The sequence below is a fragment of the Pinus tabuliformis genome, chromosome 7 (genome assembly GCF_031772625.1).
Source record: "Pinus tabuliformis cultivar Carrire ecotype Pingquan chromosome 7, CPIR1, whole genome shotgun sequence".
NCBI classification, from domain to species: domain Eukaryota; kingdom Viridiplantae; phylum Streptophyta; class Pinopsida; order Pinales; family Pinaceae; genus Pinus; species Pinus tabuliformis.
Window position 1 is genome coordinate 371,063,688 of NC_142293.1, and position 144,179 is coordinate 371,207,866.

A 144,179-nucleotide genomic window follows, 5' to 3' on the forward strand; every position below is an offset into this window, starting at 1 on the left:
TCATCATGAAGGAATCATTGAGATTTCCTATGGTAATAATGAAAAGAGAAACAACACTAACAACTAGAACATTATTATCCTAATTTTCTCAATGTAAAAACAATGGTTTGGTGCACTCTTGTAGCTGTATTTGGTTTTTCACGGAGAAGACTAGACAAAATGATATAGACTTTCTAAGTTCTTTTGGGACCAAGAAGCGAATGGATTTGGAATATGTGAATGTTTGTGGTTAAAAAGATATCTTTTTACAAAATTATATAGTAAAATTTATAATGATAATTATTCACAAAAGAGATGATCATACAAAGGCGCTATCACCCACATGAAAATGTTGGATAATTTGGGTATCCTATTCAAATGCTTACAATCCCACAAATATGAGCATTTGATGGTAGTGAGTACCATAATTCTTAATAAGAATCTTGTGGGTAAAGAAGCTTAAGCATACAATATTATATGAGGCTAGAGATAATAGTAATATTATTTTATCAAAGGTTTCACAAATCAAAATTAAGCATGATACCAAAAAAGAGGAAGAGACACTCAATTGAAAGACTCAATTGCCACTCCCATTGATCTACATGGTGGTTGTGGGAAGGACAAAGATGCACCTTTACAACCCCACGGGAAAGATACATATGTAAATGTATAGCTACAATTCCCCTTTGTTTTCCTGTGAAAAGTTGGACAAAGTAAGGCCTCCTTCCTCATATGCTTTATTAAAATTGAAAAGCTTATTTCCTTGGTAGAAGTTGCATCTCAAATTTTCCATATGGATTCACAAAGAGAGTTTCATAGGGGTTGCTATTTCCAAGAATGAGAAAGAGTAAACATGGCAACAGATATGTTGAATGCATTTCATATATCTCTTTGAAGACCGTGAGGGAATGGATTCATGAATAAGTACAAAAAAGGAACATGTATTCTTATGTACCTATGCTCTTATGGATTGAATTGGGACAACAAATACTTTATAATCTTTCATTTTTTTTCTTTCCTATGAATGAATTCAATTATGTGAAACCATGGCTTCTAGCACATATGTGTGTCACTTTATGCTTTCTACAGGTCTTGTTGGATACTGATGGCTGAAAGTGCAAAGAGAATTACTACTGTGATATATAGGTGGGATGCTTATTTAATTATGGATCTCAAAAGAATATTGAAATTCATAGGAAAGTTTCCAAGAAAAGATATCCATCCATCAAAGGCCCAACTACACCTCCAATTCTTTTCCTAGGATACCAAAAAGCATGGATTGAATTGTGACAACAACTTCTCTATTAATTTTCATTTTCTTTCTTTCTCATGAATGAAGATGTGTGTTATTTTATGCTTTCTACCTTTTATTTTAAGCATGTAGTACCAATTTGGATGCATAATATATTTTGACATATCAGAGGTCGAATATTAACACTCAATCAATAATCACCATCACCTATATGCGTGATGGAGGTAAGATTGGATGGCGGAAAACTGCACATTTGGGGGAGTTGTTCTCAAGGGGAAACCCCATTAATTATTTTAAGTATCTTCTAAATATTTACACATCTCTCTGATTATATTATAACACTCATATTTCAAAAGCAATGATATTATTTTGAAATTTGATAATTAAGATTACATATTTAGGTAATTCATTTCTCTAAAATTATTGTTTATAGGTTATGACATAGTCATTTATTTATTAGTCCCTACCTTCAACTGGACTATAGCAATCTGTCAATCGTGACCTAGCATTAATTCACTCTTTGACCAATTTCTTTTCGCTTTTTGGCATTTTAACCAAAGTTTAATTCTAGCAATTTCATTCTCCTAAATTTTAAGCAAAGTTTTTGGTCTGGCCTCTTATTATAGCCTTCACGTGACCTGATGCAAGAAGAATTTGGCAATATCCTTTTGTCCAAAGTTTGTTGGTTGAGGCAATATCATTTTATCCAAAGTTTATTGGTTGAGGAAAAGTTTTCTTAAATCTAATGTATTGTATTGAAAGACCATGAGACTATACATCGATTGACTTCCTCATCTTCAAAAAGCTCCTGCCACCTTTCGCCACTGCTTCACTATTCGACTTCCCCAATTTTAGACACTTGTTTCCAATCGTCACCAAACCTGCAAAACAATTTACATTATTAGACCTTTCACTAGAACATAATTTAACGTGAACTAAATTGCAATGCTTACAATACAGATTTGGGAGGTTAGAACAAGCATGGTTATGGTGCCCTCACTATAAAGAAATATGGTGTTCTCACTGTGAAGTTAAGGGGCATCATGCTAATAATGAATTATCTTTTCTTTGAGGTTGGGTTTCCTTTGGTTCGAGGTTGTGATGGAGTTTAGTGCCATCAAGTAAGGGATTTTCAGAGTGGAGTTGGGAGTAAACAAGGCCCTCTAATAGGCCCTTTCCAATGTGGAGTTGCTCACGGTGCAAGAAAATAAATAGAGGAAGGAAGTTTTTGTAGTATGGTGTTCTCACTGTGAAGTTGACGGGAATCATGCTAATAATGAATTCCCTTCACTTTGATGTGGGGTTTCCCTTGGTTCGAGTTGGAGGTGGATTTTAGGGCCATCAAGCAAACGATTTTTACATTGGAGTTGGGAGTTGGAAAGGCCCTGCAATAAGCCATTTCCAAAGTGGAGTTGGTCAGGGTGCGAGAAACTAAATAGAGAGGGAATTTTTTGTCTGAGGCCAGAGACAAAGCCAATCTTTTGCAAATACTTATAGAAACAATGAGTCATATTAATAAATACATGGTAGGAAAAAGCTAACCATGCAACCATGAACGAAGCAGAGGAAGAAAAGTTAGTGTATTAAAGGAATATGAGGACATATATGGTTGTAGCTTAATAGACTTGCTTTTGGTTCTTCAAGCATCGCTAGTTTCGGTCAAGGAAAGTAACAATGATCTAAATTTACATATTTATTAACATTTATTTATTACAAGATAAATTTATTAACATAGATTTATTATAATCTTGAAACTTGTAGAAATTCGAGAGGGATACTCAACATGGGAGATGGGTTATTTTTAACTACTTTCTAGGCTATTCTTGACCGCTTTCTTGCAATATTTTCTCCAGCAATAACGATCTTCCAAATCATCAACATCACTTGTTATGGAACTAGCTCATAAAAAGATAGAAAAGAAATATCAATGCCTTAGAAATAAGCCTATTCAAGGGGGAACCTCCTTTACATTACACAAATGAATAGTTCTTGGATGATACAAATGACAAGTCCACCTTTCTATATATAGGAGTCTAAGGGGTCATAATATAATTAAAGTCAACATAACAATATAATGTAAGGGCATAATAATAGCAATAGTAGGCTTCTATGGGGCACAATATTAACAATATGGGGACTACATGGGAAAAACAATATAATAAGGGGGTTGTACTAATAATAATAAGGGGTCACACTATTAGCATAGGGACCTAACATGCCCCTCTTCTTCAAAAAGTGTTGTCCTCAATGCGTGAGTAGTTCTTGATGCTTCTGTATAAAATTCTTGTCCTACCATGTGGAATCTTCAGCAGGTAAGTTCTTCGACTTGATGAGATACTCTGAAATTGATTGATTTCGTAGCTGTCGGGTTCTTGTTTCTGTGGCTGCTCCAGGTTCCAATATGATTTTTCCTTCCTCGTCAAGTTCTAGTAATATTGTTTGAACTAGGATCTTCTGCAACTTTTGAATGAGTGGCCACACTTCTTAATCCTTCTTCCATTCATCCCTTTCTTCGTTTGTCCAATCTGGTTAGATAATATAAATAACACAAAACAATGCTTCCACATCCTCATCCTTTCTTGAGAGTGCATCTACAACAAAATTTTGCAGCCCATTTTTGTAGATGATTTCAAAGTCATCATCCAACATATTTGTGACCCATTTTTTCTGTTCTTGTAAAGATAATCTTTGTTCTAAAAAGAATTTAAGACTACGATGATCCATTTTCACCTTGAAGTGTCTTCCCCTTAGGTAAGGTCGCCATTTCTTAAGTGCATGTAGTATTGCAAACATATCCTTCCCATAAATCGCTTGCTTGAGATGTAGTTGTAAAAATACCCAATCGCCTACATCAAAACTTCTTTCACTGCGACATTGATCTGCCTGTTGTTTCATTAGATTCTACACCAAAATGGCGTTATCCTTTAAAAGTTGGAGAACTTGTTGTTGATGCTCGATGTGATATTTCATTGCTTGAATCCTTTTCTTCTTGATATGGCCTTCTATCTTAAGAGTTTGAGGAGTGGTAATTTCTTCCAATGCATTACAAGATATGGCTGCATTCATTTCTTGATGCTCGATGTGGTCTTTTACTTCTTGAACATTTTTAGTCTTCATATGTCCTTCTATCTTGATAATTTGAGTAGTGGTAATTCCGGCCAATGGATTACAATATATGGTCAGTTTCATTCCTTCTTTCTCAATGTGATCTTTCACTTCTTGAACCTTGTTCTTCTTGATATGTCCTTTTATCTTGAGAGTTTGAGGAGTGGTAATTATTTCCAATTCTTTACAAGATATGGTCGGATTCATTTCTTCTTTCTCTGGGGTGGGTTCCTGGTGTATATCCTCTTCTTTTGATGTTTCTTGATCATTTTCTTCCTCCTCTTCATAATCTACGTAAAATAATTTCTTCTTAGCACACTTATGACCTTTAGTGTATTTTCTATCACAAATGTAACAAAGTGCTTTTTCTCTTCTTTCTTCCAATTGTTGTCATGTAAACCTTGTAGGTTTTGGAAGGCTAGAAGAAAAAACACTTCCATATTTATAGTTGTGAGTGGTAGGATTCCTTGTTTCCATAATTCTGCTTTCATTTTTTCTTGCCAACCTGAACACCTTTTCCAATGAATCAGGTTCCCAAAGACGAACCTCATGTTGAATTTTATCCTGTAAAGTCCCTATGAAGACATCAACCATTTTCTTCTATGGAATATCATTTACCCTTATATTCAATTTTTGGAAGTCCTTAATGTGCTCTGCCATTAAACAATTTTGTTTGAGATTTTTCAATTGGCTAAAGAATGTGTTTCTCTCTATATCCTCATCATGTGCTATCATTTCCTCTATGAAAATTGACCACATGACAAGTGGTTTACGAGAGAAAAGCCATTTATACGATAAAAATTGATTCAATTGTTGAATTGAGGCTTTTGTGATCCATATCAATTATAAGAGAGTTTCTTCAGCGTAAATCACAAGAAATTTCATTTGTCGAAGCGTTTCTAACCAACACGTGTGGTTCATCATCAGGACAAGTTGAATGAGCAGATCAAGCTTGGAATGATTAAATAGATAGAGCAGAAACTCCAATGGCTGTATTCAAAGACTAGGTAACAGCTATAATGAAAACAACTAGATTTGACTCGATTAGGGGAATAACCAATATTTAAAAATTGACTTGGTTAGTTAGATTCTTAAAAGTGAACAGACCCTTATCAATTAAAATAAACCCAAATTAATTTACATTAGTAATTAGTTATCAAAGATTTTGTATCTAAAAAGTTAGAGTAATTAATAGTTAAATATATCAATTATTAAATATGTAAAAATACATAAATATCAAGATTTATAAGACAAAGGGGTTCCATACACTACTAAATAATAAATTAATTATAAATTAATTGATTATTAATAATAGTTATAAATAGAAGTTTAACAAATCAGTAAAAAATCGAGTAATAGAGTAATTTAATTATGATAAAAAATAAATAAATAAATAAATAAATAAAATTAATAACTAAATTAAAATAAATAAATAAATAAAGTTATTAAATCTAAATAATGGATTAGTTAGTTATAAGGGTTATAAAAATTGCGGTAATACATAAATAGTAAGTTGTAATATTATTTACATTTATAATATTAATAATAAATTAATTAAAAATACCCCGGATGCGGGTGATAGCTCAGATGGGATGTGCATTTAAATGCGGCACATGCCAGCCATGCGCCGTTGCAAGGAAAACACATGGGTGCAGGCCTGTCTTCGGCCGCGCGGGAGTGATATGTTTGATATTTTCCAGAAGAGCTTAAATGCTCTGTCTGGCTCTTCGGCTCGCATGGAGGCTGCAGTAATGGCAGACGGGTTTCGAGGTGGAGGCAGTTATGATAAAAGCAATGGTGGGTTGGGTCTCACTGTGCTGGTTCATGGTCTGTTCATGGTTCTTCCTTAGGGTATGTTTATGCAACCTCTGGAGCTGCGAGCAGCTCCAAGAGGTTGTCTTTCCGTTTGGGCCAATTTGCCATCTGTTTGTGGTATCCCCGGGACTGGTTTGATACTCAATTTCGCGCTGCGCATTATCCATTTGGACCCTGCAATTATGGTCAGGCCTCGACAGCGAATGCTCAGCCGTCGAGGCACCTCCCGTGGAGGGTCTTCACGCCCTCCTGTAGATGTTACCTATCCCCATTGCTGCCATTGCAATTGCCATCGTACCCTGGAAGCCAACCCCCTTCAGTCAAGTCAATTCCTGGACTCAAGCGCTCCAGACTCTGCTTCCTCGCCCGCCTTCGGCTCTGCCATTTTTAATTTCAACAGTTCTTTGAACTGCCCCCGGATCAGTGCCCATGTGTCAGTTCTCTTCATCGAAGACTCCCCGGATGGCGGCGATACTCAAGATAGTCGGGGGAAGCAGCCAGCTGACGGCTCAAAGAAAGTCATGAAGACGCCTGCGGTAGAACCAGAGAATGTCTCAAATCGCCCTCTGGCTCAGGAGGCAATGATCAGCAAAGGCGAAGACGTCAACATGGAAACCGATCCCACTGCAACGGAGGTGGAGGAATACGGGTCGTGTCGGGTGGTTGAGGAGGAACTGGATGAATAGTGGTGCCTTCGTTCCAAGTCTCTACGGCACATATGTTAGGACTTTCGGCCTCTCTCGCTGTTTTGATTATGTTTTGGTCTTTATGTTTATGTTATGATGGCATATTGTCTATGCTTGGGTCTTGGGTACCGGGATATTTTTCTATGGTTGGGAAGTGTCTGTCTCCCTTGCGCGGGATTCCTCTGATGTTCTGCTGGTGCCCCTGCGAGGGCTGGTTTTCTTTTTGTCTGGTTAAGTCCTCGGACATTGCAGTCTCAGTTGTTCCAAGATGCCATTACAGGCAACTGGTTCTTTCTGTCTTGAAATGATGTAACTGTTTTATGTTTATGTATATAATAGAATAGTTTTAACGAGAAAAAAAAATAAATTAAAAATAAATTAATTTTAATTCAATGGTTACGAATAAAGGTTAGTTCAATATATAAATACTAGAGTAATTTAAGGGTAAATAAATAAATAAAATAAAAAAATAAATAGAAATTTAAAATTTAAAATTAAAGGTTAAAATAATCAAATTAATTTCAAGCTTATTATCTCTAAGTTATTTGTTAAAAAAAGAAAGAAATAAACTACTACAAACCCTCAGACTATAAGAACCTCAAGGAAGGAAGGCCCCAAGAAACATGAAAACTAGGGGAAAAAACAAAAAAGACCACAGGAAAAAACCAAGGAAAGGGAAGGGAAGGCAGGAAGACCATGACTAGGAGGAGAGGGTTGGGACCTAGCAGCTACTGATCTTCCAACCATCCTCCCTATTGAGATTGTTTGGCCTTTTTTCAATCTCAAGCACTTCCCTAAAGTTCCAGTGATGGAAATGGGACACTTTAGCAATCACACTAGCCTCCTCAATGCAGACATGATGATTGGTTTTCTCCACATGCTCTGCTAAAGCAAAAGACTTGGCTTTTCTATGCTTAAGGTCAGTTCTGTGCTCACTAATCCTTTGATTAATGGAGCAACCAGTCTCACCAATATAGGGAGTCCCACATGAACAAGGAATAATATAAACCCCTTTCATGTCCTTAGGGTCGATAGGATCTTTTACAGATCTGAGGGACTTACAAATAATATTGAAAGGTCTAAAGGTTGATGGGACATTATGCCTCTTAAGAATCCTCACAATCTTGTCCATAGTCCCTTGAACAAACGGAAGATGGACATCGGGAATCCTCTCCTTCTTATCTCTTTTAGCTAACGAATTCTTAGCTGCTTTGAGGAAAGCTTTCTGACCCAAGTGCCTACTATAACTGTTCTCAACAAAGACATTAAGGAGATGGGATTTCTCCTCCTCAAAACTCTTATCATCAGAGATGCTTAAGGCATGAGTAGCAAGGGTGTTGAGAACCCCCAACTTCTGAGCCGAGAAATGGTGGGAACTAGCATGAAAATATTGCTCCGTGTGAGTTTTCTTACGAAACTCTCTGTGGGAGAGGGAACTATCACCATTCTTAGAGATAAGAATATCAAGGAGAATGCAATACGTACCTTTTGTAACAATGGCACACCATGTAGATCAAAATATTTCTCCATTTGTAGTATCCAATTAACCAGATCCTTTCCATCAAACTTCCTCATCTCGCTTTTTCATGATTTTAGGAGCTCGATCTTGAAACAACTGTAACTCTGCACTTTCAAATCTTTAAGTTCTGAAATTTCCTCCTGCAGTAACCCTCTGAGTAATCTTTCTAACCCCACAAGTTTGATAAAGATTGGATTCTCCAATGAAGATTTATGCCAAATCTCCCACGATGACCTGAGTATAGACTCGTCCAGTAGAGTGAACTAGTATGACGTGCCGCAGATCACTGTTTCAACCTTAGGTTCTCAAAATTATACTCGAAAAACTACAGTTCATCTTCTTTCTGTAACTTCTTACGAAAATTCATTCTAATGCTTAGAGTGAAAGTTATGATGATTTTCCCAAGGTGACTTGTTTGGAATGTAATTCAGGGGTCTGCACAATCCCTAACTTCCTCAGGTTATATCTCCAAAAATATAGCGATACAGGATTTAAAATTTGGAGCCGAGGTTCAGACTGATTTCTTCTCAAATGGGTTTTTTTGTTAGCTTTTGAAACTTCGTCGCAAAATAGTTATAGTGAAACTTCCATGAGGACCTATTTTAGATGAAATTCTGGAGCTTGCAAAAACCCTAACTTCCTCAGATCATATCTCCCAAAATATAGCGAGACAATATCTAAAATTTATATCAGAGGTTCAATGCGATTTTGTCTCAAATGGGGGTTTTTATTAACTTCTAAAACGTCGCAGAAAAATGTTATAGCGAAAATGTCATGATGATCTATCTGGGGTAGCGAAACCATAGAATCCAAAGGCTTGATACCAAATGTTATGGAACTAGCTCACAAAAATATAGAAAAGAAATATCAACACCTTAGAAATAAGCCCCTTCGAGGGGGTAACCTCCTTTACATTACAAAAATGAACAATTCTTGGATGATACAAATAACAAGACCTCCTTTCTATATATACGAGTCTAAGGGGTCATAATATAATTAAAGCCGACATAATAATAATAATGTAAGGGCACAATAATAACAATATAAGGGCACAATAATAACAATAGTGGGCTTCTATGGGGCACAATATTAACAATATGATGACTACATGGGCACAACAATATAATAAAGGGGTTGTACTAATAATAATAAGGGGTTACACTACTAGTATAGGGGCCTAACATCACTTTGGTCCTGAAAGAAAATATAAGGGACTGATTCTTCCTCTGACCTCTTTTCCTAGGTTAGATCCTGTACAATTACAATTAGTTTGGTTTTTTAGCTCCTGTACAAATACATTTAATTTGGTTTGTTGGCATACACTCTACGGCATGCAAACCCTCCCCACAAACCCTTTCATTGTAAATTATTTTGTGAATGTTATTGGAATAAAGGAAAACTAATTGCATAATTTACAGAAAATTTTGTACATGTTCAGAAAGGGCAGGAAAATACTTGAAATCATATTAATGTAGGCATTAAATGACCTATGTTTTAATCTACCTATTGCAATTCAGATTGACTAGGCTTGTTGTCTGTGGAACTACACAATTCAAGTTGCAGAGTGTGATGGACACATACTAAAGCATGCAATCCAGGTGGCCAAGGATGGCCTGCCCACTAGTAAATTCATTGGGAAATTCATGACTTCAAATAATAAATATAATATCTAATTTTAAAAATAAAGTCTATCTTCCATTTGCTCATTTCCATTAGACACAAATAAAAATCCAAATGTGTAACCTATGTAACTTGCTTGTGATATCTTTGTTGTAAAGTTGTTATCTATTTGAAGATGCCATCAACGTGGTGATTATGATGCTCTATCAGTTAGTGATTCCTGAACTAAAAGTTGATTCCTTAACTAAAAGCTAGACTCTGTATAATAAACAACAAAAGAATTTCTTGGGCCTCACCTTTTAAGGTATTAAGCCAAAATGAATTACTTGGGCCTCACCTTTTAAGGTATTAAGACAAAAATTCTCTTTAGGGAAAACTAGGTTGTTGAACCTAAAGTAGGAACTAAAGATCTCTGGTTTTGGAGTTCGGAGAATTGCTCTTTCTCCCTTACAGTCCCATATTCCCAGTCTCTGTCCAAACTGCGGGTTCAGGGAATGCATTGAACTCCGTCAAACTAGATTAATAAAGACATTAAACTCCTTGAAACAGGATTAATAAAGACATTAAACTACCTTCTTGTGTTTTAATTTGCCCATTACAATTGAGAGTGACATGATTGAGGTTGGTTTGTTTATAGAACTACACAATTTAAACCCATCTTACATAATAAGAATCACAACCCCATGGCCACGGATAAAGCATGTCGGCCACATGGCTAACTATGGCCTGCCCACTAGTCAATACATAAAAATGCTATACTGTACACTAACGTGCATATGAGTTAGAGAAAAAATAGAGCACATGGACTTTTTAAACGTAATTATTTTTTAATGCATATGAACTTCTCAAAATAATAATTATTTAATTGTAATTTTAATTTTTTAATGCATATGAACTTCTCTAATTTAATTGTAATCATCAAGAAAGTAATATTTAGTGATGGTCATCTTCTTTAATCTAATGATGAACCCGCCACCAATTAAGACTTGAAATCTAATCTTTGAGTTTCAGGTTAGGTACTTATACCAATCAAAGGGATCAAGGATCCAAAGTTCCCCTGTGCAAGAGAGGCCAATGATTGAAAGAGGATACCAGTTTCTCACAATGATGTTCATAATCCCCAAACAGATTTGGAATGCACCGAACTATCAAGTTTTTTGTTTTTCAATTAAAATAGTAAACAAAAATTGATGGATTACATTTGAACAACATGATTGTCAAGGCTTTAGATCTATTTGTAACTTAATAACATCATTGCCTTCCTCAGTTGGGCAGCTTGAGCAACCCCAGAACGCTCTGCCTTGATCCATATATAACCTTCGCGGTTTTCTTTGATGGTGATTAAACGTTTTAATTTTTAGGAATCATTTTTTTTATAATATTTTTATGATCGAGAAATCTAAAAATTTAATTATTTAAACGAATATTTTTATACCTTTCCCTTCAAGAGAAATGAAGCTGAGAGTTATTTTTCATAGGTTTATCTTTTTTTAATTATATGTCCAACTGCCACGATTCCTCCAAATTAAAAAAGAGCAGAAGCGAAAACTAAAATATAAACCAATAACTTTTATATTTATGAGATAGATGGAACTTAAAACATTATTTTAAAATAATTTAATGACTAATAATTTTAATTTTTTATTATATATATATATATATAAAATTGAGTTTTTTATATTTGAATTGATTTTTCTATAATTTGAATTTATTTCTCTTATAAAATCCAAATTAATATATATTTAGATCACCCAAACTATCTTTCACATCTCAATTTTTATTAACGAATTTTACAGCATAACGCATCTAAATTTTTGTTAACTAATTTTATAATATATTATTTATATTATATAGTTGATTTCTTTAAGCTTTCATTTAGAATTTTTTATAAACTAATTTTATAACATATTTTTATTATAGTTATTCTATTATTTTTTACATTGGAAAAGTTATCCCAGATAATCATTGCATTCGGGCACGTACTTTATTTATCAATGGGCCATGTGATATTATAGACGTTTGGAGTTTGGTGTGTATTGTGCAAATAATTTGTGAAGGGAGGCAGTTGGATGATATGACGCTGTTGGCCACTTGCTATACGGTATTTCTTTCAAGTCTCTTTCAAGTCTAATCTGGTTGAAATTTATTTTTGTATTTAATTAATTATATTTTCACAAACTTATTATATTATATATATTTTTTAAATTTAACTTTGTTGAAAGTTAAGTTATATTCGTAGATAGAAATTTAGAACCTGAAATATATAAATATAATTTGAAATCTTAAAAGTTAAAGAAAATTGAAATTTGTAAAGTGATTAACTTGTTTTACTGTCCAAGACTATTTTATCTAAAATTACATCAACTTACTCTATTGTCTAAAACTATCCCATCTGAAACCACATCAATTCACTCCATTGTCGAGAGCTATCCTATCTGAAACCACATCATGGAAAGAAATTTACCTCGTAGGCCATCCTAGAGCAAGGTCGAGTATCCTCAATTTGTTATCTATGCCGCTCAAATGAACCATTCTCAGCCTGCATTACCTTCCGGAGGTAAGCTAAAGTGAAGAGAAAGTCCACAACGAAGAGAAAGAAGCCCACAGTTACCACCTACTTCCTGATCGAGATCTGTATACCTACCCGGTCGATTGAGACCTAGAGAACTACTATCTCTCACCTTCGAATTTGATAAGATAAAATGCACATTCTAATCCATCTTTCAAATTTGTATACATGGAGCGAGTCTCTTACCAAACAGTTGATGCCCAAGTCACTTAGTAGCAAGATCCCCATAGGAAACCAACCGACCATGTCTGGGGTGGTGATGGACCATTAATTCTCTGCACTGTACTCCTCTATTCTAACCCACTCTCTGCTAAGGAACGTAAGCCTAATTAGGGAAGTTGGAACAATGATTGTAACAGAGATAATCACACATAATTGAATAACTAAAGTATCACTTGAATCTGGTAACCACTTAGAGTAATCGCCTAATGCGTGATGGAAGTGCATGATGGAGGTACAACGATATTTGTAGGGAACAGAATAACTAAAGTCCCACCTGTCCTTAGTAACCACCCACATATGTCAAGTGATGGAGGTATCGATCGGACGATAGAAGATAATTCTATCGTCTAACATAGAGATGGATGGCGGAAAACTCCACACAGTGGCAGTTTGGGGTGTAAACTGATTAACTCGCTCCATTGTCCAGAACTATCCCATTTAAAACCACATCAATTCACTCCATTATCCAGAACTATCCCATCTAAAACCACATCAACTCACTCCATTGTCTAGAACTATCCTATCTAAAACCACATCATCGAAAGAAATTTACCTTGCAGGCCATCCCAGAGCAAGGTCGAGTATCCTAGTTTTCTTATCTGTACCGCTCAAATGAGCGATTCTTGACCTGCATGCATTTACCTTCCAAAGGTAAGGTAATGTGAAGAGAAAGTCCATAGTGAAGAGAAAGAAGCCCACAGTTACCACCTACTCCCTGATTGAGATCTTTACACCTGCCCGATCAATTCAGACCCGGAGAACTATTACCTCTGACCTTCGAATCTAATCAGATAGAATGGACATTCTAATCCTTCTTTCAAATTTGTACATAGGGAGCAAGTCTCTTACCAAACAATTGATGCCAAAGTCACTTAGTGGCAAGATCGCCATAAGAAACCAACTGACCATGGCTAGGGTGGTGATGGACCATTAATCCTCTGCAATGTACTCCTCTATTCTGGACCACTCTGCGTTGAGTAACATAAGCTTGATTAGGGAAGTTGGAACAATGATTGTAATAGAGATAATCGCAAAGAACAAAATAACTAAAGTCTCACCTAGATCTAATAACCGCTTAGAGTAACTGCCTAATGGGTGATGGAGGTGCATGATGGAGGTACAACGATATTCAAACGGAACGATATAAATAAAGTCTCACCTCACTTCAGTAACCACCCACATATGTTGAGTGATGGAGGTATCGATCAGATGGTAGAAGTTAATTCTATCGTCTAACATAGAGACGGACGGCGGAAAACTACACACAATTTGGGGAGTTGGTCTCAAATGGAAATGCCTTACGGCGTAATTAATAATTATTCATTTTATTTTATTAATTCTAGTTTTTTGTATTTTATTTTTTATTTTTAATTGTATTTTAATTTTACTTTTATTGTTATGGAATTTGATGGAGTCAAAATATTCCGTATTGGGCTCCAGAGCCCCTCTTAGGAAAATATTTTTGTATCATTTTTATATAGAGAAAAATAAAGTAATATAAGTTTCAAATTTTATTTTTTTAGTTTTTCATTGTGAGGGACATGTATAATTTATTCCATTCTTATTATAGATTTGACATATACTATTTTCAAAAAAAAATAATAACAAAAAATGTTTATTGTGGGTTAGGTAAAAAAATCAACATCACACACACACACATATATATAGGGCAATCCGTGAGAGATTTTGACAGCTTAGATACCCTGATTCACGGTTTCTCAAGCCAAAGGAGGTTAAGTCATCTGTAGAGGATAGAGACAACTTGACAAACTATATATATATATATATATATATAGATAGATAGTGAGAAAGTTCTTATTCCATTAATAGGATCATTAATTTAAGGTATAATAGACATTTGTATACCATTCCTCAAGCTTTGCACTTAAGATGAGGTTTGCATCTTAAAATATTTGATTTTTTTTGGCATTTAATAAATAGAGAGTTAAGATAGATTTATGTTAATATAGTGAAGGTAATTTGTCCAAATTAATTTTAATGCTTTAATTTTTTGTATCAGTAATTTTTAATTTCACACACACAGATATATATATATATATATTTCATTTGATTAAAAAAATAATAAATTTATGGATTTTGTTGTTTTTAACTATTTGATAAATCGAAATTTAACATAAATTTATAGTAATTTTAAATAAATGCAATTTAAATTAAATAAAAATACTTTTAATAAAATTTTAGAAATAAAAGAATGAAATATTTGGAATTTTAACATGCAAACGAAACTTTTTAGGTAGGACAGCAATGTTTGACAATAACACCTTCACAAAAAAAACGTTTACATCAAATGACTTTAATAAAATTTAGAATATAAAAAAGTGAAATGTTCGGAACTTTAACTATGCAGACAAAACTTTGTAATGTGAGAGATCAATGTTCAAGAATAATGTGATAGTAACACCTTAACAAGAAACATTTAAACCAAATATTAATTCGGAAAATTGAAAATCAAAATATTTGAAACTTTAGCGATGTAAACACAATCATTTATGTATAAGATGAATACTTAACAACAACACCTTAATAGAAACAATGTAGTAGTTAAAGCAATAACTTATTTTGATAAAATTTGAAAAATTAAAAAGTGAAATATTTTGAATTTAACAGTGCAAACAATACCTTTTATGTAGGATGAGGCCCACCATGGAAAAGAGTCCACCAGAAACTGGTAACAATTGCTTTCCAATCTCTTGCCTTTCTACCAATCGCTTCCAATCATTACATGTGCTTCTAGCAGGGAAGGAACTGCGCTCGCTCCGTAAAATCCTCTTAACTCGATGGGCTTCAATAAGAGAACATTGAAGGGGCAAGAAGAGATTCTTTATTCGAAGATTTCTTTACATCTTCAATTGGTCTCTTTGGCTTCCTTGTTATTTTTTTTTAAATCGAGGATAATCGGTAACTGGTGAGAGTTATCGTGAACGGATCAACCTAGACTACGTGCAACCGCCTGCAAGTCGCATAAAAGCAGGAACTGGTGAGAGTTATCGTGAACGGACCAACCTAGGTTACGTGCAACCGCCTACAAGCCGCAAATAACAGGAAACTTATGTCAAGCCGCACAATAGCAAGAAACTTACTAGTGAGAGTTATCGTGAACGGACCAACCTAGGCTACGTGCAACCGCCTGCAAGCGCACAATAGCAGGAAACTTATGCCAAGCCGCACAATAGCAAGAAACTTTATGCCTCAACAAGAGGCGAGACGTCTATGGGGTTGCCTACTCTTCTAGCCAAGACACCACAAGTCATATATATACTCAATGAGATTTGAACCCTCATCTCGTGGGTTACACCCTTACCGTTGAACCTCATATCACTGTATGGCTTCCCTGCTATTTTATTTCAACCTTTGATTTTTTTATATATGAAACCAAGTTTGATAACAACATGACAATAACACTTTAAGGAGAAACATATAAACCAAATGCCTTTAATAAAATTCAGAAAATAAGAAATATATATACCAAATGCCTTTAATAAAGTTCAGAAAATAGGAAACATATAAACCAAATGCCTTTAATAAAATTCAGAAAATAAGAAACATATAAACCAAATGCCTTCAATAAAATTCAGAAATTAAAAAAGTGAAATACTTGAAATTGCGCATGCAAACAAAACTTTTTATGTAGGAGATCAATTCTTTACAATAACATCTTAACTAGAAACATTTGTTGGATAAAGCATTAACCTATTTGTTGGATAAAGCATCAACCTGTTTTGATGTGTTGTGATACCTTATATATATATATAGTTTTAGATATTTAATTTTAATATCAAAAGATTGATAAAATTAAAACAAAAAATGGTTTTAAGAAAAATTAAGTTTATAGATTAAATTTATAAATTGAAGTTGTTTTATACATTATAATAATTGTGCAAATGTAATAATGAAGAAGAATAATAGTTTATTAAATTTTGAAAAAATATATATATAATGTTGATTAGGGAGCGAGGTATTCTAACACTTAGTATGAGTTAAGTATGGTATATTACATTTAAAAATAATAAAATAATACTATATAATAAATTAAATATAATAATAATAATAAAATTTATTAATGTTGGACATAAATAAAATATTTTAATTACTATTTTAATTTTAAATCAACTTTATATAAAAATATAATAAATTGAAACTAAAAAAAATTAGTATACTTCTTAATATGTGAGAGATATGTAATTCCTTCACAAGTGACATGACAAATGACACCTAAAAATAATATCATTGTATTACATCGTGTCTAATTTATCGTTAATATGTAATATTTAAAACAAAAATATATTAATAACAAAACATTAACGTTAACTATAAATAAAACATTTCAATGTTCATATTAAATAACATAATTTTATATCAAGTTTGTATAGAGAAAAAGAAAATAATTTAAATTAAAAAAATTGTTATATTTACACTTTTCATTGTGAGGGAAATGTGTAATTTATTCTATTTTTAATATGGAGTTCATATATAATATTTCAAAAATATTAATAACAACAAAAAAAAATATTGTTCATAAACCAAGTATATATATATATATATATATATATATATATATATATATATATTTCACTATATGAAGGAGATTTTTAATTCATGTAATTTCTAAAAATGTAATTCAATGTGTGTGAGTATATGTGTGCGTGTGAGAGAGAAATGGTTGTTATCTTTTCTACTTATGTTGAGATCACCATTAATGACATGATGAGGTATACTTCTTCCAAATGATTTTGTGCTCACTTTCATTTTCCAGAAGTAGTACTTTACTAAAATGAAAATAAACTTATTTAAAAAAAAAACAAAAATACTTTATTCAAAAATATCAAAATATTAAGTTACAACACTTAAACCTTAATTAAAAAAAATACATCTCTTCCACAATACATCTCTTCCACTCAACCACCTGAAATGTATAAACATAAATTAACATTAAAAACTATTATTATTATATAAAATTGACATATATAAACTTAATTAGCATTAGAAACTATTGTTATTATATAAAATTGACATGGTTTCAACAGCGTAAAGTTAAATCCAATCAAAATTTATATAATGATATAGCATGAGCATGCAAGATCAATGGCATTTATTGAATTATATTTTTTTAATGAAAATAAAATCAAAATTTCCTTTAAGAACTGGAAGCTCAAATTTCATATTTCAGATCTACCAATTAATTATTGAAATTACACCTATCATAATATGTGTTGATTTTAATGTTAAATGGGAGTTAAAATCTAAATTTAATATGAAAGTCATTTTCAGTTATTTAAAAGAGTATATTTATATCGATTGTAAATTCAGTATATTCAAATATAAATCAAACTCAGTCAAGGTGTCAACACCTTTCCTCCTCTGTACTATTAAATACCTAAACCTGCAATGGAAATAATGTCAGGTTACTATTGTGAATATCATAAACACAACTGTTGTATTGGGTTCTTTCATGACAATGCAGAGTGGAAATGTAGACATGATTCAATTTCATGATACCACCAAATGAACGCACGAATATAATAAAACAGGATAACCGATAAAGTTGAATATCCTTTATTGCAGCTGTAGAATCAAGTACAACGTTCTCATTTTTCTTTCCTTACAAGGGAGGAGGACTGGTAGGGATACAACCTATGAGCAATAATGGATAAGACCAGCAGGACTTAAAGCGTTTTTTGCATACGCAGCTTCCGTTCTTCCCTTGAAATGGGTTGAAATTCAAGCGTCAGTAATGCCTGTCAACCTCCGCTGGTCTACTCTGATAGAATAAGCCAATCTAATTCAAATATCACAAATCATAAGAAACTTGTGCAAAACCACCAAAAGAAGAGGGCCTGTTCGGTTCTGTAGATCCATCTACCTTGTAACCAAGGAGATGAAACATAGTTACTTTCATCCCCCTTGGCGCCTGCGAGTAGCTTACGATGAGCTAGTTGTATCAGATATGATTTGTTTCACCACTTTCTTGTAAGTAAGCATGCGTGTAATATAAACATAACAACATAGATTTGTAGCACTTAATATGGCCAAAAGCCAATAAAAATAATCCAATTTCGCTCTATTTAAATTGTTCACTAACCATGTTCCCTTGCTCTTTCAACTATGGTGATCACAAGACTGCCCAGAAAACCAGCGAGTCCAAGAACACTCTCAGAAACGGCGATTCCCAAGCTTCTCATGCTGTCAGGGATTTGATCATAGAAATATTCTTGGGAATTATATTCTTGCATTCCCACTAGAGTAAACACATTTGCTATTCCCGTCACAACAAACTGTGGAGTTAACCAGAAAACACTGAGAGGGATCACAGTTCCTGGGCTGTCAAGCAAGCCATGAGTTTTTGCCACATGGATCCTGTTCCTCTCTACTAGAACTGCGGTTGCCATGTACACAACAGAAATGAACATGCCAATTCCAATCCTTTGAAAAACAGTTATTCCCCGTTCATTGCCGGTTATTCTTCTGGCCAGTGGTACCAAGCACCGGTCATAAATAGTTACGAAAACAAGTCCGCTGATAGGGGGAAGGACCACAAGAGAGGCTGGCGGGACTAGGAAATGGGAACCGAGGCTTCTATCCATGGTGCTGGCTTGTTTTATGAACAACGATTGGCTCTGTGTTGCTGTCATTCCAAACACTAGGCAAGATGACCAGATGGAGATTACCCTCAATATTAATTTGGCTTCCTCTACTTGAGTTACCGTGCAGACTTTCCATGGATTTGGTTTCCTGTTTCCCTCTGCATCAATCTTCCACACCGAAGAGTCCTGCAACACTATGGCAGCTTTGTCCAGAAACCTAATCCATTTTCAAGCAAAAGAAGTTATCAGAATACTATTATTGGCTCATCAGATTCAAATCTAGAGACAGAGTTCGAGGAAAACTGTTTGTCTGGAAAGTATTTAGGGCGGCAGCCAATTATTAAGCATTAGCATTATGCAGTAAGTTATTGATTGACTTTAGTTATTGAATATCACTATTCTTATTCAACACACAAGATAGAAAGTAAATAAACCAATTATTGGGTTAATGTATATGGACTTCAATATAAATTAAAAAATAAGTAGACCAATAAAGCTATAGAAATTAAAATTACTTATAAATGCTTATAAACATCAATCTATAATAATTATTAAAATATTTATTTTTTATCATAAAATTGTTAAAATTAAAAAAAAAAAAACACATAAAAATAAATTAAATCACAAATTTATTAAAAATACTTTTTTATTTAAAAAAATTAATATATAATTAAAATTTATACACATTATAAAAACCATGTAACAAGAATTTTTATCATGAGGTTCATCTTCATTTTATTATGGAGATTCTTAATATGTAAATAGGCTTTGTTACAATACCAAAAACCAGTACCATAACACAAAAGCCAATACCATGAAAAATAAATACCATATGACCAAAAAACCATAACACATTTCATATAAAACTTGTTAATACTACTCAAAAAACATAACCACTATGAAAATGAATATTCACCTTATATTTATATATATTTTTAAAAATAATCTAAAATATTAAAATATATACTTTTAAATCTTTACTCTCCATCCCGCCAAAAGCGTAAACACAATTAACAAATCCTATGATAATTTTTTTTTTAAAATTACTAACTGAAAGAGGATGGATATTTGTTGAATATAGATATACTCTAAAATTTGGAAAGTAATTATATTATCTTTATAATATTGGTTATAGTTTAGTTTATTTCTCAAATAAATGGCCTCTGTTGTGTTTTAATGGACTCTCCTAACTTATTTGTACTTTTTCCCAATAATGTGTTTCTACCCACAATTACTAATATCCCCTAAGGATCTCTAGAATTATTGCTACCCAACACTCTTTAGAAGCTTATCTAAGAGGTATACCATAAGGTAATGAAAACTTTATTCTTGAACCTAATATTGAATATGATGGAATACCATAGTAATCATGATGGAATATGATGGAATACCATACTTGAGCTTTTTGTGTAGTCTCCATGTATGCTAGAACACCATAGTAGTCACAGTCTAATGGTTCCTAACCTTTTGGCTATCTAAGATGTCTAGTGACTATACCTAGTTTGGATAACTTGCATGAGTTTTCCACAATATTTTAAAAAGGCATTTGATGGATTATCCCCCATTAAGGGAATTCATCTATGAAGAACCAAAAATATTTCCCTATTACTCAATTTCATATGTATGTGTGAGTCACTTGTCAATGGGCTTCAAGGAATTCATACACATTCATATTGCTAGCTATGTCTATTAGAAGCTACTCTACTACATTAATTTTCCTAATTCTTGTTTTTGTTTCCAAGGCTAGAGCATTACACTCACGTGTGTTTACTTATGACACATATTATTGCTAAAGCGACCATAAATACTCAAACTAGCCCTACCTGTCAGGCTTCATAGACTCCCAAAATAGATTAAGGTGTTGGCATTGAAGCTGTGCATAAGGGAAAAGGAACCAACATAACCAAAATTTAGACCTACCTGCAACAAATAAACATCACCCTACTAATGCATCATACATGGCTGGCTATAGTGGGGATGTTGCTCCCATGGAATTGAAGGAAACTCATATGAGAAAATAAATGTGACAGGTAGGCATGTTCACTCACCACATCCTTTCCTACATTCATAGGACAATGAAAAAAGCTAATGATATTAATAATCATTATATATGACCAAAATAAGCCTCCTTGGTTATCTACTTTGATAAGAGTATTTTAGTTTGTAATTCCTTTGGCACGAGTGAAAATGTATGACCGTGTAGGTTTCTAGTGAAAGTGACCTCTTAGAATGCCCAAGGTCACAATGATACTGAGAAAGAACACTCTACCAACTATTGGTTTTATTAAGTGGGGTAAATATTGTACATTCAAAAGGATTCATGATGGCTTTCATGCTTCATACCACCCTTTGTATAATTTGTCTTAGAAACAAGGTTTTTATTTTGATCACAATGAAGGTAAAGCTAGGACATAGCGTGGCAGGGCTACAATTCTTGTCCTCCCTTCGTGTTTGATAGTATTGTGGGATGAGGTAAGGAATCCACTCATAGACTTCCATGGTGACATATATCACTCCAAGATCTTTAGCCAAAATATATTATTTTCACTCAAGGATGGTACATTATAAACAGCATCACTATTGTGTGGGAGGGAATGGATGGTATCCATCTTTTCTAATGAAGGCACTATTTGTTTAGACCGGGTTTCAAAATTCCTAAGATAAAGTCTAGTGACTATTTTGTTAGGAAAAATACTGGGGGGGTGAATCAATATTTTAAAATCTTTCTTCAACTTTACTTTTCTTATTCCAATTTCTATACATGACTACTATTGAGTGAACCCATGTACATACGCAGCTATGATGAAAGAAAATTATGTATATCTAGTCAACTAACATTACATAAAATTCATGATTTGTTAAGCTTTAACCAATGCATCATCACTTCATTAAAATGTGTATTAACAAAAAACTGTGAGGAGTATAGAGCAGATAGATCATTAATACATAAGAAACACATCAACGCACATGAACACTAAGATTTTTTAGATGGAAACCTAATGTGAGACAAAACCGTAGTCGTTGTTGCCTCTGTCTTATTTTAAAAATAAAATAATCTTCTTACAATCTTGTGTTGGTGCAGAATTTAATTAGTACGCATGCTCCTACCTGTAGAAAGCTACCACCTTCTCCCGTTTCCCATCTCTTGCTAGAAGGAAGCTATAACCTCGTTTCTAAAGACTGATATCCCTAGCTCTTTATGGATCACTTTTTAGAATGTTTCAAACTAGTTCCACTTTCAACTATCTAAAATCAATTACTCAAATATTGAACCGATTGAATCATCAAGTCAAACAATGTAACTAATGCAACTAGATCATAACAGATTATGACAATGCATAGAAACTCACCAATATACCAATCCAAACACTAATACCCATCAAAAATACCAATTGATGCCACTGCAAACCCTGCTCAAGAATACATTAGATGTATATGCTAGTATTCTTAATCATACCTGGATATGCATCTAAAAAACACTTATACATAAATCTGAATCATTGTCACATTGAAATAATCACGACATCACATACTAAACACATAAAAAATCATAGAACCAAATACATATCAATATACAACAACATCATCACTAAGTTAGCATTTTATTCCACAATCAGTTCAACCCAAACAGTATTGTCAAACACATATCATTATGTGAGAGACATCATTGACATATAGAAGCAAACAAATTTGAACTGATCAACCATCATTATCATTTCATACTTCAAAACCATAGAAGTTGTACGTGACTTTTATAAAGAACACCTGCATATGTACGCGCTTTTAATATTTCACACTAGCATACAAATATTGGCATTTTTTAGAATATATACGTGACTCCCCTGAACTAGATCTGTGTATGTACGCAACCTTTCTAAATAAAACTTGCATACATATATGCAATTATTAAATCATTCCTTAGCTGCAACCACAAAACATATTTCATAACCCTTAATATCACATGTTCATATCATTACCATCACAAATTTATCATTGTTAGTCATAATCATAAAGGATCGAACAAGCATCTTTATTAGTCACTACAATGCTTTTGGGTCTATCAAATCTGAACGTCCTTCATTCTCCTTGGTGCACAAATATTCCAAATCAAACCATTCATTAATAACCCATAACTTTACACCTAGTGTAGAATTTTTTTGTAGATTCAAATTGCAGATTGTAATTTGCTAAAACAATTGACTTGAATCTACTCTACTCATCAATAGATACAATAAACAATCGATGAAATCATGAAGCATATAAGAGAAAGAATTCAATCACACATAACACAATGATTTTCTAGGGAAATACGCACCTAAACACCCTTGCTATATGTTTATTGCATTAATCAAAAACTATGAGAAGATTACAATGCTTTGCTCAAGCCCAAGAAACCTTTGTACTATCTCTATCTATCTCATTGCTTCCCAGACAAGATCAAGCCAATACTTAACCAAATTATTGCTTGCCCAAGTCCCTATTTACTCTTGTTGTTCATGTTAGCCCCTGAGGTGCAATGACAATATTTTTAGCGGAAATGTCCCCTATTTTAGCTCTGATGGTCCTGTTAGCCTTGAGGTGTTGATCCAAACAGATCCTAAAAAACACTCTAAGTCTTCAAAATTTTCTAAACATTCAAAACTGTGGCCTAAGAAAAACCCTCCAAACGGTGGGAAAACACTATTAGGAAATGAAAACGTAGAGAAAACAGTAAAAAATAGAGTAGCAAAGGCTTGAACAACGAATGCACAACAACCATCAAATCTAGCTTATCAATGGTCTAGATTTGATCGGAAAAATCACAATTGGCCAGCACAACGGAGTGCTCACCAAATGGCCCGGGGTTATCGCGATATGTGATTGCTATTAATTGCATTGCGATATCGCATCAGAGCTTCACAGAGGAGTAGGATATACATACATACATACATATATACATACATACATATACATATACATATACATATACATATACATATACATATACATATACATATACATATATTCGATGCGATTAACTAGACCAGAAGAGGTCTGGGAATGAAAATGTATATTTTTTCAAGTCTGGAGGAAGCCATTTTTACGTTATTTTCAATGTTTTAAACATATTTCCAAAATACAAAGGGAAGCCTTGGAACAAGGCCGAAGTGACTGGCGACAGTGATTGAGGACAGACTCGATAGGAGAATAGACCATGTTTAAGGACTTTTGAAGTCCGAATGAATAGTGTTTGTGGCAGATTTTCACAGTTTGAATGCATTTCTCTGTGTTAACAGAAAGCGGCTATTTCAGGGATTTCAAAGGCCCGATGCACTCATTCATGGCAGAATAGGTGGCCACCTCCCCTTAAGGCATTATGAAATGATTACTTAACGCCAGAAGAGGGATTCGAGCAGACAGAGGCCGAGAGATAGATGGCTGGAAGGGGAAAAAGCCATAGCACGATGCAGCCGAACCAACAGAAGTGATCATGGAGCATCGCTGGCACGAGCAAGCCACCTGACAACGCATCAAATTTACCAAAATTTGGTTACTATGTTGTTTGAAAAAGAGATCTATGAGTTCATTTATGACAAGTTATGGCATCGAGTAGTTAAAAAAGACAAAGGGATAGATTAAGACATCTCGAGCCTCAGAGGGTTCGAGAGCATTGTAAAAGGCCTATAAATGGTTGAAAGCTCAAAGTAATAGGGGTTCAACTTTTGGAGACTGTGGAGACTCTGCTCCTCTCAGTGTCTCATCTTCATTCCAGTAATACAAGCTTCTTTTGTTGTTATATGTTCAATCGCCATCTTTCCCTCTGTTTTAAGCTTGCACTTGAACAGGTTATTCACATTTTCTTCTCTGTCGAATGCCAGATAACTGTCATCTTATCTTTGCGTTGATAAATTCGATTTGTAAGTTTCATTTACTTTCTATAGATAGCTATTCATATGTGTTTATGTATGTATCTGCTGGTACAGTCAGGATTCTCCATCTATTCATTGAATCTATAAACTATTGAGCATTAGTGGTTGAAAGCCTTGTCAATCTGACGGTGTTCATGCATGTTTTGAGTGAAAATAGAGTTGAAACAATCATCTAACTTGATCCAAACCCCAATCCACTCCAATAGTTCAGAGAATGATATTGAAGATTTATATGTTTCCAAGAATCTCCGAGCTACAACCTAGGAGAGCTTCCTGGAGTGCTAATAGTTCCCTTGGGAATTAGCATATATTTAATTGGGAAATTCCACAATTATGAATTGTGCAATCATCATAGGCCTTTCTATGATTGCATGCACCATATATTTAATTTATATGATTTTACAATTGATAGTACACTATGCCTAAGCTCCAATGTCAACTTGATCTTTCTCTGGTCTGACATGCGTGAGTTAATTATGAAAATCTTTAGTTTATTGGTTGATCACTACATGTTACACCCCACTATTGTAGGTTACACCCCACTACAGTAACTTACACCCCACTATAGTAAGTTACACCTCATTAATGGATCTCCCACTAATTCCTCCATCATTTGGAACTAATTTAACTAACTTTAAATTAGTTGGATTGAATTAAATAATTGCAACAAAAAATAAACTCAACTACTGCTCCTAATTGTAGAAGACACTCTACATGACTGTAGTTAGACCCTCAGCTCAAATTAACTGAGCTAACTAAGTCAAATTAACTTAGTGAAATATTACAAGTTGTCATGAGATGTGGAATTACAATTTAATTCCCAATTTAATTCAAGGACAAATTAAATTAGGATTTGCTTGTTCCATTTTCAACATTCCCTCTCAACAAGAAAGGGATTATCTACTACCGCGATCGTGCCGCTGTGAAACTCGAATTTTCATCTTGAGAATTCCTTTGTCAAAATATCTGCATCCTGCTCCTTTTAAGAATGTACTCGAGTAACTTGATTCTTCTCTGCACACACTCTCGTAGATGGTGATACCATATGTCAATATGATTGGACCGATCATAAAATAATGGATTCTTACAGAGTTTGATACAACTCTGATTGCTATAGTAAACCATAGTAGGATCCATCTGTTGACCAAATAACCCAACAAAGATTTTTCTCATCTAGATAACCTCACAAGATCCTTGACTAGCAACCATGTACTTTTCTTCTTACTGAACTGAGTGAAAATGATCTATGCTTCCTACTATATTAAGAATATTTTACTGACCCAATACTAAATATTCCCCCTGATGTGCTCTTCCTTTCGGATGGACTCCCTTCCCAATCTGCATTTGTGAATCATTGAAGCTTCACTCCCTCTTTCCATTTCTACTAAAGACCAAATTGAGTGGTACGTTTGAGGTATCCCAATACATGTTTAGCTTCCTTCCAAATGGTTTTTGTTGGCTTAACCATAACTTGAGTAGGATGATTAACTCCAAAACACATGTCCGATCATGTGTTCACCAAATACATAAGTGAACCCACAAGTTGTCTATAAATAGAATCCTCCACTACTTCACCTGAACTAGCATATTCCTTCCTCTAATTACTTTCTAGAGGAGTTTCCATAGGTTTGCTTCTCTCCATGTGGAACTTCTACAGTATCTCCTTGGCATACTTGCCATGAGAGACAAAAAATCTCGCATCTCCTTTTCATAATAACATATCAAGAAAGTAATGCATTGACCTTGGGTCTTTCATCTCAAATTCTCTTGCAAGATCCTATGTTGTTTCTAGGAAAACTAGTGTCTTTTCGAGCGACTAGCGCTCTAGGATTGGCAGCTACCCTAGAAACAATAGTTTAAAGTAATTCAATGATTTCTTCTATGTGTAATAGATAAGAGAAAGATAATGGGACCAACCTGGAACTTTCGCCTAATCATTTGCTTGATCTCTCTCTCCCTTGACAAAGCTTGCAACTCCACCCTGTACTTATCCCCCTTTGAGAGTACCTATAGAAACACAGTAACAAAGAACCGTCAAAGCATCTCGATCTATTACAAAATATGCATTACAAAATCAGATATATAATGAACGTATAATAGCATTCACAAATGATAACATTCAAAATTGCACAATCATATGGAAAAAAACTTGAAGAACTTTATTAATAGAAGGGAGAATTACAACCCAGTTGTCTGGTCCATCATCATCGTCCCAGCATCAATCCCTCTTCACCTCATGAAATAGCAAGATCACACCAACAATACAATGCTCTTTTCTCAATTACGAACTATCAACACTTCCTTGCAATTCACAACATTCTAACCTCTGCATCTCTTACATGAGTGATCCATTTATAGATGTGTGCAAGGGTGTGAGTCATCTCTGGGCTTTGATTAGTGTCATTCCACTTGTTACAATTGGTTGCACTTGGAGATTTCTTCAATCTCTTACTCATCCCTGGGTGAATTCAGAGAGGCAAGTGTCATAGGAGAAGTTTCTAGAAGATTCCATGAGCATCCACTTAGCAAACTGTCTCAGAAATTTGTCCATCCTCGCCCATCACAACCTATAGAAGGCTTAATCAGTATGCATTGCACTTGAGCAATGTATCACTCAGTATGGTTCAGTTTAGGCCAATTCTAGATGGTTTCTTAGGTGGAACTTTTGGGGAATGATGTAATTAGATGACTAAGCTATTTTAGGGTATGAAACAAATCTTTTAGGGGTTGATAAGCCCTAGTTTATCGACATATAATTTTGGGGTTGAAGTTGCAAAATATGTCTATAATAGTTGCCCCCTAAAGCATGAAGTCATAAATCTTGATGTCGTGTGAAATGCTTTATCATGAGGATTTGAGGTTTTGAACTAGAAGGTGACCTATATAAGATACAATACAATACGTCATCATAGTATAATTTTCATGATCTAGCTGAGGCGGGCGTTCCCATGCTCAGATTTATAAATTCATTTCATGTACATAGGTCAGATAGTCATCTACAGATGTAGACTAGTGATTCTTCGGATGTAGAGTCATCATTCTTAGTGTGGATGACCATCTTTGCAGTGTCTTTGTACATTTGATGTTTTTATATCCCTGAATATATCGTAGCCTGGATGGATGAAACTAGATCCAACGTCTTCAAACTCATTCAATATTCACTCGATGTACAAGTTAATCCATGTGAAGAGATGTTCTGAAGTTGAACATGGAGAGACATCGCTTGATTACCAGCCAATAATATAAGCTATTAACAGACACGAGAGGAATCACCGATAATTTTAATGACCCTCAAGGTACGACAGTACAATTCATGTGGTGTGAATATATGATCCGATGTTGAACATGACGCAAAATCTTTCGGTCAAATGCCATTGATGTCAACCTCTCACCGGAAGTGAGAAACTTTTCATTGAGGCATGCAAGTTTAAAAGCACTAAAAGGGTTGTTTCTAGGTCAACTTCTTGGATAATGAATTGATGTCGACAAGAAGTGACTCATCGTAGGAGGGCCTTGATGCATCCCACATCTACAATAGGAAATGGAGCAAATGATTTTCTGGAGGTGAAAAGGATCTGACGACACAAGGTTTAGGAATGGCGGCCATGAAAAATGAAGGTTTCAAAGGTATTGTAGTGGATGAGGCATTAACTGGATTGTGGCTTCTCAACTAAATGAATTTTCTTGAACATGTCAGTGACACTGAGATGGATTGGTAGCGTTAACCCCAGAAGATGGATGGTGCGAAAGACCAATGGTGAGATGATCGGTGAACGGAATAACCTAACTCGACTCAATAATGGTGATGGAGTGAAAGTGTCATGTTCAAGAGCGACCTGTTACCATAAAGTTTTCAAGTTTTCTTCCCTTTTTCCCCAGTCATTTCTGACCAATACCTCTTTATTTTTGTCAATCTTGAGGAGGATAACATATGCTTGTTCTATAATTCTCCCTTCGGGCAAACCTATCGCTATGTTTTAATGAGTCTAGTGACAGTGAAACTTGATCTCATCTAGAATGGACAAGTTTGTCGTTATTGTTTTAACGAGTTTAATGACAAGGATAACTCAGTTCTTTTCATGTTTAGAGAGTTTGAAAAGGGACGAAAAGGAAAATCCAGAAGTTCTTTTTCATAAAATAGTCCCTTAGGTCTGAAAAAGTTTAAAATAATACAAAAGGGATGACTTTTCTGATCACTTTGAAGAGCTGAAAAAGACAAGCGCTCAAACTTTTTCATGAGATAATCCCTCAGGTATGAAAGAGATTAAAATATATAGGAGGGATGACACTTCCAATCACTTTAACGAGCTGGAAAGGTCAATTGCTTGACAATATTTTCATATTTAACGAGTCTGAAAAGGGTTTAAAGGAGACTCAATTTTAACGAACGAGTGGTGTCTAAGGTAGCAACTGGTTCCGGGTAAGCTTGGAACTTCTTGAAACATGGTTATTTCTGTGAAAACGCTGGCTAATAAGACCACTCGTCGCAATTGTTCCTCAAAAAAGGGTAAACAACCAACTGGAAGTGTATGATCGGCCAAAATAATGGAGGTGATGAGAGGTACAAAACCAATGCTCAAAAGGTTGATAGCATGGAAATCACAAAGGTTAATTAGCTGAAGGTGGGTTCATTTTCTAACGAGCTTGAACCATGGGGGAACTATGCTTGATTTTAGTTTCATTTTTACACAAGCTAGAAATGACAAAACTAAAAAGCTAGAAACAACAAAACTAAAAATGAAAATGAAATTGAAAAAGGAAATGAAAAGTTTGCATGCCCCCAGCATGATGAAAAGGAGAGTCTCTTGTACCCATATGGAAACTACTGAGGTTAGGTAGGACGGTTCCGTCCAGAATACAAAATACTTCCTTGGCTTTGTCCACAAAATAGACCAAGGTGAATGGTGTGTTAGACTAATCATATAACCTACAGGAAAGCTTATTTTTTCAGTTGGGTTCATCCATAGAATAGACAAGGGTGCATGCCCCCCATGCTTCGTTACATTCACGAGACTACTCATGGCAATCAGGTCGCTGGAATAAAGATTCAAGAGATGCAACTGATGTAAAAGGACCATCTAGGGATGATGTTTGACTTCGAGCTATGCTTGAACTGGGAAATGAAAGCTAGTCAATGGTGAAAATTTTGCCTTCATTCAGGTAACACATTTGTTATGAAACCAGCTTAAGAAAAGATATATAAGATAGATCAATGCCTTAAAATTCAGCCTCTTCGAGGGGGAAACCTCCTTTACATTACATAAATGAACAATTCTTGGATGATTCAAATGACAAACATCGTTTCTATATATAGGAGTCTAAGGAGTCACCATATAACCCAGCTGACCTAACAAAGATAATATAAAGCCACAAAAATAACAATAGAGGGATTCTATGGGGCACAATAATAACAATATGGGGACAATAGGGGCACAACAATATTAATAAGGGGTAAAACTACAATAGTAATGGGGTAATCACTAGTATTATAGGGACCCATCATGCCCCTCTCCTTCAAAAAAGTGTTGTCCTCAACGCTTGAGTAGTTCTGGATGCTTCTGTATAAAATTCTCATCCTCCCATGTGGAATCTTCAGCAGATAATTTCTTCCACTTGATAAGATACTCTGAAATTGATCGATTTCGTAGCTGTCAAGTTCTTGTTTCTGTGACTGCTTCTGGTTCCAATATAATTTTTCCTTCCTCATCAAGTTCTGGCAATATTGTTTGAACTGGGAGATTATTGCCTATAACCTTCTTTAAACATGAAACATGGAAAACTGGGTGCAATCAAGAAGCTGCAGGGAGCTCCAATTTGTATGCCATAGTACCAATCTTTTGCAACACCTTGTACAGACCATAATACTTTGGTGATAATTTATTATCCTTCTTAGCTTGCTTAAGGGACATTTGCTTATACGGTTGTAGCAATAGGAATACCCAATCACCTACATCAAAACTTGTTTCGATGTGATGTTGATCTGCCTGTTGTTTCATTCTATTCTATGCCAACACAAGGTTATCCTTTAAGAGTTGGAGGACTTGTTGTTGATGTTCGATGTGATGTTCCACTGCTTGAACCTTAGAATTTTCTCTTAAAAATGATGTGATGGATGGTGGCTGATACCCATAAAGTGCCATAAATGGGGTCATTTTTGTTTTTGTATGGAAGTGTTATACCACCGTTCAGCCAGAGGCAACCATTTGACCCATTGTGTCTATTTATCAGATACAAAGCAACGAAGATATCCTCCCAAACATTTTTTTACTATCTTAGTTTGCCCATCAGATTGAGGATGATAAGATGAGCTATGAGCTAACTAAGTACCAAGACAAGAAAATAATTCTGTCCAAAAATTTCCAGTGAAAATGGGATCTCTGTCACTTACAATAATCTTTGGGTTTCCATCTAGCTTTTGAATTGTTTCCATAAATGCAGTAGAAACTGTACTGGCTTTAAATGGATGTGATAATGCACAAAAGTGTGCATACTTGGTAAGTCTATCAACTACCACCATGATGACACTCTTTCACTCAGACTTGGGTAAACCTGTGATAAAATCCATTGAAACCTCCTCCCAACGTTGGCTTGGAATGGATAAAGGTTGTAATAGACCCAGTGTCTTAATTGTTTCAACTTTATTTTTTTGGCAAACCAAACATTCTGCCACAAAAATTTGAATATTGATTTAAGGCCATCCCAAAAAAATTCCTTCTTAACCTTGTGGTATTTTTTTAAAAATCCCGAGTGCCCTCCTAAGGGAGAAGTGTGCAATTCCATAAGAATCTTATGTTTTAGTTGGGAATTCTTACAGAGGTATAAGCGATCTTTGTACCATAACGAATCATTTTTCAGCTAAATGTATCCGACATACTGGAATCTTGTTGTAACTTTCGAATAAGTGCCCACACTTCTTCGTCATTCTTCCATTCCTCCCTTGCTTCGTTTATCCAATCTGGTTGGATAATAGAAATGGCGCACAACAATGCTTCCACATCATCATCCTTTCTTGAGAGTGCATCTGCCACCACATTTTGATTCCCTTTTTTGTAGATGATTTCAAAGTCATAACCCAACATCTTTGTGACCCACTTTTGTTGCTCTTCAGAGGATAATCTTTGTTCTAAAAAGTATTTAAGGCCATCATGATCCGTTTTTACCTTGAAGTGTCTTCCCATTAGGTAGGGTTGCCATTTATTAAGTGCATGGAGTATTGCAAACATTCCCTTCTCATAAATAGCTTTGTGTAAAAACTTTCTTTTGATTGGACGACTTTCAAAGGTAATGGGTCTTTCATCTTGCATTAAAACAGCACCAATTCCATTTCTTGAAGCATCAATTCCACAATAAAGGTTTTTTTGAATTCCGGTGTAGCTAAGGCATGTGCTTGGCACATTTCCTCTTTAAGATGTTCGAAGGCCTTTGTTGCTTCTGGAGTCCATGAAAATGCATCATTCTTCAATAGTGTTGTTAGAGGTGCTACTATTCTCCCATAATTCTTAACAAAATTGTGATAATACCCTGTCAACCCGAGAAATCCTCGCAGATGTTTTATGGATGTGGGGATTTTCCATTCCTTAATGGCTTTAATTTTGCTAGGGTCTACCTCAACTCCTTCATGAGATACAATATGACCCAGATATTCCACCTCTTGTACTCCAAAGAAACATTTGGATATTTTTGCATATAATTGTTTCTCCTCTTATAGTTGTAGCGCCCTGTCAACATGTTCAACATGATCCTTTCAAGACTTGTTGTAGATTAGTATATCATCAAAAAATACTAACACAAATTTTCTAAGGAATGGTTTGAAAATTGAATTCATCAAACCTTGAAATGTTAAGGGTGCATTGGTAAGGCCAAAAGGCATGACCAAAAATTCATAATGACCCTCATGAGTTCTAAATGCTATTTTCAGAATGTCTTCAGTCTTCATTCTGATTTGATGATATCCTGAACGAAGATCCAACTTGGTGAAGTAAATTGATCCATGCAATTCATCTAGTAATTCATCAATGACAGGAATGGGAAACTTATCTTTAATAGTGAGCTTGTTGAGCTCCCTATAATCCGGACACATGCACCATGACCCATCCTTCTTGTGCACCAATACTACTGGAGCAGAGAAAGAACTTTGACTCGGTTGAATTATACCAGCCTCTAGCATTTCTGCAACCATACGTTCAATTTCACTCGTTTGGGCATAGGGATATCTGTACGGCCTGATGTTCAGAGGAATACTTCCTGGAATCAGATGAATAGCATGATCATGATCACGAATAGGTGGGAGACCTTTGGGAGTCTCAAATACCTTGGAATGATTGTCCAAGACTTTTTGGAGATCTGGAGAAATAGATGATTCCAATGTGGAAACATCTAGCGAACATAATTATGCAATTACACCTTCTTGTACCTTTTTTAGAAGCTTTGTCATATTGTTAGAGCTGATTATCTTTCCCGATTTCCCTGCAATACCCCTTAATTCAACTTCCTTTCCTTCCATAGAAAATTTCATGAAAAGTTCTTTATAATTAAAAGCTATTGTACCCAAGGATTGTAGCCATTGGACTCCTAATACAACATCATCACCTTCCATTGGAATGGAAAGCATTGGGCTAGTAAATACATATCCTCCCATGGATAGCTTGATATTATGGCACTTTCCAGAGAAATTTATTGTTCCTCCATTTGCAACCATCACTTGACATTCTGGTGCTGGATATAAGAAGCAATTCAATTCTTTTGCTACCTTACAATGAATAAAATTGTGGGTACTTCCTGAATCAATCAACACTATTACCTTTTTCTTCTTGATTTGTCCTTCTATCTTGATGGTTTGAGGAGTGGTAGTTCCCGCTAATGCATTACAAGATATGGTCGGATTCATTTGTTCTTCATCTTGGCTTTGTTCCTAGAGTATATCCTCTTCTTTTGACCTTTCTTGCTCCTTTTCTTCTTCCTCTTCACAATCTATGTAGAATAATTTCTTCTCAGCACACTTATGACCTTTAGTGTATTTTCTATCGCAGCTGTAACAAAGCCCTTTTGCTCTTTTTTCTTCCAATTGTTCTGGTGTCAACCTTATAGGTTGTGGAAGACTAGCAGTAACAACACTTCTGTATTTATAGTTGTGAGTGGTATGCTTCCTGGTTGCCATAATTTTTCTTTCCATTTTTCTTGCTAACCTGAATGCCTTCTCTATTGAATCAGGTTCCCAAAGGCGAACATCATGTTGGATATTATCCTTTAAAGACCCTATGAACACATCAATCCTATGCTCCTCTGGAATATTTTTTACCCTTATGTTCAATTTTTGGAACTCCTCAATGTGCTCCATTATTGAACCCTTTTGTCTGAGATTTATCAATTGGCTAAAAAAAGTGTTGCTTTTTGTATCCTCATAATGTGCTACCAATTCTTCCGTAAAAATTTCCCAAGTGATAAATTGTTTATGAGAGCAAAGCCATTGATACCATACAAACTAATTTGGTTCCAGATATTAAGTTGCAATACATACCTTTTGTGTGTTTTGCACATTATTAAGATCGAAAAATTGCTCCATCTGTAATATCCATGTTGCGGGATCCTTGCATCAAACATCCTCATATCGATTTTTGAAATATGGTGCATCTTCGATCCAACATTATAGTCTATGAAATCAGGATTAACATTTCTCTTGTTTGCATCATGAGTTTCCTTTCCTTCCATTTCACCATTAGTAAGTATTTCTTGTAGAAGATTTGTCAAATCTGCGTTCAAATCTATCTTCAAATCGTTAATCTTGGCTTACACGCCCTTTATCTTAGATTCCACTCCATTTATCTTAGCTTCTGTTAGCTTTTGTGAGAGTGAAATTTGTTGCACTTGGTCTTGTAATTTTGATATATCATGTAGCATTTCTTCCTCTTCTTCATGAGTCATGCTAGAGCTTTCAGATTGCTTACTAGGTTTTTGCATTTTCTTTCCTCGGGGCATCAGTTACCGCTACTAATGCTCTACTATGCCCTTTGAATTCCTTCAAAATAATTTTTCAAACCAAGCTTAAGCAAAAATTTAAAAAATCTACACACCTTTTTTCACTTTGTAGGAGCTCGATATTGCCTCTGATGTATCTCTGTAATTTTGGATCATCCAATTCTGAAATTGCGACTTGTGGTAGCCCTCTGTTTCCTCTTTCCAATGCCACTAGTCTGACCCCAATTGGATTCTCCAATGAAGAGTTATACCAAATCTCCCACAATGACCTGATTATAGACTAATTCAGTAGAGCGAACTTGTATGACGTGCCACGTGTCCCTGTTTGACCTTTGGCTCTGACAAATATATACAAAAAGCTACAATTCGTCTTCTTTCTGTACATTCCTACAAAATTTCAATTTGATGCTCAGAGAGAAAGTTATGATGATTTTCCTTAGGTCACCTGTTTGGAATGTAATTCAGGAGTCTTCAAAAATACCAACTTCCCTAGATCATATCTCCGCAAATATAGTGCGACAAACTTTGAAATTCAGACCCGAGCTTCAGTGCGATATCTTCTCAAATGGTTTTTTTAAGCTTCTGAAACGTCACAGAAAAAATTTATAGCGAAAATGCCACGATGACCTATTTGGAGCAGCGAAACCCTAGAATCCAAAGCCTCTAATACCAAATGTTATGAAACCAGCTCAAGAAAAGATAGAAAAGATAGATCAACGCCTTAAAATTCAGGCTCTTCAAGGGGGAAACCTCCTTTACATTACATAAATGAATAATTCTTGGATGATTCAAATGACAAAACCTCCTTTCTATATATAGGAGTCTAAGGAGTCACCATATAACCCAGCCGACCTAACAATAATAATATAAAGCCACAAAAATAACAATAGAGGGATTCTATGGGGCATAGTATAACAATATTGGGACAATAGGGGCACAACAATATTAATAAGGGGTACAACTACAATAGTAATGGGGTAATCACTAGTATTATAGGGACCCAACAACATCACTCGAAAGAGTGTTGAAACAATAGCCTCCATGTTATAAACATAGTCACATCCAAGGAGTAGAATGTAATGTAACAGTCTTGGGACTACCATCACATTCAGATAAATGGTTTTCCCTCCCAAAGTGATCGGTAACTTAGGAAGGATCCCTAATGGTTGACTAGCTCCTTTGTTAAAGCCTAACAGATTCTGTGTAATAGCCATAAGCGATGGCAAACCAAACACTTTCTAAGCAGTTGAGGAAAGGATACTCACTGATGCCCCTTCATCTACAATAGTGCCAGACATGATCATTTTATGAACTTGTACCATGATCCAGAAAGGTACATGATAAGGAAGGCGGGATCTTGCTAGTTGATTCCAATCAAAAGAAGTGACTAGACTACTTGGAGGGGTCACTGAATAAATGGGTGAATTAACCTCTTGAGTTACGATAACTAGAGGAGTTTCCTCCTGTTGTGAAGGAACGAGTGGATTTCCCCCAAGTTCATCGGACTCTAAAGTATCAAAAAGAATTTGAACTGTATTGTTCTCACTCTCTTCAAGAAGGGTACGATTATCTGAAGGTGAACTTGGGTCAACTGTCACCTCGACATGTTGGCTTTGGTTGGGTATAGACTCATAAGATTCACTTTCTTAGAGAGTGGTTTCGACTGACGGTTGATTTAAGTCAGTTAGTCTTTTAACTAGTAAAGGACTTGGGGAGAGTTTCCTGTAGCCAGATGGAAGTCGTTGTGGTGATGCAGGATGGTTATCCAACACTCTTTTGGCTTCATCCAAAAAAGGACAAAGGTGAAGGGTATGGTTCCCTTCACATAACTTACATGGAAATCTAACCTTTCTCATCTATCCATGAACTTCACTATCACTAGTTGAAGGTGTGTTATCAACATGATCTCTAGAAGTTGATGACACAGGATGGTGTGAACGGGGAGACCATTCTCTCAAAATCCGAGGAAAGCAAGGACAGTCTCGAGAAAAATGGTCACCTACACAAATTACGCATGGAAATTTGGCTTTGGAAAGTCTAATGTGCGGATTTTCACCAGACGATGCATTCAAAGCAATGGTTGCTTGGTTGCCCCCTTGTTGAATTGGCTTCTTCTTCTTCTCCTTCCCTTTCTTCTTCTTCTCAGCCACCTGGTTATTAGCATCACTACTTTCACCAAGTGAAGAGGAAGAAGCGGAGGGAGAAAAAAACAAATAAGAAGGCGAAGGGACAACTTCAGTATCAACTGGAGGTTGATTCGATTATGGAGGAATCACGGAATTTTGAACCATAGAGGTTGAGAACAGCCATACTAGCAGGCCAATGGTAAGTCCTGGAAGGGACAATGTGGCCATATGAAGAGCACCAATATTTCCCCAGGAAGTAAAAGGACTAGGATTCCCTTCAAAAGGGATTCCTTGATTGGTGGAATCCATATATCTCAACCTAAGATCAACTAAGGAACAGGGATGTTATTCCGAATTCAATTAATTTTAAAGACACTTTGACACAACTTTGCTTTTTCAGTTTTTAAGAGTCGAGAAAAAGTTAAAGACGACTCTAGTCCCCTTCCATTTTTAATGAGCCTGAAGTGACAAATGCTCAGATGGACCTTTTCATTTAAAGAGTCGAAAAGGAATGAAAGTGACTACTCTGGAAAATATAAAGAGAGGGATTACCAAACCAATCAAAAAACTGCAAAATACACCTTGGTGATAAATTAAAGAGAAATTACCAAGGACTTATGTACGACAATCAATCTTCCTGAATGTTGTGTTCCATGCATTGCGATCAATAAGGCAGCAGACTCAGCTTCCTATGGATAAAGGATATAAGCCTATTGTGGTCAACCAATATATACGCGACAGTACGGGGAGAAAAAGTCCATGCTAGCATTTTTCATATCAAGGAGGAGGAATCACCCAACCTTCAATGAAAATGATAGTTACTAGTTTTTACGACGTCGGAACACGTCTCTAGCCTAGACCTCTAGATATGTTGCGTTAAGTTCCAAAGCATTGTTAAGTTCATTGAAATTTATTTTAAAGTTGATCTTGTTTAAATTTTTCCTTTCAATGGTTCACCGTGTGATGATGATTTGAAATTCCTAAAATGCAATCTACAATGATAAACAATATTTGTTTATTTCAATCAATGAAAATCCTAGCCACTAGGGAAATAAGATTACAATTATTTCAACAAAGAGCAAAGAGCACACACTAGTGCATTTTCCTAAATCATTTTTTGCACACAAACTAAATGCAAATGCAAATGCATGTATTCGTTTTTTGTTTTTCTTAATGTGAAAAATGCTATAAAGGAAAACTAAATGCAGCAAAGATCTAAAATATTTCTTTCAAAATGGCATTTCGACAATTTCTTCTTGAAAAGAGAAAGGAAGACTAAATGACACTTTTCAATTTTTAATAAAAACAATGTTTTTGACACATTGAATATCAACAAATCAAACCAAGTACATGACGAAAAGTTCAATCTACTATTCAGGGAAGGAAGAATCCACGACATTTTTCTTTTCAACACAAAACGACAGTTACGACACTTTTTGCATCAAAGCGACAAATTGATTTAAACAACTTTTCGACAAAGGATTGTGAATGATGAAAAAATACAAAAAACTTTAACTAATCCTAATCAATGGAGGCTGATCTATGTGATGCAAGCAGGCTTCAGTTAGGAGGCATTGTTCGTAAGCAGCAAAACAACTAAACAAAACTGAAAACAAGGACAAAACCCCCCAATTTCTAGAATGGAAATAGGTTTAGTTAGTTATCGCACCTGGGCTTCACAGAAATAGGGATGGATCGCACTTTACACACTCGGGAGGTGCGATGCATACTGGTTTACAGTGATAGATAGTGCAATGGGACAGGGAGTGCAACTAAAGTGGGTTTTGGCTCAGATGTGTAGTTGTTTTCAATCAGTTAAGCTGAGCTATGATGGACAGTAAAGAGAAAAGTACAAAGGAATGTCTTGAGAGGTTATTGAGCTAGCAAAAGGGCATCTAGAATGCTTGTAAGTCAAATGTTTAATTCTTAAACTAAACCAGAGATTGACTGAAGCAACGTTCATCTACTATGCAATTGCAGAGCAAGAGTAGTTCGAAGGCTACCTGGATGACTTCACGCTCTGTTTATAAAACAAACAATAACAAAAAACAAACATCTATTCGATCCCTAGAAGAGTCGCCAATTTGTTTATGGGAAAATTAGTGTCTTTTCGAGTGACTAGCCCTCTAGGTTTGGCAACTAGCCTAGAAACAATAATTTAAGCTAATTCAATGATTTCTTCTATGTGTAATGGATAAGAGAAAGATAATGGGACCAACCTAGGAATTCTACCTAATCCTTTGCTTGATCTCATTCTCCCTTGAAAGAGCTTGCAACTCCTCCCCATACTTATCCCACTTGGAGATTACATGTACAAACACAGTAACAAAGAACCATCAAAGCATCTCGATTTATTACAACATCTGCATTACAGAATCAGATATATAATGAACATATAATAGCATTCACAAATGATAACATCACAATTGCACAATCATATGGAAAATAACTTGAAGAACTTTATTAAATAGAAGGGAGAATTACAACCCAGTTGTCTAATACAGCATCATTCTCCCACCATCAAGCCCTCTTCACCTCATGAAATAGCAAGATCACACCAACAATACAGTGCTCTTTCCTCAATTACGAACTATCAGCACTTCCATGCAATTCACAACATTCCAACCTCTGGATCTCTTAGATGAGGGATCCATTTATAGATGTGTGCAAGGGTGTGAGTCATCTCTGGGGTTTTGATTAGTGTCATTCCACTTGTTACAATTGGTTCCACTTGGAGATTTCTTGGATCTCTTACTCATCCCTGGGCAAATTTAGAGAGACAAGTGTCATAGGAGAAGTTTCTAGAAGATTCCATGAGCATCCACTTAGCAAACTGTCTCGGACATTTGTCCATCCTTTCCCATTGCATCCTATAGAATGCCTAATAAGTATGCATCACACCTGAGCAGTGTATCACTCAGTATGCATCACACCTGGCCAGTGTAGCAGTTAGTATGGTTCAGTTTAGGCCAATTTTGGATGGTTTGTCAGGTGGAACTTTTGGGGAATGATGTAATCAGATGACTAAGCTCTTTTAGGGTGTGAAACAACTCTTTTAGGGGTTGATGATCCCTAGTTTATCAACATATAAGTTTGGGGTTGAAGTGCCCAAAAATGTCTATAGTATATGTGCATGATTTTATTAGCTTCTCATCACTTGTTAGAACCAAATCATCAAAATATAATACTATAATCAACAATTTACCTTCAACCACAATATGGTAAAGGTTCACATCTACTTCACTTTTGGTGAAGTCCAACCCAGTGAAATAGTTGTCAATCCTAGTGTACTAAGCATGGAGTGCTCGTTTTAGTCCATACAACACTCACTTGAGGCTACACACATGTGACTCTATATTGAAGGTCTCAAATCCTTTTGGTTGCTCAATATACACCTATCGCTCAATCACAACATTGAGGAATTTTGTCTTCACATCCATCTTATGTATCTTCCATCCCATCTATGCTGACAACGTTAGAATAGATTTGATTGAAAAGTACCTTGCTAATACAACAAAGGTGTCATCATAATCAATTCCCTCCTCCTGATAGAATCCTCCACCCACAAATCTGTCATTGTGTTTCTCCATACTCCCATCTGCTCCTTACTTTACCTTGTAAATCCATCTGGAACTCACCACTGACTTATCTATTGGTCTTGGGACTTCTTTCCAAACAATGTTTTTGATAATGGATTCATACTCCTCAACCATGGCATCAACACATATAGGTTGTTGCACTGCGTCCTCGAATGAGGATGGCTCAACCTCTACACTCTCACTCAATAATGCCATGTAGATAGTGTACCGATCTGATGACCTCCTTGGACTATGCATTGATGTGATTGCTCCCACAATCTGTCTAGAGTCATGCATCAATCTTTCATCCTCTCTTGTTCGCTTCCTTCCATCTCTGGAAGTTTCTGCATGAATGGATTCTTCCACTCTCTGCTCCTTTGCATGTGGCTACTACACATCATCCTGAGGTTGCTCCTTTGGAGCTAAAAGCTCCTCATCTACATGTAACTAAAGCTCCCTCTCAAGGGAACATATCATGGCCTTGTCTTCATTGAACTTCACATCTCTATGAACCACTGTAATCTTGTTGGATGGAAGGTACACCCGATAGTTATGAGGTGTATCTGTGTACCCCACAAATATGCCCAACTAAAAAGTTTGCTCTAGGTTTTCCCATTCATCCTTGGTAACATGACATCAGACTATTGAACCAAATATCTTGAAGTGTACCACATTTCATTTCTTACATGAAAATGATTCTTCTGGTGTACTCATCCCAAGAATTCAATAAGGACTTTTCTTCTGCAAATAAATGGTTATGTTGCATGCTTTAGCTCATAAGTGCACCAGTATGCCATGATCACATAACATCACCCGTCCAGCTCCCACAATACTTCTATTCTTCCGTTTAGTCACCCAATTCATTTGTGGGTTATGAGGTGATATGAACTCCCATCAAATGCCTTCCGATGCACAAAATTTCTTGAATTCATTCGGCACATATTCTACATCGTTGTCACTTTTGAGAGCTTTAACTTTCTTACCAATATATTTCTCGACAAGTGCTTTAAATTCACAAAATTTAGTGAACTTTTGATCTTTCTTGTACATCAAGAAAATCCAATGCTTATGAGAAAAATCATCAACAAATATTACATGATACCTGTTCTTAGTTTTGGATACTATCGAGAATGGTCCACACACATCTTATTGAACTATATCAAGGATCTCTTGTGCTCGACTGTATTTATAATGAAAGGAATCTTTGGTGTACTTCCCCAATGTACACCCTTTTCATTTGTCTATTTGATCTAGTGTACCCTTGGGAAATCCTGTAGAAATTTGCTGCATGATCTTCAAAGCTCCATGGTGAAAGTGACCTAATATTCTATGCCACAACTCACTGATGTCTCAGCTCTGCACCTTCTCTAATTTTGTTCTCAAAGAAGCATAGTCTTCTACATCCAATTTGTATAGGTTCTTCACCTAAACCCTGATCCACTTCACATGTCCTGAGCCTATGTGACAAAGGAAATCCATTCCCTTGCTAAATATCATATCGTAGCAATGGTACTCCAATATGGCAACTGAACCCAGATTCTTCTTAAAACCTGGAACATACATGACATCTTTAATGTGAGAGGAGAACCAAACTCCCTATGAAAGGTAATGGTACTGATGTTGATCACACTATACCTCGCATCATCTCCCATATTGATGTGCATCTGGAGGTGCTTATCCTCCAAGTCACTAAAGAACCCTTTGTTGTCAGTCATATGGAAATAGGCTCCATTATCTAGGTACCACACACTACCCATCACTGATGTCACCATGCAAGGGATGAGGGTGAAATCTAGCTCAAATTGTGAAGCAAGAGCTTCACCTGCCACTCCTCCTAAGGCCTTATTACTAGCCTTATTGTGTAGAAACTTTGTGGCATAGTGTCCTAGCTTGTGACAGTGAAAATATTTAATATTCAACAAGTCCTTATTCTTTTTTCCCTTACTGGAATCTGATCTAGAATGGGATGGCTTCCCCTTCCCTTTCTTCAGCTTTGCAGCTAAGACATAGTTCTCCTCATCATTATGCTTGGATGAGGACCCATCTTTGGTGTTCTGCTAAATCTCTTCTTTTACCAAGTCGGACCACAACCACTCTCACTCTGCTAGCTTTTGCCTCCTATTAGCTGAGACTTGGTAGGTGTGCCAACTCTTGGGAAGACCTAGAAGTGCTAGGCTGACGATATCATCTTCAGCAACTGTAACACTGACACTTCAAATCTCATCCTAACATTGGGTGAACTTGGAAAAGTACTTCTATATTATGTTACCCTTCTCGATCTTGATCTACCTAAGCTTGTCCTTCAGTGCCATCTTCATGTGGTCATTCTTGTTTTGAAATAGATCTTTCAAGGCCTTCCACATTTCAAATGGAGTCTCCTTACCATGGAGGTTCGAAAAAAATACGATCTCGAACTCCTTCTAGGATAATTCTTCCCTGATTTTCCACACACTTTCTCCACTCTACCAGAACCTGAGCATCAACTGGATTACAAATATATTTGTCTATGAATTCCTTAAGCTCATTGTCTTCAAATGCTACCTCCATCCTATCTTCCAAGAGCTATAGTTCGAACTACCCTCAAGGGCATATTCGAGTCTCGATCCATAGAACAAAAACCTATTGGCTTTGAAGTATTATACTCCAAATTCAATTTCTCTTGCAAAAGACAAACTCATATTATCCTCTTCTATAGTGATTTCAACTATGTTTCCATGTAGATATTCCTTGTAGATTCAACCCACATATTGTTAATATGCTAAAAAAATTGACTTGAATCTACTCTATTCATTAGCATAAACAATAAACGATTAATGAAATCACGAAGCATATAAGAGAAATAATTCAATCACACATAACACAATTATTTTTCTCGGAAATCCAAAACTAAAAACCCTTGCTATATTTATATTACATTAATCAGAAAATATGAGAAGATTACAAGGTTTCTTTCAAGCTCAAGCAACCTATGCACTATCTCTATCTATTTCATTGCTTCCTAGACAAGCTCAAGCTAGTACTTAACGAAATTATTCCTTTCCCAAGTCCATATTTCCTTGCATTGTTCCCTTCGGAATTAGCCCTTACTTAATTGGGAAATTCCACAATTATGAATTGCGCAATCCTCATAGGCCTTTCATTGATTGCATGCACCATCGGTTTAATTTAATTAATTTTACAACTAATAGTACACTGTCCTAGAACTCCAATCTCAAATGTGTCTTTCTTTGATCTGACATGCATGATTTAATTATCAGTGAATATTCCATTTACCGGTTGATCACTGTAGGTTACACCCCACTACTACAAGTGTAACCCCACTCTAGTAAGTTACACCCCACTACAGTAAGTTACAACTCACTACTAGATCTTCCACTAATTCCTCCATCACTTGAAACTAGTTTATCTAACTTTAACTCAGTTCGACTGAATTAAATAATTACAACTCAAAATAAAATCGACTAGTGCTCCTAATTTTAAGAGACACTCTACATGACTCGAATTAGACCCTCAACTCAAATTAGCTAAGCTAACTAAGTCAAGTTAACTTAGCTAACTATTACAAGTTGTCATGAGATGTGGAATTACAATTTAGTTCCTAATTTAATTCAAGGACCAATTAAATTAGGATTTTCTTTTTGCATTTTCAACATAGCACTTTGATCTCCATCTCCTCATATAGCTTAGGCCTTAGCCAATACTTTAGGCCAATTTTGTAGTTATGCTGATGGTATTCTTTGATAGGATCAAATATATGTTGTCGTGCTCATTACTATGGTCCAATACCATGGAAAAGACCCTTGGTATTGAGAATACTATGGTACAAAAAGTGTAAGAAACTTTGCTTCACCATACCTGTATATGTACGCAGTCTTTGTTCACAATACCAACATATATTTTCCTACACTTTACCTATAGCATTCCTCTATATATGAATTGATATTCCTTTGTCTAACCTCTTTTTCACATTTGTTCTAGCCTGTATACTCATACTGCTACGATCATATCAACATTTTTATCAAGTAGGTTTCCATTAAGGGCAACACATTAGTCATAATTCCAACAATACCCCCCTTTGTACTTGATGGCAACCACTTTCGTGATTGGTTACGACCACCTATAAATACCTGTAAACACATTTGTAGACATGCCAAGCTTCTTTCCCAAGTCACCAAGCATTCTCCAAACACCCAAATTCTCTCCCACTTTGACAACAAGGGCAAAGGGCTGACCAATGCTAAATGAAGACTTCATTCTCCTTTTGGAGAGATGAGCACTATAGATCTCATGTTGCTGAATATGGGTACTAATCATGCTCCCCTTGAGCATATCTTGAATCTTCTAGAAGATATACAAAGAAATGCATGATGCTATGACTTAGCCAAATATGGATTTTCCTATCATCAAGGACTCATGCTGATATCAGTCACCCAACATAGTGGGGTTACATATTTGACTCAATATTACATCAAGTTCCCAAAGCAAAGGGATTAAATACATAATTTACTTGACTAGATATTACAATTTTACATCATGGGTATTTATATGACCTTTACATAAAGAGACAAATATGACTATTTAAAACAAAAACTAAAGACCTCAATAGAGGGGTAGAAAGACCATGATAGTCACCAACAACCATCATTCACCATATAACAATCTGTATTTTGATCATCTCATAGCAGCAATATGATCATCATTATGCAACAAGGAATGATCAAGAAGTCATAATGCCAACAATGCACTATTAGAAATATAGAAAATGCTCCCCCTAAACCTATGCCATCTGTTTAATGTCATGATTGGTCATATTTACATTAAAGTCATCAAAGAAACTTCAACAATTAGTAAGACAATCAAAGCAACAATGTCATATAGCAACCATCATAAGCCAATATTACTTCTAAGTTTCATTTGAGAAACAAAAGACTGTAAGCAGACAACATAAGAAGCATAGGGCCATAGAACCATTGACTGAAATATATCAAAACTCACCAGAACCAAACTCACGTATATACGTGATTGTCCTTCATGTGATCCACGTACATAAATTAAACTGTAATAATTTCAATATTAGCTCCCCCTCAACATGAAAGAAGTGTCAGAATAATTAGCAAACTGATGTGGCAGAGACCATTCTTAATTTCTGCCTAAGATATTCAAAGGAATCATGTCGAAGTGGCTTTGTAAATATATGTGCAACTTTCTCCTTTGAGGGAACATATTCCATTTTGACCTTTTGTTCAATCAATTGTTGTTGGGTCCCTATAATACTAGTGATTACCCCATTACCATTGTAGTTATACCCCTTATTTATATTTTTGTGCCCCTATTACCCCCTTGTTGTTATTTCTGTGCCCCATAGAATCCCTCTATTGTTATTTTTGTGGCTTTATATTATTATTGTTTGGTCGGCTGGATTATATTGTGACTCCTTAGACTCCTATATATAGAAAGGAGGTTTTGTCATTTGTATCATCCAAGAATTGTTCATTTATGTAATGTAAAGGAGGTTTCCCCCTCGAAGAGGCTGAATTCTAAGGCGTGGATCTCTCTTTTCTATCTTTTTGTGAGCTGGTTTCATAACATTTGGTATTAGAGCTTTGGATTCTAGGGTTTCGCTGCTCCAAACAGGTCATCATGGAATTTTCGCTATAAATTTTTTTCTGTGATGTTTCAGAAGTCGTAAGAAAAACCCATTTGAGAAGAAATCATGCTGAACCTTGGGTCTGAATTTCAGAGCTTTTCGCATGATATTTGCGGAGATATGATCTGAGGAAGTTGGTCTTTTTGCAGACTCTTGAATTACATTCTAAACAGGTGACCTGGGGAAAATCGTCATAACTTTCTCTCTGGGGATCGGATTGAAATTTTGTAAGAAGGTACAGAAAGAGGACGGATTTTAGTTTCTTGTATGCATGTTTCAGATTCAAAGGTTGAAACAGTGACTCGTGGCACGTCGTACAAGTTCGCTCTACTGAACTAGTCTAAAAGCAAGTCACTGTGGGAGATTTCACATAACTCTTCCTTGGAGAATCCAATTTGGGTCAGACTTGTGGCATTGGAAAGATGACATAGAAGGCTACTACAGGTCGCAATTTTAGAACTGGATGATCCGAAATTACAGAGATACATTAGATTCAATATCGGGCTTCTATAAAGTGAGAAAAAGGTGTGTAGTTTTTTTATTTTTATTTTTATTTTTGTGTAAGCTTGGTTTAACGAAATTCAAAGGGCATAGTAAAGCATTATTATCGGTAACTGATGCCCTGAGGAAAGAAAATGCAAACACCTAGTAAGGAACCTGAAAGCTCTAGCATGACTCATGAAGAAGAGGAAGAAATGCTACATGATATATCAAAATTACAAGAACAAGTGCAACACATGTCACGCTCACAAAAGCTAACAGAAGCTAAGATAAGTGGCGTGGAATCTAAGATAAATGGCGTGGAAGCTAAGATGGATGATTTGAAGATAGATTTGAAGACAGATTTGAAGAAAGACATGGAAAATTTGAAGATAGATTTGAAGACAGAAATGGCAGATTTGAAGACAGATTTGACAAATTTTCTACAAGAGATACTTACTAATGGTGAAAACGTTGTAAAGGAAACTCATGATGTGAACAAAAATAATGTTAATCATGATTCCATAGATTCTAATGTTGGATCGAAGACCCACCATATTCCAAAAATCGATATGAGGAAGTTTGATGGCAAGGATCCCGCCACATGGATATTACAGATGGAGCAGTTCTTCGATCTCAATAATGTGCAAAACACACAAAAGGTACGTATGGCAACTGTATATTTGGAACCAAATCAGTTTGTATGGTATCAATGGCTTTGCTCTCATAAAAAATTTATCACTTGGGTAATTTTTATGGAAGAATTGGTAGCACATTATGAAGATACAAAAAGCAACACTTTTTTTAGCCAATTAATAAGTCTCAAACAAAAGGGTTCAGTAATGGAGCACATTGAGGAGTTCCAAAAATTGAACATAAGGGTAAAAGATATTCCAAAGGAGCATAGGATTGATGTGTTCATAGGGTCTTTAAAGGATAATATCCAACATGATGTTCGCCTTTGGGAACCTGATTCATTAGAGAAGGCATTCAGGTTAGCAAGAAAAATGGAAAGCAAAATTATGGCAACCAGGAAGCATACCACTCACAACTATAAAGACGGAAGTGTTGTTGCCCCTAGTCTTCCACAACCTATAAGGTTGACACCACAACAATTGGAAGAAGAAAGAGAAAAAGGGCTTTGTTACAGTTGTGATAGCAAATACACTAAAGGTCATAAGTGTGTTGAGAAGAAATTATTCTACATAGATTGTGAAGAGGAAGAAGAAAAGGAGCAAGAAAGGTCAAAAGAAGAAGATATACTCCACGAACAAAGCCTAGATGTAGAACAAATAAATCTGATCATATCTTGTAATGCATTGGTGGGAATTACCACTCCTCAAACCATCAAGATAGAAGGACAAATCAAGAAGAAAAAGGTAATAGTGTTGATTGATTCAGGAAGCACCCACAATTTTATTCATTGTAGGGTTGCAAAAGAATTGAATTGCTTCCTATATCCAGCACCAGAGTGTCAAGTGATGATTTCAAATGGAGGAACAATAAATTGCTCTGGAAGGTGCCATAATATCAAGCTATCCATGGGAGAATATGTATTGACTAGCCCAATGCTTTCCATTCCAATGGGAGGTGCTGATGTTGTACTAGGAGTCCAATGGCTACAATCCTTGGGTACAATAGCTTTTAATTTTCAAGAAATTTTCATCAAATTTTCTATGGAAGGAAAGGAAGTTGAATTAAGGGGTATTGCAGGGAAACCAGGAAAGATAATCAGCTCTAATGGTATGACAAAGCTTCTAAAAAAGGAGCAAAGAGGTGTAATTGCACAATTATGTTCGCTAGATGTTTCCAAATCGGAATCATATATTTCTCCAGATCTCCAAAAAGTCCTGGAAAATCATTCCAAGGTATTTGAGACTCCCAAAGATCTCCCACCTATGCGTGATCATGATCATGCTATTCATCTGATTCCAGGAAGTGTTCCTCCAAACATCAGGCCGTATAGATATCCCTATGTCCAAAAAAGTGAAATTGAACGTATGGTTGCAGAAATGCTAGAGGCTGGTATAATTCAACCAAGTCAAAGTTCTTTCTCTACTCCAGTAGTATTGGTGCACAAGAAGGATGGATCATGGCGCATGTGTCCGATTATAGGGAGGTCAACAAGCTCAGTATTAAATATAAGTTCCCCATTCCTGTCATTGATGAATTACTGGATGAATTGCATGGATCAATTTACTTCACCAAGTTGGATCTTTGTTCGGGATATCATCAAATCAGAATGAAGATTGAAGACATTCCGAAAACGGCATTTAGAACTCATGAGGGTCATTATGAATTTTTGGTCATGCCTTTTGGCCTTACTAATGCACCTTCAACATTTCAAGGTTTGATGAATTCAATTTTCAAACCATTCCTTAGAAAATTTGTGTTAGTATTTTTTGATGATATACTAATCTACAGCAAGTCTTGGAAGGATCATGTTGAACATGTTGACAGGGTGCTACAACTATTGGAGGAGAAACAATTATATGCAAAAAGATCCAAATTTTTCTTTGGAGTCCAGGAGGTGGAATATTTGGGTCATATTGTATCTCATGAAGGAGTTAAGGTAGACCCTAGCAAAATTAAAGCCATTAAGGAATGGAAAATTCCCACATCCATAAAGCATCTGCGAGGATTTCTTGGGTTGACAGGGTATTATTGCAAGTTTGTTAAGAATTATGGGAGAACAGCAGCACCTCTAACAACATTATTGAATAAAGATGCATTTTCATGGACTCCGGAAGCAACAAAGGCCTTTGAACATCTTAAAGAGGCAATGTGCCAAGCACCGGTCTTAGCTACACTGGACTTCACAAAAACCTTTATTGTGGAATGTGATGCTTCAGGAAATGGAATTGGTGCTGTTCTAATTCAAGATGAAAGACCCATTGCTTTTGAAAGTCGTCCAATCAAGGGAAAATTTTTAAGCAAAGCTATTTATGAGAAGGAAATGTTGGCAATACTCCATGCACTTAAGAATTGGCGACCCTACCTAATGGGTAGACACTTCAAGGTAAAAACGGATCATGATAGCCTTAAATACTTTTTAGAACAAAGATTATCCTCTGAAGAGCAACAAAAGTGGGTCACAAAGATGTTGGGTTATGACTTTAAAATCATCTACAAAAAAGGGAAGCAAAATGTGGTGGCAGATGCACTCTCAAGAAAGGATGAGGATGTGGAAGCATTGTTGTGCGCCATTTCTATTATCCAACCAGATTGGATAAACGAAGCAAGAGAGGAATGGAAGAATGATGAAGAAGTGTGGGCACTTATTCGAAAGCTACAACAAGATTCTAGTACGTCTGATACATTTAGCTGGCAAAATGATTCATTATGGTACAAAGATCGCTTATACCTCCGTAATAATTCCCAACTAAAACAAAAGATTCTTATGGAATTGCACACTTCTCCCTTAGGAGGTTACTCAGGATTTTTAAAAACTTACCACAGGGTTAAGAAGGAATTTTTTTGGGATGGCCTTAAATCATATATTCAAAAGTTTGTGGCGGAATGTTTGGTTTGCCAACAAAATAAAGTTGAAACAATTAAGACACCGGGTCTATTACAACCTTTATCCATTCCAAGCCAACGTTGGGAGGAGGTTTCAATGGATTTTATCATAGGTTTACCCAAGTCTGAGGGAAAGAGTGTCATCATGGTGGTAGTTGACAGACTTTCCAAGTATGCACACTTTTGTGCATTATCACATCCATTTAAAGCCAGTACAATTTCTACTGCATTTATGGAAACAATTCAAAAGCTACATGGAAACCCAAAGATTATTGTAAGTGACAGAGATCCCATTTTGACTGGAAATTTTTGGACAAAATTATTTTCTTGTCTTGGTACTCAGTTAGCTCATAGCTCATCTTATCATCCTCAATCTGATGGGAAAACTGAGATAGTAAACAAATGTTTGGAAGGATATCTTCGTTGCTTTGTATCTGATAAACAAACACAATGGGTCAAATGGTTTCCTCCGGCTGAATGGTGGTATAACACTTCCTTCCATACATCAACAAAAATGACCCCATTTATGGAACTTTATGGGTATCAACCACCATCCATCACATCATATTTAAGAGAAAGTTCTAAGGTTCAGGCAGTGGAACATCACATCGAACATCAACAACAAGTCCTCCAACTCTTAAAGGATAACCTTGTGTTGGCACAAAATAGAATGAAACAACAGGCAGATCAACATCGCAGTGAAAGAAGTTTTGATGTAGGTGATTGGGTATTCCTACGACTACAACCATATAAGAAAATGTCCCTAAAGCAAGCTAAGAAGGATAATAAATTATCACCAAAGTATTATGGTCCGTACAAGGTGTTGCAAAAGATTGGTACTATGGCATACAAATTGGAGCTTCCTACAGCTTCTCGATTGCACCCAGTTTTCCATGTTTCATGTTTAAATAAAGTTATAGGCAACAAGCTCCCAGTTCAAACAATATTGCCAGAACTTGATGAGGAAGGAAAAATTATATTGGAACCGGAAGCAGTCACAGAAAAAAGAACTCGACAGCTACGAAATCGATCAATTCCAGAGTATCTTATCAAGTGGAAGAACTTATCCGCTGAAGATTCCACATGGGAGGATGAGAATTTTATGCAGAAGTATCTAGAACTACTCAAGCGTTGAGGACAACACTTTTTTGAAGGAGAGGGGCATGTTGGGTCCCTATAATACTAGTGATTACCTCATTACCATTGTAGTTATACCCATTATTTATATTGTTGTGCCCCTATTACCGCCTTGTTGTTATTTTTGTGCCCCATAGAATCCCTTTATTGTTATTTTTGTGGCTTTATATTATTATTTTTAGGTCGGCTGGATTATATTGTGACTCCTTAGACTCCTATATATAGAAAGGAGGTTTTGTCATTTGTATCATCCAAGAAATGTTCATTTATGTAATGTAAAGGAGGTTTCCCCCTCGAAGAGACTGAATTCTAAGACGTGGATCTCTCTTTTCTATCTTTTTGTGAGCTAGTTTCATAACACTTTTTCTATCAGAAAGTGATATTTAATTGGAATATGTTTGGCGTTTTAGTGCATGACAGGGTTTCAAGAAATACTTATGGCACTAGTATTATCACACAAAATAGGTATAGGTTGAGGACAGTGATCTGAATGTCTTGCAATATTTGAATCATCCATATAAGATGAGTGCAATAAAATGCACCAACAACATATTCTGCCTCAGTAGCAGATAAAGCAATGGAGAATTGTTTTTTGATGAACCATGATACCAAGCGAGGTACCAAATAAAATGATCCTCCACTACTACTCTTTCAATCATCAATATTCCCTACCCAATCTACATCTTTGGGATACCATAGACCAAAATATTTAGTTCCTCGTAAATACTTGAATATTCTCTTGACTGCATGGGAATGAGTTTCTTTAGGATTTGGTTGAAATCATCTAACAATCCCAACTGCATGCATAATATATGGTCTTTTTCTTGTAAGGAAGAGTAAGCTCCCAATGATAGATCTATATTTTGGTTTGTTTACAAAAGGAGAACTGTCATGTGAAATAAGATTACATCCTATTACTAGGCTTGCAGTCTTCCATTCCATATTTCTTCAAAATTTGCTTGCGGTACTTGGTTTGTGAGAGAAAGATAACATTCTTTGCTTGCTAAACTTGAAGACCAAGAAAGTATATTAGTTTACCAAGTAAGGAAATTTCAAATTCTTGCTGCATAACTGAAGAAAATCCTTGACTCATAGATTCTTCATTGCTTCCAAAAATGATGTCATCAACATAAACAACAACAATCAAAAGTTTATCTTTATCCGTCTTTACATATATTGCTATATGCAGACCCCTCGATGAAGCCTTGTTCTTAAAGATACCTATCAAGATGATAATATCATGCACGTGGGGCTTGTTTTAGCCCATATAAAGCCTTCTTCAGTTTGCAGACAATATTTTTATCATTTCCTATAATGAACCCTTCAAATTGTTTGATATAAAGTTCTTCCTCTAGACCTCCATTTAGAAATGTAGATTTAGCATCCATTTGATATACTTTAAAGTTATGCAATCTTGAAGTTTGGCTATGGGTGAAAATGTTTCTTCAAAGTATATCCCTTATTGCTGAGCATAGCCTTTGCATACAAGTCTGGATTTGTTTTTAATTACCTCTCCATTTTCATTTAGTTTGTTTTTGAATACCCATTTTGTCCCAATAACATTTTTATCATGAGGTCTTTATTCTAGTTCCCATGTATGGTTCTTTTCTATTTTATCAATTTCTTCATTCATTGCGTTAACCCAACATTCATCTTTTATTTCTTGATTTAATTTTTTAGGGTCAATAGTAGATAGTAAGGTTAAATAACTGGAAATCCCAACAAGAGTTATTCTAGTTTGTACCCCGGCTTCCTTTTCACCTAGAATTTGAGATTCTAGATGATTTTTTTGAACATCCCTTGAAGGAGTATTTTTTTATTCTTCTATGCTTTCAATTCCTTCTTATGGTGCTTCATCAATTCCTCCTCCTACATCCATTTGTCATGTTGTAGGAACAAGTTCGTCATCTACTAGTGCTTCCGTTTTGGTACTCGTGGATGGTTCATCAATTACAACATCAATGCATTCAAAAAAATTTTGAATCATTTTATTATACAATTTATATCCTTTGCTTCTATAGGAGTATCTAAGGAGAATCCCTTCATCAGCTCTAGACACAAACGTTTAAATTTTATCATCTTTATTTAACATTTGTTTCCAAAAACTCTGAAATGTTTGACATTTGGAGGCTAACCAAACCATTGTTCATAAGGAGTTTTGTCACTGTTTACCCAAATATGAGATTTGTTGAGGATATCTACAACTGTATGTGTTTCTTCTCCCTAGAAGGTATGATATTTTCTAGACTTATCAACCATGGTATGTGCCATTTTTTGGATTGTTATGTTCATTCTTTCTGCCTCTCCATTTTTTTGAGGAGTTTTAGCTATAGACAATTGCCTCTTGATACAATGTTGTTCACAAAAGTCGAAAAAATCATCTTATATAAACTATCCTCCTATATCGTATCTAAGACTTTTGATTTTTAAGTCTAACTCATTTTCTATTACAACTTTAATGACCTTAAATTTATCAAACACTTCATCTTTATGTCTTAGTAAGTCAATCCAACACATTCTAGTAAAATCATCAATGAATAATATGAGTTATTGTTCACCTCGAGGAGATTCATTTCCCATAGGACCACTAATCTAGATGGCTCAAGAGACACTCAGAGGTCAAAGAAAACTCAGAATAGGTCAAAATTCAAAGTGGCCATGTTTCTCTCAAACCAGGACCATGTCGAAGTGCTCATTTCCTTAATTCCAAAGGTGCAAATGGAACTCCAATCCGAGTTCGTATGAGGGAGATAGAGTTGGTCAACGTTTTGGTCAAAGTGGGCATGTGGGCCAGGTTTAATGATTCTACAAAGTGACCGAGTCTGGAATATGGAACTTCGCTCCTGAAGGCGAGAAAATTTTTCAAATGACTAATTCATCTAATAACCCCTATTTTCGGAAAAATTGAAGAAAAACCATATTATATATTAAAAACAAAAAAAAAAAATATAAAAATTGTGGGGTGGTAGGCCACCAATCCCAACACTCCTAATCCAAAATGGAACTTGTATGAAACCTCTAAGTCTTCATATCTGTTAACTATTAGAAAACACTATCGCAGAGGAAAATACTAAATAATGGCAGAAACCCAAGCAAAGCTAAGGTTGAAGTAACATTGCACCGAAGCCATCAGATCAGCTAGATCAACAGACCAGATCAAATTTGGATATCACATCGGGAGAGGCCAGCAAAGTATATCGGAGGTGGCCCTATGGGAAATCCAACTACGATCAGTGACTTAACGTGGACCGTTGATCGAGTACGCAAATCAATGACAGAGATTACGTATATCACATTGAATATTCTAAAGGGAAGGACTTAACCAGTAGGTCGAAGACTACGTGATATGCACGGACCCGAAACGTTTATAAATACGGCTTTACATAATTTGAGTTTCATGGTAAACGGTATTTCGGGTGGACTTTAGGTGGTAAGTGGCATTGGAGAGGCTCTGCCCGATTCCACACACTGGCCAACATGTAGCACGCCACAGGAGAGAGAAAACCACTTTTGCGGGTGTGTAGTCGTCATGCATGTAGGCCACCAGAAATGGCTGTCAGACGTTGGCTTGGGAGATCGTGGATCAACAGTGGAGATCAAGCAGACTCCTTTTTGTTTCAGTTTGGATACGAACCACCAGAATGAAGGCATATCAATGGCGGGCTTGTGACAGTAATAAAACACGAACCCAAGAGGATTATAGGGTGGACTTTATATTGTTTGAAGTTTGGCTTTGGAATTTTGGTCAGATTATCCACTATATTAGAGTATTTCCTTGTATTTCTCTGTGTAAATAGAGAATTTTATTCCCAGGGATTTCACCTGTGCCAGTGGCCCTTTCCATTTGTAAATAGGTGGCCTCAATTCCTTGAGCAATATTATTATGATTGTTTAACACTCAATAGGGAGAGGAAGGGACAACGTTGGGAGCAAGAGAGCCTAAACATGGAAATGAACATACAAGCGTTGTTAAGATTAAAAAGTCATCCCATAATAGAACAGGAGAGACAGAAGAGAAAGCAGAAGACAGGGAGGAAGAGGAAGTGGTTTCATACTCTTGTAGACTTGGGGATTTGGAGTAAATCCCTGTTGTTTTTGTCACTATTGTGTTGAGACTCTGTTTGAGCTCACACTTGTAATACTCTACTCTTAAAGAAATAATATAGAGGTCGACACTGAAAGCTTGGACCAGGAGATGTAAGCAGGGGGTCTGGTGAACTCCTTCATTATTTTGACTGTGTTGATGTGTGTTTATTATGTTTTATAACTGTTCATTGTCTATATTATTCGCAATATTTTTGATCCATTACACTAAATAATATAGACATTCCTACACATGAGTCTGTAATACCTTTTCTTCTTGATTTAGTATCCCTTTCGGATCAAGTGGTATCAGAGCATTTGGTTTTGTTGAGGTTAGAAAAGCTTGTGCTGGATCTTGAATGCTAACTAGATTAAAGCTCAGACTAGGAGAAGGAGAACTTCTTGAGGCTAATCCAGATATTGTAACAGTCTATTATCAAAGGAGAATGGCAGAAGAAGCTCCATTGGGATCAGAATCTCAATTTATAGAAATTTTTATGACAATCCGAGCCATGGTGGAAGAGATGTATCTGGAATTTAAGAAGGGTCGAGGTGAAAGCACTTCAACACCTAAACCAGACAAAGGAGTAGAGGAACCTTTTCTAGTTTCCCCTCTAGAGGGCAAAGGGAAAGGGGAAATTCCTCCTCCACCATCTCCTCCATCATCACCTTCATCATCCTCATCATCTTCTAGCTCTTCTAAGAAGAAGAAGAAAACTTCCTTAATCAAATTAGATGTGAAGTTTGATTTGCCAATTTATGATGGAGAACTCAATGCAGAAAAGCTAGATAATTGATACGACAAATTGATGTATATTGAAGGGTACAGAACGTTGATTCAGAAAGGAATAATATTCAATTGGCTAGCCTTCGACTTGGAGGAATTGCACTAGTATGGTGGGAAGGCAAGGCAAATGTTGATCAGCAAAAACATGGTAAAATCATTTGTACTTGGAATGAATTTGTTTCTCCTATCAAAAAGAAATTCTATCCTTTAGCTTACATGCAACAAGCAATGATGAGTTGACAAACTCTTCGTTAATTGAAGGGTCAAAGCATAAAAAGTTATACTCAGGAATTCATAAATAGAGCTTTAACTCTAGATATATCATTAGACTCACCTGAGACTTTATTGAAGTATATAGGTGGTCTTCATAGATATTTAAAGCATACTATTCCCATGTTTAATCCCACTAGCTTAGATGATGTATCAGTTCAAGCCACACTTCTAGAAGCTAAAGGTAAGAATTTAAACCCAGAGGTTGGGGGATCATCTAAGTATTCTGTAAGCAAGAGCAAGGAAAAGAAGAAACTGAAATGGAAGGAGAGGAAATCAAACACTGTAAAGAAGGATAAACCTTCATGCACTTATTGCAAGAAAGAAGGACACGATGAGGTATACTATTGGTTTTTGCATCCAGAATGGAAACCTAAGATGTTCAGTGGAAAGAAGAAAGAGAATGTTGCTACTATTTAGCAGGACTTGGGACCAGATTCAGGCGATGAAACAATAGTTACAATGAAAGGTATTAAAGGTAAAGATTCTGAAGCATCCACAAGTAATTCTGCACAATTTGTTGATAATGAAAATAATGAGAGCAAAAGTAATGGGATTTTTCGTATTAGAGTAATTTCCAAGCACAATAAGGTTGATACTTTGTTTGATAGTGGATCACAAGTAAATTTGATTTCTGAAACAATTGTAAATAAGTTGGGATTACAAATAAAACCTCATGAGAAGCCATATCCATTAGTTTGGGTGTGTGATAAAACAAAGCTACAAGTAACAAGACAATGTAAATTTGGTTTGCTATTGGATAAACATTTGTAGATGAGGTTGATTTAGATATAGTTCCATTGGATATATGTGGTATTGTTTTGCGAAGTCCATACTTGTATTATAGGAAAGTTATTTTCTATAGAGATGACAATAAGTATCAACTCACTAAAAATGGAATAGAATACATTGTAAGAGCTCATAAACTCAAAGATAACTATTCTCTCATAAACTCAGGGCAGATGAAAATAATTGTGAATTCAACTAAGCAATTTTTACTAATGGTTGTAAAGGCAAAGGATCTTGAAAAATCCAATGCATTTGAAGGCTATGATTCTAAACAGAAATTCAATTTAGTTAAAGTTGTTTGAAAGTATGATGTTCTATTTCATGAACCAAAAGGTCTGCCACCCAAGTGAGAAATAGTACATGATATTTATTTGTAGCAAGACGCTCTATTACCTAACATTGGAATGTATAGGTTGTCAGCTTTAGATAATGTAGAGATAAAGAAGCAGGTACAAGAGTTGCTCGATAAGGGTTTATACGACCAAGCACATCACCATGTGGATCTCCAATCATGCTGGTGAGAAAGAAATATGGTTCATGGAGAATGTGCATTGATTATAGAGCACTAAATAAAATAACGATCAAGAATCATTATCATTTTCCTCGTATTGATGATTTATTAGATCAATTGAAAGAAGCAGTTTACTTTTTTAAGTTAGACTTGCGAAGTGGTTATCATCAGGTTAGAGTTGCAGAATAGGATGCATGGAAGACTACTTTCAAGACAAAGAAAGGACTTTATGAATGGTTGATTATGCCTTTTGGCTTAACTAATCCTCCTGCTACATTTATGAGTTATGAATGATGTACTCAGACCATTTATTGATGATTTTGTAATTGTTTATTTAGATGACATTATTGTTTTTAGTAAGACATTGGAAGACCATGTAAAGCATGTGAAGCAGACTTTAGATGTTTTAAAAAGAGAAAATCTCTATGTAAAACTGTCAAAATCTGAATTTGGCAGAACATCTTTAAATTATTTGGGTCATATTGTACAGGGGGTGGTGAATTGAAGATAGATCCCTCTAAGGTTGAAGCCATTGTGAATTGGCCTAAACCCAAATCTGCTACAGAGGTTAGGAGTTTCCTAGGGGCGTCACAATATTGGAGAAAGTTTATTGCTAACTTTTCTTTGATTGCAGCTCCATTACATGCTTTAACATGATTGAAACATGTGTTTAAGTGGGGAGGCAAACAAAAGAAAGCCTTTGACACCTTAAAAGAGAAAATCAGTATAGCACTAGTACTAGCACTTCCAGATCTTGAACATCCATTTGAGATTGAGACAGATGCCAATGATTATGCCATGGGAGTAGTGTTGATGGAACACAGAAAACCCATATGATATCATTCTGACACATTTACTTTTGCAGTAGTTAATATCGCACATATGATAAGGAATTGTATGCATTAGTACAAAGTGTGAAAAAGTGGAAACAATACCTAATGGCTAAACAAACAATCATACATACAGATGATCGACCACTTCAATATTTGCACCTACAAACTAAATTGCAGCAATCAAGACATTATAGGTGGATGGGTTTTATACGACAATTTCATCTTGTCATCAGATATAAGAAGGGCATACACAATAAGGTTGCAGACATGTTATCATGACGAAACATAAATGCATATACTATGATTAAGCATAACTCAATAATGCATGAAAGTTACATTGAACAATATGCTGAGGATGTAGATTTTAAAGATGTATATGCAACTTTAAGTCATGATAAGCAAGTAGAATAATTGGGTTATTATGTAAAGGACCAACTCTTATATCATTTGGGAAAGTTATGAATTCCACAAACTGAAAGAGTTAATATAATTCAAGAAGCACATACTTCTCTCATATCAGGCCATTTTGGTGTAAGTAAAACAGTTGCACAATTGCGAAGTTTCTGTTATTGGCCAAGAATGCATGAGACAATTTCTAGATATATCAAAGGGTGTAATATGTGTGCTACAAGCAAGCCCAATAATCAGAAATTAGGCTTGTACACTCCACTTCCAATTCCTTCTTGTCCTTGAGAAAGTGTTCCCATGGATTTTGTTGGGGGATTTCCAAAATCTAGGAAAGGACATGGTTATTTGTATGTTTTTGTGGATAGGTTAAGTAAAATGTGTATTTTGATACCATGTAACAAATAAGTTACAGCTGAACAAACAACAAAGTTTTCCTTTCAAAATTTATGGGTTCATTTTGGATTTCCCACTTCTATTGAATCTGATTGATATTCTTGATTTGTTGGGAAGTTTTGGTCAAATATATGGGAGTCGATGGACACCAGGTTGAAAAATAGCACAACATTTCATCCACAAGCATATGGTCAGACAGAAGTGGTCAACAAGACAGTGATCCAGTTGCTTAGAAGCTATTGTAGCAAGAATCCCAAGCTTTTGGATGAGCATTTTTGTTATGTGCAGCATGCTTACAACTGTGCTAAACACTCTTCTACTCAGAGATCTCCTTTTGAGACTTGTTTTGGTTTTATACCAAAGTCTCCCTCGGATTTTGTCTTTGGTAAAGACATAGCAGTTGATGGACATAGTGATGTGGACAAAGCAACCAAGTTCATTGAACAAATCCAGGAAATTCACCAGGTAGTACAGAAACAGTTGGAAGGAAGTCAAGCCACGTATAAGAAAAGACATGACAAGCATCGAGCTGAACATATTTTTCAAGTTGGTGATCAAGTCTAGGTTTACATCAGCAAAGACATAATGCAAGGTGAAGGTAAGAAGCTAGAACCAATAAGGTATGGACCTTTCAAGATACTTAATAAAATTGGTGAAAATGATTTTCGCCTTGATTTTCCAGCTTATATGCAGATCTATTCAATCGTTAATGCAGAAAACTTGAGATTATATGAACCTTCATTGATTTATGATCCTAAAGAGCAAAGTGAGTTGCTTTCTATTGAGGATTTGGTGCCTGAGTATCTCAATGAGTTACAAGAGGACACAGTTCTAGACAGGAAAGTAAGAACTACGCATTAAGGGGATGTTGAGTACCTAAGAGTAGGACTCAAAGGTTCAAATCCAAGCAAGGAACAATGGATAGAAATTGGACAAGTGAGGGAACTGTATTCTCACTTGATCGATGCCTAAAACCAACTTTTGGTGGTCCAAAAGCTTTTTAGTGGGAAGGCGTGACCCAAAATGGATCTTGTATCAAACCTCTAAGTCTAAGTCTTCATATATGTTAACTATCAGAAAACACTATCGTAGAGGAAAACACTAAAGAATGGCAGAAACCCAAGTAAAGCGAAGGTTGAAGTAACATTGCACCGGAGCCATCGGATCGGCCAGATCAATGGCCTAGATTAAATTAGCATTGTTGGCATTATGACACAGGTGTTGTCCTTGATGGCAACTCACTCAGATGACATATCACAGTGTAGCAGGTTAACAGCACAGAGTTACAGATTAGATGTCACAAAATGAAGAAGGAAAGGTATACGCAGGTTCACCATTCGCCAAGCCGTGTGTACATGCAGGCTCACTATATTCAAGGTGCGTATGTGTACACACACGCTTTCACAGAAGGAAAGGCACGTATACCTTGAAAAACTAAATTTTTCATTTGATGTATTTGGTCCATGATATTTTGATCCATGGTATTGGTCCAAGGTATTTGATCCAAGGTATTGACCCTAGGTATTTGGTCCAAGGTATTGATCCTAAATGGTTTCAGCCCATGGCATTGAGAAAGGCCTAAGACTATAAAAGGAGGAGAAGATCATTAGGCCAATATACTCAAGTATTGAATATCTGATGAAGGGTGAGATCTAGTATGCAGGTTATTCGGTTATGGTACATTGCTAGATCTGAACCAAGGACGAACATTAGCACTTGGTGAAGGATAAGATCTAATGATGTATCAAGATCTTAAACTTGAAGAGAATCATATTTTTGTGGTTTGATCATTTATCTGAATAGCTGGCTTATGTTGTAGTCTGTAAATGTGAAGATCTGGGTGTGACTGAAGTCTGGAATTGTTGTAATATTTAAATCATCATTTACATATCTGTACACACGTTCACCTTAGAAAGGTGCGTACACACACAGGTTCTACATATCGAAATAGTGCATACATCATAAATTTGATTTGCAGATTTGTACACATGTTTTCCTTGAGGAAAGTGCGTATGCACGCAGGCTCAACACATGGAAGTAGTGTATACCATATAAAATATGTTTTAGTTGCTTCTGTTTGCTGTTGTAGTGTTCTGGGTTATTAGTTATTGTATTCTGGTGACAATATTCTCAATGATCAAAGTGATTGCTTAATTAGGTTGTGGTTGGTTCAAAAGGAGTTTGATTGATGCAGATATATTTGATGATTGAATGATGTTGTTGATGGATCCAGTTTGAAAATTAATGAAATGTGGTCCCTGGAAGAACAGAGAATGTTGTAGCCTTTTGTAGGCCAACACTTATGTACTAGTAAACATATCAGCTAGTACAAGAGCTAGGGGGTTGTAGCTCCCTTCCAGTAGAAGCTGGATAACGAGAGAAGGTTGTAGTCTTCTATAGGTAGAAGTCTACATACTGGTATAAGACTGTACCAGTACAAAAATTGCAAATAGAATTCTCTTATTATTAAAAGAAGACAGAGATGATTGCAGCAAGTGGTTTTCACCCACATTGGGTTTCCACCTTATATCGTGGTGTTCATGTGTGTTTCTTATGTGTGATGATTACTTCTAATTTTACTACACCTGGTTACTATTTGTATGGTTCTGATGCACTCATTAAAGATCAATATATGGATAATTAATTGAATCATAAGTTCACAAGTTATACGCTAGTTGCACTTAACACAGTTGCATGTACATGAGAGTTCCCTTAACTGAAGTAGCGTATATGAATCTGATTATTGAAATAAAAATTTGTTATTTTGATAATATTGATTCACCCCCCCTCTCAGTATTATTTCCAACAATTGGTATCAAAGTAGGTCATTCAAAAGAAGCTTGATCGCCTGAAGGAAGATCCATCATCATGAGTAATAAAGACGGAGGATCCATCAAACTGTCAATCCTTGATGGGAGGAACATTGTTTATTGAAAAGTGAGAACTAAAAACCTATCTTCAATCTCTTGGAACATATGTCTCGGAAATCGTGGAAGGATGATATACATTTCCATCAACAATTCCTACAGATGCAACAGGTAAAAAGCAATATGAAACCAATGCCAAGGCTATCAATACATTATTGGGAAGTCTATCACAATCAAAGTTTGTCAAAATTATGTAGCGCAAATCAGCCAAAGAAATATGGGACAAAATCATTCTAAGCTACGAAGGAGACTCTCAGGTAAAACGTGCTAAACTGCAAACTCTTAGAATTCAATATGAAACTCTCAAGATGCATAATGATGAAAGTGTAGCTAGTTACTTCTTATGTATAGATGAGATTGTTAATTGCATGAAGAATTTGGGTGAAGATATAAAGGAAGTTACGTTAGTTGAAAAGGTCTTAAGATCCTTATCTGCTAAATTTGAGTCAAACGTATCTGCCATTAAAGAAAAGCAGGATCTACGAACTATTAGTATGACACAGCTTCATGGGATCTTAACTTCTTTTGAGATGAGAAAAGGAGGTCCATCAGATATGAGAGAAGCTGCATTTAAAGCTTCAACAAAAGGAAGAGAAGAACTCAATGAATCAGGACACATTTTAGAAGAGGAAGAGGAAGTGAACTTTGTCAAGAATCTTCAATGGGGTTCCGGTAGATTCAAAGGTAAACTACCCTTCAAATGTTTTTCCTATGGTAGAGTCTGTCATTATGCTACCAAATGTCCTCATAAAGATAAATATGATAATGGGAAGGAAACTGAAAAATGGAATAGAAAATAAAGTGTAAGTAAAAGGAGCTACTATACTCATGAAGGTAGTGATGGGTTATCAAATAGTGATGAAGATGAAAATAGTAATGACTATAGACTTTTGATGGCTTATGAAGATGATGATTCTTTGGATGATTTAGACGAAGATGACCTTTATGAAGATATCTCTAAACTCAAAATCTATTTAGAAGAAAATAATATGATTATAGATACCTTGACATTCCAACTTGCTGAAAGAGAAAAACACAATGAAAAGCTAGAATGTGAAATTGTGGGTCTAAGAAAGGATCTTGAGAAAAAAAAAGCTCTCAATCTTAGATTTGCTAAAGGATCTGTTATCGGGAAAAGTGTCTATTCAGAACGACCCTATCCCACTGAGTTGTGACAGTAACTTCAGAAACAAACAGGGAAAACTACTCTTGTATTCTCCTTCATGAACTATAAACGAAGAGAAATAGGATGAACCAACCTATGTCTTGCGCTAGTCCTTTGATCCAATCTCTCTCCTCTTTGACAGCTTCCAGCTACCTGCTCCCTTACTTGCCCAGCGTTACCAAGTTCCTGCAAGATCACAGAAGAAAGAAACTACGCAAAGACATGGATTTATGTTCATAAAAAGCTTAGGATCAGATTTAAGCTAAACATACAAATATAACAAACATCAATGATATACAAGCATGTAGGAGAAACTCAAATAGTTTTATTGATAAAACAAGAAGATCCAGGAGGAGTTACAACCGATGATTCCTGATCCAGCATCAACCTCCCAGCATAGAATCCCCTCTTCACCTCCAACAAAGCATAAATCACCCAATACTCTGATATCTATCTAGAAACCAACAACAATTCTCTGCAATGTACAAAATTCCAGCCTCTGGATCTCTTGGTGAAGGATCCATATATAGATGTATGCAAAGAGGATGAGTCAGGTCATGAATTGATTAGTGGCCTCTCTCTGTCAGTTCTTGCTTCCACTTGGAGACTGAGAGCCTCTTACTCATCACTGGTCGAATTCAGTGAGGCAAGTGTCATTGGAGAAGATTCTGGAAGCTTCCATTGTCTCTCCACCTCGTGGAATGACTCTGCCACTTGTCATTTCCCGCTCAACGCACCCTGGTAGTGCATTCAAGTGCGTTGCAACACACCTAGCTAGTGTATTTGGGTGCTTTGCAACGCAGCTAGCTAGTGGAGCAGCTGAAATGATCCTAATTTGACTAGTTTTGAGCAGTTTCTGGTGGAGAACTTCTGGGAGAAGTTGTAATTTGTTGACCTTGTTTCTTTAGGAGCTGGAACAACACTTTTAGGGACTTAGTATCCCTTGGTTTATGGACATTTCATTCTTATAGCTGTAAGGCACAAAAATGTCTATAACAGGATCAGAAACCTTAAATGAAATTATCAAAGTGTATCACTCTCCTCTGATAAATACAAGTCTTGGATATACTGAAGAAACATCTCATAAACCGTTAACCTCCACTAAAAGCTATTGTGATGCAGCAAAGAGCAGTGAATAGTTCAACAATTGTCAGCAAAGGTGGTGAGCTCTAGTATTGTAGCAATAATGCTACAACTCCTGGGGCTTCCTGTCTCTTAATTTTATCAACCCGATAGTTCGTACAAACTTGGAAGCGACGGTGCTGTATGCACAAGTACTAGCTCTTGTCGCAGCTGTCACTTGGTCAGTTGGCACAAGTCCGCTAGGGCTCAAGCCAACTTCTATAGGCTCTCAGAAGAAGCTTGCTAATTGATGGACGAAAGCTATTCTCAAAGGAAAGCTACTTTACTTGACAAAAATGAACTGGAAGCAAATCAAAGCATGTAAACCTAGGAAACCCTAATTTAACTAGTCTAACCTCTATAATGCAAAGAATGTGAATGAAACTTCTACCAATGCTGCTATTACCTCTAATAAGTGAAAATGCATGGATATAAGCTACTTGCATCATAAAAGACATGTTTTTGTATTTTTCCTTTAAGTGTATGGAATGATTGTGAGTTTGTGCTGATTAGGGTTTGGTTGTGTAGATGGGATGGAGAAGGAAGGAAAGCGTGGGAAAGGTTGGGGAGGCTAGGAGAGGTCCCTAGGGATCCTTAGCATCCATCCACAGAGGTTCCTCACGTTCAGAAGCTCAGCAACTGAGTGAATGGCCTCCTACAGGATGTCTGCGGGGGATCCTACAGGATACTCTGGTTTCTACAGGATGTCTACAAACTGCTACAGGATGACCTACCGTGGGTGTTTGAAGTGATGGAGGAGTGATGGAATGGTAGGAGGAGGTATGTAAGGTAGGAATAAGGCTGGTGATGGCTCAGAAGTGGAGGAATAGGATGGGGAGTGAGTGTAGGGAGTGGGTTGGAAGATAAAGGGCTATGTCAACGAAAGGGCTAGGGAATGAAGTTACGTGAGGAGTGAAAGACTTTGGGAGATAACAGAGCGGAGCAGAGGTCAAAGATGTGTTTGCATGCGTGATCAAGATGGAGGAGAAGGTAATGGAACGAGAGAGAGAGTAGTGTAAATGAAACAAATGCTTATGACTGTAACCAAACCGAAAATGCATTAACCTAGACTACCTGTGCTATGAATTCAATGAACAGCAATCCAAAACGTGAAGAGAAATGTGTATGAAGCGGTGATGAAGGTGTGTGGTGCAGGTGTAAATGACATGGAAGCATCTAACATAACCGTGACTATGTTGCAGCAATCCTAAGGTAAAGAAATGCGTATTTTTGGTGGTTAGTTATGGACTGCACCCCAATCTCTAAGAGAGATGGCAGTGAGCCTTAACAACCTTTTTGCTGGAGCTCCAATCGATTATATCTATCCTCTGCTACACTGAGCAACTGGAAACAAATTCACCATAAGCAAATCCTATCTAAACTCATGAAAAAGACCAAATTAACAACCTGTAATTCAAATTGCATGTGCAAGTAAAAACTCAAAGTGCTGAAATGAAATGGAAACAACACTACAGCAGAGGGGATCTATGGCTCTCAGGTTGGGCCCTAACCTAAGAGCTATAGTCTCCTTAAGAAAACTCAGAACTAGATCAGAATCTGCCTTCTTTATTCATAATCTGATGTTATGCCAAAACTGGCTTACAACAAGAACTAGCACAGAGCTGTAGCTCGTACACAAAATTACAAGCGTAATGCCAAAAGTCAAAAAAGCCCCTACTCAAGGCTACGGCCTTAGTATTTATGCAAAACCATCATCCAACAAGTTTCCTTGATTTTAGGCACTCGGCTGTCCAACTGAAGTTTAACTGGTGATCCTGTAGAACAGTTATGACTGTTGTTCCTATAGAACAGTTGGCTGCCTCTATGCTCGGTGCTCTATGCTCGGTGGGGAGATTGATTGGAGCTCGGAGCTACGGTGGGAATCACGAGGAAGGTCCCCAAGACTGTGTACATCCTCTCCTAAAAACCAGCAGTGCCACCTCATTGTCTCCTTGTCTCCTTTTTCGTGTCTTTTCTCCCTTTAAATGCAAAAACCTGAAAGCATCATGCATTAGTCACGTAGATAATATGTATACCCTTCTTCCTACAAACAACACGAACAAACTAAGAAATGCATGCATAAGCAATAAAAAATGAATGGTTTGAGCAAGTAGAATAGGCCAAAATGAGCCCAAATTGTACCAAAATTGGGGCTCATCATCACCCCCCAGCTGAACCATTTGCTCATCCTTGAGCAACTCAGTCAAGATCCTCATCCTTCATGGCTTTCACTGCTCCCCTTACATCCCAAGCTTCTGTGGTGATGTCCTCTTGGTTGATATGAAACCCTGCTGTTTTGTCCACTTTGTCCCATTGTGCATTGTCATCCTTCTCTGTACTTCCTTCAGCCAATCCTAGCAGCAATGGGGGGCTGAGTTTAAGGCCAATCCAGCTGGCCTGAAGTCTTTGCATGGATTTCTTGTAAATGTTCACTCTTGCCAATGCTTCCCTCATCCGGGTCGGTGTATGGTATTCCCGGATCTTCAAACTATGTGCTAAGGTATGCCACCTGCGTGCACATGCCTGGGCAGCAGTTTCTCCCAATAATCTTTCCATGTCTTCAAAGTGGGCTATTGCTTGGGCCTGCTGGTCTATAAATCTCAAGGAAGCTGTGGGATCATTAGACAACTGTTGGCGGGCTGAGATGAGGGCAGCCGGATTCTCTGGTTCCGCTCGAATGTACAGTGGCTCACTCACTTCTCGGCTCATGACCGATTTTTCTTCAGTTGCTCTCTGATCCTCATGATTTAGCCATGAAGCGAAGGCCATCAACTGCATATCCCCTAAGGCGATATTGGGATCCCAAGAGACTTCATCAGGCAAAACCAGATTGTGGATGTAGAATTCTGCTAGCTTGGCTTTGTCTTCTGCTGAGCTAGTATTGCATAATTCCGCAAATTGCTGTGGGTTATGGATTTGTGCAATACCTCTTTGTGCTAATGTGTTTATCTGGAACTGTAGCCACCGATCCTTTAAGTACAACCCATAAGACTTTGCAGGATGTCTGCACTGCAGGGCTTCCATGGCCCAACTGGCCATGCAGGCCAATTGTGTTTCCTTTTGTTTCAGCTGTTCTTTCAGAGCTTGGGTTTCAATTTGGCCCTGCTGTCTTGTTTCCTGTAGAAGTGTAATTGGCTCCTCAAGATGGGTGGTCAGCTCTTGTTTTCCCTGCTGCTCATTTGTGGTGTCTTTGGAGGAGGTTCCTACCCCTGCCCTTAGTTCCTGTAGCTGTAATTTCAACTTCTGGTTTTCTTCCTGTGGAAACACACGTTGACAATTTGCCACATGCTTAGCCAATGCAAACTCACTCCTGACCTCTTTCAGTTGTTCTTGCAGGGGACCTATGTCCGGCACACCCTTGGATTTGGCGATTTGCATCCATGTGTGGGAACGGATCCTCTCCTCTTCCAATGCAAAAAATAGAGGTACAGTAAATTTTTGCGGTATGATCTTTCCCGCCTCCAAGAAGGTGTAGTAGGAGTTCAGATTAGGTGAAGGGCTAGGTTCAGGGATATGTTCTCTTTCTTCCTCCCCAGGAGGTGCTAGCTCACCCTCCTTTGGTGACGAGGGTCCTTCCTCTTCTCTTTGTTCGGTTTCCTGTAGCCGAGCCAAGGTATCCTGTAGGACATTTTCGGCTTCCTGTAGCCTGGTTTTTTCATCCAACAGGTCTAACCTTTCTTGCCATGTGCTCTTCTTTGGACTTCACTTTTCGTAGGTAACTGTAATATTTGAGGGGGACTTTTCTTTGGGAGAAGCAGGGGTGTCCTCAATGACAATTGGGCTGCTGGACTGCGTTTGTGGTTTCCCTGTTTTTATCCGAACACTTCTCCGGGCTTTGAAGTAGAGAGGAGGGTACCTCTTCCTCTTTCCTTTTGGCTTAGGTGGCGTACTGAGGCCAGCTAATACAGCCGCTGCCTCCCTGGCCAAAACATCCACCTTCTGCTCCTTTGATTTTGATTTTGCATGGCTTCCTGTAGAAGCCTGATTCTGCGCTTTTGTGCTTCCTGTAGAAGCTGTTTTCGGGCTTCCTGTAGAAGCCCGCTTCTCCTTTCCTATAGTGACAGGTGTCTTCACTTTCGCTTGTTTTGCTGCAGGGGTTTTATCTTTTTTTTTGCTTGTGAGTGCTGGAGAGGTAATTGGGCTGACATGGCCCGCCCCAACTTTGTCTCTTCTGCTCTTTGACCTTATTTCCCTTGCTGACAGGACAGGGGAGTCAGCTTTTTCTTCAACATCTTTTTCTTCGTGCTGCTTCTCCTGCTGCTGCTCCTGCATGGTAGTCGGGGTACTTGGGCTAGTTTCCTTCTTTTCTTCGGCCCCTGCTTCTTGTTCTTCACTGCTAGACGACCCTGTTTCCTCCATCAACATTTTTATGTCTCCTTCTCGTGTTAAATTTCGGAAGGATTCCCATGAGAGGGGAACCTTTTGTGAGTGGAGCGCGTCTTCCACAAGAAGCTTGATCAGCCCATGGTGTGCGACTTGATCTGGTATGCCCTCTTTGAGCTTTGTAGCGCACTCAATCAAGGATTGTAACAGGAAATAAGGAATGCTTAATTTCTGCTCTACAGGAAGATTGATCCTGTGTCTTAATTCGGTGAGTAGCCTGAAGTGATATGCATACATGATGCTGTAATGACCCTCACAGGTGATATATTTCATGATTTGCAAACTGACTTCGTTCCATGGTGGCAACAGGCTTGTCCTTCTCACCCCATTTTTATCCTCTGTGAATTCTTCTTCAGGTGGGAAGAACTCTTTCTTGGCTTGCTAGCTTAGCTTTCGTTCTTCTTTGTCCCACGGGAGACGCATAGGAAGCTCAGTGATTCTGCTGATAGACTCTGGGGTGATCGTGAGGCTTAAGCCTCTGAATTTGACTGTGGCCAACACCTTGGATTTTGGCCTCAGGGCCTGCAAGAATTCCTCGGCCACTTCCTCATCGTACCCTTGCAACTTATCACAAAAAGACATCCACTGTGCTTGTGTAAAAAGCTCTACCACTGCCTGATTTCTCCTCAGCTTATCTGAATCCGTGGGTTCTCGCCTGATAAATCCACCTGGCATGATGGCACAATTTTTTTAACCAGAGGTGGTGATGGTGGAAGAGAGTTTGGTTTCGGTGACAGAGTGCAGAACAATGCGTATAATCCACAGAAATTTTACAACACCGTCTAACTACTCAACAATCCTGTAGAATTGCAGTATAGGCACACAGACAGCAATTTGTCTACTTTCTCATTTACCCAGACAGTGAATTGACAATTCTACCACCTTAAATGATCAATTGCATGAGAAGTCTAGGGTTACCTCGTCATTCGGCCACCTTTTTTTCGTGAGCACCCGCGTTCCTGTAGAAGACTGCGTTCCTGTAGAACTGCGTTCCTGTAGAACTGCGTTCCTGTAGAAGCAGTGCGCAAATTCCCGGGAGGACTGCAATTGGACCGCGGTTGAGGTGCGCTTCACCAGTGTTCTGGTAGCCAACAGCTCGGCGTATCAAGGTGCAGAGATGATCAGAATAGCCACTCGAGTTCGAAGTGGTGGTTTGATTGAATGCATGTCAAAATCTAGCCGATTAGATTTTGAACCGGCGCGATCCGTGGCGCGGGGGATGAGCTGTCCCCCCGCCGGACCGTTGGCCGACGTCATCAACCACTCACCGGCGTATTCACTTGCTGCCGCATTCATTCCCACAGATCTACCGCCGCCTTTTTCTGCTGAACTCATTCCCATAGATTCTCACGTGCGTGCTGCTGATTTTTTCGTGGCCGCCACCCGAACATTCAACTGAACCATAACTAGCCGACGTGGCCAGTCTACTTGGCCATACGGCTGCTCAACCATTCACCTTTACGCCATGCAAACAAATCAAAGTAATATTCATGCGATTTGATGGAAGGAAGGGGTTAGACGCTTACCTGCGTGGCTGCACACGATTTTCTCAGTTTTTCGATGATGGTGAGCGGATCTACCTGCTGCATGCGCGCTTACACAGACCCGGAAGCTCATGGTTACAGGTTGCTGACGATGGAGGGGATGTTGTGGTTGCATGCGCGCGCATTGCCTTGGAGATGGCGGTGTTGTGGACGGTATCCACTCCAGCAGGTTGAACTGTTACAGGATGCCCGCGGGTGTCTCGTAACAGTCCTTTCTCCTTGGGTGCATGCTGCACGACGGAAGATCTGGCTTTTCAATCACGGTTCCGAAGCTGCTGCTGCCTGTGGTATAAGATCTCCGCGCTTGTTTATCTTTTGAAAATGCCTTTTCCCGCGAGAACTTATTGCTCTGATTTGCTGGTGCAGGGGACTTGGATGCATGTTGACGAGGATGGTGGAGCAAGGTAACAGCGTCGTGCATGGGCCCAAAAGAGGCTTGCATGCGTCCACACCAATCCGTAGTCATCAGATCTGCTCATGAAAATGCATTCTGGCTGTTCGGAGCTTCTACAGGAAGTTTCCTGTAGGAATACAGAGCTTCCTGTAGACAGGCAGCTCTTCCTGTAGAAACTGGCGCCTTCCTGTAGAAACTGGCACCTTCCTGTAGAAAATCGCACCTTCCTGTAGAAAATCTGCGTCTTCCTGTAGAAGACTCAATCTATAATGAAAGTGCACATACCTTGAAGAACATAAGCATTCTTGGAGGAGGAGCTGGTGAGGTGTCCTGGCTGCATGATGAGGACCTTTGACCTTGAGTTGAGAGGCTTCCTCTCCTCCATAGAACACCTGCAATCTGCATGCAAATTTCACATAATAACTTATTGATCTTGTATTTTTTTCTTTTTGTTTTTTTTTTCTCTTTTTTTGAAAGATAGCAGGGGCGCCTCAATGAGGTTTTCACCCTTACCACCTGCCTTAAGCGCCTCAGAGAGGTTTTCACTCAAGGATCTTATTCCATTTTTATTTCCTTTTTTCCAACCCATTGACCGCTTCATGGAGGTTTTCAATCAATGAGCCAATCTAAGGCGCCTCCGAGGAGGTTTTCACCTTAGATTTTTATTTTTCTCTTATTTCCATTTTTTTCTCTTTTTTTTCTACCCTACCCTACTTGAAAAACAAAATCATTTTCAAGTATAAGAATACTTCCAATGGAGCCATGTGCACATCAAGATTAGAGAAAAAATGATGTGAAGGCTCGAAATGCATGCTTGGATAGGTACCCAGATCTCAGAGACCAAATGATCTGGCTTTGAAGGGATCAAACGAAGTTGAGGAAGAAAGTACTGCTGCAACTTAGTGACCTTCTGAAACCATATCTCAATATAGCTTTGATATCCTTGGTTCTTTTGCTGATCTGGATCATTCTTCATGTCACCTTCTATCATGACCTTCTGATCTTCCTCTTTTTGCTGATCTTTCTCTTGAATGCATGGAAGATTTGATGGTAAGCATGAGGGAACTTTCTCCATCTCTGATTCTGATCTCTTCTCTTCATCACATGCAGCCCATGGTGCTTTGATCTCCTCTTTTGAATCTTCTTTTGCCTTTGGTCCTTCAATGCTTTCAAGATGATCTCTTTTTTGCAATGCTCTTCCTGAGCTATGGTGAACATCATTGAGCTCAAAAGGAGTCATTTGCACATGTTGTGCCTCAACTTTGCAATTGGGTTGGGCTGCTCCATTGCATGGTTTTGGAAATGGAGGTACGGGTAGCTGAGTGGAGGTGTGAAATTGAGATGGAGATGGGTGGCATTGTGGTTGGGTAGGCATTTGGGGTTGCCTTGGTGGAGGAGGAGGCGATGGTTGTGGATGAGCAGGTGGTGGAGGAAAATGAGCGGGATGAGAGTTGTACTGGGGCCTCCCCTCCTGATAAGGTGCATTCCACTGAGGCTGTGGCTGAGCATAAGAGTGAAACGAATGAGCAACTGGTTGGGCATAATATGGATCTGTGAAGGAATAAGGAGGAGGTGTGAACCAGGAAGGATGAGCAGGGGGACCCCAAGAAGGCATGAAGGTGGCTTGGTAAGGGTCATAATAGGTCTCGGGTGTCCCTTGTAGTTCCTGCTGGTAGGGTATGGGTCCATGTGGCCTCCTTTGGTTCATATAACAGAGTGATTCAGTGGCTCCCTTGGCTCTTTGATATGTAGCTTTGATTCTGGGCAAGGAAGGGCACTGATCTGTAGGATGGTATTCTTCACAGATGAAACACACTTCTAGAGAGTGCATTGGACATTCGTTCCAAGGATGCTTTCTAGTGCACCTAGGACAAAAAATGGCTAAAGCCCTCTTGGCTTCTTCTTGCTTCTTTTGGATCCGCAAGGTATCCAGTTGCATGGCAAGAAACTGCCTCATATCACTCTTGAAACCTTCGATCTGATTTTCAAATTCATCTTTGGACAAGGGACTTCTCCAATCATCCCTGCTTGTAGCCATTTGCTTCAGAGGAGTGTTTCTTTCTTCTTCTCCCCTAGAGGTTCTTCAGATATGTCTTGATGTCCACCCAGGGGTTCTTTCATCACAGCCATCGAAGAAGAATGTTGGCTGTGTGAAGCAGTGGGGGGGTTGTGCAATCATTTTTCTAACTTATCTCTACTCCTACAAAGCATGAAATGAAATCTTTTTGGTTGTTTTTTCTTTTTTCTACTTCTACTTGCAAAACTGAAATAGATTGAATTGCAACTAACTATCTTACTGAAATGAAAATGCGGAATTGAAATGAAAGCAGGAAAGGACTAATCTATTTTGCTCAAATGAAATTGCAGGAATGAAATGCTAGGCTACGCTTGCGAAATTGAAATGCTAATCTACGCTTGCAGAAATGAAATTGCGGAATTGAAATGCTAATCTATGAAAGCAAGAAATGCTATTCTAGGAAAGCAGGAAATGTTAATCTATGAAAGCAGGAAAGGCTAATCTATGAAAGCAGGAAATGCTAATCTATGAAAGCAGGAAATGCTAATCTATGAAAGCAGGAAATACTAATCTATGAAAGCAAGAAATGCTAATCTACTTTTGCATAAATGAAATTCCATAAGGGAAATGAAATAAACTACTTAGCAGAAGGTTGTAAAGGAAAATAAAAGAATAGCAACAATCACCAATACTCTGCCGCTTCCCCGGCAACGGCGCCAAAAATATGGTGAGCTCCAGTATTGTAGCAATAATGCTACAACTCCTGGGGCTTCCTGTCTCTTAATTTTATCAACCCGGTAGTTCGTACAAACTTGGAAGCGACGGTGCTGTATGCACAAGTACTAGCTCTTATCGCAGCTGTCACTTGGTCAGCTGGCACAAGTCCGCTAGGGCTCAAGCCAACTTCTATAGGCTCTCAGAAGAAGCTTGCTAATTGATGGATGAAAGCTATTCTCAAAGGAAAGCTACTTTACTTGACAAAAATGAACTAGAAGCAAATCAAAGCATGTAAACATAGGAAACCCTAATTTAACTAGTCTAACCTCTATAATGCAAAGAATGTGAATGAAACTTCTACCAATGCTGCTATTACCTCTAATAAGTGAAAATGCATGGATCTAAGCTGCTTGCATCATAAAAGACATGTTTTTGTATTTTTCCTTTAAGTGTATGGAATGATTGTGAGTTTGTGCTGATTAGGGTTTGGTTGTGCAGATGGGATGGAGAAGGAAGGAAAGTGTGGGAAAGGTTGGGGAGGCTAGGAGAGGTCCCTAGGGATCCTTAGCATCCATCCACAGAGGTTCCTCACGTTCAGAAGCTCAGCAACCGAGTGAATGGCCTCCTACAGGATGTCTGCAGGGGATCCTACAGGATACTCTGGTTTCTATAGGATGTCTACAAACTGCTACAGGATGACCTACCGTGGGTGTTTGAAGTGATGGAGGAGTGATGGAATGGTAGGAGGAGGTATGTAAGGTAGGAATAAGGCTGGTGATGGCTCAGAAGTGGAGGAATAGGATGGGGAGTGAGTGTAGGGAGTGGGTTGGAAGATAAAGGGCTATGTCAACGAAAGGGCTAGGGAATGAAGTTACGTGAGGAGTGAAAGACTTTGGGAGATAACAGAGCGGAGTAGAGGTCAAAGATGTGTTTGCATGCGTGATCAAGATGGAGGAGAAGGTAATGGAACGAGAGAGAGAGCAGTGTAAATAAAACAAATGCTTATGACTGTCACCAAACCGAAAATGCATTAACCTAGACTACCTGTGCTATGAATTCAATGAACAACAATCCAAAACGTGAAGAGAAATGTGTATGAAGCGGTGATGAAGGTGTGTGGTGCAGGTGTAAATGACATGGAAGCATCTAACATAACCGTGACTGTGTTGCAGCAATCCTAAGGTAAAGAAATGCGTATTTTTGGTGGTTAGTTATGGACTGCACCCCAATCTCTAAGAGAGATGGCAGTGAGCCTTAACAACCTTTTTGCTGGAGCTCCAATCGATTATATCTATCCTCTGCTACACTAAGCAACTGGAAACAAATTCACCATAAGCAAATCCCATCTAAACTCATGAAAAAGACCAAATTAACAACCTGTAATTCAAATTGCATGTGCAAGTAAAAACTCAAAGTGCTGAAATGAAATGGAAACAACACTACAGCAGAGGGGATCTATGGCTCTCAGGTTGGGCCCTAACCTGAGAGCTATAGTCTCCTTAAGAAAACTCAGAACTAGATCAAAATCTGCCTTCTTTATTCATAATCTGATGTTATGCCAAAACTGGCTTACAACAAGAACTAGCACAGAGCTGTAGCTCGTACACAAAATTACAAGCGTAATGCCAAAAGTCAAAAAAGCTCCTACTCAAGGCTACGGCCTTAGTATTTATGCAAAACCATCATCCAACAAGTTTCCTTGATTTTAGGCACTCGGCTGTCCAACTGAAGTTTAACTGGTGATCCTGTAGAACAGTTATGACTGGTGTTCCTGTAGAACAGTTGGCTGCCTCTATGCTCGGTGCTCTATGCTCGGTGGGGAGATTGATTGGAGCTCGGAGCTACGGTGGGAATCATGAGGAAGGTCCCCAAGACTATGGACATCCTCTCCTAAAAACCAGCAGTGCCACCTCATTGTCTCCTTGTCTCCTTTTTCGTGTCTTTTCTCCCTTTAAATGCAAAAACCTGAAATCATCATGCATTAGTCACGTAGATAATATGTCTACCCTTCTTCCTACAAACAACATGAACAAACTAAGAAATGCATGCATAAGCAATAAAAAATGAATGGTTTGAGCAAGTAGAATAGGCCAAAATGAGCCCAAATTGTACCAAAATTGGGGCTCATCAAAAGGCATAAAGTAGATCACCAGGTGAATTAGGATCAATTTACTTCAAGGATGAACAGAAGCCACAATCAACCTCAGGTAAGTCATACTCAATTTGCTTCAAAGAATATCAATCAACAGGTCAGTAGGAGGAACTTCAGCTACAATCAACAGGTCAGTAGATTCGATAATTGCAAGAACTTCTTTAATGGTCAATGTTTCTCGTGTCATAATTTTGGACACAAAGCTGCTCAATATGTTTCTTACAAAACTATCATGAATAGAGAAGCATGAAATCAAAGGAATGTGACAGGGATCAAGAAAAGCTCCTATAATAACTTTTAACTTCTTGAAAATGAAATAGAATGTTCAATCTGTAACAACTTTGGCCATCAAGAATCTGAATGCAGGAGTAAATTTCAGCAAATAACTCAAAAAGAGAAAACTCCATTAAATCCCAAAATATGGAGAAAGAAAGAAACACAAATAGAAAGATGTGGTATAGCATTGTATGTAGAAGGACAAGAAAACCAGTGGTACATCGACAGTGGATGCTCAAAACACATGACAGGTGACAGAGAAAAGCTACACTCATATAATGCCTTAGAAAAGGAGAAGAGTGTCTCTTTTGGAAATGACACTCCTATTGTCATAAAAGGTAAAGGCTCTATTTTCTTGAAAGAAAAGGTTAAAGTTGGGAATGTTATGTATGTTGATGGATTAAAGCATAATCTATTGAGTGTGAGTCAAATTTGTGATCAAGGAAATGAAGTAGTGTTTCAATCAAATGGATGTGTTGTTCGTGAGCTTGATACAAGAGAAATCGTGATTAAAGGGATAGGAACTCCAAATAACCTATACATACTCAAGGGATGACAACGACAGTGCTATCTAAGAAAAAATGATGAAAACTGGCTATGGCACAGAAGATTGGGACATCTAAGCTTTTCTCAAATAAGGAAAGCATGCAGATTCCAGGCTGTTTGTGATCTTCCAAATATCAAAATTCCTAAAAATACTATATGCAAATCATGTCAATTTGGTAAGAAAACCAAATCTCAATTCATCGAAAAGGAAGGGTTAGCTAGTAAGACTCTTGAACTTGTTCATACTGATTTATGTGGTCCATCAAGGAAAAAGTCACCTCGAGGAGAAGAATACTTTATATTGTTTATTGATGATTTTTCCAATATGTGTTTGATAGGTCTTCTAAAGCATAAGGACGAAGCATTTGAAAAGTTCAAAGCCTTCAGAGCTTTGGTTGAAAATGAATCAGACCAAAAAATCAAATGCCTCAGATCTGGTCCAGCAGGAGAATTTACCTCAGATGAATTCTTTGACTTTTGTGAACAAAATGGAATAAGAAGGCAGTTCTCCACCGCAAGGACTCCTCAACAAAATGGAGTAGTAGAAAGGATGAACAAAATTGTTCAACAAATGTCTTGTGCTATGCTAAATGAATCTGGAACTCTTGCAACCTTCTGGGGTGAATCTGTATTCGCTGATGTCACTATTATCAATCAAGCAAATGTTTGGGTAAATAACACTCAATCTCCACATGATCTTTGGTATGGTAAGACTCCTAGTATAAAATACTTCAAAGTTTTTGGAAGCAAATGCTACATCAAAAGGACTGATGAAAAACTTGTTAAGTTTGAACCTAGAGCAAATGAAGGTATTCTTCTTGGCTACTCTTCCCGAAGTAAAGGATATAAGTGTTGCAACAAAATACTTTAGAAAATTATTGAATGTATTGATGTTGTGGTTGATGAAGCATGCAAAAAATAAAAAACAGATAAAAACCAAAGATTATGATGATGAATAAGATGAGGATCATTTTCCCACATCAAGTCACATTGATTCTAAACAAGAAACCAATGAAGCACTAGAAGAAGAGATAAGGATAGAAGAAAAGACTTCATCCAGCTATGTTCAGAAAAATCATCTAGAAACTCAAATCTTAGGAGAAAAAGGAGAAGGTGTGCAGACTAGAAGAACCATTGTCGAAGCTTCAAGCTATCTAGAATTACTATCTTCCACTGAAAGTCAAAATGTAAATGAAGCATGCAGAGATCAATGTTGGGTCAAGGCCATGAATGAATAACTTGAACAAACTGAAAAGAATAATACTTGGGAATTAGTTCCTAGACCTCATGATAAGAATATCATAGGAAGTAAATGGATTTTCAAAAACAAGCTGAACGAAAATGGAGGAGTTATTAGAAACAAGGCCAAACTTGTTTGTAAAGGATATGCTCAACAAGAAGGTATAGATTTTGAAGAAACTTTTGCACTTATTGCTAGACTTGAAGTCATTAGAATGTTTCTTGCTCTGTCTAGTTTTCAAAAATTCAAGGTATATCAAATGGATGTCAAATCTGCCTTTCTTAATGGAGACTTAGAAAAAGAAGTCTATATTGAACAGCCATAAGGATTCATTCTTGGAAATGATGCAAAACATGTATGCAAACTCAGAAAGGCTCTCTATGGTATAAAATAGGCTCCAAGGGCATGGTATTACCGTCTTGACAAATATCTCTACCAACAGGTTTTTTCAAAGGGATTAGCAGATAGCAATCTATATACAAAGATTGACTCTAGTAAATTGCTAATAATTGTTGTTTATGTTGATGATATCATTTTTGGTAGCAAAGAAGAATCCATGAGTTAGAATTTTTCTTTAGTAATGAAGCAAGAATTTGAAATGTCATTGCTTGGTGAGCTCAACTACTTTCTTGGTCTACAAGTTCAACAAAATAAATATGGTATTTTTCTCTCACAAACCAAATACCTCAAATAGATCTTGAAAAGGTATGGCTTGGAAGATTATAAACCAGTATGTACCCCAATGGTAATAGGATGCAGTCTCAGCACAAATGATGAATCAACAGCAGTGCATCAACCAACTTATAGATCCATGATTGACAGTTTTCTTTATCTAACAGGTACTCGACTGGACATCATGCATGCAATGGGAATAGTTGGAAGATTCCAAGAAAATCCAAAGGAATCACACCTTCAGGCAGTCAAAAGGATCTTCAAATATCTTCAAGGAACACAGAACTTTGGCTTATGGTATCCTAGAGAAACAGATCTTACACTTCATGCATATAGAGATGCAGATTGGGTAGGAAGTGTTGATGATAGAAAAAGCACTAGTGGTGGTGCATTTTATATGGGTTCAAGGTTAGTGTCTTGGTTCAACAAGAAATAGAGTTCAATTGCTTTATCTATAGCTAAAGCAGAATACATGGCCGCTACATCTTGCTGAATACAAATACTTTAGATGAAGCAAACCTTGTAAGAAATTCAGATCACTTGTACTCCACCCATCTCCATTCTATGTGATAATACAAGTGCCATCAGTATTTCAAAGAATCCAGTCATGCACTCCAAGACCAAGCACAGACCCATCAAATATCATTTTCTATGTTAACAAGTGCTTGAAAGAAAGGTCAAATTGGAGTATGTTCCCTCCAAATAACAGGTTGTTGATATATTCACTAAACCACTACCCAGAGAGACATTTGAATATCTCAGACAGAAGTTGGGAGTAGTTGCTACATCATCCTACTGTTAGAATCCATTTTTTCATAGAAACATGGTTATACATGAGTTTCATGAAGTGTAGTCATGTATATATGCAGGTTTCTATGGGTACAGGCACGTATATGTTGTTTTGAAGAAAAGAAGTGGGCCAGACTCATGAGAAAGTGGTCTGATATGGTTTAGTGAATTATCTGATCTACTCTTCTTGATGATGGTTATAGTTTGTTGATGGCATATGTTGGATTTCATAAGTTATTGATAACTTGATATATCTGGTTGATGACAATGCCTTGATAACTCTTCTAATATATGAAATGATTAGATCTGATAGTGAACATCTGACATAGGTTCAGGGGGAGCATATGCTTCTTATAATTTATTGTTGGCATTATCTTAGAAGATCTCGGTGTATATTTTTTTTCAAGGAGAGAACATGGTTGCTGATCTAGATGCTGATTGACAAATGTTGTTGATGATAGTTGCTGATGACTATAATGGTATTGTTTAAGATATTTGGTCTTTGTTATATAAGTCATGTACATATTTTAATGTAAACATCATGAAAAGACTTAGTTTGTAACCCCACTATGCATAGGATGGATGATGTAATGTTTGTGTTTTGACATGTATAAACAATTGTATATCCCCACTTGGTTTGGTGGATGAGTCAAATTTTGTATATCCCCATTTGATTTGGAGATGAATGTATGTATGGGTCTTTGCTGATAGGAAGGTCATTGGTGATGTATGTATAGAGTCATATTATCTTTTTGCAAACATTGCTTGTGCTCAGGGGGATCATGGACTCGATCATAGGAGCTCAATCAGAACTTCAACATATCATAGATTTTAGCAGGTACTCAAGGGGAGCATGACCCTTTGCCGTTGATGACAAAGGAGGAGAGTGATGTGGTGTTTCCATCAAGTCTAAAGGGGGAGATTGTTGGAATTATGACACAGGTGTTGTCCTTGATGGCAACTCACTCTGATGACAGATCACAGTGTAGCAGGTTAACAACACAGAGTTACAGATCAGACGCCACAAAATGAATAAAGAAAGGTATACGCAGGTTCACCATTAGCCAAGCTGCATGTACACGTGGGCTCACTATATTCAAGGAGTGTATACGTACACACACACTTTCAAAGAAGGAAAGGCGCGTATACCTTGAAAAACTAAATTTTTGGTCCGAAGTATTTGGTCCATGGTATTTTGATCCATGGTATTGGTCCAAGGTATTTGATCCAAGGTATTGACCCTAGGTATTTGGTCCAAGGTATTGATCCTAAATGGTTTTGGTCCATGGTATTGAGAAAGGCCTAAAACTATAAAAGGAGGAGAAGATCATTAGGCCAATGTACTCAAGTATTGAATATCTTATGAAGGGTGAGATATAATATGGAGATTATTGGGTTATGGTGCATTGGTGGATCTGAACCAAGGACGAACCTTAGCTCTTGATGAAGGATAAGATCTAATGATGTATCGGGATCTTAAGACTTGAAGAGAATCATCTTTATGTGGTTTGATAATTTATCTGAATAACTAGCGCATGTTGTAGTTTGTAAATGTGATGATCTGGGTATGACTGAAGTCTGGAATTGTTGTAATATTTAAATCATCATTTACAGATATTTATGCAGGTTCACCTTAGAAAAGACGTGTACACATGCAGGTTTTGCATATCGAAACATCGTATACATCATAAATTTCATTTGTATATCTGTATGCAGGTTCGCCTTGAGGAAAGTGTGTATGCACGCAGGTTCGACACATGGAAGTAGCGTATACCTTATAAAATATGTTTTAGTTGCTTCTGTTTGTTGTTGCAGTGTTCCGAGTTATTAGTTACTATATTATGGTGACAACATTCTAAATTATCAGAGTGATTGATTGATTCGGTTGTGTTTGGTTCAAAAGAAGTTTGATTGATGCAAATATATTTGATGATTGAATGATGTTGTTGATGGATCCAGTCTGAAAATTAATGAAATGTGGTCCCTGGAAGAAAAGAGAAGGTTGTAGCCTTCTATAGGCCAGCACCTATGTACTAGTAAACATATCAGGTAGTACAAGAGCTAGGGAGTTGTAGCTCCTTTCCAGTAGAAGCTGGAGAACGAGAGAAAGTTGTAGCCTTTTGGAGGTAGAAGCCTGTGTACTGGTATAAGACTGCACCAGCAAAAAAAATGTAAATAGAATTATGTTATTATTAAAAGAAGACAGAGACAATTGTAGTAGGTGGTTTTCACCCACATTTGGTTTCCACATTATATCTTGGTGTTCATGTGTGTTTCTTATGTGTGATGATCTGTTCTATTTTTACTGCACCTAGTTATTGTTTGTATGGTTCTGATGGACTGATTAAAGATCAATATATGAAGAATTAACTGAATCATAAGTTTGTTGGTTATATGATAGTTTCACTTAACACAGTTGCGTGTATGCGCAAGTTCCATTAACTGAAGTAGCGTATATGAATCTGATTATGGAAATAAAAAATTGTTAGTTTCATAAGACTGATTCACCCACCCCCTTAGTATTATTTCCAATAGGGATATCACATCAGGAGAGGCCAGTGGATTATATTGGAGGCGACCCTAATGGAAATGCGACTGCGATCGGAAACTTAATGTGGACCATTGATCGAGCGCGCAAATCAACGGTGGAGATTACATATATCACATCACAGATTTCAAACGGGAGGACTTAACTAGCAGGCCGAAGACTACGTGATATGCATAGAACTGAAAGGTTTATAAATATAGCTTTACATAATTTGAGTTTCATGGTAAACGATATTTTGGGTGGACTTCAGGCAGTAAGTGGTATTCGAGAGGCTCCACCCAATTCCATACACTGGCTGACACGTAGCACGTCACAGGAGAGAGAAAACCACTTTTCCGGGCAGGTAATCTCCGTGCACGTAGGCCACCCAAAATGGTTGTCAGTTGTTGGATTGGGAGATTGTGGATCAACAATGGAGATCAAGCAGACTACTTGATGTTTCAGGTTGGATACGAACCATCAAATTGAAGGCAGATCAACAGTGGGCTTGCGACAACGATAAAACATGGACCCGAGAGGATTATAGGGCAGAATTTATATTGTTTGAAGTCTAGATTTGGTGTTTCGGTCAGATTATCCACTATTTTGGAGTATTTCCTATGTATTTCTCTATGTCAATAGAGAAGTGTATTCCCAGGGATTTCACCCATGTGAGTGGCCCTTTCCATTTGTAAACAGGTGGCCTCAATGCCTGTAGCATTATTATTATGATTGCTTAACGCTTAGTAGGGAGAGGAAGGGACAACACTGGGAGACAAAGAGCCTAAACAGGGAAATGAACAAACAAGTGTTGTTAAGCTTAAAAAGCCATCCCATAATAGAACAAGAGAGAAAAAAGAGAAAGAAGAAGACAGAGAGCAAGAGGAAGCAGTTGTGTACTCTTGTAGACTTGAGGATTTCGAGTAAATCCCTGTTGTTTTTGTCACTGTTATGTTGAGACAGTGTTTGAGCTCACACCTGTAATATTCTGCTCTTAAAAACATAATATAGAGGTCAACACTGAAAGATTGGACCAGGAGACGTAGCCAAGGGGTCTGGTGAACTCCTTCATTATTTTGATTGTGTTGATGTGTGTTTATTATGTTTTATAACTGTTCATTGTCTATATTATTCCCAATATTTTCCATCCATTTCACTAAATAATATAGTCATTCCTGCACATGAGTTTATAATACCTTTTCTTCTTGATTTACTATCCCTTTCGGATCAACCCCCACCCACCCCCCCCACACCCCCAAAATGGTCATGTGTTATAAAATATGTTATATTTGAGGGCGAGTCGCCACCCCACCACAACCCACGACCATGTACCAAATATCATTAGGGGAATTTTGAGGTCTAAAATGGGCCTCATAAGGAAATTATAAAATAATAATGGAAATAATAAAATAATATTAGATTACATCATCAATTTTTTTAAGGAAAAAGGAAGAAACTATTTTTTCAACTCGTATTTTCAACTTAACTCCCTATGGGTTTACTCATTTTTTTTGTTGCAACATTCATTGGATGAAAAATTGGATTCCTCATCCAAGGGGCACCCATGTTGCATACTTTTAATGGACCCTACTACACGAAAAATGAGAAATATATAAAAATGTGATTGCAATCATGTTTTTCCATGTATTTCTTATTTTTCATGTATTAGGGTCCATCAAAAGTATGTCACATGGGTACTCCTTGGATTAGTAATTAAATTTTGCATCTAATGAGTACTCCTGCTTGAAATTTGAGTAAAACCTTTGGGAGATAAGTTTAAAATACAAGTTAAAAAAAAAAACAGTTTTTATTTTTTTTATTTTTTAATCTTTTTACTTTCTTACTCCAAAAATGTTGAATCATCCCCCATGGTTGACATCATCATCTTGAATTATATTGGTTCTTATAAAGTTTATTTTGGTTGTACATATTTCTTAGGAGGCCCATTTTAGACCTCAAAACTCCCCTAATGATAGCATATACATTAAACCGAAACCGGTGGGAGTCAAACCCATGGTGAGAAGTTCCGCTAGCCTCACCCATGCAACAATCTCACAATACATGTTGTAGTTTCGAAACACCACCATATTGTAACCATCATCCCAAAATCATTAACGGTTTTAACAAATGTGCATTCTTGTATGTGAATGCTACCAACAGTTAGTGTAACCATCACATAACGCGCCAAAGGTATGTACGATGGTGGGGGTCGCTGGGGTTTGAACCTTCGAAATCTCTGTCTCTACCTCTCTGCCCTAACCATCGTGCTAGGGTGGGCTACTTTGTAAATTTCACCACTCTTCAATCTTAAAAACATGTCTTTCTCATTTGCATGGAAGAGCTCCAAGTGGATTTGAATAGTGCCTAGTGTAACTATGAATGGCGGTGCAGAACCTTGACACAAATGCCGAGGTGGAACTATGCTGACATTTATTTCAAGATAGAATCTTTGGAGAGAATATTCCCTGCTGTAGAGAGGAATCTAAAACATAAGTAAAAGGTATTGGATAATTCTGATAGCTGAAGAAATACGGATCAATCACACCAATCAATATGAATAAGTTCAAGTGGCTTACTTGAAGTACCTTCTTTAGCATTAAATTGAACTCTAGTTTCTTACTAAATTGACATGATTTGCATATATTGTTTTTTGGTAGAGAGATGTTAGGAAAGTCACATATTTCTCCCATTCTACTTGACTTGTGTAATTGAGTGAAGCTTAGATATCCCAATATTTTGTGCCAAATCCATCTTTCTTATGATTCGCTCAAGTAGGAATGCTCTTGTCCGCCTTCCAAGACATAGATATTGCCTGTGGTTCTTGTTCCTTTTATTATGATCTTACTTGTATCTAGCTTTCATAGCACATAATTCTTTGATTTGAAAACAACCTCATGTCCTTGGTCACAAATTTGACTAACACTCAACAAGTTATGTCTTAATCCATCAAAAAACAAAACTTTTCTAGCTTTAACGTTATCCTTTAGCAAAACAATTCATTTTCCTTTAATAGTAGCACGTGAGTTATTTCCAAAGGTTACATTCTTTTCTTTCTTTATTTCATTAAAGGAAATGAACTTATCTTTATCACTTGTCATTTGCTTTGAGAAACCATTGTCAATGTACCACAAATTTTCTTGATATCTTGCATACAAAGATAAAAGACAATTTCTAGATTCTATGCTTTTGTTTTCCCATACCTTGGATGTTGTTTCCTTTTGTTTATTCTAAAGAGTTGGTCTCATTTTGCTTCTGATTTAGTTTCTCTATGTTCAAAGTTACTACACACAAAACATTCTATTTCATCTTGAAAAGGTGAGAAAGTATTATAAGAGTATTTCTTTAATCCAATATCATTCTTTTGTTTTCTTGCTTCTCTATTCATAATAGTTTTATGTGTGACACATTGAGTAGCCTTATAACCAAAATTATGACAAGTGAAGCATTAACCGTAGAAGTACAAGCTCCCATGAGTATAGTACCTTTTTTTGTAATTTCCCTTATGATTGTGGTTAGGGTGAGCTACATTAGAGAGATTTGATCATTCATTCCTTTCCTAAGAGCTATAATTTTGTTGACTACCTCCCTGTACTGCATTGACATAGTTTCCTATACCTGTTTTAGAAGATTTTACAGCCTTTGATGATTCTCCATTGTATCCAAGACCAATTTTTATTAGAGGAGAGCATTGTACTTTCATGATTTCTTCTAGGGTTTCTCATCCTTTAGAAAACCCAAGGTTTGGACCTCTTGTTTTCTCAAGTTCATTTCTTATACTTATTATTTATAGTTCCAAATTTTCATTTTGCTTCTCCTTTTCTAGAATTTGTCTCTTTAGTGTTTCTTCTACTAATTTAGCTTCTTCTAGGTGAATTTTAAGCTTTGTTATTTTTTCAATGAGATTATCCTTTTCTTCTAGAGTATCCATAAAAATATCATCAGACTTGTCAATACACTTATCTTCAAATTCCATAAGTAATTAATATTCTTGATCAGACTCACCCTCTTCATAATTTGAAATACCATCGGTATCTTCATGTGTATAAAACATTTTCTTGTTTTCAAACCTTCCTCTAAAATTTACTTTTGCGGAAGTTTTTTGTTTCTCATGATTTTATTTATAAGGGAATTTAATAGCACAACGACCAACTCTTCCATAAGAAAAGCATTTGAAAGGAAGCTTACATATAAATCTACCAGTTCCTACTTTGTGTTTCTTTACAATTTTTGCCTCTTCTTCATCTGATACATAACTTGATTCCATAAGCTCTTAATTTTCTTTTCCTTTAGAAGTGGCTTTGAATGTTGCTTCTCTGATATCTGAAGGACCCCCTTTTCTCATTTCATAAGCTATTAAGATCCCACGAAGTTCGTCAACAATAAGGTTCTTGAAATCTTGTTTTGTTCAATGGGAGAGACTTTCGAATCAAATTTTGGTACTAAAGATCTTAGGATTTTCTCAACAAGAGTTGATTCTTTTATTTCATCACCAATGTTTCTCATTGAATTAGTATCTCATCTACCCTAAGAAAGAAACTTGCAATGCTTTCATCACTATGCATTATTAGGGTTTCTTATTTAATTCTAAAGGTTTGATGTTTGGAACTCTTTAACTTAATGTCACTTTCATAATTTTGGATGATACTGTCCCATATAGCCTTTGTGGTATTCCGATGCATGACCTTTATGAATTCTTATTCTTCCAACCTTCCTAATAGAGCATTGACAACCTTTGCATTGGTCTCATATTTTTCTATTATTCTTCATCTGTTGGAATGGAGGATGTATATTGATAGCCTCCTTAAATGATTCCCCAAACATCAACTACAAGTGGTTGTAGATAAGCTCTTGTTATAACCTTCCATAAAACTAGGTTGGATCCATTAAACAATGGTGGCTGGATAGATGCTACTCCCTCTTGATTTCTCATCTTGATGAACCTTACTCCAAGCGATCAAGCTTATTCTGAAGGACCTACTCTGATACCAATTATTAGGGAAAATACTGAGCGGGGGGGGGTGTGAATCAGTATTTTTAAAACTTACTTCAACTTTACTTTTCTTATTCCAATTTCTATACGCGACTATTATTTAGTGAACCCGCGTACAGAAATGACCATGATGAAATAAAACTGGGTATATCCATTCAACTATCACTACATATAATTCATCATTTGCTAATATTTAACCATTGCACCATTACTTCATTAAACCATGTATTAAGTAGAAACTACGAGTAGTAGAGAGTAGATAGATCATCAACACATAAGAAACATAACAACACACATAATCACTAAGATTTTTTAGGCCGAAACTGAATGTGGGAGAAAACCACCAATGTTGTCATATTTGTCTCCTTTTAAAAGTAAAATAATATGCTTACAATCTTGTACTGGTGTAGACTTTAACCAGTACACAAGATCCTACCTGTAGAAGGCTACAACCTTCTCACATTTTCTAGCTCCTACTAGAAGGGAGATACAACCCCCTTTCTGAAGACTGATATCCCCATCTCTTTATGGATCACTTTTTAGAAACTTCTAAATGGGATCCAATTTCAACTATACTGAAATCAATTACTCAAATACTGAACAAACTGAATCATCAAATTAAACAATGTAACTAATGCAACTATATCAAACTAGATTAGAATAGATTATGCCAATGGATAGCCACTCACTAATATACCAAGACAAACATTGTTACCCATCACAAATACCAATTGTTGGCACTACAAACCCTGATCAAGCATATAAGATTGTATACACTATTTTCTTAATCATACCCACGTATGTACGCACTTCTTGTGAAGCATACTCGCATATGGATCTCAAAACTACTGATACCTGAATTTGAACCACTGTAACACTGAAACAGTCACTGCATCATATAATAAACCCATCGAATATCATAGAACCAAATACAGATCATTATACAATAACATCGTCACTTAGTTACCATTTTATTCCACAATTAGTTCAACCCAAGCGATATTGTTAAACACAAATCATTATGAGAGAGACATCATTGAGAGACATCAACAAACATATTTGAATTGATCAACCATCATTAACAGTTCATGCTTCAAAACCATGGTAGTTGTACATGAATTTTATAAAGAACACCAATGTATGTACGTGCTTTTAATATTTCACACATGTGTACAAATTTTGAAATTTCATAGAATATATACGTGAATCCCCTGAAGTAGATTCACATATGTACGTGACCTTTCTCGAGAAAACTTGCATACATATCTAAAATTAATGAATCATTTCTTCGTTGCAAACACAAAACATGTTTTTCAACCCTTACTGTCAGATGTGTTAGAGTCTTATAGTGATAGGATTCATTATTTTGAATTGGTTGAGTTTAAGTCTTGTAATATTGTACATACCTTTGCTTTTTGCAAAAGTTTCCCATATTAAAAAAAAAAAATGTAAAGAGGGTATGTCCTACAAGAAATATCAAAGGACAAGAAAAATAAGAAAAGATCAAACAAAAAAAAGAAAAAATATGAACCCCAAAGAAAAAACAGATCATGAAAGTGTGCAAGTTCAAGTGCCACTACTTTTTACTATTAATGTCCAAATAATGGTTGTATGCAGCTTGTTATTAATGCCACAACCCATGATAGTCAAACTATTTAACCTTGACTACTTCATGCTTTTAATTTCATGTTTATACTTAGAGAACAAAAATTTGACCAAACAGTATAATCTTGGCAGATCAATAGATAGGTAGAGAAATAAAAGTAGCTCATCAATTTAATCTGAGCCACTGGAAGATATAAAGTTAGAAGTAGATAGCTTGTTTCATAAAATAATAAAGAAAAGAAAAGTGTTTGCTAGCTTAAGTGCACCCACCAAAGTGAAGAAAAAATGTTAGGGTAGGTAGAGGAAAGGTTGCAAAAATACAAGTCATTTGAAGCATAATCATTACTATCATGCCTAACTATGTGTTTCAACGTGCAAGAGCAATTATCATAGTGAAAAGCATATTCATAAGTTGATTTGCCTAACTTCCCCTTTATTTTCATTTCACACCCCACTATATACTTACTAATTTCCCTTTTACTCCTTCATGGCTTATGAAATCCCCTTTTTCCCTTCATTTTCACTCCTACCCTTGGTTTTAGTCATTTACCCTCCAAATTCATTCCCCTACCCAAAAATCCCATTCCCCTAGTGTGAAACCCTTTTTCCCTTTGGAGAAGTCACTTTCCCATTGATAAATTACCCAAAAAACCCCAAAAAAACCCCAAAAAACCCATAATAACCTTTCATCGTAACTTTAAAATGCTCCCGCCTCACTAACTCCATCGGCTTTTCATAAACTAGCAGTTAATCATTGGTTAATTATGCTTAACTATAATTAATCTATCGGGTCCCGCTGACCTCCGCTTCATCTCCCAGCCGTGAAACTTTACCACGCGATGATTGTTGGATCGTGAGCCCTCAGATCCAATGGCCCATGCCCATATCATGCCTGATCATCTCCCCGGCCCGAGAGCACGTGATATGGGCAGTTTTGCTTAGGCCCATTTTGCTATGTGTCAACCTCTAGCATAGATCAAGTTCCCTCGACAAAATACTGCCCGACCCTCATAAGCAGTGTGATACCATCCAATACTACCTCCCCACCATAAAGCAAAATCGCCACTATTCATATAATTTCCCCACCAATTCTAACCACTCCCGGTTAAAAGCCCTCATACCCCATTTTTGGCCTTTTCACCCATTTTCATTGTTGAAGATTCCAAAGCACACCAGCACCCTTAGAGCTCCTGCAACCAGCTACCAACTACCACAACCTTCCAAGAGACCTTCACTGCACACCTCAAAGCCGCAGAAGCCTCCGCAGACCTCACTTTTAATCCAGTTTACGATCCTGGCCGTAAAATTCCAGGTTTTAAGTAGAAAATGAAGAATTGCTCTCTCATTTAAAAAAGTACACTGAATTCATGAAATAATTGAATGAATTTACTTAGTTTCCCTTTAAATTGAGATTTTTCCATTCCTAAAATACCAAAACTCCTACCTACAAACTGTTGATACCCTACCCTAGTTACACAACTATCGAAACTTCACTTCCCATAGCCATATAAGCCTAATTTCTATAATTTATTACAGATATGGCTACCCCAACCTCTCTGGATGTTAGACCAGTGACAACCCCTCTTTTAGACATTGACCATTTGGCCCTGGCAGACAAGGATTTTCAAATTAAAGACACAATCACCTCAGGAAACCTTCTGAGAATCCATTGTTGGGCCAAGGATAGGTTCCTAAACCATGGTGATGAGATAAAACTTTGGGAATCTAGTTTTCCCAAGTATACATTCCCAAAAGTCCACCCATTCCCAGACATAGGACATTTTTTCTGTGCCTGTTATGTTCCAAGCCATAGGTTTATTGAGGTACCAAACCATGAGATATTATTCACTATCACTGTTGAATCCATCAACCAAATGCTACAAATCCAATCTACTTCTAACTTGAATCCATCAACCAAATGCTGCAAATCTAATCTACTCCTAATCTGAATCCTTTATCCATTGCAAACCGATTGGTCCTATACATCACATTGGACCCGACCAAGGTCAAACAAATATTTCACAAGTTCATCATTGAGGAGCACAATACTCTTAAAGGAATTCAACCCTATGTTGCCACTATTTTTTCAGAGACTACCAGGAGAATAATCACCATGCTCTCATGCATCCTAGGATTCACATCAGACGAGTTTGTGGATGAGATTACCGTGGCCTTCTTGTCCATTTTCACTCCAGGAAAGCCTCTTGCCATTATGTATGATTATGCCTAGTTCATTGTAGACAAAATGCATGAATAGTGCACGATATTTCCCACTGAACGAGTCTTCAAATACTCTTTAGTGTAATTTCATTTGTTCCTGTATTATCAGATGATTAAATTCCCTTTGAAGATCCAAAAATTGGACACTAAGGGAAAGGAAAGATCAGTCATCTAGTAGAAACCCTTGGTCCACAAGTATTCCACCTCATACAAAGACTTCATAGACTCCTTTGTATACTCATTTATGAACATGTTGACTTCTAAGAGTCAACCTAGAATCAGCCCAGAGATTAAAAGATTACTACAATTGGCCAAGAACAACAAGGTGGGAGATTTGTACTTGTACCAAAACCACACGGAGATTAGGATTTATGGCTATGAGATAACCCCCTACAAGTTGACCAAGTACCTCCAAATGAGGATATTTTCTCTTGAGTACTTTAGGCAGATGATCAACTCTGATGACATAAACTTCCTAGCTTATAGGAAGGAAACCCAGTTCAAAGTGAAGAACCAGATGGGCTGATTTATTTGCAACAAAAGAGACATTGGATGAGAGGCCGACAAAGTAATTCAATTAATGAAGTTCAAAAATAGTTTCATTTGGCACTATGACCCTCATGGGGTCATAAACAAGCTCAGAATCAGGGTCAAGTTGGCAGCCTACATCCACCACCCAAGGTCTAACATTGAACAGTATGCTAACAAGAATGAGTGGATGGAGAACACTTTAATTGACATTCACAACACTGTTGTGGATATAGAGAATACACTTATTGATTTGGAAAGGCAATTTGACCACAAATCTTTCCTATAGGTTCCACAACAAGGAGGGCCAATGAACAAACCTCCTATCATACAGACTCCACTAAATGAGGAGAAGAATCCTAAGAGGAGTAGGGATGAGGCATCTAGCTCTGCCATGGAGACCAGTGATGAGCTGGTTGAACCAAGGAAGAGGCCCAAGTTGAATCTTGTCCTTGAACAGGAGGATAACATTTCATCAGAGAAAATAATTAACATTGAAGCAATGGGACAAAAAGGTAAAGAAGCATCTACATCAGAGGAAACACAATAGCCATCAACATCCAATACATAGTTGATAGATAGATAGCCTAGTATGCAGATTTCTTCCTATGTCAGGCTAACTGACAAGGAAAAGGACATCAAAGATAGATTTAAAGAAATCAAAATGAGGAATGAAAGACTAAAGGCAGAAACAAATGCATAGTACCTCAAGCTCACACCACCAAACCACACTAGACTAATGTCAGCCTTTGACATCAAAGAAGGAAAAATGCAAGTCTCATTCCTACAGCCTACTGTACAGCAACCGAAGACCTCAACAGACTATAAGAAGACAAATTTTGAGGTCTTGGCTAGGGATGTTCATCCCATTGATCAGATCGAATTTCAAAAGCAGGCTGGAGAAATGATATACTCCACCCTCACAACAAAGGCCATGTCAGCTTACAAGCTCCAGGATTCATTAGACAATGTAACTGCTCAATTCAAGCTGGAAGAGGCCTCTTCACATGCTAAATACATCGGGTAATGTCCTCGGAGGACCTAATTATTGAACTGGGCCTTAATCCAAAAGGATATCAAGGCTGTTGAACAGCTAATCAAGAAAAAGAATGAGGACATAACAACCCTCAAGAAACAGCTCAAGCTACCTCAATCACAACACCCACACACAAAGGAAGTCATAGAAAGCCAAACCAATCATGAGGAGATGATGGATTTAGTGCTACAGATGAATGACTAGTTAAAGAAGATGGAGAAAAAGTTAGATAGATTTATTCAACTCAAGCAACCTACTATAGATAGTGCTCCTCCAACTGTCATTCCAATAGTGACCACAGTTGTACCTTCCACTCTAGCAACAACATTAGCTCCCATTGGTCCAATGGCCACTGCCTTGTTAGCATCAACTTCAACTAGATCAGCAACAACATCAACAGCAATAGGTACCACAGGTGATGAAGCAAACAGGTTGGTCAAAGCAATGGAATAAATGTCCATTTAGACCACTGGGATGAACTGACTAAAAGCAAAAGTCACCAGCCTAGAGACTGATTGCAAACTAGCCCAGTTCATGCACAAAGAAGAACAACAAAAGGCTACAAGGATGAGTGAAAGAATAAAAACCTTGGAAAAAGAATTAACACTTAGTGAGCCTTTGGTAAAGGTTAAGGGGTTATTATGGGCCAATATCATTGACTTTTTCAATGATATTTGGCCACCTATCCAGGTCATTTTTGAGTAGATTGATTTGATAAAGCTGGCAATAGAAGTCATTGAATGTGTCAAGACAGAACTTAGAGATATGCTAGAGGAAGCAACAAGAATCATTGAATTCCTCAAATCCAAGAATAAGTACGAACTACAAGAACTAGAGATACCTGACAGGACAGTTACAATTTTGGATGTCAGAAGAGTCCTAACCAAGAGGAAGTTAATGTTGAATTTAGAAGATGAGTGTCAAAACATGCAGCTAGGCATTGACGGGTTCATGGCTAAGTTTGAGTTGTTGAAGGAAAAGGGATTACCTAATCCCTTAGTTATAAATGACAAGTTAATGGCACAAGTAGATTACAACAAGAAGATCAGGGAAGTGGCCAAAGGACAGGTAATCGCTTCATCTATGAAGGGCATGCCAACAGGCAAAGTCCTTTACCAAATGTTTGAAAACTTGTTTTTACCTCCAGTATGAGGTAAAACACTTGTTTATCAATAAGCCCACTTTTACCAAATATACAGAGGCAGATGAGATATACAAAAATTGTTTAATATCTAATTACAGAGGCCCAAGTTGAATCCTATCTTTGAACAGGAGAATAAAATTGCATCAGAGGAAATAATTAACACTGAAGTAATCAGATAGAAAAGTAAAGAAGAAACTGAATCAGAGGAAACACAACAACCATCGACATCCAACACACAATTGGTAGATAGACAGCCCAGTATGGAGATTTCTTACTATGTTAGGCCAGTTGACAAGGAAAGAGACATCAAAGATAGTTTTAAAGAAATCAAAATGAGGAATGAAAGACTAAAGGCAGAAACATATGCACAGTACCTCAAGCTCACACCACCAAACCATACTAGATTGATGTCAAGCTTTGACATCAAAGAAGGAAAAATGTATGTCTCATTCCTATCGCCTATTGTGCATCAACCGAAGACCTCATCAAACTACAAGAAGACAAGTTTTGAGGTCTTGGATAGGGATGTTCGTCCCATTGATCAGATCAAATTTCACAAGCAGGCTGGAGAAAGGATATACTTCATCCTCACAACAAAGGCCATGGCATCTTACAAGCTCCAGGATTCATTAGAGAATGTAACTGCTCAATTCAAGCTGGAGAAGGCCTCTTCACAAGCTAAAGATATCAGGATAAAGTCCTTGGAGGACCTAATTATTGAACTGGGCCATGATCCAAAGGATATCAAGGCTATTGAATAGATAATCAAGAAAAATAATGAGGACATAGTAGCCCTCAAGAAATAGCTCAAGCTACCTCAATCACAACACCCACACATAAAGGAAGTCTTAGAAAGCCAAACCAATCATGAGGAGATGATGGATTTAGTGCTGCAGTTGAATGACCGGTTAAAGGAGGTGGAGAAAGAGTTAGATAGCTTGATTCATCTCAAACAAGCTACTATTGATAGTGATCCTCCAACTGTCATTCCAATAGTGACCATAGCTGTACCTTCCACTCTAGCAACAACATTAGCTCCCACTAGTCCAATGGCCACTACCTTATCAACATCAACTTCGACTACATCGGCAACAACATCGACAACAACAGGTACCACAAGTGATGAAGCAAATAGGCTAGTCAAATCAATGGAAGAAATGTCCATTCAGACCACTGAGATGAACAGACTAAAAGAAAAAGTAACAAGCCTGGAGACTGATTGCAGACTAGCCTAGCTCATGCACAAAGAAGAACATCAAAAGGCTACAAGGATGAGTGACAGAATAAAACCCTTGGAAAAGGAATTAACACTGGGTGAGACTTTGGGAAAGGCTAAGGAGTTATTATGGGCCAATATCATTGACTTTGTCAATGATATTTGGCCATCTATCCTAGTTATTTTTTATTAGATTGATTTAATAAAGCTGGCAACAGAAGCCATTGAAAGGGTCAAGACAAAACTTGGAGATATTCCAGAGGAAGCAACAAGACTCATTCAATTCTGCAACACCTAGAATAGGTATGGACTATAAGAACTAGAGATACCTGACAAGACAAGTACAATTTTGGACATCATAAGAGTCCTGAACAAGAGGAATTTAATGTTGAATTTAGAATTAAGTGTCAGAACATGTAGATAGCCATTGATAAGTTCATGGCTAAGTTTGAGTTGTTGAAGGAAACGGGATTACCTAATCCCTTTGTTATAAATGTCAAGTTAATGACACAGGAAGATTACAACAAGAAGATCAGGGAAGTGGCCAAAGGACAGGTAATCACTTCATCTATGAAGGGCATGCCAACAGGGAAAGTCTTGTACCAAACATTTGAAAGCTTGTTTTACCTCTAGCATGAGGTAAAACACTTGTCTATTAATATGCCCACTTTTACCAAATATATAGAGGCAGTTGAGATATACAAAAAAATGATAAAATTCCAATTACTAGATGGAGAAAGATGGGAAAAACTCAATGATTTACTGTAGTAAAAGGGCAGTGAATTATAAATGTCTTGTAAAAAGTGAAACAACAAGGTAAAAGGATATTGATAGGTCAGCAGGGTTAAAGTGTATTAGATTAAAGAGTATCAAGTTCAAGGTTAAAGTTAAATAGAACATCCAGCATAAAGACCAAAAAACCAAGCAACATAAATGGAAAAAGATCAAAGAGCAAAGGCCAACAGAACCTTAATAATAAGGACACCAAGTAGTAGTTCAATAGTTGTCTCTATCTTCTTGCAAGAAGATATTCCTACTTTCCTAGATTATTTCTGAATACAGTTTCAAATATTTTGTAATTCCTTTTGTATAAATACTTCAAATTTCGAAGTATTAGGGGGGATTATTTTACATTTGTAGAGTCTTTTTTATCTTAAACTTGAGGGTAAATGTAACCATTTTCAAGTCAACAGACTAGAGCAAGTAATAAAAGAATTTCACTATAGGATTCATGAGATGCTCCATTTGCAATGAAGTACTTTCTTTATGTGATTTTGTTACTTTGCTTATGTGTTTCATAATCTTAAATGTGTTCTAAATTTGAATGTATTAACTGGAAATATCACTTTGAAATTGTTTGAGTACACTCTGTTTTGCATAGTTAGTCATTTACATGTTTTCTTTTGATACCCGGATCTGAGAATCATTGATTTCTCTCCCATCTCGGTTGACCTCCTTCATTCCTTCCATAATCCGGCCTAGGGAAACCTTAATTCCTCCCTTGATCCGATTTAAATCTGTTCACCATTTAGCCTTTGAGATTTGTAGTAACTCATCCATCTTGGCCTGTAGACAATGTTTTAGAATTGAATCCAATCTTGTTTGTCAGACATCCGACTCCATAGCCCAATGGTATAAGCCAAACCTCTGTCCATCTATGTAATGTGATCCCACCACCAAATATTCAAAACAAAACTCAAGTGCAAGCAATAACTAGCCTAAAATCATCTTAACTAAAACAAAGTTAAATTATAAAGAAGCCCTCTCTAAGCATCAGGAAGGCTAGGTCATAATCTCCAAAAGTGGTTTGTGGTTACCTTTGGTTTTCCTTTCTTCATACTTCAAAATAAATATCAGAGTGATAACATTTCTGGCGACCATACTTGGGATTTCGATCCTCAGTCTCATAAAACTTTAGGGAAACTTTAAATTTAATCTTAAGCCCCTTAAGGTCATTTTATGAAGTAAAATTTTCAAAAATTTTCATAAAAAAAATTTAAAATATAAAAATTCTGGCTCCTAATAAGATTCACTATACTAGGGAAAACCCATATCCAAACCCTGCAACTATAGTTGATGACCCAGACAGAATTCTAAGAAATCTAAAAAACTAATAAACTCAGGCAAGTAGTAGCTAGCTAGTTAAAGCAAACTCACTCCCTGGGGAGTTGTCAACTTTAGAGGAAATCCCTTTTGATTTGTCATTTAGCCTCTCATTATTTAGAACTAAATCTGATAATGTCATTCATGAAACAGTCTTAGACCCTGAGTTTACTCAACTCATTGAATAAAAAAGGGTTATCCATCCAGATTTAGATAAATTTGTCTTGGATGCTTTTGATAAGTTAGAAGCTTTGACCTCTACACTGATTAGCAATATAGATAGCACTTACCTTCAACAATCCGTTGAGCTAGCTGCCCTTACTACCGCTACCTCTGAAATTTCTCCATAGTATTCACTCGTTGTAAATACACCTTCTTTTAGCATAACCTCACTAATATTATCCACCACAATACACTCACCTAAACCATTTATTAATCAACCATCCTCATCATCATCTAGTTCATCTCCATCAGTTTCAAGCCCTTCCTCAAGCACTCCAACCTTACCCCCTAGTCAAACCAGAATTATAGCAATGGCAAACCAATATGCTCCTCTTGTTTTACCTGCACAACTCCATGCCATGCCTACAGATTATCAGAGTAAGATTTTAATGTTTGATGCTACTGGTCATTACACTGCTCAGCAGCATGTAAACAAGATGTCTGACATTTTTGAATTGCATGAGATAGATGAAGAAGATGTCCAAATGAGATTGTTTTCCCAAACCTTAATTGGGGATGTCAAGAAATGGTTCAGTCTTTCTTGCGAACCATATTGCAGACTTAGCTAATTTTCATAGGTTATTAATTGATAGATGGGAGAGAAATAGAAACCCATTGAAAATACTTTCTGAGTACGACAACATTAGAAGAGCCCCTAATGCGTCAGTTCAGGACTATTTCACTAGGTTTAATAGTATCTACAATGCAATTCCAGCCAACATTAAACCTCCGCTTGACCTAGAATTAATTAAGTTCCCTGATGGTTTTGACGCTAACATGTCATACCAGCTAAGGGAAAGAAACCCTGAAACACTTGAACAAATGCAAAGCAATGTTGTTAGTGTAGAGGCCAACCTATTAGCTAAGAAAGCCCGAATGAGAAATGAAAAGAAAGTTGTATTTAAAGAGGAAGCTTCCACTTCGTATGGAAAAGTAGATATTTTAGCTAAGAGTTTAGAAAGAATCATGGATAGGTTAGAAAACACGGAGAGGAAAAATCAATGGGAGAATCAACAACAACAACCCCCAATAAGAAACCCAAATTTTAGGAAGAACCCTAATGCTGGAAAGAATGCTACACCAGATCAACAGATTAGGCCCCCCTTCCAAGAGAATTATGTTGAGGATTCATAGAACCAAGAAGGAGAGGATGATACCTAGATTAACTTACTAGAAAAAAAAGAGGAAGACATTGTTTTTCTTACTTAAGAAGAACAAGAGTTATATATGCTGCAGCAGTTGCAAGTAGAATCTGGTGAATCCTTTGATTTTAAACAGGGATATGAGATAGTTATATATGAGGTACATAAACAATATAGCTTTAGAAGTAAAAAGAATAACGATACTCCCATTAAAATATCCATCCAAACCCAGACTAAAATAATAAAAGAAGCTCTAGTTAAGAAAGTGTTACAAATCCTCCCTAAGGGAACACCGAAGACTTCAAACCCGAAGATTGTAGATGTAACCTCCACTGAAACCCAAAAAGAGACAGTTATTGAAAACAATCAAAATAAGAGAAATCAAGGAAAAATAGTAGAAACACAGACTCGAATGCCTACTACTGAGAAACAGAATAAGGACACTCAAATTGCACATATTAAGGAAGATCTAAATCAAACAAACAAACCTCAGCTCCATTTAAACAAAAAAAATGAAATAGCAAAATTAAAGATATCAATTTTGTTGACTGAACTAGTAAAGAATGAATCTTATAGGTCACAGATAAATGAGACTTTGAACATAGGAGAGGGAGAGGATTATGTTAATTTGAATGATGACCATCCTAAATTATTGTTTGGCCCTGAGGCCAATGGTATTCATCCACAAGGGGGAGTTCCTCCTTTTTACATCATCCTAAACATTCATGAAAAAATGTTGCATAATGCTATGTTGGACACAGGGGCATCCCACAATTTGATGCCAAAGGCAATAATGGAAATACTAAACCTAGACACTATCGGGCCTTATAAGGACTTGTTTTCTTTTGACTCCAACCAGGTTAAGTGCATTGGTCTGATCAAGGACTTATGTGTGACTTTTTTCGAGTGCCCTGCAAAGAGCATTTTAATGGACATTATAGTTGCAAACATCCCACCGAAATATGGAATGTTGCTATCTCGCTCATGGGGAGCAAAACTGCAGGGATACTTGCAGTTAGATATGTCTTATGCCACCATATCTATTTTTGGTCAACCGAGAAAATTATATAGGGAGACCTTGATGAAATACATGGTCAGTAGTGAGGAAAAGCCACAAAACTTTCCCATATACTCCATGCATTCAGATATGGATACCTTTATATTATACAATGCAGAAACTGATAAAATGTAAATCATAGCCAAAGACGTAAAATACAAAATAACTGACAGTGAGAACATATTTCATGAGTCACTTTGGCATTAGACTTTGATGGGTTTGTCAATATATTAGGGGCTAGTGTAGGAGTGTGGATCCATAATATGGAGAATAATCATGATGATGGACATACTTTCAGTTGAACTTCAAGTGTAACAATAACATGGTCAAATATGAAGCCCTAATTCTAGGGTTACAATTGGTTAGGAAACTGTGAGCAAAAACAGTTTCCATCATGGGAGACTCAGAGCTGATTATTAAATAGATTAGTGGTGACTACTCTATGAACAATCCTAGACTGTCGATATAGGGATATTGTTGTAGACTTGATCAAAGACCTCCTAGAATCAAACTTTGCTTCCATTCCTAAAGAACAAAACATGCAGGCCCACAGTCTGGCCACCTTTACTAGTACTTGTAAATTTCCATTTCAACCCAACCACTAGTACAATACAAAAGTCAGGCATAGGCCTGTTATACTAGACAACTTGAAGTATTTGCAGATTTTCTCCCAGGTTTCTTAGATTTACGATTTCATGAACAATGAAGGTGAGTTTCAGAATTGCAAGATAGATATTGATTGTACAATATACAATAATATAGAAAGTAGCATAGATGTAAATATTTTAGATGTAGCTAAACCAACTAAATTTACTAGAGTAGAAATAGATAGTTTAGAAAATGTAGAGATAGATGAAATAATGGATGATGATCCAGAGATTCTTAATTTGAAAAACAATTTTTTGCCCAAGGGATTAGTCCCTTTAGATGATTTATTTGACTCTAATGATGTAGCTAGGAAACCTAAAATGGAACCCCTAAGAGCAAACATAGAAGAGTGTAATATAGGAACTAAGGATAATCCAAAGCTCATTAAGATATCTAAAGCCTTACCTCAAGAGAAAAAGCTAAAATATATTAATATGTTTAAAGAATACCAGGATGTTTTTTCCTCGATTTATGAAGACTTGAAGTCCTATGACACCAACATAATCCAACACAAAATACCCCTAAAAGAAGATCATAAACCTTTCAAATAGAAACATAGGAGGATAAACCCAGTTCTTATTCCATCCATAGAGAAAGAGGTTAAAAGAATGTTTGATGCTCAAATAATAGCCCCCATTAGATACTTAGATTGGATTTCAAATTTAGTTACCACTAGGAAAAAGACTAGAGAAATTAGACTTTGTGTAGATTTTAGAAACTTAAATAAGGTCTCTTTAAAAGACAACTACCCCTTACCAAAAATGGACCATATCCTTTAGAGGGTGGTAGGCTCTTCCAAAATCTCGCTACTTGATGGATTCTTTGGCTATAACCAGGTCTTGGTTCAACCAGAGGATCAAGCCAAAACTACATTTACAACTCCTTGGGGTACCTTCATGTATTTGAAGATGCCCTTTGGACTAATGAACGTACGTGCCACATTTCAGAGAGATATGGATATAGCCTTTGCAAAGGAGATCCATGATTTCCTATAGTATACCAAGATGACATTACTGTCTTCTCCAAATCTGAAAATCGACACCTCGATCACTTAAGGAAAGTATTCATCAAATGTACGATATTTGGGATTTCTTTAAATCCTAAAAAGACAATTTTCAGTCTAGAAGAGGGAAAGCTGTTAGGACACATCATATCTAAAGATGGGATTAGGATAGAACCTGCTATAATAGAAGCCATTTTGACCATTTCCCATCCCATAAACATTAAAGAGCTACGGTCATTTCTAGGTAAGATTAATTTTCTTGGGAGATTCATCTCAAATCTAGCATAATTAATTAGGGATTTTAATAACATGCTAAGAAAGGACTCAGCTAAATGGAGAGTGGAGGCCAAACAATCCTTTGAAGCTACTAAGGAAGCCTTAACCAAAACTCCAGTCGTGAAAGGTCCTGACTTTAACAAAGATTTTATTGTTTTTTTCTTTTTCTTCAGAACACACCATTGCAACAGTCTTGATGCAAACGAAGAACCGAGGATATGAAAAGCCAATAGCGTTATTTAGTAAATTCTTAAGAGATGCCTCACTTAAATAAAATATCATGGAAAAATAGGCATTAACTTTAGTTAAGGTAATCAAAGACTTCAAATTGTACATTCTGTACTCTCACATTATTGCTTATGTTCCAAATTTTGTAGTTAAGGACATTTTGACTCAAAATGGGACTGAAGGAAAAAGAGGCAAATGGACTGCCATGATATTGGAATATGACATCGAGATAAAGCCCAATAAGCTCATAAAAGGCCAAGGCTTAGCCAAACTCATGGCTAATCAAACCGTCAGGCCTTATATATCAACTTCATTAGTACCCTTGATGATCAGGACGAGATGGCGACTCCACAGATCAGTGAACCTTTTACTGATTCACCCTGGTATGCAGATATTACATTTGTATTACTAAACTTACAAGCTCCTCCTAGATTGACAAGAACTAAAGCTATATTCTTAAAAATGAAGTCATTAAGATATTGTATTATAGATAATGCATTGTTTTGGAAGGACAATAGTGGTATTCTTTTACCTTGTTTATTGAAAGAAGAAGCTGACAAGATTTTACAAGAGTTTCATGCAGGGGATTGTGGAGGACACTTGTACTGGAAGAGTACTGCTGACAAAATTATGAGGGTTGGTTTCTACTGGCCTACTTTGTTTGCAGATGTTAAAAAACATGTGACATCTTGTCATAAATACCATATTTTTGAGGGAAAGAGAAATTTTTTTCCCTTTCCACTTAAGCCAATTTCCACTGAAATTCCATTTCAACAATGAGGGTTGGACTTCATTGTAGAAATACACCCATCCTCATCAGATCAACACAAATTGATTTTGACAGCTACTGACTACTTCACGAAATGGATAGAAGCCATCCCTTCTAGACAAACAACAGACACTATCATAATCTCATTTTTAGAAAATAATATCCTATCAAGGTTTGGATACCCCCAGAAGCTCTTTACTGATAATGCAGTTGCCTTCAAATCCAAAAAGATGGTATACTTTTGTAATAGATACCACATCACCCTTGTCCACTCCACAACCTATTACCCTCAAGGTAATGGTCTTGCAGAATCATCTAATAAAATCCTAGTAAATATTATCAAAAAGTTACTAGAAGTACATTCCTTGTTACAAGAAGACTTGGAACAAGAAGTTAGTCAATGCCTTATGGGCAGATAGAATGACTACTAAGAAGTCCATTGGAACATCACCTTATCAACTGGTATATGGGATGGATGCAGTTTTTCCATCATCTCTTGGAGTACTAGTCATGAAAATCATCCAGGAACTACAGGTGGAACCAAATGATATTTAGAGAAGAATCAATCAGACCATACACCTGCAGAAAACTAGAGAAGAAGTATATGTAAAATCACAGCTAATCCAAGACAAAATTAAAAATTTCTTTGATAAAAAGACCAAAGCAGATGATTTTTACATAGGAGATAAAGTTCTCAAGTGGGATTCAAGGAGAGAAGACAAAGGCAAGCATGGAAAATTTGATTTTTTGTGGTAGAGGTCTTATGTTATTTATGGCTATAGAGGTAACGATGCCTTTTTCTTGAGAAACAGAGATGGATCAGATCTACCAAGAGGACCTTTTAATGGTAGAATGCTAAAGCATTATTTTTCCGCTGACTCACAATAGTTCACTTTACTTTGCATCAATGTGCATAACATTGTAGAGTGTACATTGAATTGGATGGTAATCCTTTGAAGTTGAAGCCCAGAGAGAAGGCCCTGAGATTTGAAGGATTTACTGTCACAATTATCAATAAAGCAGAATCGCAAAATGACAGTTTACAAGGTAACTACAGTCATGATTCAAAGGCTACTGGTCTTTATAGTTCTTGAAATTTCACTAGGAAATTCCATCCCTATGTGGATCCACTGTTAGATTCCTATAGTGATAGGAATCATAATTTTGAATTGGTTGAGGTTAAGTCTTGTAATATTGTACATACCTTTGCTTTCTACAAAAGTTTTGCATATTAAAAAAAAATGTAAAGAGGGTATGTCCTAAAAGAAATATCAAAGGACAAGAAAAACAAGAAAAGATAAAAAAAATGAAAAAATATGAACCCCAAACAAAAAACAGATCATGAAAGTGTGCAAGTCCAAGTGCCACTACTTTTTACTATTACTGTCCAAATAATGGTTGTGTGCAGCTTGTTATTAATGCCACAACCCACGATAATGAAACCATTTAACCTTGACTACTTCATTATTTGAATTTCATGTTTATAGTTAGAGAATAAAAATCTGACCAAATAGTATAATCTTGGCAGATCAGTAGATAGGTAGAGAAATAAAAGGAGCTCATCAGTTTAATCTGAGCCCATGGAAGATATAAGGTTAGAAGTAGATAGTTTGTTTCATAAAAGAATAAAGGAATGAAAAGGGTTTGCTAGCTTAAGTGCACCCACCAAAGTGAAGAAAAAATGTTAGGGTAGGTAAAATGGTAGGTAGAAGAAAGGTTGTAGAAATACAAGTCATTTCAAGCATAAGCACTACTATCATGCTTAACTGTGTGTTTCAATGTGCAGGAGTAGTTATCAAAGTGAAAAGAATGTTCATAAGCTGATTTTCCTAAATTTTCGTTTATTTGCATTTCATCCCCCACTATATACTTACTAATTTCCCTTCTACCCCTTCATGGCTTATAAAATCCCCCTTTTCCCTTTATTTTCACTCCTACCCTTGGTTTCACACATTCCCTAGTCATTTACATGCCAAATTCATTCCCCTACCTAAAAATCCCATTCCTCTAGTGTGAAACTCTTTTTCCCCTTGGAGAAATCACTTTCCCCTTGATAAATTACCCAAAAACCCCAAAAAACCCATAAAAACCGTTTATCCTAACTTTAAAACCCTCCCCCCTCACTAACTCCAGCGCCTTTTCATAAACCAGAAGTTAATCATGGGTTAATTATTCCTAACCATAATTAGTCACATGGGTCCTGCTGACCTCTGCTCCATCACCCAGCCATGCAACTTTACCACACGATGACCGTTGGATCATGCACCCCCAGATCCAACGGCCTTCACCCATATCACGCCTAATCATCTCTGGACCTTTACCGACCTGAGACACGCGATATGTACAGTTTTGCTTAGGCCCATTTTGCTACGTGTCAACATCTAGTATAGATCACATTCCCTCAGGAAAATACCGCCCAACCCTCATAAGCAGTACGATACCCTCCAATACCGCCTCCCCACCATAAAGCAAAACTTCCATTGTTCATATAATTTCCCCCCAATTCTAACCGCTCCCGGTTAAAAACCCTCATACCCCATTTTTGGCCTTTTTTGTTTGTTTTCACTATTGAAGCCTCCAAAGCACACCTGCACCCTTAGAGCTCCTGCGACCAGCTACCAACTACCACAACCTTCCAAGGCGCCTTCACTGCACATCTCAAAGCCACAAAAGCCTCTACAAGCCTCAGTTTTAAACCAGTTTGTAATCCCGACCATAAAATTCTAGGGATTTAAGCAGAAAACCAGGAATTACCCTCTCATTTAAAAAAATACATTGAATTCATGAAATAATTGAATGAATTTACTTAATTTCCCTTTAAATTTAGAGTTTTCCATTCCTAAAATACCAAAACTCCTACTTACAAACTGTTGATACCCTACCCTAGTTATGAAACTTTTGAAACTTCACTTCCCATAGCCATATAAGCCCAATTTCCATAATTTATTACAGAGATGGCTACCCCAACCTCTCTGGATGTTAGACCAATGACAACCCCTGATTTAGACATTAACCATTTGGCCTTGGAAGAAAGGGATTTTCAAATTAAAGACACAGTCACCTCAGGGAACCTTCTGAGAATCCACTGTTGGGCCAAGGATAGGTTCCTAAACCATGGTGATGATATAAACCTTTGGGAATCGAGTTTTCCCAAGTATAAATTCCCAGAAGTTCACCCATTCCTAGACATAGTACATTTTTTCTACACCTATTATGTTCCAAGCCATAGGGCTATTGAGGCACCAAACCATGAGATATTATTCACCATCGCTACTGAATCCATCAAGCAGATGCTGAAAATCCAATCTACTCCTAATATGACTCCTTTGTCCATTGCAAACCTGTTGGATGTGTACATCACATTGGACCCAGCCAAGATAAAACAAATATTTCACAATTTCATCATTAAGGAGCACCATACTCCTAAAGACATTCCATCCTATGTTGCCACCATTTTTTTAGAGACTGGCAGGAGAATAATCACCATGTTCTCATGCATCCTAGGATTCACATTAGACGAGTTTTTGGATGATATTATCATGGCCTTATTGTCCATTTTCACTCCAGGCAATCCTCCTTCCATTATGTATGATTATGCCCAGTTCATTGTAGACAAAATGCATCAATAGTTCACTAGATTTCCCACTGAAAGTGTCTTCAAATACTCTTCAATGTTGTTTCATATGTTCCTTTATTATTAGACAGATAAATCCCCTTTGAAGATCTAGAAATTGGACACCAAGGGAAAGGAAAGATCAGTCATCTACTGGACACCCTTGGTCCACAAGTTTTCTACCTCATACAAAAACTTCATAGACTCTCTTGTATACCAAGTTATGAACATGCTGACTTCTAAGACTCAGCCTAGAATTAGCCCAGAGATTAAAAGAGTACTACAATTAACCAAGAACAACAAGGTGGGAAATTGGTACTTGTACCAAAACCACACAAAGATCAGTATTTATGGTTGTGAGATGGTCCCCTACAAGTTTCCCAAGTACCTCCCGATGAGGATATTTTTTCTTGAGTACTTTAGGCAGATGATCAACTTTGATGACATCAACTTACTAGCTTATAGGAAGAAAACCCAGTTCAAAGTGAAGAACCAGATGGGCTCATTTATTTGAAACAACAGAGAAGATGGACCAAAGGTCGACAAAGTACTTCAATTAGTGAAGTTCAAAAATAGTTTCATCTAGCACTATGACCCTCATAGGGTCATAAACAAGCTCACACTGACGGTCAAGTTGGCAACCTATATCCACCACCCAAGGCCTGGCACTGAGAAGTATGCTAACAAGGATGAGTGGATGGAGGACACTTTAATTGACATGTAGAACATTGTTGTGGATATAGAGAATACACTTATTGATTTGGAAAGACAATTTGACCACAACACTTTCCTGAAGGGGCTAGGACGAGGAGGGCCAATGAACAAACCTCCTATCATACAAAATCCACTAAATGAGGAGAAGAATATTAAGAGGAGCAGGGATGAGGCATGTAGCTCTGCCATGGAGACCAATGATGAGCTGGTTGAACCAAGCAAGAGGCCCAAGTTGAATCCTATATTTGAACAGGAGGATAAAATTGCATCAGAGGAAATAATTGACACTGAAGTAATGAGATAGAAAAGTAAAGAAGCAACTAAATCAGTGGAAACACAACAGCCATTAACATCTAATACATGATTGGTAGATAGACAGCCCAGTATGGAGATTTCTTACTATGTCAGGTCAGCTGACAAGGAAAGAGACATCAAAGACAGATTTAAAGAAATCAAAATGAGGAATGAAAGACTAAAGGCAGAAACATATGCACAGTACCTCAAGCTCACACCACCAAACCATACTAGACTAATGTTACCCTTTGACATCAAAGAAGGAAAAATGTAGGTCTCATTCCTATAGCCTACTGTACATCAATCGAAGACCTCAGCAAACCACAAGAAGAAAAATTTTGAGGTCTTGGATAGGGATGTTCATCCCATTGATTAGATCAAATTTCACAAGTAGGCTAGAGAAAGGATATACTTCACCCTCACAGAAAAGGCCATGGCATCTTACAAGCTCCAAGATTCATTAGAGAATGTAACTGCTCAATTCAAGCTGGAGAAGGCCTCTTCACAAGCTAAATATATCAGGATAAAGTCCTTGGAGGACCTAATTATTGAACTGGGCCATGATCCAAAGGATATCAAGGTTGTTGAATAGATAATCAAGAAAAATAGTGAGGACATAGTAGCCCTCAAGAAACAGCTCAATCTACCTCAATCATAACACCCACACACAAAGGAAGTCCTAGAAAGCCAAACCAATCATGAGGAGATGATGGATTTAGTGCTGCAGTTGAATGACCAGTTAAAGGAGATGGAGAAAGAGTTAGATAGCTTGATTCATCTCAAACAAGCTACTATTGATAGTGATCCTCCAACTGTCATTCCAACAGTGACCACAACTCTACCTTCCACTCTAGCAACAACATTAGCTCCCACTGGTCCAATGGCCACTACCTTATCAACATCAACTTTCACTACAATAGCAACAACATTGACAACAACATGTACCACAAATGATGAAGCAAATAGGCTGGTCAAATCAATGGAAGAAATGTCCATTCAGACCACTGAGATGAACATACTAAAAGAGAAAGTCACAAGTCTAGAGACTGATTGCAGACTAGGCTAGCTCATGCACAAAGAAGAACATCAAAAGGCTACAAGGATGAGTGAAAGAATAAAAACCTTGGAAAAAGAATTAACACTGAGTGAGACTTTGGGAAAGGCTAAGGAGTTATTATGGGCCAATATCATTGAATTTGTCAATGATATTTGGCCATCTATCCTAGTTATTTTTTAGTAGATTGATTTAGTAAAGCTGGCAACAGAAGCCATTGAATAGGTGAAGACAAAACTTGGAGATATTCCACAGGAAGCAACAAGAATCATTCAATTCTGCAACACCAAGAATAGGTATGAACTGTAAGAATTAGAGATACCTGACAAGACAAGTACAATTTTTGAAGTCAAAAGAGTCCCGAACAAGAGGAATTTAATGTTGAGCTTAGAAGATACATGTCAGAACATGTAGCTAGCCATTGATAAGTTCATGCCTAAGTTTGAGTTGTTGAAGGAAACGAGATTACCTAATCCCTTTGTTATAAATGACAAGTTAATGACACAGGCAAATTACAACAAGAATATTAGGGAAGTGGCCAAAGGATAGGTAATCACTTTATCACAACACATGTGTAATAATTCGAAAAATTTTTGGGTCATATCTCCTCAAATATGTCAAAAAATATCACTTTATCAACTAATGCAAGTCTAAAAATGTAACATTATTCAGGTCCACTGTTAAATTTGTCCATTAACCCCTACATTGTACATTATGACAACATAGTATAATTAATACTTAAACACTTCCATTGTATCTTCCCCTTCCTAAACCCAAAGAAAATTATTTTTTAATAACCTTTATGTCAATATTGTTTTCTTCAATATCATTAAGGACTAGTAGAATACCATGAAGTGTATAGATCTTTTAAGTTCTAACTCAAATTCTCATATCTAATGGGATAATATGTGTTGTTACAAATATGGCTAAAGGGCAATTCCTATGGTGGTAGATTCCTTTACTTAGTCATTCACTTAGTTGAGATACATCTCATTTATCTTTCAAGTGACCTGCTCAGATATTTGGGAGGTGGTTGCAGAATGTTTGTAACAAAATTTGTGAAAGTGGGAAACGAAGTGTTGGGAACGGGTCCCCTGGGGTCAATTTTGGAGTCAAAAGCCGATGTTTTGGGGCAGAAAGCCCAAGTTTTATGTAAAGAATGTAAATTATCTACATTTTGTTTCTGCGGAGCATGAAGATGTAAGCAGTCAAAAATGGTTTTTTCCCTTATTTTAGATAGTTTGTTTCGGTTTGATGAGATTTTCCCTTGGTCCACAGACCATGGGATTGTATAAAAACGGAGTCTTAGAAGAGTCTAAGGCAGCTAAGTAATAATTTTTGGTACAGTTTTTAGTAACTTTATGGGTTTATGAGAGATAAGAGCAAAGAGTCTTAGCATAGGAAGAGGCTTTGTAGCTGAGTGCGCAAAGGCCTAGGGTAGAAGTTTGCAGCTAAGTGCGTGGACCCCTGCAGCTGTGTGCACATCATAGTCAAAGTCTGTATTGGAAATCTGGATTATCAATAAAGAGAAGTATTCTAGAATTATTTGTGTATGTGTTATTTTACTTCTGCTATGAATCTTGTGATTATGTTATATTGAATATTGGGGTTATGAATTAATGCTATATTGATGTGCGAATCTATGTAGTTTACTTTGTCATATGAATGCAAGTAAGAATATCTATTTATGTGAAGGTAACCACAATGCATGTTAAAGCTAATAAATACTTAGGAAAATCTGAGTAAATACAGAAGTAAGAGTAATTATAGAGGCGCATAAGTGCTTGACCTATCTATTTAGGGTCCACAAAGGATGATCGGAGACTTTCACTGAGGCTTCAAGGATGAAAAGGAGAAGTACTTTGACAAGCCCTAAAGGGCTTATTGATCTACATGAAGGAAGGGTTAGGGCAAATAACCAACGTCATAACCATCTCAAGGTGTGGAAACTTGGTTCCTTCATCCCCCCATACTGCTTTCGGTGAGACCTCAATTTGCGCTCCACGAATTGATGCCGAAAGGGCTAGTAGTGTAGGGATTTGCTTAGATACTTAACGTTGAACTTGGGTCAGGGCCCATCAAGCCAAAAAATGGTTCTGTTTCTGGGATCGAGATCTGGATAATGAGATGTGTGGGGTTGCATCATTGGAATCGAAATAAGAAAGAGATTGAAGATTGGTTGGATAGAAAGATCCATGAATTCACGATGCAAGAAAACAAGAATCCACGATTGGTGAAAGAACGGTGGTTAGATAGATATCTGTACACAGAGGTACACAAAATTTTTTTGTTCCTTCCCGATTGAATTATACGAGTGGATCGCGAAGTTGGCAGCCGGCCAAGGGAGGTGGAGGTTTGATAGTCTGATTTTATGGACCCCGGAGTTAGTGAAGAAATTGGAAGCCTCTAAAGATAAGATTGTGTACGATGTCGATCATTGGATCGACCATATCATGGCAGTGTTTGTGATAGATTTCGTGTTCGATACTTCTGTTAGTTACAATGAAGCAGAGCATCACTTCTTGAAAAGGTCACGAGGTAATTATCTGAAATCATTGAATATCTGGTTTAAGATGCTCTTGTGTGAAAAGCGGGTCATGCAGTTACCTTGATGTTTGGGGTTATGCAAAGTGGAATGACTTTTAGGGACAAAGGAAGAAAAGTCCTTGAATATAGCCCGCTAATTGAACCTACTCTAAGTGATGATGAGGGAGTAGCTCAGGCTTCTCCGTAGAGTGATATTCAAGTGTTAAAGAAAGGGTTCCCGCTAATACCTCATCCACCCACACTGCCTCCATCCTCACCTCCATCGCTTACACCCTCATCCACAACACTGCCACCTCCACCACCATTCAACATGGTGAACTCTGTAAAGCTGCCCGTGTTCAAGGGCATGGGAAATGAAGATACGGACTAGTTTTTGTTCGTCGTGAAGGCTGTATGGGAAGCTCAGGGTATCACAGGTGATCAAATGAAGAAAGCGACATTGGTTAGTGCTTTGAAACACTGCACACTAACTTGGTACATTAAGTACTACATTGATAATGCGACGTTCATGCTCGAATATATCTAGACTATGTTGAGTAAGGAATTTAGTAGACCTAAGTCTGAGGTGCAATCAGTTGTTGGATTCAAAGAGATCATTAGGAAGCCTGGTGAGATAACCTGGGATTTGGATCAAATATTGAAGTGTACAATCTGTGAAGCCAGCATGAATCTGACTGATGGGTAGCACCATGAATGGTTTTTGGCCTTGCTCCTCCCTCATCTAAGGGTTGCGCTATCACAATAGAAGATCGGGACCCAGGCGAAAGATCTGGAAATCATGATGAGATTTCACGAGATTTCACAAGACACCAATGCATGATGCTAATTTGGGGGTTCAGTAGATTCATACGTAGTTATAAAACCTTTGCCTTGAAATGAAAATTCTGAAAAAAGACAGAACGGCTCAGCCAGAGGAGCACGAAGAAGTGTGGTGCCTAAAGTGCAAAAGCCAGGGGCATGAGAAAGATCACTGTCCAGCTTTCACAAATTATGTTGCAACAGGGTGATCAATCCCTCTAAGGCTGGAAGCTACTGCAGGGCCAAGTATAGGGCCCACAGAATGGTGTGCTATCTTTCAAGTAGCTGGGAGCATGAGACAAACAATTTCCATTTGCTGCAGAAAATCGTACAGACACCGCAACAACTCTTTTACAACTTCTGTCAATCTGTGGGTTATGATGAGTGCAATTGCCGAAGTTACAAATTAATGATGGATAAGATACCTATATATAGGGTGCAGGCAAAAAAGGCAGCCTCAGAACCAAGGGATTGGAGGAACATGAGGCGAGTATCATGGGTGTGGATGAGGCCGAGGTGGAAGGAGGACCTAGTAGAGGTCGAGGGTAGGTTATTTGTTACAATTGTGGAGGACCGAGACACTACGCATGAGACTTCCTGAACCCAACATGGCTATCATGCCTCTATTTCACTCAGTTTCACCATGAAACATAGGATTTCCCTATATTGTTAGCTAAGATACGGGAGAAGGGGGCACAGCCTCAACAACCAACACAAAACCTATAGATGATGAGGGTTGAGCCTCGTGAGGAACACGCTATGGTAAATATTGTGCTGCAGAGTGGAGTGACGATTGATGATGATAAGGGGAAGCAACTTGAAGAAGGCGAGTGAGTCTATAAAGCACCAGAAAAGGACACTGTGTTTGATATAGAATGTGCAAAAGAAACATTTATGGAAGCAAAAAAAAAGTTTTTTTGAGGCCTCTACCTCAAGGAGTCAAGAGAATCTGGTTGAAGAAATGGACTGCAAGGAGCTGATCAATAAGTGCGGTGGCAAGGAAAACACTACTGACATTCCACATGTAGTTAGAAATATTGGTAAGCATAAGGCAAGAACTAGACGTGAGATGAGACTCACAGTGTAAATAGGAGAATATGAGATGGAACAAGTTATCATGGACCTAGGGTCCGACGTGAACATTTTGCTGAAACAGACATGGGAAAGAACGGGGAGACCTACACTACAGTGGTCTCTGATTAAGTTAAGGATGGAGAATCACTAGAAAATCATCCCAATGGGAAGGTTGTAGGGGGTAACAGTTCATATTGAAGGCACGAGCGCACTAGATAATTTTGAAGTGATAGAGATTGTCGATGATAGCAATCCCTACCCCGTGATCCTTGGATTGATTAGGCCACTAACATGAATGGGGTAATTAATATGAAGAAGCAAAAAATGATATTTGAGAAAAAATCGCTCCGCGATGTGGTGCCACTGGACCCTGCAGAAAGATTGCGATTATGAAAGTGATGATAATTTGAACCAAATTTACAAAATAATGGTGTGGGATCAGGATTGGGTGAATCTGAAAATAGATAGATGTATTGCATGAGACCGCGAGAGCTCCTCCACATCAAATTCAGACAAAGAACTGGAGCACTAGAAGAATTGACTACATGAAGTATCTATGGTGCCTGTAATATGATGACTAAGTCGTTGCATTGTGTATCATCAGAGGTAAGAAATATGCCTTGCTATGATGGGTTAACTGATGTTGATCACTTTTTGGATCAATTTGAAGGGAAGCACCAGAGAAGCATCACTTCTAGGCATTGGCTTGGGCGTTGCACACTATGCCCGCAAAATGGTGGGGTACGCACAAAGATAGTTTTGATGATTGGCACGAATAGAGAAGAATGATGAGGGTACGCTTTGTTCATCCGAAGGTGTGATTACCAGAAAAGTATGATGGAAGAAATGATTTGCGTGACCATTTGGTCAAATTGACTGAAGTGTATGGAGAAAAGCCTCAACTGGAGTCGGTCCATCTATTTTGTCATACCTTGGATGTTATACCAATGAATTTGTACTTGGAGATGGAACTTCACCATGGCACCAAAGAATGGGATCTTTTACGCCAAGGGTTTTTTATGACGTTCAATTTTGAGGATGGATTTGAATCTATCAATGAAGAGTTGTAGGACGTTATGACAACAATTTTTAGGAAACTGCAAGATCCTCTAGATTTGATTAAACCTGATTGGACTACCCAGCTGAGCCATGCACTGGAGCACTACAATGTAACAATAGAAGAAGAAGATGAAGACCCGAGGAAGATTAATATCCCAGAGACTAAATGTCACTACTAAGTGGGGGGACTACAACTAGAGAAACTAGACATAATTGAGCCACACAGAACCAGATAGGTGAACATATGCACAGAGGCAGAGCCAAAGTTTGCAAAGATTGAGGACTACTGAGATAAAGTGACAGTATATAAGGTCACCAAACTACTCCGCGAATATCAGGATCTGTTTCCCACGAATTTTTCAAACCTGAAAGGGATAATATGGGACCTAGGTGTCATTAAGATCACCCTAAAATCAGATGTGAAACCTATGAAGAAAATACCTTACCACCTCAATCTGTAGTATAAAGAAAAGTCTGATTAGAGTTAGATAATATGCTCATGACAGCTATTATTGAACTAGTGGAAGAATCTGATTGGGTGAGCCCAATAGTGGTTCAGGAAAATAAACAAAAGGAAGAAATAAGGATATTCATAGATCTCAATAAGTTGAATGATGCTTCCGTGCATGATCCCTTCCCAACTCTGTTCACCGATGAGGTTTTGGATAATGTTGTAGGCCAAGAATCATATTCTTTCACTGATGGGTTCTCTGAGTACCATCAGATCAAGATCGTGTCAGAGGATAGAAGTAATACGACCTTCGCAACTGGATGGGGATGCTTCTAGTATATGGTGATGCCTTTTGGGTTGAAGAATGTGCCAACGATCTTTTGGCGTGTAGTCATCGCGGCATTCAAGGATTTCATTCATGAATTTTTGGAAGTATACTTTGATGATTGGAGAGTGTTTGGACTGGTAAAGGGTCACGTGGAAAGTCTCCACTTGATGCTAGATACATGCCGGAGGTACTAGATCACCCTCAATCTAAAGAAATATTTGTTTTGTGTCCCTTTTGGGATTTTGATAGGTCATGTGGTATGCAGAGAAGGTTTGATGGTAGACCCTGTGAAGATCACGGTCATAATCAATTTGGAGGTGCCAAGGAGTGTGAAACAGCTACGCGCAATGTTGAGGCACATGGGATACTATAAGAAATTCATCAAGAGTTATTCCTAGATCACCACACTGATGGAAAAACTATTAAAGAAGGATGTTACATTCTGTTGGAATGAAGAATGCCAGAAGAGCTTGGATGTGCTAAAGGAGAAAATTGTCACCGCACTGATCCTAGTCTTCTCAGATTGGAAAAAGGAGTTTCATGTGCATGTGGATGCGTCATTTATTACACTGGGAGGAGTATTGACATAGGTTGGTGAGGGGAACTTGGATCATCCTATAGTGTTGGCAAGTAGGAAGTTGTCCAAAGAAGAGAAAAATTACTCCACGACAGAGCACAAAGGACTAGCTATGGTGTACACGCTCCGGAAGGTCAAGCATTATTTGTTGGGCAGACATTTTAAGATGTATACAAACCATTCTACATTGAAATACCTGGTCAAGAAGCCTATGTTGGGGGGAAGATATGCAGGTGGTTGTTGTTGTTCCAAGAATATGATTTTAAAGTCACTATGAAACCAAGACGATTGAATGCAAGACCTGATCACCTACCACGCATTGAAACTGGTGAAGAGCCTACCAATTTGGAGGAAGGACTACCTGATGCGCAACTCTTTGTAATGTATGTCGCGAACAACCACTTTGAAGATATTATACACTTCTTGACGACATGTACAACTTTGGAAGGATATACAAGCCAACAGAAGAAGGAATTGGTGGTGTGCGTGACAGACGTTTCTGTCATTGCATGGCACTTGTACAAAATGGGATCAGATGAAATGTTGTGATGTTATGTGCCAGAGTTTGAATGAAATAGCGCCCTCACTTAGGCTCATGGTGGAGCCGTGGGAGGTCATTATGTGGGAAAAGCAATAGCATTTTAAAAGATACTGGAGAACATGCTAACAAAGGTTTGCAATGGTCAAAGGGATGACTGGGATGTGCGCGTACCCATGGTACTATGGGCTTATAGAACAACTTGCAAGAAGCTGACTGGACAAATGTTGTTCAGGTTGGTTTATTGCGTGGAAGATGTGATGCTAATGGGGTACGTTGTACCTATTCTCCACATAGCATCATTCAAAAGAATGGTAGATTGTGGATCCCTTCAAGACAGGCTCGCACAACTAACAGAGCTTGAGAAGGATAGATTCTAGCTGGATTCCATAAAAAAGTTCAAAAGGAGTGCAAAAAGTAATGACACGATCGGCACATCAAACAATGCACCTTCAAGGTAAATGATTTAGTTCTATTATATGACAGCAAGTTTGATAAATTTCTAGGAAAATTTCGAATACATTGGCTAGGGCCATATGTCATCAAGGAGATTACGGATGGTGGAGCAGTTCAGTTGGTAAAGTTGAATGGAGAACGATTCCCAGGGTGAGTGAATGGCAACCGATTAAAGACATACACAGTGATCTGGCTAGATGACTACATCATGAAAGCACAGTCTTAGTGGTCTAGGCAGCTGAAAGGAGGTGCGAGACTATAAAATAAACTACCCAGGTTGGGGAGCTATGCAAAATGAAGGAATGTCACAGTGTCAGTAGAAACGCACGGGGAACTACGCTATCCAAGAAGGGACCATGCAGGGAAGCCAGAAAGTGATCATTATGGTAACTGTTCATTACTTGACAGTGGGAAAACAACTAAATGGAGCGGGGCCCGACATGTAAGTTGGAATTCAAGGGCAAGAACTGTGAAAATATTCCGCCAATCCAGCATTTATGAATGAGTTTTGGGGGAACGATCAGATTTGAATTCAAAAAATGCCTATAAATCATAGGTGGCTTCCCAGTGAAAAAACTTGGCATTTTGAGAATTGAGGTGTCAAGCTCTCAAGCATGTATGAACCGTGAGTAATTTGAAGCTTTGATAGCGAGTTCAGCATTTGATAAGTTACCAAAGGAAACACTAGTGTTGTTCTTTAGTATCATGTTGGCGCCCATAGAAACTGTGATTGCTGGATCAACAATGGCAGCTGAGGGAACTGCCCCAAAAGTAGAAATGGTAGATGAAGGAGCTGCCCCAGAAGTCACGAGCATCGAAGCACCAACAGAAGTTCCTAAATCACCAAGTTCAGCCAGGTCGAGGCCTACATCGACCAAAGAGGGTGCAAAAACAAAGAAAGATAAGTAGAAAGCACCATAGTTAGTGCGTGCATGACCCAGGAAGCACCTACAAAAGGAAAATCCCACTATAGAGGAGAAGGTAAGGTAGTTGACCTGGAGCCTGAAGAGGATGTTGTAGAAATCCATATGGGTGAGGAAGACATTCACATGGGGGCGGAGGACATTAACGTTGAGGGGTCTGACCCTATCTCTAAACTACCTGAGTACATTCCTTCATGCATAGGCAAGACAAAGGTTCTGAAGGAAATCTATGAAGGCAAGGTCGCACTGCATACACCTTGGCTACCAGACGAAATCATCTTTGAAGGATTCAGATTTGGTTGATACGGAGCGCTTTCACTACTTAGCAACAGATCAACTAATGCACAGTGTCTTCTATAAAGACTTTGGTGTGACCGCGCTGGAGCCAAGAAAGCGGGCAAAACGGGTCGAAAAGGCTGCTCTGTTAAACATGTTGTGGGTACAACATTACAAATGCATGCCCATAACCATGATAGTGATCAAGAAACTATTGTGCTTGGTGCACGATGGGTGTCTGTGGCTAGAGGATTTGATACCGATCACTGACATGCTAATCCATAAGATCACTCGACTACCACACGCAGGAGAAAATCCAGCCATAGAATTTGGCGAAAAGACTGGTGGGCGTGACCTCACTGAAGCACTGAAGGATAAATTTAAACTCACTAAGAAGCCGCACAACTACTCCATCACTAGTAGAACCAACCCCATGGTCAAGGTAGCCACTCTGATCCTAGCAGGAAATACTATGAGGAAGTGTCGCATAGATGAAGCACCGAAACTAGTAGTATCATTAGCGGTCCAATACATGGAGGGTGTACAATTCAACTGGGCACACTACCTCTGCAGTGAGTTCGTCACGAATTGCAGAGAGGTGCAGGATCAAATCAAAATGTTTCACTATGCATGGTTGTTGTTATCCATAGTGTTGGTGGCGTGGGAGTTACCAGAGGATAGTCAGTTTTCTCCAGTCTCATAGGACATAAAAAAAGAAGCAAAGTTCACTTCACTCTAGCCTATGAAGGACCCCAAAAGAGTCAAGGATGGTAAGGTCTTTTAGATCTTGATGGAGATGAGTAGCCACATGGCCATCAACTACAAGCTGCGATTTTTGCTGACAATTTTTTATCATCTAACAGAGTATGTGAAGTTCAAGTAAAACTTCCACCATGTCTTCATGTTTTCATGGAAGGATCTTTAACAAAAGTGGTATGACCTTCCATACCTAGCCATATACAACGCGATCACAGTGGTCCTTGACCACTGGTTGGCAGATTTGCGCACTGCTTCAGACTTGATAGATGGGTCTAGCAAGTCTGTAGCGAAGCGAGAAAAGGAAGAGGCCAGGTTGAAGATGGAACAATTGGCCGAGAAATGGAAGAATGAGGTTGAGGGTAAAACCAAGGTAGAGCACGCTACCCCGAAGAAAATAGGAGGACAAGAAGAAGAGGAGGAGCACTGCTCTGACAGGAGTCAGAAGTTGCCTTCCCAGAGACAAAGAAGGAAGAACAAAAATCAGAGTAGGGAGGAGAAGACCTGGAGACTACTCTATTCCAGATTCAGCACAATAGTGAAGAGGAGAAAGTAGGGCTGCTAAAGAAGTCCAAGGCCAGCAAGACTTCGCTCGACCCAATCACCTTCACTGAAGGTGATTTGAATGACATTGGTGATGCAGTAAGGGATGTGACTACGGAACTACTGTAGTTGTTCAAGCAATAGCAGAGACAGGGCTTGGGCGCCATTCAAATGGGTCTGCGTGAGCTATAGATCTAGGCATCACAAGTGCAGACTAATGTGGGATAGAGCAGCGCAATGTCAACTAGTTTGGCACCTGGCACCTTAGAAGTAGTAGGGATGGTGCGCACACTGGATCCCCAGGCAATAGCGCTGCCTGGCGGAGCATTGACTACAGAAGCAGGATCTGACAAGGCCACTTTCAGTGCCCTCAAGGGGTTGGACTCAATTAGGCCACACTTCCAAGTGAACCCTTCACACTTTGCTGGATGGTGTGATTGCGGAAATTTGGGCCCGCGAACAGTGCGTGCTACACGTTATCAGTGAGCAGAGGGTGAGCAACTCTCAGATGGCTACACAGAAGAACTCTGTTATTGAAATTTTTAAGGCCATCATAGAAAAGAATTAGTGCATGACAAAGGTAGTGGCTCAGGTGTGTAGGTTTGTCCCAAAATTGGAATTCTCGAAGATGAGCCAATGGAGGTGAGAATTTGGAAGCTTTCTGGCGAAGTGTGTGAAGCGATAACAGAGTTGGCAAAGGTTTAGTTTGAATTTATCCTTAAGATTGCAGAACTTGATTTGAAGGCCCAACCTTCGGCTCCACAAGAAGTCAGAGAGCAACACGAGGCAACTATTAAGGACATAATTGCAGCAATAGATAGTGCAATAAAGGACTACACTGCACTCTTCAAGCAGTTGCTCAAAGTAGTCACTAGCTTATAGGAGGATCCCAATGTGTAGAGACTGGAAACAAAGATGCGGGAGCTGCAAAAGCAATATGACGAGGTTAAAGTGATGACACACACCATCGCCATTACCTAAAGGCTAGCGAAGCTGCAATAAGCAAAGGCACTGAAAGAGCAGGTGGACGCAGCACATCATAGGAAAGAATTATTAAATTTTTTATTGAAGCCTTGGCTAGATGAAGCACATGTCCTCACGACCACCATTGAAAGAAAACTGGCTAGTCTGCAAGAAACACAACAGAAGGTATAGGTAAATGGCGCAGGGCCAGCGATGGAGCAACCGGTTGAGTAGATGAAGTAGGTGCCAACAAAGTGCACTACTGAAGTCGTAATAGTACAAGTGGAGTTGGAAGGCCTTCACAACAGGATTTCCATGCTAGCAGAGTGACTTGAGGGTGAGTCACCAGATTTGTGCTGGGGGCTTGTTAGGAATGGGTCCGCTTGGGTCAATTTTGGGTTGAAAAGCCTAAGTTTTGGGGAAAAAAACCCAAGTTTTGTGTAAATAATGTAAAGTATCAGCATCTTGTGGTTGCGAAGCACAAATATGTAAGCAATCAAAAAGGGTTTCTGCCCTTAGTCTAGATAGTTTGTGTCGGCTTGATGAGATCCTCCCTTGGTGTGTGGACCATGGGATTGTATAAAAAGGGATTCTTAGAAGAGTCTAAGGCTGCTATGTAATAAGTTTTGGTAGAGTTCTGAGTAAGTTTATGGGTCTGTGAGAGCTAAGAGCAAGGATTCTTAGCATAGGAAGAGGCTTTGTAGCTATGTGTGCAGAGGCCTAGAGTAGAAGTCCATAGCTAATTGCGCAGACCCCTGTAGCTGTGTGTGCAGGGTAGTCAGAGTCTGTACTAGAAATCTTGATTATCAATAAAGAGAAGTATTATGGAATTATCTATGTATGTATTATTTTACTTCTGCTATGAATGTTGCGATTATGTTATATTGAATACTAGGATTATGAATTAATTCTATATTGATGCGTGAATCTATGTATTTTACTTTTTCATATGAACGCAAGTAAGAATATTTGTTTACGCGAAGGTAATCATAATGCATATTAAAGCTAACCAATACTTAAGCAAATCTAAGTAAATACAAAAGTAAGAGTAATTATAGAGGTGCATAAGTTCCTGATCTATCTATTTAGGGTGCGAAGGATGACTAGAGAATTTCATTGAGGCTTCAAGGATGAAAAAGAGAAGTACTTTGACAAGCCCTAAACAGCTTATCAGTCTATGTGAAGTAAGGTTTAAGGAAAATAACCGACATCACAACCATCTCAGGGTGTGGAAACTTGGTTCCTGCATCCCCCCATACTGTTTTGGGTGAGACTTCAGTCTGCGCTCCGCTCATTGATGCCTAAAGGGCCAATAGTGTAGGGATTTGCTTGGCTACTTAACACTGAACCTGGGTTAGGGCCCATCAAGCCAACACAAAGCCTTTTCATTATAAGGAAATATATTCATTGTACAATAATTGTATTTATACAATTCAATTTCAATAGCAATGGAATTATTACATGTAAACTTGCTTAGCTAGAACTAATTGTATTTATAGCACCAAAAAGTTTTTATATTAAATAACTATATTAGTATAATGAGATATTCACATACTACGAACATAACCACATTATTAAATGATGTTTCATACAACTACTACGACCACATTATTAAATATTGCTGATATAAACAAGTAAAAATTATATCAATAAAAAATTGTTCTCATTGTATTTACCACTTTAAAGCATTTTTAGGTGTCAATGATATTTCCTTTACTTGAGAAGTCTCCTATCACTATGTATTATCACTCCAACCATTAAGTTTATTTTTATCAGTGATTAGACAACTGATAAAAATTATACCAATAGCATCAAACCAAAATCTAAAGCATAAATATGCGAAGTAGTACATAATAAATACAATGTGCAATATTGTAATGCGTTACATTAATGAAAAACTCTGTAATAGAGATTTGAATGTATCGAACATATGTTGTTTAGTTAAATACCATTTTCAAAGTATACGAAAAACAATAAGAAGCAAGTTCAAGATGCAGAGATTAAAATCAACCCTGAGTTATTTAATTGGAAGAAGATGCAAAGCCGCACTACTACATAAAGGGGGGTTTTAAGACAATATTTGAGACAATCTGGATAAATTGTCTTAACTTGAGACAAAAAAAAAACTTGTGTATTGTCTTAAATATTTTCTTTAAGCGGGTGTCTCAAAAATTATTGTCTTAAAGATTATTGTCTTAAAAAATTGTCTCTATAAATGCAATATATAACACAAACATTATTGTCTCTTAGGAGACAATTTCATTTTTGTCTCTCTCGAGACAATTTCATTTTTGTATCTCTAGAGACTAAATATTTTATTTAAATATCACTTTTCTCTCTCTAGAGACAAAATAAAACAATGAATCGAGAAATATCTCACCATTGAAATGAATCGATATAAAAAGCATTTAATTAAAAATAAACTACAAACTCATTGATTAATTCATGTTAGCGCACAGTGGAATCGAACCACCAACCTCCGACTTGTAAGGCAGGCGCTCTTCCATTGTGCTAGCACACTTTAGAGAATTACGTGAAGAGTTATGGCAATCCTGAAAACTACATTTATAGTAACTGTGTAAGTGTGTAAGTGAATCTTTAGAATTGGGAGAAAAAAGAACATTCAACAAATATTAAGTTACTAGCATTTTCACCAAAAGGTGCAAGGGCACGTTGATAGTGTTTCATGGTTTTTTGACCCTTCGAATATATATATAAACAATTGAAATACATGCAGAAGGATATGTAGTCTTGGAAATGAAAATGGTGCTAAAGGATAGGTGGGCCCAATAACAAAACCATCAATGGTTTGAGAGACCCTTGTTCCAATTTTGAAAACCCAAAGTGGAGGAAGGAAACCCCAAAAAGAATACAAGGTGTATATGTTGTATAAGGAAAGTAGAGTGTCTTTTCTGAATAGTGAGTTGTGGCCTATTATGTCCCAATAACTAGTGGTTGCTAGTAATAGACTATCAACTAGCATTTGCACCAAATGTTGCAAAGGAAATGCCATAAGTCGGTACCACATATGGATGAAGAGCATAAATGAAAAAAATTCATACATTAGGTGATCTAACTTAAACCAAATCAATTTCACTATTAAATCAAAGTTATACAACTGCCTTACATTACCTTTGTCTTAAGGCATGGTTTTAAAAGCTAATCACTCTAATAGGAAGTGAAATCTTCAATTCATAGATCAAGAACCCAAAACTCTTTTATTATGTACCAAGCACTTGTCTATACAGTGATTCAATACAATTCTTCTTCATTTTGATTGGTTTCCTTTTTCATTGGATGAAAAGGCTTCTTGAGCATAGAGACCGAAAGGTGGCAACATGCTTATTGTGAAATCTTCCTAACAAAAACCCAACATCAACATCTAAAACAAATGAAACAGGAAGGAAATGAAAGTGATGGTGGGCACTAGAGAGAAGGAAGGGGATCAACAAGGACGGAGGTCAGAGGGGGAAGGCAGGAGAGTTTGAAGGGGCCCTTCTCCATTCTTTACTACGCATGCCATTTTCAGTCCCCACGATGTGTGAACCTCCAAATGACAGTGCATGAACCACAACCCTGCATATTCCATGGATATTGAGTAAACAAACATTATTATAATTTACATTTATGCAATGATATGATTTAATGCAAAGTTGAATGGGAAATCAGTTGATATTTTGTGAATATTTTGTAGGTATTACTTGGATTGTTTGCATGGAATCTAATAGCAACCCAACCTCCTTTGGGAACTACCACAATGTTTCTCTCAACAGGGTTAATGAGGTTAAAGTTGGGTGCATCTATTGATTCATTGTAATTTTTGATACCTTGGCCCACCACAAAGAAATTGAAACCATGGAGATGGACAGGATGGATGTATGTGTTGAAGATGCTAGTGTCTTGAAGAATTAATTGAACAATTGTGTTGAAGGGAAGGAATTTTACTCTAGCCCCATTCACAGCCTAAGTATCATTGGGTGGAGTGCCAGTGTAATTGAATGTGAATGGGGGATTGTCTAGAAAATTCATCTTATAGAATCCTTTCGTCTTCTTACAATAGTGGGACTGAAGAAGAGTAGTGTTTGGGAGAACAAAAGAAATGTTGTTGACAGAGGAAGTGGATCTTGTTCCAATGGGTGCCTAACATGTGGCACTTCCCATCCCCTTTGGACAAGGATTTAATCCCAGACCAACTGTAAAGAAAAACTTCTTGTCCACTATTTGAGGAACCAGTGGAGGGAATTGTGAGTTAGCCCAACTTCTCAGTTTTGCACTAAAGTTGGCTGCAAAGGAAGTGTCATTAAGGGCAATAAGTTTAGGCATCATAAAAATAGAAGAGGCTTTAGAGTTGGAAATGTTGTAGCTCACAATTCCTACAATAGTCGAGTTATCAAATGTTCCAACACCTGTAACAAATGGGAGAGCTGCTATGTAAAATTGGTTAACTCCTTCAACATTAACAGTAGCATTCACAGTGAATAACACATTGGTGGTTTGGCCAAGTGTTATAACAAGAGTGTTTGTCTAGAAATTCTTCACATAAATTGCATATAATTCCACCACAATCATGCTATGATTTGGAATGGAAAGGAAGAGCTCATCATTGAGGGCAACATTGATGGTTCTAAGAAGATGTGTCTTCCCATGATTGAAATTTAGAAAAAATATATCTACATAGCATGCCATGGTTAGTAAATGAGTGAGATCCTATTTTTGTATCCAATATATCAAACAAATAAAAAATTTAAATACAATTATCATTATCATTGGAGTAGTTGTACAATGGTCCAGGAAATCCATTTATAGTGTAGGCATCTGAAACATTTGGACCTCCTCCTGTTTGGAGCACCTGCTCAATAAACATTTTAGTCTCTACATTCCACCATTCTCCTGCAAGGTGGTGTGTGTAAAACCATTAAATTCCATCTCGTATGCTCTCTGGCCATTGTTACAAGGTCTAGATTATCCACAAAAGGTATAAAGATATATGAACTTACCTAGAATAACGATGACTTCTTTGGATGGATTGGGAAATGGGTAGGGAGAGTGTGGCTTAGGATATATAATGATGGCACCATGTACACTAGAGCTTAACCAAGAAATGTGTGCATGCCACCATAGAGTTCCTCTGAGTCCTGTGATGGTCAAGCTATAAACGTAACTCATTCTGGTTTGAATTGGACATTGGGTGATATAACCAGGACCATCTACCCATCCAGACCTCAGCTATCGAATCCCATGTCTGCATTTAGAAACAATATACATGATATCTACAACTATTCAATAGTTGCATGCAAGCTAGATAATTACTATGATCACATATAGAAATCAATCCATAATAATCATCAAAACACTTACTTTATCATACATATCATAAATTTCTCCTTACTAAAATTTAAAAAAACCATAAATATAATTACCAATGAATAGTCACATTGTCCTTAACGTGGTTTACCAGCTTTATAATAACTTGATCTCCCTCCTGAAAAAAAATTGTAGATCCTGGATATTGTCCATTTACTGTGATCAAAGGTTTTCTGTTGCAAAGACATATCACATTACTTAGCCTCACCTGCAACCAAATTCATGTATAGTTAGGTTAATATAATCAAACACCCAAACACCCTAGTAAACATGAACATAGTATAAATGATTTTCACTCTATATGGTTACATTGAACTTGTAATTCCTGGTTGTTTGCTAGTGCTTTCTTGCTACTATATCCAGGTTCTGAATGATGACCAACAGGATGACAATTAAGAAGTACTTCACAGCCGCTGCCCGCGAAGGGCAAGGGAAAAACAATGTATTTGAGTTCAATATTTAACTCCTTCTAACTTAACTTAGAAACTATGAAAACTTAGCTTGAATATTGTTGTGATCAACTGGGAAGCCTTGGCATTTATACATGCACCAAGATTTCCCTGAAGATTTCCCCTGAAGATTGAAGGTTGTGGGGTATAATTTGGTGGTGAATTGGTGGAGTAAAAAATAAGAACACGGACTCACAAACAACCTTGGACATTGCACAAAGAAAACCATTGCCTAATTTCTTCTGTGCAGGTGTACCAACTCAGCTAAAAGAATTGTTCACTGTAAGAACGAATGGATGTAATTAAGTTCAATGGAGATTAGTGTGAAATCGAAAGACTTAATGTAGGGTTAGGACATCCATGCTTTTCTGGCATGGCACGAGGTCCTATATATGAGTTAAGATATGTTAATCACAGGATCATAAGCTCACTGAGGACCACCATGAAAATACTATCTCCCGTAAGTCGGTAGCACATATGGATGAAGAGCATAAATTAAAAAAAAGTGATATGTTAGGTGATCTAACTATAACCAAATCAACTTCACCATTAAATCAAATCTATGAAACTTCCTTACATTACATTTGTCTTAAGGCATGCTTTTAAAAGCTAATCACTCTAACGGGAAGTGAAATCTTCAAGTCATAGATCAAGAACCCAAGACTCTTTTATTATGTACGAAGCACTTGTCTATACAGTGATTCAATACAATTCTTCTTCATTTTGATTGGTTGCCTTTTCCATTGGATGAAAAGGTTGCTTGAGTAGAGAGAACAAAAGGTGGCAACATGGTTATTGTGAAATCTTCCTAACAAAAACCCAATGTCAACATATAAAACAAATGAAATAGGAAGGAAATAAAATTGATGGTGGGCACTGTAGAGAAGGAAGTGGATCAGCAAGGAGGGAGGTCGGAGTGGGGAGACAATAGAGTTTGAAGGGGCCCTTTTTCGTTCTTTACTACCCATGCCATCTTCAGTCCCCATGATGTGTGAACCTGCAAATGACAGTGCGTGAACCACACCTCTGCATATATTCTATGGATATTGAGTAAACAAACATTATTATAATTTTCATCAATGCAATGACATGATTTAATGCAAATTTGGAGGGGAAATGATATGAGATTGTGTGAATATTTTGTAGGTATTACCTGGATTGTCTTAATGGAATCTGAGAGCAGCCCAACCTCTTTTGGGAACTCCGACAATGTTTCTCTCAACAGGGTTAATGAGGTTAAAATTGGGTGCATCTGTTGATTCATTGTAGTTTCCAACACCTTGGCCCACCACAAAGAAATTGAAACCATGGAGATGGACAGGATGGTTGTCTATGTTGAAGATGTTGGTGTCTTGAAGAATTAATTGACCATTTGTTGTTGGGTAGTGGAGGTCCCGTGTAACAGTTTTGGGTGTGAGAGCCTAGAATTTAGGATAAAAATATTGTAAAACTTCGAAATATGTGGATCACAAAATGTAAAAGGTTGATTCAAAGGGTTGTTGGCCCAAAAAAATAATATAGAATAATAGGAAGAAATTTAGTTCGCAGACTATAGGAATGTAGGTTTTAACCCTGTACAAAAATTACCTGCATGTGAATTCTAAAACACATAAAATAAACAATGTGAGAGCATAACACATAAAACACATATACACAGAGATTTTCCCCTGGATCCCAAAACCGGGACTACCAACTTGATTTTTCGTTACATTCCTTTCAATGTTACAATACATATATATACATGCCGAAGCATCCAATACCATGGACTAAAAACCATCGCGTCCAAAACCATGGACCGAAAACCATAGGTGGGTTCGGCCAACCTAATATAGGGTCCAAAAAAAAAATTTCCCAGGGCGTTGCCATGGACCCCTTAGAGGGGGCTACCTTCCCCCCTCAAACAGCCTTGTGACTTGCCTGCTGCACAATCGGCGCAACGAAGGGGGGCTCCGCCCCCCTCTAACCCCCCGGTTCACTACGTAGGTTAGTTGTGGAAATAATATAACACAACCCAACATTCTCCCACTTGTTGTTTTCTTTCCACAGGGGCCACAGGAGAGCTTAGTTATTTTTCCAGCCCTGAAATGCCCATTGTTTCTCTACACTAGGAGAACTTCTCAAAGCTCACATATTTTGTCAATGCAGCTGTAGTATTCTTCAAAGTGTCCACGTTTACCAACAACACCTTTTTGTCTTCTATTATATCCCTCACAAAGTGATACTGAACATCAATGTGCTTTGTCTTTGAATGATAAGCAGGGTTCTTTGCCATGAAAATTGCACTTTGGTTGTCACAATCTATCCTTATAGCTCCCTGTAGTAACCCCATACTTGAACACAATCTCTGCAACCAAACTGCTTCCTTGCTTGCATGAGTGGCTCCAATGTATTCTGCCTCTGTATTTGATAGTGCCACTACAGATTGTTTCTTACTCATCCAACTAACTGCACCTCCAAATAGGTTAAACACATAGCCACTTGTAGATCTTCTCTGATCCAGATATCTAGCCCAGTTTGCATCAACAAAGCCACAAACATCCAACACTCTGTCCAATCCTAGTCTTCCTTGGTAGCACAAACCATAATCACTAGTGCGACGCAAATACCTGAAAACCCGCTTCACTATTGGCCAGTGCTCCTTCCCTGGTTTTCACATAAACCTGCTCAATACTCCCACTACATGTGCAATGTCTGGTCTAGTACAGACCACTGAATACATCAGGCTACCGACTACACTTGCATATGGAACACGTGACATGTCCTCTTCCTCTTCTTGTGTCTTGGGACATTGTTCAATAGATAAATTTACACCTACAGGAATAGGAACCTTCACTGGTTTACTATCCTTCATATTAAACCTCTATAGTATTGTCTCGACATAATTCCTCTGGCTTAACCAAAGCTTCCTCTTTTCTTGATCTATTTTAATTTCCATGCCCAAAATATAGTTTGTAGCACCAAGATCTTTCATGTCGAATTTGGAGAACAATTGGGTCTTCAAATCCTGGATAATTTCTTTGTCATTTGCAACTAGCAACATATCATCCACATACAAGACCAGACAAATAACACGGTCACCAATTAATTTAAAATACACATAGTGATCTGATTTGCTTCTGGTGGAGCCAAGTCCCCGTATAAATGTATCAAATTTCTTATACCACATCCTTGGTAATTGTTTTAACCCATACAAAGACTTCTTTAACTTGCATACTATTTCTTTCATACCCTTCACTGTAAAGCCTTTAGGTTGCTTCAAGTAGATCTCCTCTTCCAGATTCCCGTGAAGAAATGTTATCTTCACATCCATCTGTTCTACCTCAAAATCAAAAGCAGCAGCAATAGATAAAAGTAATATAATAGAAGTTACCTTTGCAACAGGAGATAAAATATCACCAAAATCAATTCCCAGCACTTGGGAATAACGTTTTGCTACCAACCGAGCTTTGTGTTTCTCCACCTTTCCTTATACACGTCTTCTTCTTGAACACCCATTTGCTGCCAATGGGTTTCCTTCTAGCCGGCAACTCCACCAAATGCCAAGCCTCATTTTTGTGCAGAGATGTCATTTCATCAACCATGGCCTCCTTCCAGAGTTTTCCATCCTTTGAATCTACTACTTCCTTCATATTTCTGGGATCATTGTCAGTAATAGATAAAGAAAAATTTGAATAGAAAGCAAATGGACTATACCTTTTTAGCTGCCTTCTTTCTCGAACTAATCTTCTTACACCCGGACTTTGTGGCTCTTCATCTTCTGATTCCTCCTCTGTTGTAGAGTCTGATTCTTCCTCCTTTTGCTCGAACTCTATCTTCTTAGGTTCCTTTGGTTGGAATTCATGTTTAATAACATCTTTCACCTCTCTGAACACCACTTCACGGTTGTACACAACCTTCCTTGTTGTTGGGTTCCAAAGCTTATAACCCTTTAAACCATCCTTATACCCAATAAAGATGCACTTTTCAGATTTACTATCCAACTTGGTTTGTTTCTCCTTTGGAACATGTACATACGCATCACATCCAAATACCCTCAGATGTGAAAGAGAGGGTTTCTTACCAGTCCATACCTCTTGTGGAGTCTTATCCTCCAATGTTGATGAAGGTAATTTGTTGACCAGGTAACATGCAGTATCCACCGCCTTTGCCTAGAATTCCTGTCCTAACCCGGCACCACTAAGCATGCTTCTTGCCCTTTCCATAATTGTCTTATTCATTCTTTTTGTAACTCCATTTTGTTGAGGTGTATATGGAGTAGTCTTTTGTTGTGCTATACCACACTTCTTGTAGAATTCTTCAAATTCCTTGCTGATAAACTCTACACCATTATTTGTCCTTAGCAACTTTATCTTCTTCTCTGTTTGATTTTCCACGAGAGCCTTAAATTCTTTAAACCCGTCAAAGGCTTCAGATTTCTTCTTAAGGAAATATATCCATGTATTCCTTGAGAAGTCATATATAAATGATACATAGTACACAGACTTACCTAGTGATGGAACCTTCACAGGTCCAAACACATCACTGTGCACAAGTTCTAATATCTGTTTTGCCCTCTTACTACTAGAGGGGAAACTCACCTGATTCTGTTTACCATATACACAATTTTCATAGAAATCAAAATCTAGAGAGTTATTACTCATGCATTCTACCATACCTTTACCATGAAGTATTCGAAGGTCCTTCTCTCCAATATGTCCAAGCCTTTGATGCCACAACATGGTCTTCTCTCCAGAGACCAATAGATTTTCTGCTCCACTTTCAGGAACCATAGAACTATTGAACCCATCAATAATAGTGCTATCTTGTAGCTTGTACAGAGTTCCAATCCATACTCCCCGCATCAATACCAGTGCTCCCCAAACCATTTTGCAGGTATCCTTCTTGAACATTGTTTTTACACCTGCATCATCCAGCTTGCTTATAGAAATCAAATTTCTGGTTAATGCAAGAATATGTAGAACACCTGGAAGCATTCTAACCCTTCCACCTTGCAACTTCAACTTTACTTTTCCGCGACAAATGATTATAGCCTTCTTGTCATCCCCCAAGAAGACATCACCACCATCATATTTCTCATACTCGCAGAACCACTCTCTATCGGAAAAGAAGTGAAAGGATGCACCTGAGTCAATAAACCATGCCTCATGATCTACATGTGTACTTGAAGAAGCCAAGTACACATCCCCACCTTCATCTGAGGTGATTTTCGCCTCTGTAGAAGGAGCCTCATCAGATCCCTTTCCTTTGTCAAGATCTTTATATTTATAGTCCCTTTTAAAGTGGCCTTACTTTCTGCATTTCTGGCACACCACCTTTACAGGTTTCCCTAGGGATTTAGATCTCCCACTCGATGACTTATATTTGTTTCCTTTCTACGACCGTCCTCGTACAGACAAGGCATCACCATTCTGGCTCTCCATATTTTTCCATCTCATCTCCTCTGTCAACAAGGCTAAGACTATTTCATCAAACTGCAAGGTAGTTGCATTGCTACCTATTGTGATAACCAGAGTATCCCACGAATCTGGTAGAGAACACAACAAACTGATGCACTTATCTTCATCTAAAATTTTAATATCAACAAATGCTAACTGACTTACCACAGTATTAAATGCATTAAGATGCTCTGTCACTGAGTCTCCATCTTTCATCCTCAGGTTATATAGTTTTTTCGCAGGAACAATTTATTAACCAGAGACTTAGATTGGTACAAAGTCTCTAACTTGTCCCACAAAACCTTCACCATAGCTTCCCCTGATACATTCAAAAATATTGAATCTGAGACACACAATCATATTATGCTCTTTGCCTTCTGATCCAACTTCTTCCATTCTTCATTGGACACTCTCGTTGGTTTAATACCCGGATCTACCATGATCCAGCGATCTTTATTCACCAACACATCCTCCATCTTGAGTTTCCACAACTCAAAACTCTGACCATTAAATTTCTCGATCTCTATCTTTCCACTCCTCACCATATTCTTTCACCACCAAAATCTATCTCGTAGATCTCCCACTGAATAGAGTCTACCATAGGCCCGAGAAAAACCCCTCAGCAACAAAGGAGTCCCCTTGAAGCCAAACCTGGCTTTGACACCAAATGTAGGTTTTAACCGCATACAGAAATTACTTGCATACAAATTCTAAAACACATAAAGTAAATAATGCGAGAGCATAATTCATAAATAGAGATTTTCCCATGGATCCCAAAACTGGGACTACTAGCTTGATTTTTCATTATATCGCTTTCAATGTTACAATACATATATATACATGGCGAAGCATCCAATACCATGGACCAAAGTCCATTGCGTCCAAAACCATGGACCGAAAACCATATGTAGGTTCGCCCAACCTAATATAGGGTTCAAAAAAAAATTTCCTTGGAGCATTGCCTCGGACCCTGTAGAGGGGGGCTACCCATCCCCCTCAAACCCTCCTATGACACCCCGCTGTGCAATTGACGCAACAAAGGGGGGGCTCCGCTCCCCCTCTAACCCCCCGGTTCACTACGTAGGTTAGTCGTGGAAAGAATATAACACAACCCAACAAGGAAGGTATAAATAAAGTAGGGCTCTAAAGGTAGAAGGGAGTCTTTTAAAAAGAATGTATTGTAGTGCTATGGGTCTGTGAAAGTTATATGTGCATCTGTAAGTCTGAGTCGAGGGTATTTGGTGATAGATAAAGGCTCTGTAACTATGTGCATAGAGGCCTAGTAGAGTCCGTAGCTGTGTGCACAAACCCATGCAGATGAGTGCACAAGGTAGATCTCAATGTATCGATGATAAAGTGGAAATAAAGATAAGTTCATTTTGAAATTTTGTGTTAATCTGAGCTATTGCAGATCTGGTTAATTTATGATTGGTATTTCTACTGATTCTTTATGTGCATGCTTATGTTTTGCGTTAATGCAAATCTGTATCTCTGTTAAATGCACGCACTGGTTATTGTGATTTAATGCTTGCTTAAAGACCATCACAATTAGATCTGATCTATACGAACTCCTTAAGTAAATAGTATTGAAGAATAGCCCAGCCGCGGATCTGTGGAGAAGCAGAGAAGTGTGAGGCTTCGGAACGGTGCGTGAACCCTCCAAACCACCTCTAGACATCCCAAGGGTGCAGAAACTTAATTCCAGTGCCCTCCCCTGCTACCTCGGGTGAGACCTCAATACGCACTCCATGGGCTGTTGCCGAAAGGGTTGGTAGCTGCAGGATTTGTTTAATTAAATACTCTTTCGAACCTGGGTCAGGCCCATATAAGCGAACAAATGGTTTTGTTGTCGGTACCAGGATCTGCCTAAGGGGTGTCTGATGTGGAACGTAGGGACTTTATAGAGAAGGAATTGAAGGATCAAAGGGACGAGGAGTAGTAGTAGTTTAGAGTACATTGACAAGGTTGACAATGATGAGCGCGATTCAGCTATCGATATTCAAAGGAGTAGGAAGAAAAGATCCATAACAATTTTGGTTCATGTTAACATTAGTATGCAACGCACATAGAATTACAGATGATAATATTAGAAAGGCTACCTTACTTAGTGCGTTGTAGGACTGAGCGCTAACATGGTATATAAAGTACTCAAGCGATCACCCAACTGCGGGGACAGTAGAAATCCAGACCAAACTAAAGAAAGAGTTTAGCCGGTCGAAGTCAGAAACATAGTCGATCATATGGTTCAAGGAGATCACGATGATGCCTGGTGAAACCCCGTGGGATTTGGATCAAAGACTGAAAAGTACTATCCGCGAAGCAAACATGACACTAATGGATGCGCAACATTGCGCTTGGTTTATGGCATCATTAACACCACATCTGAGGATGGCTCTGTCACAACAGAAGATCTCAACCCAGGCTAAAGCATTGGAGACAGTGATGAGGATGCACGAAACTCTGTTACATGAACCAGGGTTGGGAGTTCAGCAAATCCAAGCATAGATACAAAACTTGTGTCTGGAAATGAAGAAGTTAAAATAGGAATAGGCACCTCACCCAGAAGTCTGGGAGGAAGTATGGTGTATAAAGTGCAAGAGCCAGGGGCATGATAAAGATCATTACCTGGTCTTGGTGAATTATGTGGCAATGGGGGGACCAACACCATTGCAACCAGAGGCACAAGTAGGGCCAAACATGACAGCCCCGCTCTGGTGCGCAATCTGTCAGGTGGGAGGAAAGAATAACACAGATAACTGTCATTTACTACCAAAATTCAACCAAACCCCCCAACAGCTATTTTTCAACTTTTACAAATCAGTGGGCCACGAAGAAAGAGATTGTCGAAGCGACCAATTATTAATGGACCAGTCACTTGCCTACGGAATGCATATTGAGGCGCGAGGTCAGGATCCAACGGTGATGATCATGGGCGGTGGGTTCTAGGGATGTGGACAAGGACAAGGTGGAACGGGTCCAGGAAGTGGTCACGGGCAGCTAATCTGTTATAGCTGCGAAGGACCAGGACATTACGGGCGAGATTGTACCAACCCAATTAGAATATATTGCACTTACTATGAGCAGTTCGATCATGAGCTGATAGATTGCTACGCACTGATAGCAAAGATTCATGAAAAAAGGGTAGTGCAACCTACAATAGACCACAACATGCAGATGATGAGGTCCAAACCTCATGACGCAGACCCCTAGGTAAAAATGGTACTAAGAAGTGGGATGGCCATGGGGGAGGATAAAAGGAACTTAAGTAAGGAAGACATACGGGTTGGCAAGGAGACATATCTGAAAGCTAGGGAGAGCTTCGCAGAGGTCTCTACCCTAGGTAGCAGTGAACAACCGGAGTAGGACAGGCATCCCTCGATGCTAGCTACCTTTTTAGAGACATGCATAAAATTGATGCGTGATAATAGGGCAATTAGAGGCTTGCAAGAATTAATAAATAGGTGCATGTGGATACGAGAACCTAGCGTGGTCTGCAAACTAGGAAAACACGCAACATGGACGGGGCGAGAGATGCAATTAACATCACAAATTAGCGACTATGAGATGGATCAGATCAATCTGGATTTGGGCTCGGATGCAAATGTACTACCTAAACAAACTTGGGAGCGCATGGGTAGGCCTACACTACAATGGTCTCGTATTCAATTGCGGATGGTGAACCAACAAAATATCTTGCCCATGGGAAGGTTGCAAGGAATTACGGTAGATATAGAAGGCGCAAGGACCAGAATAGACATTAAAGTAATTGAAATCGTGGATAAAAGTATGCCTTATCCTGCGTTGTTAGGAATAGACTGGGCCACCAACATGAATGGGGTTATTAATTTAAAGAAGCAGATAATGATATTTGAAACAAAGTCACTTCGCGGAGTCGTTCCACTAGATATGGCTGAAGGACGCACTACATTGAACCCGTGCACAACAAAGAAAGTGACGACGAATTAGAATATATCTACAAAACTTCTACACAAAGGCAAGAATGGGTCAATTCAACAGAGGATAGAAGAATATCATGGGGCTACGTAAAGTCCTGCACCACTAATTTAGATGAATAAGACGAGCGATGGCATAACAGGTTGAACAGAGTAACCACGCTACACTGCAATACGGTGACTAAATATTTGTACTACGTGAGGGTCCAAGATCGCGAATTGCCGATGTATGATGGACGGACAATAATAGATGAATTCCTGACCATATTTGAAATCGCGGTACCAGAGCACCAACTATTTGATGCGTTGAGATGGGTGTTGCATGCAACACCTGTGTAGAGCTATAAAAAGGGTCTCTTTCACCTCTAATTATCTCACATTAATATGTCAATCCGGGAGCGTTTGGTTATTACAAAGAATGACTCAATCCGAGGCTATTTGTCAGAGTAATGCTAGTAGTACAGCGTTCTACAAAAATACAAGAGTAAACGGATGCTTGCTTATAACTAAGTTACTTCAAATGACTAAAGCACACACTCTTAAAACTAGGTAATTGATCAGTCAAGGGTTCGGTGACGATAACCCATCCCTTTGGAAACTAACGGAAAGGAAATAAAAGCAAGGAAAATCACACATTCAGAAAACCAGGCAACTTACCAGTCAAGGGTTCGGTAGCAATAGCCCATCCCTTTGGAAACTGATGGAAAGGAAATTAGAGCATGGATCACGGGTCTAGGAGTGAGGCAGTGAATGTCAAGGCTCACTACAACCTTGGATAGTCTCTCACACCAAAATAACAAATGCAAGTAAATGGAACAGCAAATAGCAAAATGGAACAGTAAATAAAGAATTGAACGGCAAATCTAGAATGGAACAGCAATAATAAAATGGAACAGCAATCAAACAACTAAGTCTCGCGAGTCATAACCAAACTTAATATATTAACCCAAATGCACTCTTCACAATCAAATATCAATCTCTCACTCTTAAGGCAAATCAAGCAGAACTCACTAATGGAACAGCACTAACTATTGATAAATTATGGAACAACACCAATAGATCATACACGCGTAACACGCTGGAACAGTAATCTGATCAATCTTAATTTAACAAGAATACGACTGTGTTTCCAAATAGAACAGCATTATTTCTGAATACAACTTCGAATGAATCTATGACGTAAATGTTCAGTACAAGAGCTCTGTAACGAGACAGTAATAATATTCGGCCAAGACTAATAATCATTTAATCAACTCTGAAAGGATCAGTAATATAATGCAGAGTCAATACACAATTCTATCTGTAAAAACCTTAATGGATTAATCTTAACAGAGCATGTAATGGCGATTCATAAAGCATATCAGATTACCAGATAACAACGATAAGAAAACCACGCAGAAATCAAATTATAGTGGTACAGAAGCAAGTTTCCTCCGGGGCCGGGCCCTTAGCCTCAAGGGTACACCGCTTTGAGTTAATCCAGATGCAGAGATACGTAATCACCAAGTTTATATTAACGCATAAGACAAAAGTACAATGAACCAGTTCTCAACGAGCCTTAATGATCAAAGTTGATCTTTTACAGAAAATTACATAAAAGTATATATGTCCCCTAGGTTAATAGTGCTATCCCTTTATATAAAGGTGACAGCGGAGATGTCTAAGTAACAAGATAAATAAAGCAGTGATCCCTCAGGATCAAAGATCCTGAGGGATTCGCCGAACTATCAATCCTTAATCTTTTCTTTTCTTCTCCGCCGAGTTGGTGTCTTCTCCTCCTTTTTCGGGCCGGTTTGCTTTGATCTGCTTAGCCTTGTTTGCATTTGGTTTCCCTTCAAAGGGACAGCAGTTATCTCGTCTTTATCTTTTCCTTCGGAACGACAACTCTTTGTTTTCACCCTTTCCTGCACAGAAGAATAACAATTATCAGTGATTAAGTCTTGCATATTAATTCACATGTTTTGTTATAATTCTTTATTGTTTTCTAGATTCATGATGCAAAAAGGTTTACAAATTCTACTGAAAAGCTATTGAAATGATCATCAAAAGCATACCTTTTTGGTACTCCACACACCCCCCTGCTTACCCTGTTTCATGCCCTCATGAAAACATTGTAGTTGACATGTAAGGCAGTGAGAGAATAGGCTGGAGAAGGAATCTCATGCGGAGGCGTACAGCCATGATGAGTGACTAGATAGTCAAAGAACTGACCTGTTTGACCCTCAGGCATCTCATACAGGGCTTGATATCTGGGTGCAGGGTGCCAAATAATTGCACTGCGAAATCTATATCCTAACCAGGATGGCCCTGCTTTCAAAATGCTCTTGCCATAGAGGTTCAAACGGTTGGCAGCTAATTCAAAATTCTCATACTTAAATGGTTCCCTGAGCTGGATGTTTGGATTAGAGATTCGATACCAAAATTTGGATGCATCAATGGCGAGGTCTGTGATGGAAAGAAAACACTCTAAACTTTGTCGAATGAGTGCCTCATGCATAAGTCCTAACGTTTCAATGACACTCGGAGTTCTCATAAGGTTTCTATGTGCTTTCCATAACTGCACTGGGTCCCTAGGCTCAGCCCTTACCCACAAGTCTAGGCCATTTTCCTGCCTCTGGAAAGTGTTATAGGCTTTGAGCCATTTAATCTGATTAACCCCGAATGAGATGAATGCTTGCAACTGAATATCCCCAACAAAAGGACCAGGGTTCAATTCAATCTCCTGATCTAGCACGAGGTTATGCAAATAAAATTCGCACAACAATCTCTGGACCGTCACCCCATAATGTTTACAACAGTCTATAAAGTCATTGACAGTGTTGATTTGTATAGGGGCGCCTGCTTTAACAGCTTTTACTTTTAATTGTAAATATCGTTCTAGTAAAAACAAAGCATAGTTTTTAGCAGGGGCCCTACATGCTAAAACGTCATTGTATAAAGAGCACAAGGTATCCATCTGCTTGATAACAGTATCTAGCCTACGGGTTACCTTTGTAGCTTTCTCTTGTTCCTTTCGCCACCCTTCAAAGGCCTGGCTTTCGGATTGATTGACGTTACTTAGTTGCTACTGTAACTCTTCATATTTCTCACGGGGGACCGTTTGCTCTCTAAGATGTTCAGCTTCTTGCTGGGCTTGCTTCATCATCTTATGCAAGGTTCTTGTCTTTGGATCTCTTTTCCATAGGTCAGTGGAGGCTGGGAGTTTTACCTGAACTTTCTTATTACACTGTTTGGAGTTCAGAACCCTTATTACCCCTGAGGGTGGTGCCTCTGTCTGGATTTCCTTGTTCTCCTTTTCTTTTTTAACATGAATATCAGCTTGCTGCTGTTCCTTTTCAAATGGAATAGCAGTCTGTTCCTCAACATCATTTGGAACAGCCGTCTGTTCTTCAGCATCATTTGGAGCAACAGTCTGTTCTTCAGCAGGGTTTGGAACAACAGGGCAATCGTTTGTCCTTCGCCTTTTTGCCTTGCAGGATTTTACTACAGTGGCCCTATTTTTCTTCCCTGCGATCTTCCTTACCTTCTGGTTTGCTTTCAGAATTCTAATTTGTTGTCGGAGCTGGGCTATTGTATTCAATAATTTCTGTCGTTCCTTTCGCAATTTCTTAATTTCCAGCGTTTCGTTAGAAGGGACAACAGGTTGTCTACTGCGGTCTGGACTAGTCTCTGGATCTTTCTCCTGGGGTGCTTCTTCGTTGTTCTGCTCTGGCTGTTCTGGGGTAGGAACCTTAGCGGGTTCCATCTCTTCTTGGACAACTGCTTGTTCTGCTCCTACTCCCTCCAAAATTTCCTCTGGTGACTTGGGGATAGAGTGTTCCCATTCAGTATCTATTATCTCTGCTTCATCATGAACAGGCAGTTTTCCTTCTTCTACCTCTACTACTTGTCATTTTTCAGATGCATTTTCTTCTTGGGGTTTGCCGTGGAGGTCTGCTGGACTGGAAGGTTGGCCATACTCACCCATATTGGCCAAAACTGCGGCCAATTCGTCTTCTCCCACTGGATCTTGTGGTGGGCTACCTTCCTGCTGTCCTATTTCCTCCTCCTGCATATATTGTTCAGTCTCTATCTCGAAATGCTCAGCTTCTGTTTTTGTTTTGGAATGCTCAGCTACTTCCTCATTTTCCTCTTCGGATTGCTCAGCCCTCTCTTCAGATTGCTCAGCCTCCTTTTCAGATTGTTCTATCTCTACTTCTAGTCGTGAAGGTTGCTCGTCCTCGATTACCACTGGCTGGCTGGTGCTCTCCTAGAGCTTTTCCAGCCTTCCTCTTATTCGAGCTAACCAGGCTGATTTTCTGGGCCTCTCTGGTGTATCGGGTGTATCAGCGGCATGCTTACGCTTTGCTGATTCCTGGTGTATTTCTGGTTGTTTGGATGCACTAGCAACATGTTTTTGTTTTACCAATTCTCTGTGTTTTTCTGGACGTTCTGGTGTGCTTGTAGAATGTTTACGTTTGGGGATGGTGTTGTCACTCCCCCTTCAATCATTGTAATCAGTTCATCCCAGCTGCTTTGCTGCTGGGTAAGACTATGACTAACTACTAATCGAATTAATCCATGGTGACTGACGACTGACTCTACATGATGTGCCTTTTTTAGGCTTCGTGCAGCATCATGCAGTAATGAATTCAGAAGTGCAGGTAGATTTACAGAGCATTTTTGCTTTAAAATAGCTAAGAGTTTAAGATGTCGTGGCCTTACCACATCTTTCCTCCCCTCGCAGGTAATGTAACTCTGAACTGTTCTTGCTAATTCGATCCAGGGTTTTCCAGGGGTTGCTAGCAGAACTCCCTCCCCTTAATTGTCAAGCTCTGGCCTTCGTCCTGGAAAATTTCCATGATCTTCTGTAATCTTTCCTTCTTTAGTGTCCATACTGGTCTGGTGGCTGGTAGTCCCGAGACTTCTGCAATTATATCGTCGGTGACCACTATCCGCTTCCCCCTTACTGTGGAGTGGTTCTCCTGCAGGTTCTGCAAAAATTCCATCGCTACTGTTTCATTAGACTCCTGCAGGCGACTGAGATAATTCAGCCACCCTGCTCTTTCCAGGATCTCCCGGGCAGCAGCGGAGACTGTCAACTTCTGAGGTTCGCTTCTAATTGCCCTTCCTCCCATGGTTTCACTGTGGATCCTCAATGGAACAGCAACTGCTTGTGCTGTTTGAAACACGAAGAGGGTGCTAATCGCAAGCTTTGGAAAAAACACAGAGTATGCAACAAAAATGGATTATGAACAGCAACTTGCGTGAAAATAGAAAAGTTATGCCGTTAAGCCATGCCATACCGTCGTACGCTATCTTTCCCTAATAGTGAGCTAACACGTAGTTCAGGGAATAATGAGGTTAACCTCCCCCCCGCAAGGTGATAGGCTATCCCAGCCGTCAAATAAAGGAGCAGCACCCGATCTGCAACCAAGTCATAAAGGAACAACGTATGAAATTATGCCATGTTTAGAAAGACAACGAATTACCAAAATCGAGGCGGAGAGTTGATCGCATATTACGTAAGAGACTGCTGTGATATGATATGAGGCTGGGGGATAGGACGTCTGTCGTACCTGCCAAATCTCAAGTGGTCATTGTCACTTCCTTTGCCATGATTGGTGGTAATAAATGTTCATGCGATGTATAAATCGGGAAATAAGATATGATTAGTTCCTTAGGATATAAGAAACAAAAGAGTATTAGTATCTTACCTATTGGAATAACTAATGTGACTTCAATACCATTAACAGTGCTCTGCTGCCGACAGGTGTCCATAACCTTGGAAAAGTTGTTTTTTTCACCCCTGGAACCATGATCCTTTGTGTATTACTTAGGAATGTTGTTATGTCAAAGTGTAGGCCATTATGCTGGCTTGATGACCAGTTAACCATAATGCCATTCACGAGGAAGGAGTGAAACGTGGGCAGGCCGGCTCGTGATGAGACCTCTTGTTCCAAGGTTCGATTTTTTGATATACCTTTTGGACCATATCCTTGGTGTGGTGGCCATAGTGGGAATGCCACTTCACTTTCATCCTCATGATCATGGTAGGCTGGCTCTTGATGAGACCCCCTATCCTGCATTTGACATCTCATAAATCATGTTCACACACATTTTTTCTTTTTCATAGTGTCTTTTCCTTATTTATACACAAAGGGTGGTTCAACACTCCTTAAGAGTAGGAATGGTGGAAGAAGTCTTATCATCTTAATAGGAAGATATAAGCCCTTTGCTCTTATTCCTAAATAATAATCAAAGAGGGTTAAAGGGATCAGCATGATAAAGATAACCAATCAGAGCAAAATTAGTAAAACAATGACAACAAAAGATAAGAAATAAGTATATCCTTCCTTCTGTCCTCTTACCAATGCAGAGCCTTATAAATATAGCGATTTATGATTTGTGGATTTCGGTATGTTGTGATTTTATATTCATTGCATAAGCGCCTAGCTGTATTTTAAAGACTTGAAAGAATATGGGCAAGAAGCATCCTCTTATTGAGATCAGCAAAAGGAGTAAGTTGTTTCACAAGGAGAGCAAAAGTATGCTAGTGGTGTTCCTCTTGGAAAAAGACGAAGAATGCAAATGCAAATGCCATTCCTTTTGAAAAAGGAACAGCAAAAATAAAAAAATGCTATGAAAAAAACACTCAAAATGCCGTTCCTTTGAAAAAGGAACAGCAGCAACCAAAAATGTTGTTCCTTTGAAAAAGGAACAGCAACAATCAAAAGTGTTGTTCCTTCGAAAAAGGAACAGCAAAAGAGGCAAAAATGTCGTTCCTTTGGAAAAGGAACAACAGAAATCAAAATATGTTGTGCCTTTGGAAAAGGGACAGCAAACACACCGCAGCGCCGTTCCTTTTGAAAAAGGAACAACAAAAATCCAAAATGTTGTTCCTTTAGAAAAAAAACAGCAGAAATCCAAAATGTTGTTCCTTTAGAAAAGGAACAGCAGAACAAGAAAAGTTGTTCCTTTTGGAAAAGGAACAGCAGAAAATCAAAGATGTTGTTCCTTTGGAAAAGGAACAGCAAAAAATCAAAGATGTTGTTCCTTTTTCAAATCGAAAATGCTGTTCCTTTTGAAAAGGAACAGCAGAAATCAGAAAATCAAGACTGTTGTTCCTTTTGAAAAGGAACAACAGAAAATCCAGAATGTTGTTCCTTTTGAAAAGGAACAACAAAACACGCAAATGCTGTTCTTTTAGAAACGGAACGACAAAAATCAAAATTTTGAGAAAGCAAAAAAAAAAAAAAACATTGAGTTCAAACATATATACAAGAACGTCTTGAAAAAAAAAAGAACTTATGTACAGACTGTAAAAAAAAAGGAATGAATTCCTTAATGAATTACAGGTGAGGAAGATTTCTCTTCCTCTCCTAAAATCTCCATATCAGTGTCTCGACGTAGCTGCTGGCAGAAGGACTCCCGAGTAAGTGGTTTGCGATAGAGACGAACTCGGTGGCCATTCACTTTGAAGGCGTATCCAGAACCGTCAATGGTGATTAACGTGATGGTCCCATTGTCATGCACCTTCTGGATTTCATATGGTCCCAACCAACGAGTCTAGAGTTTCTCAGGGAAGTCCTGAAATCGAGAGTCGTATAATAGAGCCCAGTCTCCCTCGTGGAAGACTTTGTTTTTGATGAGCGCATCATGCCATTTAGCCCGCTGTTGTTGAATCAGTGTTGTATTTTGTAGTGCAGAGAACCTAATTTCGTCCAATTCGTTGATCTGCTGTAGTCGATTGATTTGTGCCTCGCTTAGATCTAGGCCAACTTCCTGTGCGATTCGTATGGTTTGGATTTCAAATTCTATGGGAAAAATAGGTTGTTTTCCAAACACTAATTGATAAGGTGAGTAACCAGTGGTGCTTCTCCATGTTGTTCTGTAAGCCCACAGTGCTTCAGGTAGTCTAGCAATCCAATCACACCTATGTGATGCAATGGTTTTCGTTAGGATTGATTCTATTATCTTATTGCTGCTTTTTACCTGCCCATTCACTTGTGGGTGATATGGAGTAGTAATTTTATGTTGGACGTGATAATTGTTGAGTGTTGTCGCTAATTTATTTCCAACAAATTGTGGTCCTCCATCTGTAATTATTTCCCTTGGAAGGCCATAACGTACAAATAGATGGAATAGGAACTGTATTACAGAGTCCTCTGTGGCTCTTGGCAATGCTTCTGCCTCAACCCATTTGGTGACATATTCTGTTGCCACCAAGATATATGTTTTCTGATTTGATGATGGGTTGATGGGGCCAACAAAATCAAGAGCCCATCGCTCGAATGGTTCAATGACTAATTGTGGCTTCAGAGGCATCTCGTCGGCTTGACCAGGTCATCCTGCTCGCTGGTAGCTGTCACAGGCTTGGACAAATTTCATTGCATCTTTGAAAATCGTGGGCCAGTAGTATCCTGTCTGCCATACTTTATGTCCAGTTCTACGCTCAGCGAAGTGTCCACCACACGGTCCATCATGACAGGCTTTTAGGATGTCAAAGATTTCATCTTCTCGAACACATCTCCTGATATGCATGTCTGCCCCTGTGTGAAACAAATAGCCCCCAATCCACGAAAATTGAGCACTCTTTTGAACAATCTGCTTGTGCTCATTAGGGGTTAAGTGTTTTGGTAGCTTACCTACTGCAAGGTAATTGGCAACATCAGCATACCAGGGTGTTTGAACAGCAACAGCAAACAGGTGCTCATCTGGAAATTGATCTTCAACTGCTGCTGCATCGATTGGCTTTGGTATTCTTGAGAGGAAATCGGCTACAGGGTTTTCTTTGCCAGGTCGATCCTTGATTGTGATGTCAAATTCCTGCAATAAAATCAACCATCTAGTTACTCTCGCATTTGTGACAGGCTTATTTGCTAAATATTTAATGGCAGAATGATCTGTATATAAAATAACAGGATAGCCTGTAATATAATGTCTAAACTTATTGACAGCATGTATCACAGCTAGGAGTTCTTTTTCAGTAACAGTGTAATTTAATTCAGCAGGGGATAAATTTTTTCTGATGTAATAGATGGCATATGGTTTTTTTATCCTCTTCCCACCCAAGGACTGCGCCAATGGCTGTATCTGAGGCATCAGATGATATCTGGAATGGTAAATCCCAGTTTGGTCCTCGAAGGACTGGGGCGGTAGATACGAGCTTCTTTAGATCCTCGAAAGCACGTTTACATTTTTCTGTCCAAAGAAAATCAACATTACCAGTTAGTTCATATAAAGGTGCAGCAATGTGCGAATAATGTTCTATAAATCGTCTATAATAACCAGAAAATCCAAGAAAGCTGCGTACCTCTGTTTGAGTAGTAGGAGTGGGAATAAGCAAAAGTATTTGGATTTTGGCCGGGTCTACCTGAATGTCGGCTGCTAAAACATAGTGTCCTAGGATAAGTCCTTCGATCATCATCATGTAGCATTTTTCGTGGCTTAAGCAAAGCCTGGTAGCAATGCAGCGCTGTAGGACTTTTTCTAGGGTGTCTAGTGCTGGATCAAAATCATCTCCATATGGTGTAAAATCATCCATATATACTTCAAGTCCA

At 37.8% G+C, this 144,179-nt stretch overlaps 1 pseudogene; it reads right to left on the minus strand.

Annotated features, from left to right (window-relative positions):
- Positions 1-18,862: 18,862 nt before the first annotated feature.
- LOC149247517 (protein NRT1/ PTR FAMILY 5.4 pseudogene) lies at positions 18,863-69,393 on the minus strand (annotated as a pseudogene).
- Between the last annotated feature and the right edge of the window lie 74,786 nt (positions 69,394-144,179).